Genomic DNA, 144,179 nt, shown 5'->3' with positions numbered 1-144,179 from the left:
ATTGCCTCGAAAGTCGATAAGAAGGCGTCATCCGACTGCCGTCGGTGAACACTCAACCTGACACCATTTTAGGGGTTCTGCTCTTCGATGGTGTATCCATGAACGTCTCTGTGGGACCATTCAACTCTGTGAGCTCCGAGTGCTCCCGAATTCCGCATGCATGTGATGGACCAATGAGTATGAATTATGGCTATCACCGTCAAGCATTGCCAACTACCAACCTCCCGGCTGCTTGCGCTCTCCCAGATGGGCGTGGCAGCCTCTGAGAATCCTCTCAACTACTCCCGAGCCGCGCGTTCTGCCCGAGGACCCGGCGCCGCCCGCATGGCGCTTTCCAAGACCTCTCGGAGACCTCTCGGAGACCTCTTGGAGACCTCTCGGAGACCTCTCGGAGAGTCCCCGACCTCCGCCACCCGGCATTCCTTTCTAATGACGTCCGTCTGCTGTCGTGAAAGGCGCGCCACCCTGCAGCCGGCCGTCACAGGCTGCTCCTCCCGCGGCGCCTCCGGCGATGCCCCTCGGCGGCCGCGGTGACCCGGCTCGCGCCGTTGCGTCACGGGCCCGTGCCGTGACGGAGGCGGTCGTGGCCCGGTGACACGGCCGCGGGCGGGGGTCACGGATCAGGGCCGGGCCGCTCCGACGCGGATGACGCTCCACGAGGCGGGCAGGCGGGGCAGAACAGGGCACTGACTGGCGACATCGCATTAGGGTTGATTGTGACGCTTTGACCTGTGAGTTGTATTGCGCTGCCTAAGCTGAGTGTGTGTTTGACGTCACATGGACACCAGATGTTCTGTGATGTCTCGTAGGCCGTTTGCCCACACGTGTATGGTCTGATGAATGTGCTTGATTATAGCCTGCCAACACTTTCACAGAACACAATAGACAAAGCTGCGCTCCGAAGCTCAACTTTCAAAGCGGGCATTAGCGAAGACAATGAATAAATGAGAAAAAATTGATGAAAGCATGTTTCCGGCGTTACGCGCGTGTACGAGTGTAGCAATTTTGTGTTATGCTGTGTTTGATCATACATGTGTTGCCTCAGCCAATCACGTTGCAGTATAGTTGGCAGCGTACACACGTATTGGAACGAAAATGTCAACAGCAACTCGCTATGCAGCGTGGGACGAGCGGGTTCAAGAAAGCTGTGAGGATTATCACTTGTTATCGCCCAGATGATAGCAAAAGCTGGGCTAATAAAGCCGGACACTTTCAGTCGCCGACATCAATGGGTTTGATCGATACGTTGGAAAGTCTACCTTGAATAGAATCTAACAGGCCCTGGCCCGCTAATGAGCACCTGTACGCCAACCTGCTGATAAGAAAACATGAAACAAGGTCGGCCAGACATCTGGACGGGCTTGACAATTTAATCGATGAAATCGATTAAGTCGCCGTGATTTACGGCTCTGGCAGTTGTGATAAAACTCTTGAGAAAAACGCAAATATTTGGAAAAATATTGCCTCCTAATGAACAAAGCCACACGCCCGTGTAATTCTCGACTGCCGATCTCTCTCGGCAAAGCTCGAGTGTACGTCGGATCCATTTCGGAAAGCGTGACATTAGCCGCATTCCGGTCGATTACCGGAGCAACTATCGCAAATTTTAGATCCGTTAGCAGGTTTGTTGACGGCAAACTCGTCTGCACGGCGCAGTTCACGTCCTACCTCCATTTTCTATGGCAGCTGAGATCTTACAGCAATCATTAAAACGACCTAAAAACGGTGTGATCCATGGTTTGCGGTCCAGAGCACGTGACTGTTTGCACATAGCAACCTACAACTGTGAAAATACGATTGTTTGTTTTGAGGGCAGCTCAATCTAGGTAGGCTTCCAAATGACGCAACTGCACCACACCACTGATTCCAAGCAACAAATGTCTCCTCTTGGTCAACAGCGAACATATGCCGAGCTGTGACCTATGTGCCAGGTCTGCAACGACTATTTTCTCGAAAAGCATCATTATAAGCCATCGTCCAGGACGCCATCAAAACGGCATATGCTCAGAATATTGTTCGCATGAAGGCACTTGAAAATGCACTAAGCTTTGCCCAGTGACTTGAACATCTCATCGTACATCAAGCGATGCGACGTCGGGGCGTGTTTATTTCGGGATAAACGATCCCGTCGCGCCTGTCTTGAATCGCTGTGTGACTTGTGCTTCTCTGGTAATCATGGCTGATGAAACATGAACAGACCATTTCCGTGACTTCGCATCTAAACGTGGACAGCAACGGAAATGGTTTCCGCACCGGCCCCCTCGCGTGTTTGGCTCTAGTTCTGCACAACTGCGACCGTCTTCTCAAATGTCCGCAAAGAAAGGCATGATGACTGACGTAGACAGCTCCCACAAGCCATGAGGGTCGTGCACATTTAACGTTCTACAAAGTCAGTCGCTTTCTTGGAACATATTTTGGTCTATTTTGTCGTCTATACACATCCCTGCGGCGTACAAAGCGGAGCTGAATCCTAGTGCCATCGACCCTGCTCTTTCTGAACGGTCGGCACTGCCTGCGTTCTCGAGGTCGAGGCGGGGCCGCGCCGCTCCGCAGCCGTAGCCGACGGCAAGGGCTGCCGCTGCAGCATTTCAGCGCCCAGCAACATCACTTTTCGGTCCACATTTTTTGCCCTATTTTGCGTGGCAAATCGATCGTTTTTCCATTGATCACAATATGTTTTGAACGAGCCTAACATGAGGCACAAACGTAACACAACGCTTAAGCAGTGATAACCGTGAGGATGATAAGCTTTCCAGTGGCTTCACCCTCTCTCTCTCTCTCTCTCTCTCTCTCTCTCTCTCTCTCTCTCTCTCTCTCTCTCTCTCTCTCTCTCTCTCTCTCTCTCTCTCTCTCTCTCTCTCTCTCTCTCTCTCTCTCTCCTTCTTTTCTCCCGTGTCTCTTTCTCTTTTTCCCTCACTCTCGTCGCCTGTATCAACACGTTTCGCGGCAGCACACATTTCTAGTCCGTTACGAAGCGATTGTCTTAGGCGGCCTGCCTGGGAATCGCCGGGGTTATGTGGCACCGACATGGAAAACCACCGCCTTCAACCGCTTCCGGGAACCACGTGCCTCGTCAGCCCGCGCCCTCCAGTCGCACCCGTGTGAGCCCGCGTTCTTTCGGCGCAGCGCGGCGGAGGCGGCCAGTGCCGACCAAGCACGTCTCGTGTGACGTCCGCCGGTTTCCCTCGTCGGCCGTTTTTGCGCCTCCGAAAGTAGCGGGTTGGTCGGAGCCCTAGTCCACTTGCGGCTGCTTCCGGCCCGTCCGCTCGTCTACGGTAAATAACAATTACGCTCCATTCGGCCGGCGGTCGCGGCCGTGGAGCGCGCGGCCGGGTCGCATCAACAAGGCAACCGGATCTGTCCAGGTCACGTCAACACACTGCGAGCGGCGCTCTCCGGGGGGTCGGAGCGTGGGCACGAGAGCCACAGCCGCGGGCGGATGGGACGGCTTCGGCCGCGGTGTGACGTTCGGCGGCGGCGACAGCGGTCTCTCAAAGGAGACGGCTGGTTTACCGGCATGTCCGGCAATGGACAGAGCGTCTGATTTTCATGCAGGCTAGAATACCACCCATGAGAAAAGAAATGCTCCCGACGTGCAAGGGCCAGTCATCAGACGACTTTCCCACTGTGTGTAGTTTAACGTGGTGGGCCTGAGCTCGACCGGTCAGGTCACTTAATGAGTCATTCAGTTGCTGAGACATTGTCACAAGTGGGCATGGCATGAAATATTACCCAGTCAGTCTCAATGCGTTTACTGTGACGTTTAAATTCAATGCGTCACGAAAACGTACTTCAGTGGGCAATTAGTACAGCACCTTCCAACATACATGGTGCCTATATATACCGACTCACTCTAAGGGATTGGCTTGATTTTATTCCCAGACAGTGTATTTGATCTCGATTTCATGTTTATCCATAGGCTGCACAGCGCCATCTTTCCCTTCAAAAGCAGAGTGGGTTGGCCACTGGTCACTGGTCATAGCAGTAACCAAACATTCCACAGATAGCAAGAATATGCATGCCATCATTAAGGGGTCGTGAAGGGCAAATGGAGCATACAATCTGGGACCCAGAATGTCCTACAACCAAAGCGTGAGTTGCATTATGGGTAATTCCGGATGTAGGATTCATGTCACAGAAAGGGCACCCTTTTCGCACCCTTCACGCACGCACCCTTCTTCCGAACATAACCGTCCGATCGGGCCAATGTTCTGCCATCTCAAAAAGACGTGGTGATGGACGTAGTTGGCCACGACACACCTGAGTCTCAGATCCTGCATCCGGATCCAAAATCTGGGACGCGGGGCCCGAAACGCACGACGTGTTTTTCGACCGCGGCACGATTCTGATGGTCACCTCCAGTGAGCTGTGCTACTGATACTAAGTGCGATCTAAGATGACGGCTTAGAAAGGGCCAAACAAGACAGGCTCTTACAGCACAAAAAAACGCTCATCTCACCTTTCTCAGACGCGACAGGACGACATAGCGTGAGGGCGACAACTAGGACAGCGCACGCCCATGGTAACCTGAAAGCAGAACATCCGGGTCAGCACGGGCGCAGGGCACAGAGGTCACACAATGGCCACCCGATGTGCTTGCTGGATGGCACCAGATCCCTTGGAACATATTCATCAGACACATCACTAGACGACCCCCAGGAGTTTAAAGTAGAATGATTATACACACACACACACACACACACACACACACACACACACACACACACATGTATATATATATATATATATATATATCTATATCTATATATCTATATATGTGTGTATGTGTGTGTGTGTGTGTACATCTCTCTCTCTCTCTCTCTCTCTCTCTCTCTCTCTCTCTCTGTCTCTGTCTCTGTCTCTGATTCTCTCCCTCTCTCCCTCTCTCTCTCTCTCTCTCTCTCTCTCTCTCTCTCTCTCTCTCTCTCTCTCTCTCTCTCTCTCTCTCTCTCTCTCTCTCTCTCTCTCTCTCTCTTACCCGCTAGACAAAAAATGCTGGTAGGTCTCGCTTTCTCCTGGACAGCTCATTCTGAATCGTCATATACAAAAAATGAGAAAAGGCAGATAAGGACCAATTATATCTTGACGCATAGCCACCTAAGCCTGAATGAAAACATTTTTCCTAAGTACATGGACAACATGTGCATGGGGAATTTTCATATCAATTTATGCAAACGCCCAATACGTCAAAGCGCTGAAAAGAATCCTTTCCTGGCCACCAAGTAATGACGGCCTTCCAAAGGTCCACTATCGGCCATACTTCCCCATCTCTCCAGACGTATGGTGATATTTGACCACTCTTTCTTCTCGCTTTAATGCGCGTACCGGACTCGGATTTATGGTAGTGCGGCGAATTTCATGTCGCTGGCGATATTCCGTGGTAAAAATGCTGACAGGTCGCACTTTCTCCTGGACAACTCAAACAGAATCCGCCCCATTTTACGGCGCTCTGGGTAACACCGGATGTGAGTAAGCCGGAAGTGCGCACATGCTATTTCCAGAACGCACGCATTGTCCTCCGCGAAACGCCAGCCGTTCTAGATTCCAGGGAAATTCTTCACGTGCCTCCGCAGGGATGCTTTGAAGGCGGCTGTATTTATGACTTGGGGTAACTCGCTGTAGCTGTCTGGCACGTAGGTTCGCTTCCTGACTTAAGGTAGGGCTTTTCAGTGCCTTTATGACATTTTTATGCCGTACCCACTGGCCCTCCACAAAGGCGCGAGACAATGTGCGCGCCGTAGCCCTTTCGTAAAACAAAATCGCAGGATTCACTTCGCCGCCATCGAGCATTCGGTGCATGGCTCTTGGACAGGGTCGGTCGGAGGGAGGAGCTGAAGCCACTCCCCACGCAGCCCCGACCCCATTGTCTGCGCGCCACCCTCCGCGTCCCTCTCCGTCCCCGAGTTCCGCACCGGCCATTGGGAGCCGCCGCACGCGCTCGCCAGCTGCCGCAAGAGGAAGCAAATCATGGCTACAGCCGCCGCGGCCCATCCGGCGCGGACGCGCGCCGTTAGTCGCGGCGAAATGTCACCGCGCCGTGATAGGCCACGCGACGGCGGCGCGCGGTGAGAACGCCGCCGCGCGCCGTCGTTCGCCGACGCGGTCGCACAGCAGTTAGCAGCCGGGTGGCGGCCGCCGCCGCCGCCACCGGGCCCCGTTTTCGCCGACCGTTACGCGGCGTTTTGCGCGCGCGCGCGCTGGTCTCGGCAACCGCCGCTAAGCCAATAACGCGGCAGACGGCTCGCTCGGCCAGACAAACGGCCCGGCGCCGTTTAGCGGCGGCTGACGGGCGCGTTTGCAGCAGCGGAGCTGGAACGAGAGCTGACGCCGGATGCTGCTCAACAACAGGAGCGCGCGGCAGAGCTAGCGGGGCACACAGACAACGACAGCCTTCTGCATCAACGCCCAGAAGGTTGACGCAGAAGGGCCCCTGTGCACAGAAGAAAATAGCGACCTACGACGACTTTTCCCCGAAGACAGTTTAATCAACTGCACCCCAGAACCAAAAGGCAACGGTCTCCAGCGGCGGCAGCGCGGTGGCCCGGTTTCCTGGCACGCGCCGACCGCAGGCCCAGGTCATTGGTCCGACGGCGGCGAGGCAGACAGCGCCGACGGAACGGACTTTCCCACGCCCGGGGCGGCGGGCAGGGCGCCAGACGGCGGTGGCCACCCTCCGACCAGTGGTGGAAGCGTTCCGCCGCGCCCACGCAACGCCAGCCACGTCGCTCCCGGCCGGCAGCAAGAGGACCGTCCGTGCCGGGACCGGATGAGGGCGCGAGTCGCCCGGGTAGGAGGCCAGCGGCGGTCCCCCGTCGGCCCCGCCGGCGGGCGGCGGGTCACGCGGAGGAACCCGCCCGCGCGACGGACACCGGCGCAGAGTCCGACTGCGTCCGCGCGAAAGAGCGGCGCCTCCGTGTCGGCCGATGACCAATAACTTTCACTGCCGCCGTGACGTCACCAGCTTCTGGCGCCAGAAGAGCCGGACGTCCTGTCCTGGGCGCCTCTCTCCCGGCGCGGCGGCCGCTGGTGGCGCCGCGGGCGCCGCGGGCGCCGCGGGGAGCGCCGCTGCGGCGGAGGGGTGCCGCGTTTTGGGGACAGCGACTCGGGACCGGCGGCCAGGTGGGAAGGCGGATGCGCGCGCGCAGCCATATAGGCCAGTGGGTCAGCAGGCGCGCGGCGGCGGCGCTGGCGTCCGGACGTGGCCCACAGGAGGTGGCGGCGAGCGTTCGAGAAGCCGCTGCCGAGGGCGCCGATATCAGCTGACCGGCAGTACCATTCGATTAAGGGGCAGGAGGACGGGGTGGGGATGGGGGGGGGGGGGGGCAGGTAACGGGCGACTGTGGGCTGCTGCCGGCGCAGCAGCGCGGTGCGTGCTGTTGCGGGCCGGAAGCGGCGGTGGGGAGCGGTGAAACGGGCCGACTCACGGCGTCACTCCCGACAGGTCCGGGTAACGGTCAGAGCCGCGCTCCGCGATCGAAGCCCACGGACCAAGAATCAGCTGGGTAGAGCTCAGGCATGATTGTGGACAGGAGGAGGCTCCAAAGGCTAAGAGGGCTGGATATTTAAATGCTTCTGAGGTTGGGTCTTGCGGAGTTACAGCAACAGCAAGTGCGAGTTATAGAGAATGTTCAATCGCGGTTAATTTGGACGCTTTTGTGGTTCCCACCATCTATCGAAATAACTGAATAGGAAAGTTTCATCTCCACATCACCTTAAAATGGTCGACTTCTTTATGTCCGGTTCTGGAACAAGTGTCAATTAATATGTCTCAGTCTCGTTCAAAACAGCAGACACCTGTTTATTATTCCAGTCTTGACAGCTAAAATGAAATAACCTCGAAAAGGGGATATCATAGGTGAAACGGATCTGCCATCACAATGGGAACGTTTCCGCACTAACAAAGCAACGAGTCGTAAAATACAGGCTCATTTATAACCGACAAGTAAACACCAGCTGACTGTCGGCGTTCCATGAAAAGTGGCCACTGCGCGACAGCCAGCGGAGGCCGTCAGCTGTCCTTGGCTGCGGTGCCGTTGAGTGGGGACGTATCCCTGAAGTCACGGTCGGCAGCATGGTCGGACTGCCAGCCGCGCCAGCCGCACTGCAGGGAGCCGGCGGCCGGCTGAGCAGGACGCGGCCTCGTCACACACAGGGCCACGGACGTGGAGGGCTGGGAAGGATCGAGGTGGGGGCATGACCATCCACCGGGCCACTGAAGCGGGGGGGGGGGGGGGGGAGGATCGGGGTGGGAGCATGACCATCCATAGAGTCCCATGTGAAGGGAGCTGAGAAGGATCGAGGTGCGAGCATGGCCATCCATAGGGCCCCATGTGAAGGGGGCCGAGAAGGATCGAGGTGCGAGCATGGCCACCCACAGGCTATCTTGCGAGGAGCTGGTGAAGATCGATATAGGACCAGGACCGCTTTTACGCTAACAGTGAGAATGATGGCAGCGAGGGTGAGGTGAGGTGAGAAACACGTGAGGCTGGGACTAACGTTCCAGAGGCCTGGAATAATGGTGAGGCTGACACAGGTGACGATTGAAAGGTTAATGGTGAGGTGAGCATTTACACGAATGAGGCATGTGTTTCGAACGAGAGAGATGATAAGCTGCAATGAATCTGGCCGCATCCCCGTGTGCTGGGTCCCATCCGGAGCCCCATCGGGCCCCAATCAGGACAACGCAGCGCAGCACACATTGAGATTTACATGTGGTTAATAAGCACCAACTGGCGGGGTGTGCCAGATCCCACAAACGGTAGCTCTCTGGTAGAGCCGCTGGGCTCGATACGACAACAAAACCAGCACGATTGACGAGCCCTAGAACGAACCCGCGGAATGTCAGACCGTTACAGAGTCGAATAAACAGCGCTAAGGCGGTGAGCCCGGACGCACCAAAGAGGGCAGAGTGGCGTCAAAACCGGGTCAGGAACGGAGACCAGGATTCGACAGGGATAAAGAGCGAGAGATGACAAGGCGCTGGCACAAGCACACGGTGGGTGGTGGAGCTGGGTCACACGCGAGTTAGGCACGTGGACAACCGGACAACGGGATGCGCGCGTATCGAGCGCACACATTCCAGTCACGGGTAGAGGTCAGACTGGATGTGCACGACGGTTCGGCTCAGAAGCGCATAGGCGCAGCTGATCAGCGTACCCGAGCAACAATAAAAGCGGCCGGTTCCGCACAAGGGCCTGCGCCAGCTAATCGCCGTGGAAAATGGGTTAAGACCTCGAGCATAATAGATCACTTAACGACAAATGGGCTATTCAACAGGTGAGGGAACGCTCTGAGCATACGGAGCCTCAATCCCATAGTCCAGACATACTCAGCTCACCGTACTCAGGCATGCTAGAAAACAATCTGGCCAGAATCAGTCATTAATTTTTATACTGTCTTTAAGGTACATCAGTATGTCGGCATAAATATCGTCACCCAAACCAACTAAACGTTTACAGTTCTCGTTCCTTGCGACAAGGACAGAGGAACAAACGCTGCATTACCGAAGAAGCTCAGAAATGCAGACTCTTTTGACCTGGCCGGATGCTCTCTCCTTTTACGAAGTGAAGCATGCTTTACCTACTGCTCCGCACCACCGAGCCAACCCGGAACCGTACGGCGGAGCAGGTGCTGTGCGCGCCATTCGCCTCGTGTTGGTGCACCGCCCAAAGATACCCGCGCGTTGCTGGACCGGTCAGGGGGCACGCAAGCAAAACCGGGCACATGGGTCCTCCGTCCCACGATGCCCAACGGCCAAACATGCTACGTGCGTGCCTACACCCGCGACACTAAATCACCGCAAGTGGGTCAGTTTTGACGCCAGTTGGGACGAACAATAAGCGTCGGAACTGGGTGTTCACTGGTTTGGGGTCGAACGCAAGCAGAATATCATCCAACGTAACGCACGGCGGGCTTAATTAATGTCCGCCACTCCGCCAGCGCATTTTACGGCGTCGTTTTCACCTGACAAGGAGAAACGGCATGTGTTCTGCTTGGCGTCAGCCATGGATGCGTTTGACAGCCTTGGTGATCAAAAGCGCATTGTAGGCACTAACGTTTGTGATCGATATGATATTTACACTAGAAAAAACTTTCGTTCACGCCAGCATCAGGCTAGAGGCATGCTTCGAGAGGCCACAGAGTCTTTACAGAAAAGGCGCTCAAGTCCTGCTTTGTCGCGATGGGTCTTTTTGTGTCCTTCATACTGCTGTCCAAGCCAAGTGGTGGTCCTCAACTCTCCGCTTACCAACACCGGCCAGAGCCCCCCGTGACGAGCACCAGCTCTGCACCGCCGCGGCGCGGAACGGTCGGCACGTCACCAGCGGCAGTGACAGCAGCCCCGTCTGGAGCTTCCCAGCCGCGGTCAGCCCCGGCGTTGCACCACCGTACACCCTCGTCAGGGCATCCCGGCGGCTTCTTGTCGGCTCCGTCGCCCGCTCGGCCCATTGTCTGGCTGTGTGTGTGTGTGTGTGTGGCGGGCTGGGCCCCTTCATTCTGACCGCCTGCCGTTGCCCAACATCGGGCACATTGTGTGCCGGAATCGAAAAATCGCCATTGTGTGGTGTGGCAATGCGGTCAAGAAGGCCTTCTAATTGCAGCATCTCGTGGGATGTCACAGATAACACAGCTTCCTCGTGGCCATGCTTGGAAAAGCAAGAGCGGGACTGAAGGGGATCGACACGGCAGCAACAATGCAGCAATGGCCTTTCACAACGATCATCACAACCTCGCCATCTGGTCGTCGTCTGGCCATCTCCTCGTGCGCTCCCTTACGCCAGGGGTGTAATTTTTATTTGTTGGGGGGGGGGAGGCTTCAACAACCGCAACTTTGAGATGAAAACGAGCAAATCTTTCGTGCCCTGCCCCCAGCTTATTTTCTTGGATGGTGTCTCTGCCTTAAGCCCACCATTGCACGCTCCATCCCACCTTCCGCATCCAGCCTTTCTCCATGGTGCCCCCACCGCTCCGGAGGGGCGATCCAGCTGGCTGGCCGAGACCGGCGCTGGCCGGCGCCGCGGCCGCCGCCCCGTCCGCTCCCCGGCCCGGGCGGCCGTCCGCCGCAGGACGCCCATCAGTCTGGCGGCCGTTTCTCTTACGCCCCAGGCAGGGAATTGCGGCCGCGCAGTCAGCTGGGCAAGGACGGGCCCGTCGTGAGGAGAGACGGGGGGGGGGGGGGGGGGGGGGCGGGCGGGTTCCCACCGGCGTCGGAGCCGGCGCGGCTCTCTGTTTTCCAGTGACGCACCGGTGCCGCGAACGGTACCACCGCCGCTACAAATCATGTGATTGCGGGATTGCGCTTCGGGTGATTTGGAAGACAGATTGACGGCGACGGCCACGTCCCTAACGTGGCTACGGGCGGGACAAAAGTCGCGCCAACGAACATGCACGCGAGGGTCATTCCTGACGGGAAGCACAGTCCTATCGGGCACAACGAACAACATGCCAGCATAAAAACACGGAGGATTTGTTGATTCAAACACGCGAATCAGCGTTCTGTACCAGCTTAGCTCCATAAAAGGCCGAGGAAAATGCGTTTTTAGTTTACTGGGCGAGGCAAGACACGCCTGGTTCACACGTCAGTCAGAATTCGTTGTCTGGCGACTGACAGTCATCTAGGCACCGCGAGGAGCTGTTCGTTCTGTAACATTCTGCAGGCAGCTTCAGGGGTCACAACCATAAACTCGGGACGTGCATTAAAGGTGAACGCTCTCCGCAACGTTCGCTGAGTCCTTGGCTGCCGCCCGCAATACAGCCCGGAGACCTCGGTGTCAGCCACAGTGGGACATTCGAGCGGTTAAACAAGGTGAGCCGTTAGGCTGGCCCGGCTCCAACTCCTGATACACCCCGACGGTGAGACGGCACGCTTTGGTGGAACAGTCCCCAACGACCGACCCCATCGCAAATAGTCGCCATCGCCGCTGACTGCGCCGCCGCGCCGTTTGTTTTCGGTCCGGCCACGGTTCACCAGCCAGCGCGTCGGGCCAGGGTCGGCTGGCGTCCGACAATGCCCCGCTGGTGACGCCCCTGCGCCGGCCGAGCGCACAGGGTTTCACCGGCGGAGCGTCACCGACCGGCCAGAGGCGGCGGCGCCTCTTTCCCGGATCTCTCCGGCGGTCGAGTCCTCACCTGGCGTCAATGTGTCGGGGGGACATAGTCCCGAGCCCTGCTCCGGCTCCCTCTAACGGAACGGTGCCGACACGAACGTCGAAGAGGCGGGCACTCGGCGGCGGCGGCGGGCACTCTGTCTCGCGCGGCTTCGCTGCTCGGCGCGCGGTCCAACCCACTTCCTCGGCGGCGCGCGGCGAACTGAGCTGCGGCGGCGGCGGCCGCCGCCACCGGCGCCGCGTCACCGCCGGCGCGCGTCATCGCCGCGACGCTGGAGAGCGAAGCTGGGTCAGCCCGCGGCCGGATACCCGCCGGCCGCGCCGCGACCCGGGGCGGCAGACGGATGTAACGGACAGCTGGTGCCCGAGACTGCGCGACGGGCGAGTATGCGGCGGATGGGTGGGAAGGGTTGACGATTGCAAGTTTGTGACAGCCTTTGATGTGTACCCACGGGCTAATTTTATCCAGGATCCAGATCGTCATTCGTGACTGAACCCGTCACGGCCTGATCTGACCCCGCGACGTCCTGACCTCGGGACCAGAAGCCATGTCCGCGGAGGTCAGAAAAATGTAACTTTGTCGCGGACACATGCACTGTTCATCAATATTTCAACCGCGCAGATGCATGCCAAGCACAGTGCTGGCTCCTGCACTAATTGAGAGTAAAAACATGCCAGCTCAGAGGTACATACGTTAATTCTGGTCTGATCAGCTTCATGGAAACTGATATTTAACATATCCATCAATGACCAGACGCAAGATATTGCTTGTTATAAATACTCAAATGCACTTAAATTTCAGAAGTTTGTGACAATGAATAAAACGATCAAGACAAATTCCAAACTGTTAACATGCGGGTAGAAATGCGGACTCAATAAGTGTGAATTATGTCACGTTCAATATCTACTATATATTCCCAGCAGGCAGAATGCCGCGACGAAATGTGGAACAATGGACATGCGCCGGCAGATGGAAACGGTGGCCAGTACAGACGGGAGCGGAAGCTGGTCCAGTAATAATCCATGCATTGAACTGAAAAGACGGCAGGGCTGTAGTAATACCTTAAATAGCAATAACATGCCGTCTACGAACCAAATATGCATATATATACATACATATATATATATATATATATATATATATATATATACATATATATTCTGTCTGGTAGTTAGCAAGCACCCATCGGAAGCAGCACATCACCGTCACTTCAAGGAAAGCCTTGCTGAGATATCCCACGTTCTTCTATGACAACACCGCAGGCCCCACGCCCCGTTAGGCATCTGAAGTGGCAGGACCTAGCGCCTTAAGGCCTAAAAATAGCACGGGGTCCGAAGCCCACAGCCGTAAGTAATGAGTGAGGAGCTGATTAGTTATGGCGCTAGCTTTGGGCACGTCTGAACAATCCGTATAGAGTTGTTCATGCTCCGTGTCCAGACAGTTGAGTGTAATGAACTACAGGAAGCAAACACATGAAAATATATGCAACGCGGTATATGCGTTGATACGCAAAGGCTGAAACCGAAGCAAAGGTGGAACCGACTAGTCTTTCGTTAACAACCAGTTTGTTTGCTAGAGTGGGATCTGCTTGCGACCAGCCAACTAAGAAAACGATCGCACATCGCGCGTTATGTTAATGTCCATTGCCATTCCGCTACTTGTCCTTAAACGCTCCCTGACATTTTGCTGTGAACAATGCTGGCAGATGTCACTTGCTCTTTGACTTGTGGGCAGGGTTTTTTGACAGGTAAAGACGAATTCCAAATTTTGGTGATAATCAACTTTTACCTTGCCGTGCTTTCTTGAGCGTCAAATATTTTGGCCCCCTCGAGCCGATATCCCATGAGAGAGAAAACGTACTCTTGCCCGTTTCCCCACACCCATAAACCTGCGAACCATTCATTTCACGCCACAAAAAGTTAATTAGAAACGCCTGTATCATGTACAAAGTTAATGCCGGCAATGCCTCATCCGCTAGCAGCTGGAGCGCCGTCTGGCGCGCTCCAAACCTTCGGCGCACCGTTTGGAAAGTCCGCCCTGATCTGACCGCCTCTGCGGTCCAGCCAAACGGGGCGACGTCGTGCATGACACGTTCATCCATCGATTAGTGTCGCTGCAGCGTGTCTCGGAGCCAGACGATGTGATCTCCCGAGCCGCGACGCCCGCTGTACGCCTGACCTCCAAACCGCCCCCGAGACATCGCGGTGAGATGTCGGTCGTCGGGGGCCGGGCGACTCGGCGTAAGGACGCATTGTGCTGTTCACCTACCCCCGAAATTGGCCCAGACCCTCGAGACCCAGACTGATCATTAGGAGCTGGTCGTGTCTGCGCTGTCCGCGCGGTCGGGCGGAGAGTTCGAGTGACCCGATTTCATCAGGCGGAGATTGAGTGCTGACCCTGCCTACTTTATTGGATGTTGGGAAAGCCTTCGGAACCCAATAGCCCACCCGGTGCCCACCTCCACGCGTGTTTGCTTCTCGCCTCGAAGCAATGTGAACAGAACCTAGGGGTAAAAGTCATGACCAAAGTCTGCGTGAAACTAATGGGCTCGTATTTATGCATGTATGTGCACATATACATTGCATGCACAACTCACCGCGGGATGTTGGCAGTTGCCGGCGCAACTGGAATCCACTAAGTACATATAGATCCACTAAGGACAGGTTCACAACAACGTCATATTTCATCCCTTTCAAGTCATGACGTCACTCGAATATGTCTTTACATGAATATACACCCTGTTACGTTGGATCAAGTTGTCACCAATCGCCGAACATTTTATTCAACGTGCAGGCCCTCCTGGCTACTCGACCCCGATATGAGTAAGGCGGTGACGCGACAGCGCTCCTTTTGACCGGCACAGCGCATCTGCACCCGGATATCATACCTAGATGGTCCACACTGTGGGCTGACGACCCTGGCATCATGCCAGAGATTCTTTCGAGGGGTGGGAAGTTCAATAACCGCTATTCGCAACAGAATTTAGGAGTTTGGGTAACGCCGCAGATTTACTCCCTCGCGTAACGACAATCCTGAAGACCAGCGATCGATGTAAAGAACGCTCTAGCTTTCCTAATATGATCTCGGCATGAAATGTCACAAATGCTCACGGATTACCACAAAACGAGCAAGCCCCCTGAGGTGGCCCGGTATCAGATCAAATGGAGGGACGGAGCCCGTTGCGTAACAAGACACAGCGCCTGGCGTCGCCGGCCGAAACGCGAGCGTAATTGGGTAATGATGGACCGCATGTCGAATCGGGGTCAGGTCTCGGTGCGGTATCGCTCCCGCGCGGGCTCAGACAGGTCTCTGTAAGCCCGATGCGCTCGCTCCGACGCACCGTCAGACGGACACGACTCGTACGCTGTCGTCGCGGCGTGTTCCGTCTTTGTCGCCGTCGACAGGTTTCGTGCGGTAGCTCGGTGTTGGTGAGGCCAAGCGTTTTGGTTGGGGTCGACGGACCTTATAGTGAATTTATTATATAGAAGTGCAAATACTGTTGAACTTTCGTGGAGCATTATGAGAATGATACCAAACGGAGAACGGTACTAGTTGAATTAAAGGCTTTCTAAACCCGCTGGTACAATTACAAACTTATACAAATAAACTTATAATATAATATTATGTATATATATATGTATATATATATATATATATATATATATATATATAATATCAACAAACAAACTTATGATGTAAAATGCTTGGCTGGGACTGCTTAGTGTGTAGCACCGTTCAACATGGTCTCCAAATGATCTAAAACGATAACAAACTGACTGGTGCTGGCTAGTAAACTTTCGCATGGCAGATGCCATTTTGGGAACCATTAATGGGTTGCGCTCCTCAAAAATAGCACTGGAATGAAATATGTGACAAATTTTGAAAAGTTTCTTCAAGTAATCTGTTGTATCTATATGTCCTCGGAATTGCATCTTTACGTTGTAAACAGTAAGACGCCTTTTGAGGCGCGGGAGGACCGAGACCACAACAGATGTGATAATTTCTCATTATGTTCATTTAGATCGCGTATTAAGCTAAGCTGGGCTATGACCTTCAAACTGGTATGAGGTTTGGCTACAGCATTGGAAAGCTCCTGTCCACGCAAATCTAACGGGTGGATTTCCATTGATGTAATATTTACGGGCTGATGGAAAATAAAAACAGCCGTCACTGAGTCTGGTAAGGGACGACAATTTTTCAGTCAACAAAGTAACTGAATTTGCAATGATTTAAGTTTTTGGTAATTGTCACTAAGCTTTTGAAAAACGCAAAAGATTTGGATGGAAAAAGCAGAAAACAGGATGCAACGCTGCTATCATTTTCGCTGCCGATATACATGGATTTACACCAGATCCTTTTTTGATCGCTCGCGGAGGGCATACCCCTGTGCTCGGCTAAATCTCCAACCGCTGACCGCATATTTCAACACCTCGTTCCGCCAGCTTACAGCTGCTCCAACTCTTTCCTAGCTCTGCTCCAGCCGCATTATGTATCAATTCACTGCATTTTTCGTCATGGCCCGAACACAAGGCCAATGTGACCTAAAACCGAGAAAAAAGCGGAATTGAGAGATAGGTTAGGTGAATCCCATATTTGGGATCGTTCAAGTTGGTATAGCAATGTATGCAGTACAGCTTTTTATTCAATTGTTCTGCATGACTTCGAAAAATATATGAGCCTACAAAATCAATGATAACAAACCCATCAGTATCTGGAATGTAGACGACTAGATCGCTTAAGTTAGACTTTCTGAGAGCTCGTAGCAATTCTATTAAGTTTTATTCTTATCATGGGCCCGATGGGGATCAGTGCAACATCGTGGAAAAAGCAATTAAGTGACGGTTTTGGTCATTAGTACCGGAGACGATGCGAAGAAGCAGTCATATATCGCGCGTTCAGGATGTGTAGAAAGGGATAACCTTTTTTGACATCGGAACTCTGTTCGTTGCGAAGAACATCAAGTAAGACTCTGTTTTGAGTAAGTACAATCCAATTGAAGCCAGACAACTGTCATCAACCCTTCAGAAATTCATTGCCTGCCTGGTGTGCCGCGAAATAGAAACGGCATAAGTATGACATTCACCAACTCCGTAGCATGTTTTCCCTGCTGCTCTAGAATACTGCGGGTCACCTTTGTCTTTTATGACGGTCTGCACAAATGACATTTTCAAAGACATTTTACCATGAAAATGGTCAGGAAAGAACGCCAAACCTGTAGTGGAGTCTACTATCACTTTTTTAATACACGATCGGCATGATTAGGCAAGCGCTGAGTGCTCAGCGCAATCGCTGTGCTATCAGTGAGTCCACTTGTACGATATGTTTAAGTTCGTGCGTGAGGAGGCTACCGCAGGTGTGCACTGTTCCAGCTCAGTTTTCGGTGTGAAAGTGTAGCATTGCGCATCATTTCGATTCAGGTACCTGTAAAACAACATGAGCGGTATACAGGGTCTATATTTCCGTTTTTTGACGGGCATTCTGCACAGCACCCACACCTGTTACGTACAATGTTCTACCATATTTTCCCTAATTACGAGCTGTGCGTATGTTCGGCGCTTGCCAGATTTTTTGGCTTTCTGCACAATAGATGGTAAATAAAAAAGCTGCTGAGCCGATTTTCCGCACCAAGTCAGACTCGTGTGCATGAGAGTTTTAGGACAGGCTTTGGGTGTGTGGTGCCGCTGTGTCGTTGCCAGTACGAGCATACGCGCGTCTTTCACTCAATATGCGAAACACACAACCCGCGAGTTATGAAACGTGTCACAATAAAGGTCGAGAACGGGTCTGCATCGGGACAACGCAGGGTTAGGGCAGCACAAAACCAACAACATCCGGCTGAGAGAAGAACGACCCGTCGAGTCGTTATCATTTCGCGTCTCTCGAAGGGATGGGTCGCGTGCACTCGAGAGACAACGAAACATCCGTCAGCTATGGTGAGGAAGGAAGAGGGCAGGAGGGACTTGACGTTATCTCAAGCCGGAGGAAATACACGCCGTTGATAAAAATACCAGTGCAGAGGAGTGTATCGCCCACAGATCGCTAAATGACTCGATGCAGTTAGATGTACAAGAATGCTGGTAATCGACCGGATAGCGTGTGATGCCACGCCTTTAACATGTGGTCTCAAATGTAACATTCCCGGGTCAAAACCGAGTGCGCTGGCCCATAATCCAAGCGTCCTTGTGAAATAAACCCACTGCTGACCAATAACCACCCTTAAGTTTAAGGTTTAAGTAAATATTTCATACTGCACGTGTTTGCAACAGGCTCAAACAAAGCATATTTTTAACCCAAAAATTTCATGGACGTGAATTGACAATCAGCATCCGATGCATGTGCTCTTCGAATGAATGTATATGCGCAATCCCTCCGTAATCTCCGACCAAAAGACGCGATGGCTTAGAACGGAGGCCCTCAACCAACGCACCGGGAAAGCCCTGATAAATTGTTGAGGCCGGTTATCATGGTTACCATCTTTTGAGTAATTTTGGAGATAACTGTCCCCCAGCAGTAAAGAAATTAGGACCTGCCCCGGGTAAAACTCTCTTACATGTTACACCTCTACTGAAAACATGTTTCGGACTGTTCTGCACTCCGCGGCATGAAGCCCGTGTATGCTCTGTTATGGAGAAAGCGTGTCTCAGAGATATTTAGGCCGGAACAAGGACATCATTGACACTGAAGCTGTTTAAAATGCATCACAGTCGGTGATCACATTCAAGTGGTGCGATCTTAAATGAGACGTGGCTATTAGCGATGTAAACACGTGCACTTAATGACAACCCATAATTATAGAAAACGACTTTGTCTCATTGAGCATACGAGCAAACCCCAGCTCGGATCAAGTTTGAAAATCTTACACCTGGCCGAGAAAGCCTCAACAACGGAGAGACGAGCCCGTGGCGGGAGTGTTGGCCAGGGCGGAACGTGTCGTTAGAAAGAGAGCCCGACACCGCGTGAACGTTTGCATGTGGGGGAGCGCCAATATAATCCGATAAACACATATAAAAGAAGTGAAAGATAACGCCGCAGGTCTTTGCTCCCCTGCTGCCTTTTTGCAACGCAGGTTAATGCTCCATCGGGGTCATTTTTGCTCTGTGAAAAGCGTAGACAACTAAGCGATAAAGCCTCAAACGCACAGCGTGCAGGAGAAACAACTTGCTTGCAGTAACAAGCAAATAAATGAAACAAAAAACTCCAGCACTGACACGAAATATCATTGGTGTCATCAAGCTAATGTGCGCATGGCGATAACATCCCCTAATATGCTATCAAATCCGGGAACAAACCATTACATTGATCTGCTGGTGGTCAGCCGTACATCATCGAGAGCGATCAGATTGTTAGTGAGCCAATTCAAGTTCCGGGCCTATTTCCAGCCGAGTTGTTCGAGAGCTAGACATAGATATCGAGATGAGAACATTGATACGTCCGTCTGAACTGAGTTCGCGCAGGTCTGAGCCGTCTTATTATAGCTGCGAGTATTGCAACCATAGCGCATTTTCGAACTACGTCCTGCAACAAGTCCTTCGTTGCATATTGCTGTTGTTGATGCCACATTCCAGGCAATCAGGCGAGTTGCGGTGATCTGTCTCCGCAAAGGACCTCAATTGGACGGCACTGAAACGCGACGAAGGTCCGCCTTGGTCGGCACTGGGGATCTGCGGCTCGGTGAGCAGCATGCCGCTGTCGTCGCAGTGAAAAATACACCACTTCAAGGGTGCAATCGGCAAACCCATCAGCCTTTGTCACGAGTTGTAACGAGCAAAAAGGCCACCAACAAAAATACTTCAACGAATATGGTTACCTTGTCTATAAGGAAAGGAGTCCACCACTGGGCATCTGGAGCACAAAAGAACGAGGGGGCATGTCGTGTCGGCAGTTTAAGAACGAGCTCCAAAATACAAGCCGCCGTGCCCCGACGATAAAGGAGGTTGTTCTGAAAATGGTATCGCTATGATACTATACCGGTATGAACCGGTCTGATATCGGTATCAGTCTGACTTCGTAGTTGGGCATTCCCAATCAGATACAACAAGACTCCTTGCGTGGCGTGGCACGGCCGAGGTGATGATGTTGTTCTTGTTGTTGCATAACAAAAATGTTGTCGTCATACAAACAGCCCCAAAACCTGACCGAATGGAGCCGTTCTCGCCTTTCGTCGCCAATACAAAGAAGGCTTGCTGATTCATTAGAACTTGCGAACGTTTCTGCCTCATTAGACTGATAAATTAGCCTGAGCCGACTGATTCATCAAAACTTTACTTATGCAAAGCGTCAGCGCGCAAATCCACAGATAATCCTGGAAGGAAATTAACTGGCCTCGCGTGTGTCCGGGCTCGGCAACCTGTCTCAACACAGTGGTGGAACTTGAAGCAATGTGGTACGCTTTTGCTAACTGCGGCCAAGGTATGGCGACCATGCAGAGCTCTGATGTGGATGCCGGTCACAGTGAGCCGGCACACACTCATGTGCAGCTTTTGTGCAGCTTTCATTCATCAGGCTCTCACAAGGCCCCAGTGTGTGCGATATTCGAGCCCGGGTAAAAGGGTGATATTCATTGCTTACCGGCCAACTGGTATCACCACAGGGTGGTATCGCCACAGTGGAATATCACCACAGGGTGGTATCACTACAAGTTGGTCGGAAAGTGTTGGGCTGGCTTAGTGATTTGTAGACGGTACTCTCACCTATACCGTACAGTTGGTTTTGTATGGTGTTCCCTGGTCGCCAAGATTCGACACCTTCGCTGAAACACGATCCAAAGCGGTGGATCAATGTTTTCTGCTCGAGTGCCTGTGGCCGACTGGAAGGCCAGGCCGGTTGTTTACATCATACCATGGCCAACACGATTATCCGAGTTCTGCTGCGTCGAACGATACTGGTCTCGTGTCATTGCGGCTCTGGACTACCGTGAGCAGAACTAGGTTTTGACTTGCGCCGCTCAGCTTTTTGAGGCTTGCAGATCGCAGTATCCCATGCAGAATGCAGAAGATTAGCTTACGTGATATTGTAACTCTGTAGAGAAACCATACCCTGTGAAACAAACCGCAGCAAATGCTTTTAAAATCTTACAGCGCAGCCATCAAAAAGTCGTGCTACTTGTTGCTGTCAACACTGAACATACTCCCACGATAGAGCGGCGCCATCAGTGGCTGCAGAGATATCAGCCCACCAAAGGCTGTCCGGCTGGGGATGGGACAGGCCGCTAAAGCTGCAAGATTTCTGTTCGGCTGGTACTCTGACAGGTCTGGCATGCGGCCTCGTCCGTGTTCATCGCGTGCTCCACCTTCTGGCTCCATCCATGCACCAAGCCACTCGATTTGCCGAGATAGGACTTGTCATGCTGAAAAAAGACATTTTGCAAGGATGTACTGACTAAACAAAAATACCACGCGATTATCATGATTAGAGTTGGACATATTTGGAGAGCACGACATAGCAGTACTTGGGGGACACGGCGACATAAATGATTTTCCAGGGGACGATGTGCCAACAATCGCCGGCGTCAGTAATATGATGGTCAAAAGCCAGATTTGCCAAAATTGGACGAGAGCATGTGCCAAAGCCATGAGTAGCTAATGGCAGCTGGGGCAAGAAAATAACACTTGGTGATTCCGACAGCTTGAAATAAGCAAGCAGCCTCCGTCGACCATCTAGGAGTCTTAAACTGTTCGAGTCCGAACAGTCACGCAAGCCTTGGCTTCTTTCAAACGAACCCCAGCGACTGTACCGGTTTGGACAGTCCCTGATTGTTATCCGTGTCTTCTTCGCACCAGCACCTGCCCATAATTGTTATGACCTTTGCACATCATGCATACGGCTTAAGCAACGACTGGACAAAACGTTCAAACCGTGCTTAAAAACGTTGACGCGCGGTGACAGTTGTTAACGCTACAAAAACATTAGTAACGTACAGCCATTACGACCTACACATAAAGATTCCTCCGTGATTTCCACGTACACATGTGAAAGTGCCCAAACTGGCCATTGCGGAGCAGCCACGGCCCCAGCCGGCCGTTGGCGGCGGGCTCGCCGGCGGCCCCAGCCGGCCGTTGACAGCGGGCTCGCCGGCGGCCCCAGCCGGCCGTTGGCAGCGGGCTCGCCGGCGGCCCCAGCCGGCCATTGGCGGCGGGCTCGCCGGCGGCCCCAGCCGGCTGTTGGCAGCGAGCTCGCCGGCGGCTCCAGCCGGCCATTGGCGGCGGGCTCGCCGGCGGCCCCAGCCGACCGTTGGCGGCGGGCTCGCCGGCGGCCCCAGCCGGCTGTTGGCAGCGGGCTCGCCGGCGGCCCCAGCCGGCCGTTGGCGGCGGGCTCGCCGGCGGCCCCAGCCGGCCGTTGGCGGCGGGCTCGCCGGCGGCCCCAGCCGGCCGTTGGCGGCGGGCTCGCCGGCCAGTTCACCGTCCAGCCGTCAGCCTGGCATCGAGCCGACGCGGCCCGCGGCGCCGGCCGCTGACCCAGAGCCGACCCGGCCGGCCGCGCTGGCCTATTTCGCCGGCCGGCGCAGCCCGTCGCCGCCCCGAACCACGTGAGAACCAGTCCAGGCGTCGGCCACCGTTAGGCCTGACTCAGCGACCGCCGTCGGTGGCACTGCGCGGCCCGCTGCCGGGCAGGCGGGCAGGCCCTGGCCGACCCGGGAGAGATTTCAGGGCGGCTGGACACCTGCAGATCCGGGACGGAATTGTGCTTGTTCGCGGGCAGGCCGGTTGGCGTTCGGGAGCGGTACCCGATATGGTTCGGCGAGATAAAATGGAGGCTAGGTGGGGAGGTGACGGAAGCGGTCAAAGGTGACCGCGTTGTCTTGTGTTTGGAGCGCCAAACAAAACGGCGGAGCGGATAACATTGCAGCTCTCTGTCACTGCTTTGCGGCCATTCGCGTCGCCCATTTTTCGTGCCTTCGGTCCTCTGTGTCGGTGTCTTAAAGCCCTCTGGGCCAGTGTCTTGTCGTCCTCAGTGCTAACCGCTTCGCGTGGCTTGCAGCCCTCCGTAAACCATTTGAATGTCCTGCGGAGCCCTCCGGCAGTGTTCTCCGACTTCCTGTGTCAGCGTCTTGCGTCCTTGTGTGTCGATTCTCACGATTGTCTCGCGGTTCTCCATGTAAGCGGTATGGTCTTCTGACCACTCCTTTGTTGGCGTCCATAGAACGCGGCCACTGCACGCCCCAGATGTTTTGTGACGCCCGTGCAGTGCCCCGCCCCGGCCAATCAGAGGCGATTCTGCCTGCGTCGTCATTTAGGCGTGTCGCGCATCGGAGCGAAGCTGACCCGACAGGGTGGGATGGTGGGATGGTGAGCCAGTTGTTGGGAAGCATGTCTGCGTCCGGTTTGGAGCTCTTCCCTCCGTAAGAAACACGACGAGCTAGAAACTCCAATGAGGTTTTGGTATTTAGAGCCTAGAGATCGGAAGAAAAACCAGAATAAATACTAGGCCGCCTCAGTGCGTGCAGCCATCCAGATCTATAACACATTCATCGATATCTCATGAAAGAGGTTATAGCTCTCACCGACAATTCCTAACCCTTCAGACGAGCTAGATGAACACCATGATGGTCTGATGGCCAGTCCACACCAGAGCCGGGTCAGTAGAGCTGCCGGGCAGCTGAGCAGGTCTGCAGCTGCTGGTATGATGTTCAGCCCACACCCGGGCCGTGCCAGCAGAGCGACCGGGCAGCTGAGCCGGTCTGCAGCTGCTGGTCTGATGGCTAGTAGAGCTGCCAGCAGCTGAGCAGAGCTGCAGCTGCTCTGTCGGGAAGCCGAGCCGGTTTGTAGCTGATGGTCTGATGGTCAGTAGAGCTGCCAGGAAGCTGAGCCGGCCTACAGCCGCTGGTCTGATGGTCAGTAGAGCTGCCGGGCAGCTGAGCCGGTCTGCAGCCGCTGGTCTGATGGTCAGTAGAGCTGTCGGGCAGCTGAGCCGGTCTGCAGCCGCTGGTCTGATGGTCAGTAGAGCTGTCGGGCAGCCGAGCCGGTCTGCATCCGGTGGTCTGATGGTCAGCAGAGTTGCCGGACAGCTGAGCCGGTCTGCAGCCGCTGGCCTGATGGTCAGCAGAGCTGCCGGACAGCTGAGCCGGTCTGCAGCCGCTGGTCTGATCGTCGGCCCACACCCGGGCCGGGTCAGCAGAGCTGCCGGACAGCTAAGCCGGTCTGTGGTCTGTCATCAGCGTGGCGCTTACTCACCGGGGCCCGGCGGCTGAGGAGATGGTAGTTTAGTGACTGACTGATACACGACGCGTATGCGAACGGCAAACTGAGCGAAAGAGTGCAGGGTTTTCAGCTATAACACTATTCATGGGTTATCTGAGCATGATGAGAATGACACGATAAAGACCACCACGCGCTTCCGTGCCGTGTGGCTCATGTGCTTCGGAAAAAGGCCTCCTCGCTCACTCGACGTAAATGTTCGTGTGGCGACATCATGTAGCGCTAAAAACGGCCACAAAAACAACGTGATCAGTATTAGGGGCGATGCAGTGCGTGATAAATGCTCGTCAATACTTACGGGGTGGCCACCAGCCGGTTGAGTACAAATTGCCAAGACGTTCGTATGGTTCTTTTGGTCTGTCTTACAGATTGCCGGCTAATCAACAGTGGAGGTTTCTGAGCACATTACGCCTTGAATTTATAATGACTGAGGTTTGCTGTCGTGTGGGTACTCATTTGCACGCTGGTAATTCTCTGAAGTTATTCTTTTGGGGACTGAAATTATATTTTTCTCAGGCATACTTCCAGCGCTGGTTCAGACGTTGAAAAGCAGCATAATCGAGACGGAGTGCACCGTTATGACGGAAACTGGATGTGGCTTTTAGTGGTAGTTGTCACGACCGAGCAGTTTTATGGTGGGAGCAACTGCAATGAGGGGTAACAGTTCAACACACGTCTCTCTGTTTCTGAAAGCATGAAGCCATCAACGGTCCGTAGTTGATGGCTCAGTTATTTAAGAGCTACTGTGAGACGGACATTGTCCCTCTTCTCATCCCAAGAAGACAGGATTGCATGTTGTTAAGACTGGCCAGCAAACGTTAAACACGGGTCATTATTTCATATCATTGATGGGCCGTTGGCCGACGGGCCGTTAGGCCAATGAAAACACGAGCCGGCCGTACACCAGACCATTCTGCGAATCGGGTTCAAAGATGTCGACATGGAGACACCATGTTGAGGCCAATCACACTTCATATGGTCAAGGAGGAAGTAATTCTGTTTCGTCAGTGCGGAGAATGGATGCTGAACAGCCTCCATGTAAGATGAAGCTATTGAGACACATAGAGCACAAGCGTGATCGTTTCTGTAGCCTGACTGTGTTATGTCAAATTTTGCGGTCTGAGCATCTCCATCTCCAAATGAACTCACCTATCCGTTCAGCCGACGCACACGCTTGTAGCAACCGAATCTCCTCCGATCCCCAGCGTAGAACGGAGCCGTGCTGGGGGAACCTTTCGCGAACTGTCCAGCAGGATTTCTGCGCAGTACTCCACCACCGTGTCGGAGTTACTACAGCACACACAGTGCGTTGCCACGGTCACACGGTGTCATAGGTCACGGTATCACGGGTCACGGTGCCACGGGTCACGGTGCCACGGGTCGCAGTTGCAGTCACCGCTGTGTCCTACAGCAGATCGCAGCTTCTGCAGTCGGATGCCCCACAGCAGATCGCAGCTTCTGCAGTCGGATGCCCCACAGCAGATCGCAGCTTCTGCAGTCGGATGCCCCACAGCAGATCGCAGCTTCTGCAGTCGGATGCCCCACAGCAGATCGCAGCCTCTGCAGTCGGATGTCCCGCAGCAGATCGCAGCCCCTGCAGTCGGATGCCCCACTGCAGAGGTCCTGCAGTCGGATGTCCCGCAGCAGATCGCAGCCCCTGGAGTCGGATGCCCCACTGCAGAGGTCCTGCAGTCGGATGGCCCACAGCAGATCGCAGCTCCTGCAGTCGGATATCCCACGGCAGCGCAGGGCAGCGCCGCCGGGTCAGACCTCATCAGGGTGCCGTTCAGTGTCACCTGACCTCATCAGGGTGCCGTACAGTGTCACCTGACGTCATCAGCCGTGTTAGAGCAGGTAGCCTGGTCCTGGTAGCCAAACTCCTAGCCAGGTGACACGTGCCTAGGAGTTTGGTGCCACCTGTTCCCGTCCATCACAGGTGTCGATTTGTGTTCTTTTGGGTGGTCCACTGCCCCCCCCCCCTCAATATCTGATGTGCCCCCCCCCCCCCCCCGACGGATGAGTTTAGGGCCCGCCCTTCTGAAGCCCAAGTACATGCAGAGCATGAAAAATGGGGGCCCAAAATTATGTCAATTTAAAAAAGGTTTCTAATGGTTGTTCCACCGGCTTAACCTACGGTAGACCGAGCGTCTGAGATAACCGCACCCGGCCGGGGGGAGGGAGGGGGAGATGACTTCCCTTGGGATCCTCAGCTTCAGCTTCCAACCACCACCAAACAGAGATACCGTCGTGAAGGTCTCATCAAATCATGAAGAATACACATCAACTCATTGACCTCAGATCAAATGTGAGGTCACCAGAGGCCACAAAAGATAAAACTATCGTTTGGATAGATGCACCTAAAACCTTTGTCAGCACGTCAAGACGGATATTGAGGGCACGGAAATGAGCGATAAGACTGTGGAGAGTCTATTCCGACCATTTCTGCTCCCTCGCAAACGGTCAGGTCAGAGCGCGTCACCGTCTAAAATTAGTCCATCAGTAGCCTTTAAGAACGGTAGCTTTTCGCAATGCGCTTCCGAATAAATCGATTTTATTAAATGCAGCTGTTAGACAAAAGCATGCTAGACACAAAAATGTCATCTTAGGTTGACCTGGGGTTGATCTGGGGTAAACTTGGATCAAATGAATAAGCCACCCAGATGAAAAAATTTAAGTGCCAACGGATTCATGTGACCATTGCAACACTTTTCTGTGATCAAAAATAGTGTATTGTGCGTCTACATGTGGTCAAGGTCGCATAGGTGTTGTCTGATAATACATAGTCCCTTCCACGCTTCGCAACGTATTTATAACAAATCGAGAATAGGTGCGTTTGTACATGCAATTATAAGTCGTCAGCTTCACAAACACAACAAGGAGGTGGTTACACGCGTCGCACTCGTTTATCTAGCCTCTCCGCAGCTGCAAAATAGGCCATTTACCTTGGACGACGTCATCAGTATGCGTTATAATAAATTCGCAGCATTTTATCAGCAAAGTTTTCGAATTATGCGTCCACAATTGCATAAAAACTACCCATTTTGACCCCAGCGTACGATTTGCAGACTGTACCCATGTCGGTAGGTCATGACCTGGGTCAAAGTCATGCGCTCTGTGGTCATATGTCAGCTATGCATGGGAGTTATTACTCTTCACTTCATATACAAACATCGAAAGCTCACAGAATGCTGCAGATTTGCATCCTTTGCAAAAAAGCAGCAAAAATTACCTGAGTTCAGGTCACTGACCTTGCCTTTTCTAAAAAATTGAAATATATAAACCGTAGGTACTAAAACGTACAATTACTGTAGCAAGTTTGAATAACGGCAAATAAAGCCACGCAAACTATGTGTGGTCAAAGTTTTTTGGGGGGCTGGACGTCTTTGACCTAACCTAGGTTACTAATCTTGGAAGATCAGAACTCAAATTTGCTGAAAGGATGCAAAACTAGTAGATGTACAATGTTGAAAATTCCGTGCTGTCGCGAGCGCTCGTTTTGGACCAGTGCTCGGAAAAAACCTTGGAGGGAAGCCAACTTCACCCCCAGGTCGGGCGCGCGTTAAGGAAACAGACACGGTGAAAGCTACAAAGTTATGTACAGTTGATGACATCTATATGGGCTAGTAACATTTTGAGAGCTCTGCGTGCGTGCCGTGTTTCCGTCGGCACGTTCCGTTTTTGTTCCATCCAACGTGTTTTCAATAACACGACGCACATGTATTGCTGATGGTAGTCTAGTTCTGTGTTATTGCCTGAGTGTATTACCATTAGCCAGCGTTGTTTTAAGTTCTGCAGACTGCAACAAGCTATTCTGTCACAACGCCTTATCTCGTCCGACATTATCTCGTCCGACAATGACGACCAAAACAACATTAGCAGCGACGAGCATGTCCAAAGCGAGTGCTGCGTTGCAGCCTACAGCCCGCCTAGTGGCCATCGACCGGATGTTATCGTGACAGGCATTAATGGCAGGGCACATCAACTCGCGCTCAGTATTCCTGCGGTCGTACACGTCCACAAATGTCTAAAGCACATAACATCAACCATACGTCGATTACCGAAGCCTGGTTTTGGCTATCGACGTCCGACAAAATGATAATGATGCCGGACGACAGCATTTCCCCCGCCGATGCCGAGCGAGAAAACGTATACGAGCGACGATGTAGATCCCTTATCAGTTGAGAACTGTTGGTACCCAGCTTCGATAGGAAAGTGGGGTCAGATGCGGAAATATACTTTTTTGAAGGTGTTTGTCAGAAGTTCCTTTTCATTTTCAACGCTCACCTTCCCAAACCTATTAAGCGAAGCGACACCCCTGTGGGTTAGGCTTAATGTCGGCGACGCGCGGTCGCATTCGCCACCACAAAGTATCCAGCCCACAGCGCAGCCAAAGTGAAAAACATCTGGTTCAAGAGGCAAGTGGACCAAAACTGGTGTAAGGTGGTTGGCAACATGCGCCAACGAGGTGGCGGCACCACAGTTGTCAAGGATTTCGACTTGATTGAGAACGAATTGCAAGCTGCAATGGACCGTCACACTGCGCATTGGATACAAATGTGATGGCGAAGTACATAAATAGAGGCCTACGAAACTACAATTTGATCTAACACAGCGCTATGTTTCTAGCAAGGAAATCTTAAAAGCATTCTAAAGAGAAAGACAAACTTAGACTACTCAAACATTTGCCAATATTCCAAAACACCACAACACATATGATAAGACAGTGAATATGCACACCAAGCAACCACATTTACAGCGTATATCCTAGGACTTATGATTGACTTAATGACCTACCGCGCCACCATGGTAGCACAGCCGGTTAATGCACACGCCAATCTTGGCGAGAGGTCTTAGGTACACACCTCATTTGGTAGGGTTCTGCTCTACTGGCTCCCACCCGGGCAATGAGGGCAATAGGGAAGTGGTCGCCTCGTTTCAGGACAAACACTCCGCCAGCCAGAGCCTGGTCTCTGAGTCGTCGGAGAAGCTGTCTGACGTTTAAATCCAAAACATCGGTATAAATCTTTGCATGCTTACGTATTACGGGGTACATATTGCCAACAAGTGCGTGGTCAACACCGTCCCGCAGGGCTACCGAAAATGGAACTTCTGCCTTGTACATACATTGTACAATGCACAATGTACAGTGCGTGCGGTCGACGCTGATCATGGGTGATCTAACCTGAACGCTGTTCCACGGAGATAGCCAAGCATCGCACGTGTCGACTCCATCATGTGTTGGAACATTTTTCGCACCCGCAGCCTTTTTTCAGCGCTACCCAGTAGCTGCGAGCCATCGCTGGACGTGATAATCACCAACTCTCCGAATCAGATCCAACACACGGACATCGTGTCCAGCCACTGCAGTGACCATCATCCAGCCACTTCTACATTGCACGTAAAACGCAGCAGAACAGCAGCAAGAGAAATAAAAAAGAAATAACGTATATTGGCGAGAGAACACAGATAAGTCTCCGCAAGATCTGGCAGCCGCCGACTGGAGCTCTGCCCTGACGCCTTTTCGCCAGATGAACAGTGGAACGTGTTCCTGACAATCGCCGAAACCACTGCTTGATAAGCTCGCCCCCAAAGCGGGAAGTGCCGATACACAGCCCAACAACCCCCCCCCCCCCCTCTCTCTCTCTCTCTCTGTCGACGCGATTGAGGAGCTCATGACACAGCAGTGTGCCCTTCGTCACACCAACGCGATGTAACGGTAACGGGGTCGTCGAGAGAGTGCAGCCAGCCGACGCGACCGCCGCGAAGACATCGAATGACGCGTGGCGACGGCAGGACCCGGAAGCGAGCACCGTGTTATCCGTACCGTCCTCTGTGGCAAGGAATCATCGCCGACAATGCTTCTAGCCTCATTTACTCATTTCAGTTGTATTTGGCTCGAAAACCATCCACGAAGTGGCTTTTCAGGTTCCGGTTTCAAAAGCTCAAAGCTGTGAGGCCAACCGACGAATTCGTTGACAGTAAATATGTGGCCTGCAGGGGCTCAGGGGCTCTGAGGAGTCATTCAACTGAGACGATAATCTTAAGTATTTCAGGTAGCATATTCGAGCCATGGATGTTGACCAGATATTGCTGATGTGGCTAATTCAATGTTAAAAGGCATTTGGCCGCAGCCTTCACTACTTGCTGATGGATGCATCGAGATTCCACGACGTGCGTAGGCCCATGACTATTCGGTGACCTTCGGCGGCGTTCGCTATATACCAAAGCTTACAACTCGAGCAGCGGCGCCTGCCCACCCCTGCCTTCAACGTGTATCGGAGTTGGTCTATGGATTCCGTTTTGACCAGTACATAAAAAATAAACGATGTTGTCCCGCTGGTGCCGCACAGCTTATACAGTGCGCGGATGGCTGTCAAATAATTGTAACAGGAGACCAAGTACTTGTAGTAGAAGACAAAGTACTTGTAACAGAAGACAAAGTGCTTGTAACAGGAGACCACGTGCTTGTAACAGGAGACCAAGCACTTGTAACAGAAGACGAAGTACTTATAACAGAAGACAAAAGACTTGTAACAGGAGACCAAGTGCTTGTAACAGAAGACAAAGTACCTGTAACGGGAGATCAAGTACTTATAACAGACGACAAAGTACTTGTAACAGAAGACAAAATGCTTGTAACAGGAGACCAAGTGCTTGTAACGGGAGACCACGTAGTTGTAACGAGATGTGATCTCATTGAGGACCGAATGTGCGTACAGTTAAATCTCATGGCCACTGACGAGCCAGCTCAACTAGCAATGCTGTTACAACCAACCTGTGTTGCGCATGACATTGGCCTGCCTGGCGTTTCGTTCGTCACACCGAATTGAAGCGGGTGAGAATCGCTTTCCGTTCAGAGCCACAACAGCTTGGATCAGTACCACCAGGGGTACAGCAGGCTTACAATACGTGATCATTGAAAGCAGTGAAAAGCCATCCTGAAAAGAGGGCATCTGCTTCAGCATATTTGGCGAAAGCTTGTTTTCTTAAATGGTTGTGGAGGAGAATTCATTTTTGGTTTGCAGTGACTGAAATGTATTTTTTGTCCATTAGATTTTGGTGTGCCCACAACGTGCATGTAAACGGGTTCCGATAAGCATATGTATTGTTGTCGCTTCATGCTTGTAAATGCATGCATAAATACCCAACATGTTATCGAAGCATACCATGATAAATTATACGCATATTTCACATTTCAGTATGGAAGAGGGAGGTGCAACAGCACACCTGCTTCACAAAACGGGTGCGTGTAGGGTGAGCTGATGCAAACTGCTCGGCATCCATATCTGGTTTTGTGGACGCACACGTAAGCCTCAAACATGCATTATATATATATATATATATATATATATATATATGCTTCGGAGCTGCGGTGTGAAAGCGGGCGTAATTTTCAACTTGTTCCACTCGTAAGACGTCCAAGTAACACACATTAAGAACAAATGCTCCGGGCTTCCGATTGGACTCAGCCATATTCGGCATCAGTTTACTCAAATTGTGATTACCACTATAGTGCAAGACTGGTCCTCTTGCACGTTCAAGCCTCGCACGTTCATTTCTGAATTTAATAACTGGTCTACCAACACCACAAACAGCTTCAAAGAGTGTTTATTTTCCCGCACGCATCCCGCCTGGCAGGCGAAAATGTTAACACATTGATTATTTTAGAGGACCAGGCTGCCTTGCATGAAACGTTAATGACCAACTTGTACCTGCTCAGTGTCTGTGAGTGAAACGAAACGTCGTTTCTGGCCTCCCGTTGTAATCAAAATTCATATTTTTGCTGTAGGTGTACACAGCAATACAATCTCCTATACAGGCCCATAAGACCATATATAAGACCTATAAGGAGGCCCGAAAACGTGGAGTATATGTGAAGGCGTTTATTCATATATATATATATATATATATATATATATATATATATATATATATATATAACTTTTTTGTCTCTTTGGATATTTTAGCTAATGCGCAATTTTGTAGCTTGTGGAATAGTGTCACTTGATTCGGTGCGCATACCTGCAGTGGCTGAATGAAGCCCTACTCACCCCCTGCACGTATAGTTTCACACCTTATCACCGTGGGATAAGCCTCAGCATAGCAGCATCGTGTGTGGAATAAGACCGAAGCGTTAAAATAATCAAATGGGCACGATTACAACGACTTACGTCCGTTACTGTCTCAAACGTCAGCCAACCAAGAGTTCAAGTACGTGCACGGCACCCAGCGCCGCCCGAAGCCAGGCACAAGTTCACTTTAAGGTCCTCCTCCCAGGTCCCACGTGCCTCCCCGCGCCAACTTGCAGTTCAGGATCTTGCGCGCCTCATATGAGCGGTGCGTCTGACCCAACGCCAAACTCTGCGTTTTGATCACGCGTTGGCTGGCGCTTTAATGCAGAGTCCGGTGACAGCGTAGAACATCCGTCTTCCTCATGGAGACTGTGCGTGCCTTACATGTTGCTCGTTGTGACTTTTGGTATCGGGGCATGCTGTTTTGCTCACTTGTACCCCTGAGGCGTCCCCTGAGGAACCTGATCCTTCAGCTAGTCGGTGTCACAAAACTAGTCAGCTGATACCAGAGAAGGAAAAACATCGTACCGTTGGATTCGAGCTCAAGACCCATGACTCCCGGAGCCCGAACACGAGGATAGCAGCAAGGATGCTGATAATCGCGCCGTCTTCCCTGAAACTCGGCATCAGCGCGAAAGACACTGTACCACAGGTGAATAATATAACAGGCATTAGCAAGTGATCTAAAAGCATGACAATACATACGCACTCACACAGTGTGTTCGGCATGATGATGCCATTGCGTCTGATTTGAGCAAACGAAAACAAAATTGGCAAATGCCGACACAACTCTGGAAGACCACGATACCCTGAACATATGAACCTAAACTCTTGAATACGATCAAAATGATGTTCAGCGACGTCTAATGTCACCGATCAATATACTCAAAGATCCCACCGTTCTGCTCCGTGGAGCTCAGCAGATAGTCGAAGAACGAAAGCCGAATCAACGGTCTCAGGCAGTCTCGCAAGAACTGTCAATGACACACCATAGTTACAAAGCGCAGTCTTATCCAACGCATTGAAATGCAGCCTTCCATAAATAAAGGTACCGAAACCATCTCCGAGAACAGCACATGCTCGCAAGAGACTACACCACAGGACACGCAAGCGCACGGTTGGTAAGCTACATTATTGCTCGTGCGAAACGAGCGCCCGTGCCTTGCGGCACGGCCTGCTGTGCTGACACCGTGATCTGACAGCACACTCCAGGCGCAGAAAGTCGCAGTGGGACACCAGTGACGTCCTCCACTGTAAGAGGTGGGGGGGGGGGGGGGGGGGGGATCGACGTGCGCTGATACGCCCGGATATCTGCCCGGATGACCCCATGGGATCGGCGGCCGGTGCGGACATCCGGCATCCTGTCAACGGGGCTGTGCGGGCGTGACGGACGTACGGCCGCTGGCTCCGACCTCCCGCTGTCCGGCGTGCGGGAAACACGGATGTCAAACGTCCACGCGGTCGACGGGCACGGCTGTGGACGTGGGGACGTACTCTGGCCGAGCCGGCGGGCGCACTCGCAGTCAGCCGGGCCCATCGGACGTGTAGACGAGATTCATCGCAGCCACAGGACGCGCAGAACGCGTGACCGGACCGTCACACCGTTTCAGCCGCGTGGCCGGACCGTCACACCTCCTCAGCCGCGTGACTGGACCGTCACTCCTCAGACGCGTGGCCGGACCGTCACACCTCCTCAGCCACGTGACCGGACCGTCACACTTCAAACGCGTGGCCGGACCGCCACACCTCCTCAGCCGCGTAACCGGACCGTCACACTTCAAACGCATGGCCGGACCGTCACACCGCTTCAGACGCGTGGTCGGACCGTCACATCTCCTCAGCCGCGTGGCCGTACCGTCACACCTCAGGCGCGTGGCCGGACCGGCACACCCCGGACGCCTGACCGGACCGTCACATCTCCTCCGTCACGTGACCGGGCCGTCACACCTCGTCGTTGGCGACGTATAGGTCGACTCTGGTCTGCTCGCCGGCCAGCACGGCCACGCTGGGCACCTGCGGGCGACGTCGGCGCGTCAGGACAGACATCCCCCTCGCCGCGAGGTCACGACGCGTGAGAACGGCGGGCGGGCGACGCGCGCTGGACAGCGAGACAGCACGCAGACCATGCTGTCGCCTGAATGGACAATGAAGTCGCCTGACGCACACGACCCCGGTGACGGACGCGCCTCAACAGCGCCTGTTACGAGCCCGGGAGCGAGTTGGTGGTGGAGATGCGCACGCGGCGGGACCACCTCCGAATGTCACACAAATCAGCCTTGATCACTCGAACCAGCGGCTGGAGTACGCAACAGAACACCACCAAAACTGGGAGGCGTTCTCAAGAACAAGAGCCGGATAAACCGGAGGCGGCTCACCTGCAGCTGTGAGGCAGCGTGCCATCGAGGCCGGGGACCCGTCACAACCGCCACAATTCAGGCCATGCGGGTGTGGGCACACGGTGACAGGCAGCGGGCGCCGCAGGCGACTGACGCCGCTACCAGCTGGGCAAGCCGAAGCACACCGACCAGCCGCAGCCAACGGCCAGAAACAATAACGCTGCAGTGTTAAAGCGCTGCTCGCAGCCATTCGTGCTGACCTCGGCAAACAACCATGCACAGAAGGGAGGCGTGTATTTGGACTCCATTACGAATGCCGTCGAGACCTCACGTCGCATGAAGCCTCAGCTTGTCTTTGTGGCGCGGAGAAACGAACGCGCAGCATCAATCGGCGTCAGCTTCGGTGGTTGCTAGCCCCACCCTACCACCTAAGCCGCATCCCCAAACGCAGAAACACGCGCCGACCTGCCACTGTATTATGCCGCACAGCAGTACGCGCCCAGGTCGGAGGCTGGCTTGCACATGTAACGATCCCGAACACCTGGAAGTCCCTCGAATTAACTCAACAAGCACCGCGATAAGTCATCCCGCCAGAAGGGAAATCGAGCACGTCGCATATACGCGCGATCCACATCATATCGATACACGGATTTCATTACGTCATAAGTATGTATATCATGTCGATCACACGCTCATAGTATGTATTTCGGCACCAGGCATGGCACGGCTCGAAGCACGACGCAGGACAGCCAAAATAGGAGCCAGCATTCCAACAAACGGTGGAAAAGGCGCAAAACTTTTGGTGAACGCAACTGCCTCTATATCACAGGTTGTACTACGGAGAGACCCGCACTCAAAACCAATAGATAACCACCGAAATCCGCGCACTGCCAGCTCTAAGCACCGTTAAGTAGCCGCCCACTTCAAAATAAAGGTCGGTGTCACACGGATTCCTGCATGCTCAACGCGAAAGACGGCAGCAGCAAGGTCATGAGCCACACACAGGCGATGACGGCGGTCATGCATCGCTAGTTCAACGTGTACACAGCGGGACAGAAACAGGGACGAATGTCCTCCCTAGCGGCACACAGTTGCCAAGACGAAGCTCCGCTGCGCAAACGCCTGATCTACCGACACGCTGCCGGCTGTGTCGTGGCCGTCACGAGCGCTGACGTGACGGTGTGTAAGGAGCGGTGGCTACCGCCGCCAGGACCGCGCTCGATGTCGAGGTCTACGTCTGGGAAACAGCGTCGCGTGGTGTGAAGCGCGAGAGGGGGGGGGGGGGGCGTCTTTTTAGTAGCTCAGGCAAAACCCAGAGACTATGGCGAATTTAGCGACAAAGGAAAGACGTTCCATGTCTGTCAATGTCAATTAAGATGTCAATGTCATCCGAAGACTACCTTCATTAGCTGGCAAAGGGGGGGGGGGGGGGACCAAGGGTTAGGGTCGAAACGGGATAGACGCGCAGTTAGTCAGGTTTGGAACGCGAGTGTCGGCAAGGAGCGAACCAACGGCCCGTGATCTGTCAACAAGTACCTTATGATCTCAGTGAGTGCACTACTTCATGCGAAGGAGTGACGGAGGGTCGCGCCCTGAGTCGCGCGCTCATTTGCCCCCGAGCGCGGCGGGGTTATGATTCGATCAGCCGACCGCTTCTCCCGACAAACGACCTAGAGTCACCACCCTGCGTCTATCCGCCACTTTTCCCGTTGACTACGTTAAATTACTACGGTGGGAGGTGTGCCCGATGTCCCCTTCTCCCCCGGAGGCGGGCCACACTGGCGGGCCGGCCCGTATCCCCAGGGTTACACAGCAGCGCACAGTCGGGTAAGACCGGAGGGTGGTGCGTGGCCAGGGCGCCGAGCGACATTGTCGGGATGTTCCGAAACATCGGCGGAGGCGGCACCCCACGGATCGGCGACCCCGCAATAGAAGTTGCGGCCAACTGTTACAATATGACTCTGGTGAGGAACTCGGTGAACAGGACGGCCCAATCGGCCCTGTGAACCTGCTTTAGACCGTTCACGCGCGCAGACAGACATTCAGATACGCTTTTCTGCACCAGCTCCACAAGCGATACACTCCAGGCTCGCCAGTAACGAATACTGCTCGCTCGCCGCCGGTCAAATGCCTCCGACGCAGGTGAGCGGGTGAGCCCCGACAGACAGAGCCTCCGCGCATCGCTGGCTGTGCGCCCGGCCACTGGCGACCGGCGGCCGGCGGCCGGCGACGTTCGGCCGCCGCTCATACCTCCTGGTCGCCGGCCGGCCGCGCCTCCAAGGGCACCTCCTCCGGCGGCGGCTTCTCCTGAAACCCGCGCGCGGTCAGAGCGGGTGGAGCGGCGCCGGTGGGACCGGACGGACGTCGGGGCGGCACCGCTCACTGCGGCCCGGCCTTGCCGACGCCGCTGAGGCTGCGCCGCTTTCGACGATGTGAGATACTTTTGCACTTACTGGCCCACTAAGAGTGGGCTTATATAAACGTGCATACGAAATGAAATGTACGACAACATGCGAGGAGCCATAGCAAAAAAAAAACTTACTTAACCGTCGCCGGACAAGTGTACTTTTCACCTCTGACGGAAGACGGGCCCCACTGAACCGAAAACTAACATGTTAGCACTAAACGGCCAGTGGCAATGAATGCATGGCAAAAACGGCATCAAATTAGTGCCCTTAGCATCAGCGTAAGCCACCTTTGATGATCAAACCAGACAACCGGCAACACAGCCAATTTTGTATTTTTCGTCCCAAAAAGATGTGTACTACGACAGCTATGGGAAGGGTGGCATTGTTTAGTCCATAACGCGGTGAATTATGAACTTAAGGAAGCTCATCAATTGGCATATTCGTAGCATGCCATATCATCCCAAGCGGATACAGCACTATGTGCAAATATTTCACCCCATTATCTTAAGAGCTTATATGATAAGACTACGAAACAAGCTAATCCGAATCTTTATTGGGAGTTTGAACCCGTTGACATGACATCAAGAGTATGACATCATGACGTCAAGAAATAACTCCTGACCTCCGAAGGCAGACCTTATTTTTTGGAACCAGTGGTAAAACGTTAAAAACTCAGCAATTTAACACTGGGCATCATGCATTTAGTGATACTAACGTTATTCCAGGGAAACCTCCAAGAGCCTCTGAAGTCCCCCCCCCCTCGTCCGGCGAGGGTTAATGCTGGCGTCAAGACGCTTCCATTCACAAAAAATTCCACGGCAACAACAATCTAACATAAAACACTGAGCGCCAACACAAGATTCAAACAAGCCCTCCAGCCGACTCGGTCCGCATCGCAAGCAAGGCAGCGCGCTTTCCCTCAGGCATGACGGAGCCGGCTGTGCGCGGATGCAGTGCCATCTGTCGGCCGTCTGACCTGGTTGTAGTTCTGGTACAGCTCGTGCTCGCCGGCGGGCGGCGTGTCGCTGGCCGACGACGGGTCCTGGTTGGAGCCGTACGAGCGGCGCCGAAGCTCGGGCGGACTCCGCGCCGGGCCCGCCGTCGGGTAGGAGTACACGTCGCCTGGGGGCACCGGTCAGGTCAGCGCGCCGAGGGTAGGAGACCAATACCATGGGCCATTTGTGGGGTGGTGGCCTCATAGCCCTTGAAACCCTGATGCAAATAGGACCCAGACATACTAAGATTCGCAGCATTACATCTCGCGACGCTACCTCAGAGCTCCCACGCACTAAAACGCCACGCAGTTCAGGGCCAAAAACATATCCAGAATGGAGTAATTTTACATGATCAGGGCCAGGGCACCATGGCATTCCAATGGCGAATGCCTCTCTCCCATGGCGATTTGCAGCACTGGCACACCGCCACAACGCAATGACTTCGGCTAGAACGGCGCCCACCGGCTTATACATCTGTCTTCCATTCTATCGCTTACCAAACGTCTCCCCTACCCTCCTCGGCACGATGCTTCACGCGTCTGCGCGGACCCCCAAACGCGCCGCGCGCGCACTACGGACCTGTGTCCCTGACCCGGACTTGGGGCGCGCGCTGCAGCACAACGGGCACGAACGGACGCTGCGGCGGCGACTCTTCGCCGCTGCTGACACCGCTCTCTTCTGACGGAGTCGGCTCCATGCTCTGGTGAAAGACGGGAGACGGGGGCAGCGTTAGCGGCTCTGGTGGGAGATGAGAGACGGGAGGCAACGTTAACGGCTCCGGTGGGGGACGGGAGACGGGAAAAAGAGTTAGCGGCTCTGGTGGGAGACGAGAGACGGGAGGCAACGTTAGCGACTCTGGTGAAAGACGGAAGACGGGAGACAGCGCTAGCGGCTCTGGTGGGAGACGAGAGACGGGAGGCAACGTTAGTGGCAGGGTAGCGTCGGCGGCCGACACGGACGTAACGTCACGATGCCGTGGTCCGGTAGGACGCAGCCAACAACTTACCAATAGGATGCTAACAGTCTATTCGGTCGGGTGGTGAGGGATGCAACAAAAACGAGCGTCCTGGGTATTACACCTGCGGCCCGCCTATACAAGGGTGCATAACTAATCAGTGCAAATTTGTATATAAAGTGAAAGATTTTACCCCTAAATCACTGCAAAGCCCGGCACAACTGACTGGGCGTAACACAACGTGCCCCCGCTCTGAGCGCAAAACGCTGTCCTTAACTCGGCGCCGCCAGACCGGGCGCTCTCCCACGCACCGTGTATCGGATGGGGCTGCACTGCTCGAACCAGTGGAAGAGCACGTGCGAGAGGAAGATGGCCAGCGTGGCGCTGAGGCCGATCAGCGAGTAGATGGCGATGTCGCGCATGCCGCGCCGGATGTACGAGAAGAGGAAGAGGCACAGCTGCGTCAGCACGATCGACAAGATGACGAAGTTGATGGCGGTCACGTGAATGCGCTTCTTGATGCGCGACGCGCCGTAGGCGAAGTACAGGTTGTGCTTGTCGACCAGGTGCTTCAGGATCATGTAGACCAGGCCTGGCGGGGAACGGGCGGGCGGTGAGCGCGATCCGGCCACTCAGCACGGGTTGAACGAAGGGGACACAGGCAGAGGCACAGCACACGTGTTCCTTCCGACAACGATGTGTGATGAAGTTCATCGCGCCTGGCCGACACCGGACCAACGTTGTCCGTCCATCACTACCCGTGGGAATCTCGCCGCGCTCAGACGCGGCAGCGGGGTCCACAGCCCTGCTCTGACCTCCCCAGCGAGGCGGGCGCCGCCGGCGTCTGGACGCCACTCACCGAACGGCGTGATGAGCGGACAGAGCAGCGAGTACACCACCGTCATGGCGAAGATGAGCAGCACCCAGCCGTACTGGATGCCGAACGGGAACTCCCACAGCACGGCCGCGCGTACGCTGGCGATCTCCGCCTGAGACCTGCCGGGCCGCCAGCACGGCCAGTCAACGGCGGGGCGGCGGCTCCGGCGTACACGGGGGCGAGCTGTTGCGTATGCCGAGTAGGATGGCACCAGGAGGAAGGACAGCCCGTCATTGTCAGCCTTTGTACCGATAGCGGGACTGTCGTTTCCAATAGCATGGGAGGGTCCAGGATACAATAAAAACAATTATTGACGGAGTTCAGTCCTGGTCCGGACGAGCTCCCCGCCGACGGCGCAGGCATTTCAAGGTCGCAAGGACCATGTGATAGGGAGGACAGCGCGCATGTCAGGGCTCGCAAGTCAAACTCGCATCCTGCAACAGCACGCGAAAACTCGGCCTGAGCGTCCGGCAGCGGACAACGGCGTCATTAGGGTACCCCCACTCCCACGGGCGTACAGCATCCCTGGAAGCGGAAGACGTCGCCGACATACCTGGCCATGCACATGCGCAGGGCGTACACGAACAGCTCGGGGAAGCGGATGATCTCGAGCGCGGTGCCGATGAAGGCCGACGTGATGACGTAGTTGACGAAGAAGGCGCCGTTGTCGGGCAGGAAGACGCACTCCCAGCGGTACGTCTGGTTCTGCGTCTGCACCGCCCACTCGACGAAGGCGCGCGCACTGCCGCACCGGGCGTGGCAACACGTCAGTGGTGGTCAAGGTCGCGGTGGCGAGGTGGAGGGATGGGAGAGACGAAGCAAAAGGACAGATGACGTGGAACATAGAGCAAGTCGTCCAGCGAGAGCGGACGTCCAGCTGGACGGTGTACCGCGGGTTTTACATTGTACACTAGGCTTGGATGGATGCTGGCACCGGTCTCTGCCAGTGCACCACGCAGGACATGTCAGTGACCCAGCCCTCGGCTGACACACGACACCTGACCTCTGTCGACGGTTCAACGCGGACGTTTTGCTCAGAACTCCTACGACAAACAAGCGCAAAGCACAACGCAGCTCATTTCCTCATGACTAGCTTTCTTCTCATCACTAGCTAGCTTCATAACTTTCGTCAAGCGATTCGTCACAATGCTAAAGCACATTTTGTCTCTCCGCACTGCCCACATCAGCACATCACCTCCGAGGGCTGCACATCACACCACCGCGCACACACTGGCGCGTACCTGGTGAGACCGAGCGACGGCAGAATGAGCACCATGAAGAGCAGGAAGATGAAAGTCTTGACCATGACCGAGTAGTTCTCAGAGGAGCGCGTCCAGTGGAAGAGGAAGCGGTCGGAGAAGGCCACCAGAACGGGCATCAGGGCGGCGATCGTCCAGAGCAGCAGCGTCGGCAAGAACTCCGACACCAGCGAGCTCTGTCGCAGAGGGCACGCAGGCCGTCAGGTAGACTGCAACCGTCGCTGGCGAGCTCGGACTCTACCAACGCCTGGCTAGCAGACGTGCCTTAACGAAACACGGCTACAGAAAAACAGAACAAACATGAACTGGATTAAACGTGGCCACGCACCCAAGACAAGGGCGTTGAACAACCACTAACAGCGTCAATGCAGCCAGAAGAGTTCCCCGTAAATAGCCAGCCGCCAGCCAAGGCGATCAACAGCGCGCAGCCGCCAGCCGGCCCCGGCGTCCGTCTCACCATGGCCTTGACCCGGTCCGTCAGCGACACGACGTCGACCGAGTTGACCACGATCACAGGCGTGGTCATGAAGAACAGCACCAGGAACAGGATGATGTTGATGAAGAACGAGCGGAAGTACCACCAGAAGGACGAGTGGTTCAGGTTTTGCCTGCAACAGACGGAGAGGGAAAGTGATCTTTAGTGACATGAACCGCAACAAAAATAAAACAACACCATTGGCACACACATACATAGAAAAATAGTATAAGATCCGCCAGACAAAGACATACATCTTCTACAGGACATTACGCCCAACAAACACGAACGGCAGCCCACGCAACTCGGGCCCGTCCCTGCCCATCTCAGCAGCCCCGCGCCATGGGCCCCTCACCGCCGCAACAGCCGGCGGGCAGCCCCCCCCCCCCCCCACATGAGCCGCCACCGCCCTGCGGCCAGCCGGGCCGCGCTCGGCGGGCGGCCACTGACCAGTAGATGTCCTCGGGCGGCGGCGCCACCTGCACCTGCCAGCGGTACGGCTTGAGCAGGGCGCTCATGCTGGAGGCGGGCGGGTTCTGGCGGCACCGGCAGCCCAGCAGCAGAGCGTGCTCGTTCAGCACGCGGGAGGCCATCTGAGCAGAGGGCGGCGCAGGTGAGAGCAGGGGAGCCGCGCCGGGGTCAGGGGTTACGTCTAACAGAGAAACCACTCTCTATTTACGCGACGTAACCATGAGGCCCAGGAACACACGGGCAGGGAGATGTAGAAGGTGACAGGGGGACTGACAAGATCGACCGGGGAATGAAAGACCGAGTTACGTGCGATGAAAATAGGACTGGACCTAGTTACGTTTGGTAAAAATATGATAACAGCACAACAGCACAACACATGCTAGTCAGAACCCTGCCATCTTACTGTGCCTTAAAACTAAAACCGTCGAGGCTGAGAAACAGGTAAGACAGCACATCGCCAGTATCCACTGATTGTCTGATGACCACGAACGTCACAAAAGTACGTTGCAAATTCTATCAACAACACAACTCCACTTCCACCTTACACTGCACCATATCCTGCCAACGTGTCACCCCCCCCCCCCCTGTCTGAACCAAAGTCGGCTCCCCGCCGTGAACGCTCGTCGGGCGTGGGCAGCTCACCTCCTTGCTCCTGAAGGTGATGAAGGCGATGCCGAGCGGCTGGTTGAGGGCGGTGGCCTTCTCGATCTCCACCTGGCGGCTCAGCCTGCTCTCCTCGCGCGAGTAGTGCTGGATGGCGTCCACCTGCGCCCCGCGTCACAGGTCACAGGTCACGGCTTAACGAGGTCAGGCCACGGCTCAGTGAGGTCGGGTCACGGGCCAGAAGGGTCAGGTCACCATCACTGAGGTCAGGTCACCATCAGTGAGGTCGGGTAACGGGATAACGAGGTCAGATCACAGGCCAGAGGTCAGGTCACGGCCAGTGAGGCCGGGTCACGGGCCAGAGGTCCGGTCACGACTCAGCGAGGTCAGGTAACGGTCAATGAGGTCGGGTCACGGTTCTGCGAGGTTAGGTCACGGGCCAGTGAGGTCAGGCCATGGGCCAAAGAGGCCAGGCAACAGCCCAGTGAGGTCAAGTCACGAGTTGGAGAGGTCAGATCAAGGGTCAGCGAGGTCAGGTCACGGGTAATCAAGATCAGGTCGCGGATCAGTAAGGTCAGGCCAGAGGTCAGTGAGGTCAGGCCACAGGTCAGTAAGGTCAGGTCACGGGCCAGTGAGGTCACGGTCACAGACCAGCCGGGTAACGGCTCAGCCAGGTCACGGTCTAGCGAGGTCACGGTCACAGTCGGATTTCCACAGTAGCCGCCGCGACCCAATGAGGAGCGCCACCAATGATACGCAGGCTGACATACGATGCAAATAAAATGACACGGTGAGCGGGATCGATTAAGTGGATGCACGCAAGTGGCAACTACTGCAGCTGTGGTTGTAACACCAGCCCGGATTGCGTCAGCAGACAGCTGGCATCACAGCCTACAGCGAACGACTGAATGTTCTACGGCCTGCGGTGGGTTTAAGAAGCCCTCCGAGCATAAAACAGTGTATAATTCAGCGCGAGTGCTAATATGCGGCAAATAAGTTATTAGAGCTTGGCGATCTCCGCGTGAGCATTATTAATGAATCAGCGCTAGGATTTCGTCGCGGTTGCTTACAAACCCGCCATTCGGTACCACGCCAGCCATACAGGCTCAGCACGGTCGCCACGTGAGCGGGCTGGCTGGGGTCGCTGTCGGGCCTGTCCAGCCGCCCTCACCTCCTGCGGGGAGGACGGGGGCTGGCCGAGGCGGCCGGGGGCGGAGCAGACGGACCGGGACCGGAGCGGTGCCAGCACCGGCGTGGGGTCGGAGTCGGGAGAGGGTGGGAGCAGTGCCGCTGCCGAGCTGCTCTCGTCAGGAGGCGCGACCAGCTCCTGCGCCGGCCGAGGCGGGTCAGAGGACAGGAGACACAGATGAGGAAACGGTCAACGCGACTTGGCAGGCACGGGTGAAGGACAAGGGCAAGAGGCTGCTGATGAACATCAGGCCTAGACTACGTTCTTGTTTGCAGACTGTAATACACGCTGAAAGCACTTTTGTGATGAGAACGAAGATGACCAAGTGCATGTCAATAAATATATTTAAGGCATTTGATGATGATTTGGGCTTTGGGGCGCACCGACTTCGTTGGTCATATGGCGCCCATGTTTTTGAAACAGGCCAAGATGATCAACGATTTTTCGGCCTGAATGAGGCCCGTTGATCATTTCCGCTGGTATGAAAAATCCGAAATACGACCACTGGCATGCAGCTAATCGCCAGCGTTCCGATCACAATGTCTACAATCGTGCCAGAGACCCGATATACACTCAGAATGAACTTTTGTCTAAGACGCGACATACGTGACGACTTATGTGATCAAACTATGTGCACAAAATCAAACAAGATGGCAGGATGTTGCTTGGCAACCAACCACAGCGAAGAAACGCGCGACACCTTTGACTAATCTGTCAACTTCGTGCAGAAATCTCAACAGCTGATCGAACTGGAACAATCGAACGCGACAAAAGCAACTCTGTATCCGCCGCAACGCGAGACTGGCGCCATGCCCACGTAGTGCAGGTTCCTTCCAAACGGGTCTCCCACCACAGGCCTCAGCCTCGCCAGAGGACACCAGGCCCCAGCGCGGCCCCGCCAGCCGACGCGGCACGGCCAGATCGGCACTGAGCGCCGGTACACGGCGGCGGCTGCAGCGCCGCGCCGAAGTACCTCGACGCAGCCGCAGAGGGAGCAGCAGCAGCAGAAGTGGCCGCAGACGTACGGCCGGATAGCCAGCCGGTCGCCGGTGCTGGCCAGGTACTCGTCGGCGTACAGCCGCGCCTGGAACATGGCGTCCCGCTGCTGGTCCAGCTCCATCAGCCGGCTGATGTTGTAGGAAAACTGGATGTCCTGCAGGCCCACCATCGGGTACGCCTCCCTGCGGCGCACGCGGCAGTGGCGCGGGGTAACGGGACGCGTCAACAGCCGACACACAAACACAGAACACGACAGCAACGGTAGTCATTGTTTGGATACGCTTGCTCGCACGCTTGCCAACGCTTCCACGGATCGGACACTCGAGCAAAGGTCGCCCAGGGAGCTTAATACCTCCTGCGCAAATGACCAGGCAATAGGGTTCCATCGTACAGGGCAACTCCAACGGTTCACAAACTACCTACAAGCACGGCGCCTTCCTCGAGAGACGCTTTCAACACCCTGAACTTCTCCGTGACAGTCCGTTACGGCCGCCGCGCCCCGGGGCTGCGGGCCGGGGCGCCGCGCCACTGCCATCGCGCCTCACTGGAAGTGCTTGAGCAGGCTGTTGCGGTTGCACGCCTGGCGCGGGATGCTGGTGATCATGAGCGTGCGCGACACGGCAGACGTGTCGTCGCCGCTGATGTTCAGCTGCGACGAGAAGCGGCGCATGATGTACACGCCCAGCGGCAGGAACAGCACCGACAGGCTGACGTGCAGCCACAGCCAGGCCGAGCTGGCGGCGACAGGTGGCGGCATGAGACGCACGCGCCGAGTGCCGATTGCCGCGGTCTGGTCAACAAGTGCAGGCGCGGCGGACCGTCCTTCAAAAGCGCAACACTCGCATCGGGGTTTTCATGATCAGGGTTGCAGCAGTACTGCCGACGATCGAGGAGCCTATTATTTATATAAATTGGGTTGAGCCCATCATAGCCCTGCATCAGAGCGGCGTGTCCGCCAGCGCCAATTGCAAAACTTCCCCACAGCCTCAGCACAATGCAAATTCCCGCAGGGCATGTGACATTCAAAATCAAATAGCATCTTTCATAAACTGTAGGCCACACAAATGAACCTACATACGCGTCATGGGCGGAACAAAGCTATCACGACATGCTCCGTGCGCTTCAACACCGTCCATCAGTTAACGATAGGCCGAAGCCGGCTGCGCGGCGGCCACGTACGATGGGTCGAGGTTGGTAATGGTCGTATGGCCGAAGTCCTTCTCCTTGCCCTCCAGCTTGCCCTGGAAGTTGACGGGCAGCACGATGCCGATGGAGATGAGGGTGACGATGGAGAGGTAGACCATGATGTGCCGCTGGAACGACAGGTACTGCACCGCATCCGAGCCGCACTTGCGCAGGATATCGTCATCCCTGCCGGGCGCAGGCGGGACACGTAAGGTTTCGCGCAGCGCACCTCGTCACTTGGTCCGTGACAGGCCACTGCAACGGCCAGGTAAGCACCGCGCCTTAGCGGTGTCGGCTGGGAATCGAACCCAAGCCTGCCAAGTACAAATATGGCATTCTCCCCATTAAGCCACCCAGAGAGTCACTTGCGCAGTTATTATCAACAACGTTCGCCAACCATTCTGATGCCACTGACATAAAATACGGTGTCACAATTCAAAGCGCGGTTGTTGCGTCAGTCACGGAAAGACTTGTGTGAAGAGCAGGCCAAGCGACCACAGGAAGGCACAACCTCAGCAGCTACCACACCGCCCATTCCAAACAAAAGGGAGGAAGTAATGAACATAACCACCGTAGCGCAACATACCAACAGGTGGTAACGGACAGCAAAGACACCGCGCCCGAATGACACCACGCTGAGTGCGGAGCAGCCGCGGGGGGATCAACAGGCGACAGGAGTGACAGCACCCGCACACGCACGCCCACAGCGTACTTGATTTTGAATATGGCGACAATCCAGGAGAAGAAGCCCCGGTCGACCAGGATGCTGGAGTCCATGTTGTGGAAGGACTCGTCGTTCATCCGCAACCGGCCCATGGCCTCCTCGTTGCCGTAGAAGAGTTGCGTCCATCTGCAGGGTGAAGTCTGATCAGCATGGCCCACAATGTGAAAAATCAGGCCTTCACATTTACCCACGAGAAAGGATTAGACGTTTTGTAAGTACACATTTATACTTACGGAGATTTGCAATGAAACGAATTTGTGCACCCTCTCAAGAAAGCACCACTTGACATAGCTTTCAAAAACGAGCTCGTATCGTCAGCAACGAAAAGCCGTCCGCGTTGAAGTACATACATTCGCCATTGTGAGACACTTCCCGTCAAAAAAACATGCCAAAAATGGGCCGTCACCAATGTTTACTTACACAGCACTCGGGAGCCCACCAAAATAACTCCCATTACGACGGCGGCTAGCATGGGGCGTTGACTTGTTTAACACGCGGCGCAGCCACACAGCACCACCACCACACGGCCCGAAAAGGGACGGAAAATGTCCACCACAGCGTAAAGGGACAGGCGGACGTCACTTGCCCCATTTGACCAGACCACCCAGAACCGGCGTGTCTGCCCACACACGACCACGAGCAGGAGGGCAAGCGCGAGACCAGCCGCGCGCCACGAGGTCGCACAGACACGCATTGCCCAGAATCTCCGGCCATTTGCCGCCGGTCAAGAGGGCAGAACTCCGGTCAGATCATGCGTGTCAGTCAGTTCAAAACGGACAGGGTGCGGGAGAAAACACAAGTAGAGAGTATGGGACGAATGAGCAGAGAAAGAGCGGGGGGGGGGGGGAGGCAATTGCAGGCAACATAAAACGAGAAAGCGACAAATAGCGAGAACGCGCGAGCACGCAAGAGAGCACCCAGCTTCAGGCTCACGTGGTGTCAGACCACCGCCCTGCGCCCCGCTCCTCCACGACACACCTGGCAGGCACCCCCCCCCCCTCCCCACACACACCGACCGCGCGCGCCCGGAGACCCACAAGTCACCAGGCGGGTCACGTGACAGCAGGCGGCAAGGCGGCCCCGCCCACAAGCTACGTACATGTTGTAGGTGCCCTTGGAGAAGGGGTTAAGTAGCATTCTGTAAACAGCGGCGGGCGCGACGTCAGCGGGTGCGGGGGAGGGGAGGGTAAGGGAGGGGGCGGGGCAAGCCGGTCACATGCGGTGCAGTCGAGTTCGTGCATCATCGGCTACGTGAGTCCCACTAAAGCGTGGATGACTGACAGCCACACGCACACGCACGCACACGCAGGTGCGTGACGTCCCGAAGCTCACACGCATACGCGCACGCGCACGCACACGCACACGCACACGCACACGCACACGCACGCGCAGGCACACTCACAGGCGGAACGGGCGGGAGGTAATTGGGGGCGGCGGGGCCCGGTTCGGTTGGGCGCAGCTGGGCTGGGCGGCGGACCTGTGCACAGGTGTGATGGGGTGAGCTCACAGAGGTGGACGACAGCTGAGCGGGGACCGAGACAGACCGACACGCGCCGACCGCCGTCAAAACAGACCTGTGTGGACCGGCGGGGGGGGGGGCACATCTACTGCGAGTGGTCACGGCACAAAGGGGAAGGGGGTGGGCTGGGGTGAGGGGTGATGGTGGGGGTACGGGTGTGGTGAGGTTGGGTGGAAACATGCAATGCATTTGCAACTAGGGTTGGCATTTTACGTTGCTAAAACTAGTTTCTATCACTTTCTGGCATCCATTGAAATTGGTATTAACTGGCATGACCTTGAAAACCTGGAACGGTCCAGCTGTCATGAACTTTATGCCCACATCTTTTTTGTCATAACTTTATTCCAATATTCTCATATGCGTTATTTCCAATCTATGCTTTTATTCCCACCGGCATATTTTCTATCGATTCGAAAGCTAGTTAAGTTTCAAGATTTACATCGGTTTATTTTCGTAGAATAGGTTCAGGGAAAAAGCAAGGGAAATGGCTAAAGCTATCACCAAAATATAAAACAATCAAAACAGAAACGCAGGCATCGCTTCCATATTTGCCACACTATCCTGTAAAAAATTTGGGGGGGAAGGGGGCTAGATCCTTTTTAACTGAATAGATAGCTACGCTCCTGTTCTAAAAAGCAGCAACAGCTCACTTACGCAGCAGCAAGGTCAAAATACATGACGTATGCCTCAATTGGTACAAATATTGGCATTTAAACCCTATACTCTGCAGCCAGTAACCATGGTCTGAGGGGTCCGTGACTGGCACTTCGGCAACCAACCGCAATGTGCTCTCCCTGCGACCTGAATTTATCACCCAGTATAGCACACGTGAAACATCATGCAAACAAACTGTTTGGACAATGAGCACGACAATGCCAGCCATATCCCCAAAGGTATGAGATGATGCATAACCTTCGATCACAAATGTCACTACCCATTGGCGTTGCGTTTTTGCCAGTGTGATGGAATAGGTAGTCTGAAATAAACCCAAGTCAAATAGACCAAGGGAAGTTCAAAAAATACACCTTACATGCTGGGAGCCTTACATTTCAGTTTACACCATATGTTTGATAGACTTTGCCATCATGCATTTACATCAGGCATGAGTACAATGCCGGCTTCGGCTTCGGCTTGGCGAAGACACCGTTTTCCCCCAATGACTAAGGGGCTTTGTCGTGATTTCTGTTCACAGCAATCGTGAGCTTACTTCGTAAAAATGCTCTGCTTGCTCTGTCGCCCGAATGTACCATATAGCATAAACGGATGCAATACATACATGGCTGAAAGACAAAACCATCCGGCCGTTCTGATGACCACGCAACACCTAGCTGTAAGGAACTAACCGTCCGCAATGTTGTGTAAGCAAAAACTAGCACACCACACGAAGACGACGTCCGAAAAATCATCCACCCATAATGCTAACACCTTGTCTCGATCACTCCGCAATACCCTCACAACATTTCCCCATCCCATATCATTTCAGCAGACGCGAAAATGGTTTTGATTCCACAAAAGAACGCTGTTCACTAGACTTAGGTTTGGCCCCAGCTTCGTCAACCTCAACTGATGATGGGTTTGGCCTCGGTTTCGCGTTTCCTACGTTCAAGGCGACGGAATTTGGCCCCGGTTTCGCGTTTTCAAAGTTCGAGGTCATTGGCTTCGTATTCGGGTTTGCGTTTTAAAAATACGAAACCTCTGGCTTCGGCTTCAGTTGCACAATTTTTCACTTCGCAGCCAACGGCTTCAACGTCTGCTTAATGTCACGGCCTTGAGCTCGAATCCATTCCGAATCCAGAATCCCAAAAATCATTGACATATATATATATATATATATATATATATACATAATATAGTTACAGTCATATAGATATGTAGATATACATATATCGCATTGCTGCCATTACTTACAGTACAATGCAAACACAACGTAAATGTTTGTATCATAAGGCCAAGCAAGTTTAAATTGTACAATAACACGTAAGTTGTCGTATATACTCATGAATCGTGTCTGTTACAGTGCGTGAGAGTAATGAATCCTGGAGGTACACCTGTGGCCCACTGTTACACTCATGCGTTATGTCTGACATTAGGTCGAAAAGCGGGAGCTGAGGCCGACTGGGGACTGCACTGGTTTTCTTGTAGCCAGGACTTAACAGGTATAGTACCACGAGGTTGAAAAAATACATATCGCGTGCCCGTTGCAACGTTCGTCAAGATTTTATGCTCTTCTCACTACATCAGCGTAAACATCAGTCCATTCGTTAATTTTTTCATAGTATTCTGACAAAGTGCAATTCTTGTTCACGAATTTCTGTTTTTTTTTAATTTCATGTTGTTTCAGTCAACCCAAATAACTTCCGATACCTTGTAACGTCAACGCGCTTTTACCAGTTCTTGCCAGTGTTTGCCACTAATAGTTTCCGCCAGGCGATTTGACGCGGTAAACGGCGGCTTGACGAAACTGCGGTTACCACCAGCCAGCCCAGTCAGCACCGAAGGGCCGGTGTCGGGTCTCCCGCGGACACTGCTTCGGTGCACCGCCCGGACAGCCCGTGCATCCCGATGCACCGGCCCGCCGTGTGCACAGCGACACAGCTGGTGACGACCACTCCGGTCCAGACACGTGGGCCGGGTGACCCTGCAGCCCCCCCCCCGTCCGACACACACAGGGCGCCGTCCGGCAGCCGTGACCCACCTGCGCTCGTTCTTGTGCACCAGAGCCAGTCGGCCGTAGTTCCAGGCGCTCTTACGCAGCAGGGAGAATAGCAGGATCAGGCCCTGGAGACAACGAAGGGCGCGATTACAGGTGGCGGTGGGGGGCGCGCACCGCTGGCTCAGGTGCGGAACAACACCACAAATGGGCGTCGTCGTCAAACGGCACCGTTTTAGGAGCGGGACAACACCACACATCGACGCGGTTGTCGAACGACACCGTTTTAGGCGTGAAACAACACCACACATCGACGCGGTTGCCAAACGACACCGTTTTAGGCGCGGAACAACACCACACATCGACGCGGTTGTCGAACGACACCGTTTTAGGCGCGAAACAACACCACACATCGACGCGGTTGTCGAACGACGCCGTTTCAGATAAGGACGGTACAGATCAAGACTGTTTGCTCGCTTTGCTGCGGGAGCGAGGGATGGCGATTGCCACTAATGTGCAGACAAAGGCTAGGCGCACATTTTTAAGGCGCTGTCTTGCCGCATCACAAAATTCGAAAACCATTCCCCATGCTCCAGTGACCCCGGATGGCCAATAGCACGGCCTATTTCAATGTGATTTATGAGCTTGAGGGCCACAAAATCAGCCTACGAATTAGCACCTGCCATCCTGGTCACATCGACCGACCCGGTCGATATGATCCCCATTGACCCACCCGACCATGCAGCCCGACCAAACGAGGCGCCGATGCGCCCAACTGACGTGGCCCGGTACCGCGCATTACACGGCGAAAATGCCATTCGATGCGCAAGGCGCGTGGAAAATCAAAGTGTGTTCCCGGGGGGGACTGATCGCCGGGGCGCACAAAATGTTCCTACCAACTTAGCCTGGAAAGCTTCCAGTGGCCATTTTTCGTCCAATCACAGAGCGCGGAACAAATGGGGTCGCCTCTGGAACCTCAAACGGCGGCTAAAGAGCACAGCTTGCCATAAGCACGACAGAAAACTAAGAACAAAAATACATAAGAACGAACAGAAACAGCACAAGGGTAACTACGCGCTTCAGTAACTACTACAGCGCCTTTAATACGCCCTCGGGTAGGGTGGGCATCAATCTGGCCTTATCCCGCTGAGGTTTTGCCAGTACAACTCGCGAATGACGCGGAAAACCGCGCCAGACTTTGTCTAGGTACAAACAATTTAACAGACGATGTTTTTGTATAAAACGGTGCATGTACCTTATAAAGTCGCTGGCCTGTGGCAGGTAAAAGTCATGCCATGGTTGTCAGCGAATGGAATTCCTCGGTAGTCTTGCAACCTGATGTGGAAACTGAGTGGAAGCCGAAGTCATACAATTTGATATGGCTTTTAAGTCAGTCAAACGATTTTAATTAGGATTAAGACTAATTTCGTTGCACTTAGGCAAAGTATAAAGGTTAGGCCAAGGCCAGGGCCAAACCACTCTTTCAATGGAAAACTGGTCTTAAGAGGTAGCTTTCAACGATCATTTGGATATCCTTGGTCACAAGAACGTCGTCCGATTCCTATTTGAAATTCGTGGAGGTCAAAGGAAGTTACTGACCTAAACTGACATTGGACAACTTTTTGCTTTCAGAAACATGTCGCCTGAGATAGCTCTTGACCTTGGTTGTAGCTTCAAATATCAAAATAACCTCGAAGAGCTTTGGCCATTTTCAGCTTTTTAAGGCCAAGTGTAGCCACTGATCTGATCTGAGCACAAATCACATTTTTACTGCAACATGCATCGAGGTCAAAGCTGGCTGAGTGAGGAGGTTTTAGGGCACTTCGAAACGTATCTCGAGTATCTCGCGTATGTAACCCGAAAGTCACGACCCAGGAACTACACAATTTGATAAAAATGAGTTCATATACAACTCTGCGTGCTTGTGAGTTTGGTGCGTCCATCTCTCTTGATTCTGAGATCTCAGGATGAGCAAACTGCTCCCTCCTCTCCCACCCGGGCGCTTCACAAGATTTAACCGGCCATCCCTCTCGTGTGTTAATGATGTTTTGTGGAAGAAGACAAGCAGCGATGTGCATTGCGAGCAACAGCAGTGAAACATCAATTGTCGCACCCTTCTCGCGTATTAAGGTTTTGTGGAGGGAGACAAGCAATAATGTGCATTGCGATCAACAGCAAGTCAACATAAAATGTCGCGACAAAAAGCCGCCCCATTCCAAAGTCACATTTTGATATATCCTCCACAACATCAATTTAACGATCAACGATCTTAGTTTACGAACAGAGAATGACTCATTTATGACAGGCCGAATGCGACATGATGGGGATAGCCTACAATGTTTATGGAACTTATAAACATCAGGATCTAATGCAATCAGACGTTAACCAACGGCCGATCAACGCTCGTTCATGTCGATTTCTACGGCGCTAATCGCTGTTTTCTTACTTGTTTCTCACATGGCCACGACCAGACTTGGCACCTAGACAGGCCAAAGACCAACCTAAGATGAGGCTTAGTACGCACGTCATATGTTTATCGGTAAACCGCGTCTTTCATTTCTAACGCTATATGTATGTTTGAAAACTGTATTTTGTTCGCGGTACAGTACGTGAACAGCGACATTTTCACATTGTGGGTACTATGTTTTTGTTTTGCGCTCCAAAACGCGGCGCAATTTCAGAATGTTTATCGTTCAACAAAGAGTAAAAAGCAGATTCTGTCAGTCTGGTGAAACTCGGCATGATGTCCCGTTTATATTTTGTCGTCGGGTCCATTCGATCGGACCGCACGTCAAACACGCACGTGACGTCATGCTGAGCCCACACCATCAGGGCCATTACGAAAACACCCACAGTGCTCCACCCCTGCACAGCAACGGTGGGTGGTGACCCCCTGTAAGCTCTCAGACAGCATTGCGGAACTCGACAGAAAGCCGACTCCACCGGAAGCGCGCACCCTCTGCAGAGACAGGCGCGATCGGGTTCATTTGGAGACGCGCACGGGCTATCTACAAACCCGCCCGATGAAATGCGAGCCCATCCCCGAAGACTCACACGAGGCCAGCCGGCGCCGGACACGCGGCCGGTACTGGCTCAGCGCTCACAGCTGCAGCGAGATACGGTGCGGCGCAGCGGTGTTCGGCTGACCTCTCGTTGGGCGGCGCCCGACCGCGCAGTCGAAACCAATCGAAGACCTTTCATACACAACAGCTCTTTCGGAGCAGAATTACCCAGTTGGCAACCCTCTTAACCCGGCAAGGACCGGCGGAGGGGGGGGGGGGGGGGGTAAAATATGCCCCACTGTCCAACATTCGCGATAATTCAAAATTGCCTCGATATCGTTGCAAATTTGTTAGAAGCTGTCACTCACTACGCCTTGTGCCAAAATAATAACCATGCTACCATAACAGATCAAGCGTGACGCACGTCACAATGCTGCCGTGTTTGACTGATTTTTCAAAAGCGCATAGTCGAAGACAAACTGTCACGGGAGTCGCACGAAAGAACGCATTTTATATCTGTCAACAGGAAATGTGAACCAATTTGTCCATCATTCATAGATCTTGTCCATGAATTGTCATTGACAAAAAGCACAATCAATATTTTTTGGCCCCAAGACCCAAAATTATGAAAACAAGAAAAGGTGTCCTACATACAACTATGAAGGATGCCTGTACCAGACTTCAAACAATTTTCCGGAACAATGACTAGGTTACTGCTTGAAATGCATCACAGAGCACGTTGCCCGAGCCCAGGTCGGCCCGCGCACACGGCGGCGGGCGGCGGGGCTCAAGTCTGCCGCGGCGGCACGATGACGGGGTGGCTGAGGCCGCTTATCAGTTTCACAAGCAAACCGACGACCACGTGACTGGCGGTGGGGTTGGAGGGTACCAGACTGCGCTGTCGGCAGGACTGCACCGTCGAAAACAACGCGAAAAGTCGATCCAACCGCTTACTCACCGCCGGGGTCATCCAGTTGATCATGACCTGGGACGGCTTATGAACAAGCGCTCACGTGCCTGATGCCCTAAATTGCGGCTAAGCTCTCCCATTTCGCGTTTACATGGCTCGAATATGACGGAAATATATAGACCGGAATAGACACATAGACCACGGCTTCAGGTCTCATGTGCAAGGCACGTAGCCTTGGCTCTAGGTCTTGGCTCTAGGTGCGGCGCGCAACAGTCGACACCTTCCTTTGTAGCACGTTTGATCACGGCACGATGATTTCATACCATGAGATACGCTTCTAAATAAACTGCGTTGTGGGAGCGGTAAAATGTCGCAAAGTAACATTTTAATAATTCGACCGTGGCCTGTGAGCCCGTGATATCACACACTTCAACTTAAGTTTTTGTGTGGTCTTAGACCACACACTACGGCGCCATTGATTGCAATTCGAATTTTTGAATTCGGCCCCGCCCTTCTTGAGATCAGTAGGGGAGGGGGGGGGGGGGGTCAAATTTGCGCCCATTCACAGTGGTGAGCGGGAGCTCAATGACATTTCTCCCGCAGGGTCGGATACTTCTAATCGAAATCCGGGCTTTTCCGGAGCATTTCGAGCAAACTGGTATGCTAATAAAATCGTACGCGTCTGATGTAACAAGAAGTGAGAAGTAAGAAACAGATGGGAAATTCCCTTCAATAGGTTAATCGGGGGGCAAAATACTCCCGCCAAGACGACACTTTTCGATCGCATGAATCCCGAGGGCCTTTCGCGAGCTGGGCTCGCGGACGATTTCGCCCCGAAATGGTACAGCGCGGGTCGGTGCACGGCGATCCACGCCAACCTCACCTCCCGCCCTCGTCTCGTCTGGCATCTTAAACCCACCATACGCTCCGGCCCTGCACGCGCTCGGTTCACCCACCAGCCAGCCGAGGACGTTGGCGCCCAGGTTGAGCGGCACGCCCTCGTAGCCGCCGTAGATCATGAAGGTGGTGTTGTGCCGGATGTACTGGTTGCAGGTGATGTTGTTGCTGAGCCAGTCGGCGGGCGCCGCCGTCACGTTGTCCGTGACGAGGTCGAGCTCCGGGGAGGCGGTGGCGGCGGCCATGGCCGGCGGGCGCGGGCCGAGCGACGACCCCTGGCGGCGGCGGACCGCGGCGTGAGAATCGGGCGGGGGGGGGGGGGGGGGGGCTGGGGCGGTGCACACCGGCACATCGACACTCGTGACCAATGTACAGTGAAAACATAACGCCGCGCTCTAGCCGGGGCATCACGTACGTGTAGCCGACCGGAATAAATAAAAGCGGCCTAGGAAAAAAAACGCCAGCCCTTAAAATTTTGACTCTGGCTTGCATCAAAATGCGCTAGCTTTGCACTCCCAAAACCGTTGCGGCGAGAACGTGGCCCCTTCACTCTCAGGGTTCAGTGTCGACAGTTCTGTTCCAGCGCGGAGCAAACAGCGCCAGCAAAGGAGCAGCGCGACTAGGTGCCTTCCGACGGCCAATGGGAACAGATGCGAGATAAGCGAACGCGCTCAGGAATGTGGATATACAGTGCGTGACGAAGGTTCACAGGAGGCCCGCAGAATACGCAGCGTTCGGGAAAGGACGTAATGCAGACCATCGCAGCCACGGCTGCACAACTGCCGCACGTCATAAGCACCATCATCACAGGACAGCACGTACGCTGTCAAGTCAGCCGCCGCTCTGTGCACGGCTCGGCGCGGACAAGGGTAACCAAATGCAGTGGAGCGAGCAGCGGCCCCGCCACAGTCGCAGCGCGTCGCCACCATTGCACTCGGACCGCGCACGACGCGCCGCGACCCGTCCCCGGCGTGCGGACCACGACGGCCAGCGCCGCCCCGTCAGGGGCCATAAACATCTGCCGCCAGCCGTCACCGGTCGGACGCTAGAGTCCGGCGTCACGGCGTCACGGCGTCACTGGGACGCGGCCCGCCGCCCGCCCGTCACCGCAGGTCACGGCCGGGCCCTGCGGCCGGCACGTCACGCTCGAGGGAGGGGGCGACCCAGACCTTCAGCCAGCGAGCCCGCCTGTCACGCTGCCGGGCTGCGTCGCTGACACTGCGCCGCTGACGTGGCAGCGCCGGCCGTATCTAAAATGCGGTGCGTTTTATGGCGTGGCGGACGGCTGCGTGCGGAATAATGGGATATCGTGCGGGCGTCCAGATAACGACGGACCCGTCGGAAACTGCAGCTAGGTCTTAAACAGCAACCCCCAATCTGACGTCACCTGGTAGTTGTTAGCACGAGAATGTCGGCTCAGTGGCGAATAAAAATTACAACGCGCTGACGTTTGCCGAAACATCACATCACTCTTTCTCATTGCCAGATTTCCCAAATCTCACATCGCCAACTTACGATGCTCTGAGCGTGATTGTCATGAATAGGTCATTGGGAACACTGACCACGTGGCCAGTTTACCATATGTTTTGCTCGTTCTTTTGTGATGCCATGGCCTTTTGTATCACCTCCGCATTGATACCTACCATTGGTATGTACATACATACATACATATATAAGTTGCATTGATATATCCATTGCTCCTGAACAACAGCTAGTGGGGCATACAAAGTAAATGACGGGGACGAACTGTTAAAAACATGATACAGACCAAGAGCTCCCTTTTCACCGGCTGCCAAAAACATAGACAGTTGAATGGAGGGAAATGCATTACACCAAGGGAACAGGACAAAAAATACATCATCGACCGCGCCCACCTCTGCCGTGGCCTCTCCCAAATCGAGTGGTTGTGAGTGAAATCTACAACACGCGGTCTGACCAGCAGCGGCCCGGCTTACCACACCCAGGTGGTAACAGCTCGAGGTCTGCCGCCTGACCAACACGAAAAACAATGTGACACGATGGGGATTAGCCACCGGCCAACGACAATAGTTTCACCACATGCGGTGGCGCATATTGCTGGTGCCACCTGGTATGTTGGTGTCACCCGTTCCTAATTTCATATTCGATGTAGTAAAAAAAAAAAAATATCAGGGAGCTACACAAATGTCAGTTACAGCCTCTAGCTGCACCAGTTTTTACAGCTAAAGGTTAGGGTCAGGACAGGACCTGCAATTGGACTCTACCTGGTGTGGTCAAACTGCGTTTTTGTCACCTTATGTAGCACATCTGGAGTAGATGATGCAGCCAGGTGATCTGGTTTGATTCAGATTATGACACGACTTATTTCTAAAGTGGCAATGAAAGTTCACCTGAGTTCACACCTTGACCTACCATGACCTTAAACAACTTAACTTCAGCCTTCAGATATGATGATGCACATGCAGAAGTTCAATTGAGATCGCTGGGTGAATATAACTGCCAGGACTGATGGGCTGGAGTACTTCAAATTCTGAGAGTACAATCTAATTATGATACACTGCATGGAGACAACACAAGGGGAACAAGAAACTGAACCAGTTTCACCAAATTGCACACAAATTACAAAGTGGTGGGCAGACCTCCTTCCAAACCTGGTCACATCTACTGTATTTTTACTGTCTTTTGTATTTAGACAAGAATAAAGCTTCATTTCATGCTCTTATTATGCTAGCTATGACTTATGAAGAGCCTTTATGAACCAATTTGGTGATTTGGAAGAACATGACATGATGTGAGTTCTAGAGATAGCAATAGATAGCTCCTTGCTCTATTCTTGTAATAAGGTCTATTATGCACATGGACATGCTTGATAACAGACAACAGTCTGCTGTTGTCAAACAAACACATTTTCCTAGCAAAGGCTATGGCAACATGTCAACCAGCTAAAGTAAGCCTCAGTCATTTAAGATAGTACCTGGATTTTCAAGAGTTAAAATGTAAGGAAATGTATGTAAAAATGTAGCATGAGGATATAGAATCCACACCAATGCATAAGTGAATGGACACTGAAAGCAACACCACAACTTGGGAGCTAAGCTGCAGGTGGTTCAGGACTATTTCAATGGTGTGTGACAAACCATTTTGTCCTGATAAAGTGGTCAGTTATGAACAAGATCATATGTAGGTTCAGCTATGACTAATGCATTGTGATAAAATGGATTGATTTTTCTTTAAATCATTGAAAGCACACCATTCATTGGTGTCCTTAGCTTCCAGCAAAGAAATAATACATCACAGAACATGTCATGCCTGAACTGGGCTTTGTTTCTTTCATTTGTTTGTCTACCTGGTCTGTATTGGGCTGGCTAACTGTATCCCTCACTAAGACAGTGTTTCAATAATCAGGTACTTGGTGACAGGAAATCAACATCCTTCATTCTACCTTACACCTGCTGGTGCAATGACATTGCTATCTGTTGCAATGTTGTCTGTATCTTTGCTGCTATCTGTCCGTATTTGCTATTGCAAATGCTATCTTGCACTCTGGACCTGCTTTGTGGGACTGTTAAATGTTCTGACGTCTCCAGACATATTGGCAGTGACACTACAGAGATGGGCTCATCGTAGGTAACCTGTTATTACCATATTTATTTACCTATATCACCATTTTCATTTACCTGTGAGGAGTTCATTTATTCTGCAGCTAATATTTCAGACAACACATAAATACAAATGGATACAAATGATTTCAAAATATAATATTTACATTCATGAATAAACATGTTAAGAACATTTCAAAACAATATCATATGAACTGGTTCATACCAGCTATTTCAACCAAAGCCATCACATATCATAACCATTTATTGGCTTCAACCCACAAACCCTGGCTGTCAGTTAAGTTGGTAAGATACATTTGCCCATAAAGCAGACATATACAGATGGGTGGATGAGCTTATTACCGAGTTGAAGAAATATTAACTTGTGATCTGTTTTGCCTATGCAATGCCACAGGGATAATGTTGTAGCATTCCAGAGGCAGAGAGCTGCTGCTCTCTCCAAATTTCATAAACTATAAACCTGTCTCAGAGCTTGCTCTCAAGTCTAAGGATTCCTGTCATGCAAGTGCGAAGTTGGAAAAATCAATCTATCAGCAAGTCATACCAACATTGACATTTAACATTTGGGACAAAGCAATATGGCCCAGCAGACCAATGTATGCATGACATATTTAAGTTTTACTGATGCCTGTACTGGTTGGGGTTGAAAGCTGGGTCGGTACACACATGGGTGTCTGGTACCCATTGATGCATCATGCATATTATCTTGAATTGCCTGCCTACTTTTTTGAGGATTCACTTCCTTTCAACATCTCACTGCTACCTGATCACCAATTCCATGGTTCAGGAGAAGGATGCTGCTCTCTTAAATAATCCAGCAGCACCAGGTGTGGGTGCTAGAGCAGGGCCATTGTTTGACTCAACTAAAAAAGTGAAGGTAGTGAGCGCCAGGCCAAAACGGGACCAACCCATTCCAGAACAGCCATGCTATGGCAGTGCAGGTACTGCATGTAGGTGTATTCGTGCAGTGTGCACATGCCTCCACAGTCCTGTCTTGTAAAAAGCCTGATGACACAGCAATCTGATCACTGAATAGGCCATCTTGGGTTTGAGACTGGGTTGGGGCTACTTGCAACAAGCTTTGCTTAGTAAATAAAACGGCCTGCTTCAGTAGGAACTGAGTATCTGCAAAGAACCAACCCACTGTGTGTTTTGCTTGCATGATGTCAACACACTGTGCCTGGAGCATGAGCGTGGCAAACAAACCAGGCCAAACTCAACTGAATTTTGAACAATTGTTGTTTAACATACTGAAATGTTTTTTGCCTGTGGTCACCATGGTATCACCAAAACATCTTAAGATATTGGCTATCTATGGGCTAAAACTGGTGGCGTCCATATGCCGAACTAAGGCTCTCAGACTGACTGTGGAATTGTTGCGGGAACGCCCCTGCTATGCCGGCCATGTTCGGCGCAATGTAAATAATTTGTAGTCTCGAGTACATGCAAATCAAGGTTCACACACTGGCGGATGCCATAGGCTGTTGCACACTTCATTAGCTTGTGACGGCTGGGTTTACAGACACATCAACAACCGTTTTCAGCGCCGTCTGTTCCACGCGGCTCGGGAAAGATTAGGTAACCCTGCTACCTACAATACACTGCCACGTTAAATACTTACTTAAGTAGAAGGTTGGTGTAACAGTCGTGGGACTGGGCACCTTGATAGTTTCCCAGCAGGCAACAAGCCGTTCAGGAAGGGGTAATTTAATCCGACCCCCGAAGTCCACAACCTCGCCACACGTCACCCCACCACCCACTCGCCAAGCGCAATACTGTTGACATTTGCAGAGAATATCTTGAAACATATTTTGCTAGCAAATCTAACAAATGCTCAACGTAAGTATGAGCTGCTAGAAAAACAGTTTTTCAACAAATCCTAAATTTGATCTTTAACTTACCCAATCAAACTTCGACTTTTAGACGAATTTTTGCGGTGTGCGTCTGTTAAGAACACGCTTATTTTACTCCCCTAAATTTCTACTAATGTGGCGCTAGTGTTACATTGCCGTTTGTGGACGATGCGAAGGACATGCAGGAGTTGTCGAGGGTTGAAATCTTGTGAATGTGGTGAGGTCGTGGCATCTAAGGCATTTTACAACGCCAAGTTTCGTTCCAAACGAACTGCCAGCCGGCGATTCACAAATATTTGCCATGTCGTGCGAGTGCTTGCCGTAATAATTGTCTCGTGTGGGCACCCAGTCAATGGTCACAAACAGCGGCGGCAAAAAGCGGGAAAATCAAACGTCACCCTCGCGGCATTCGGTAGGTGCATGACAGCTTAACCGTTCCAGGTCTTAAAATTTGATAAAGATGACACGTCTTTTACATTGGCACTGATATTACTGTGTCTTTTGGTCTCCTGCACAGGTCAAGCTGGATATAGCATAACAATGATGACAAACAATGGTCATGTGCAACTCATTCAAAGTTTCATGTCAGGCACTTGACACTGTAAGTGCCTGATTGGTGAGGAAGATACAGTACCAGGATACCCCAATGCAATAAATAAAAATGGGCTATTATGTGATTTGCTGTAAATTGTGGGATTAATGAAATATATGATGTGGCCATCATGAATATTGTCATCTCACCATGGGTGTGTGCTTCAGTGTTATGTGAATAAATGTCACGGTCCTTACCATGGTATATGCGTGCATAATGCAGTCATCCCTCATGCTGTGTTAGTGAAGCAGGTTGGGGTAAGTCACAAATTTGAGCTTTGCTTTGTGCAGAATAAGGTGAACATTATAGTTCAGTAATTTCTTTTTGGGTAAACCATACAAATGAAGCACATTGTGAGTATGCATGTAACGCCACTCTTGCATTTGTTTTCTGCTGACTGCACCATAAGGCTTTGGCATTAAGTATATGAAAATGATGTTTTGAGTATCTGATGCTAATCTGCCAAGTAACTTACAAATACAAGACTCCAGGAATGTGGCAGATTTCAGAGCACATGACTGGCAAAAATCAAGATGCCATAAGAATTATAGGCTATGGGGTTGCCATGACTTTCATGCAGTGTGCCTGTTTCTCTGTCCAGGGATGTGAAAATGTTTCTTAGGCATGAAAACAACATGCCTTACCAAGGCCCAGCATTAGATGAAAATGTGGTTTCTGGTTTGTCTTATCTATAGGAATTGCAACATCTCATCAAGGTGGTTATCAAAATGAACTAATTCAGAATTAGATCATTGGTGTGTGTTTGACCTGTACCTGAACATAATTTTGGAGTTTAGTCTCTGGTAGGTAGGATGCATCACTTCTTGCTCTTGGAAAAAGGTGGTGCATGGTTCCACAAAGTCCCCTGTTCCTATGCCTATGCTGTGGGGCACAATGTATAATGGAAGACTGCAATATCAGAGCAAATAATTGATGTCATTAATTGACAGGAAGAAGACCACAATTTCACTGTTTAAGTGGATACAGCACATCTTTCAGTCCTCCAGCTTCACCGACGTCCTTGTGGCGGCAGGGCCTGGCCGGGACCTGACATTGTTCCGCACGGGTGTGACGTCAGCTGGCGGCCATGGAGCGCCAGCAGTACAACGCGGTGGTGCGCTGCATCTCGCGGCTCAGCTTCCCGCTGGACACCCGCGAGCTGACGTTCCCCGGCGTGCAGCGCGACACGCTGGGCAGCATCGCCTGCCACGAGTACGTGCGCCACACCAAGCGCACCATCTATCAGCACAACAAGCCGCACATCATCGCGAAGTATTACAAACAGTACGTGCTGGGGGAGGGGGCAAAGCGCGTAGCTGGATGTGGCGTGCGGTGCGCGCAATGGGGATGTTCTTGGTTAGCCCTTGCCATAAATGTTGTTTGTGTTGTGTTTTCTGTATAACCTTTGTGCTTGTACTGTGATGTTTGTGCGTTGGGTTTGAGATATTTACATCAAAGTGGAGGTGTGTCACTCCGTAAGGCTGAACCTTTGAGCTTAATTTGCATATGTTGATCTGATATTCGCGAACACTTTATCACATGAATCAGCATTAACCCAAATGTCAGGCTTTTGTGACCTGTATGCCACAGAGCTAATACCCCTCTTTAATCGCGGCGCGGCTGAGCCCGCCAGTCAACACCACTACAATACTGGTTATAGCAATACCCGGTCGCTAACACGCCGACTGGACGAATTCAACCAGGTCCTGCAGAAACACCACACGGACATCCTGTGTGTATCTGAGGCATGGCTCAAGCATGAAGCACTATGGAGGAGCGCGACTGCACCCGCAAGGCCTGGAAGCGCTGCTATACCGCAGAGGCGCGCCACGTATACTAGCGGCGCCGTAACAGAGTGGACGAAGTGATCACTTTTGCGCGACACCCTTACCTGTGCAGCGATTTGCTGACGGGGCGGCGAGACTTCTGGAACTGCCTCGGGCAGTTTGGACTGCAGCCAGCGGGAGGGCGCGACACGCCCGATTACACACCAAACCCTCCGTCACAAAAACTGGCAACTTCCACATTGCCATCTCTGGCACAGAATTCATCTATCATGTTCAGTGAAGATGCTGGGTGTACTCCTCTACCACCACCTCACCTAAGAAACCCACATCTCCTCTCTCGTTCGACGCTGTAATGCAATCCTCGTATCCCTGTTCAAAATTCGACACCAGTTCACGCCGGAGGTTCTGAAGCTCCTTGTCCAAATTCACGTATTCCCCACATCCTCCACTGCCTATCCATCTGGGATGGAGCGACCGAGCATCACCTAAACAGGATGAAAAGAGCATGTACTTCGCAGCCAGACCAGTGAATGGTGTCCACTGCAGCGATCACATTTCACCCGTTCTGGAAGCGCTCGGCTGGCGTAGCGTCGCGGATTTTGTGCACCACCGGGACTGCTTGAATGTGCACAGGGCACTGCACGCCCCCGAATACCTCAGTGCACTGCGTGTTGTCTTCGTGACGCGCGCCGAGTCTTCCCAACGTCAAACCCGCGCTTTTTTGGGCGGCGTCGGCTTGCTGCATCTCCTGCGCGTCCGACTGACCGCCACCCAGCGTCATTGTCCGTGCCGCGCCGCCGCCACGGACGGCGGCCGTCCGTGTGCCCTCACGGCGGGCACTCTTGACTGTTTTGAATCGCTGACTCACTGGCGGAAGCTGGTTTCACCTGTGCGCGTATATGCATCTCTGTGCACCGTGTGCGTGTTTTGTTGTTGTTGTCTTGTATGACTAGGCACAGCACAACCACCACGTGGACATGCCTTCAATGAAATAACTAACGGTAACAACTGGGAAACTATGGAAGTCGTGCATAACGGAAGTTTTTCCGCAGCATTCATCTGGCCACATTGGGGTGCTAATGACATTCCAGTTATTCGCCATAGTCCACTCTTTCACTACTACTCTCTCTCTCTCTCTCTCAAACTAATCATGAGATACCACACTCATCAGACCAGGCCCATCCAAATGTCATAAGAGGTTAATGCTTCAAGTTTATATGATCTCCACTCAGATACGCTCGAAGCAGCTGCAATGATAGTACACCTGCAGTGTCCGGGTCAGCTGTGGCAGCAAAACAAATCTACGTCTCTCTATGTGCAATTCTTATCTATGTGATATGTTGTTTGGTGAAAAGGTACGATATCTTTCACACAGATGGCACTCACTGTGTCCCTAAAACATCTGTAACGCTGTGTTGTTGTCACTTCGAAATCTCCTTTTGGAGGCGTTTGTAGTCGGAGGCATCCGAACAGCCAGCGTGCACCCGCTCCAGATGCCAAAGGTTCACCTGTAACGCTGCCCCTCCGCTGCTGCAGGTTCCTGGACGCGCTGGACGCCGGCGAGTCGGCGGGCGTGCTGCTGCGCATGGCCACGCGCCTGCAGGTGGCGCCCGCCCTGCTCGCCAAGTTCATCCTCAACTGCTACGCCAACGACACGGACGCAGCGTACCGGCGCATGTCGGACCGCGGCAAGCGGCAGCGGCTGGCGCAGCTGGTGCGCGAGCCGGGCCTGCTGGCCGAGCCGCGCGTGGCCGCCGAGCTGCGGCTGTGTGTGCTGCGCGACAACGGCTACGGCCCGCTGGCCGAGCTCGTCAAGCAGTGAGTGCCGCCGGCTGGGCGGTGATGGTCCCGCGCCGCCTGGAGCGGTGCCGCGATGTAGCCGTGGCTGCTGTGGGGAGAGGGGGTCCCCTAACCGGCGACATCGGCTACGGCCCGCTGGCTGAGCTCGTCAAGCAGTGAGTGCCGCCGGCTGGGCGCCGCGGCGGGCGGTGACGGCCCCACCGGCCTGGAGCGGTGCTGCGATGTGGCTGTGGCCGCTGCGGGGAGAGGGGGTCCTCTCGGATGTCGGCGCGCGTGGACCCGTGACGTGGCGAATAGTATGCAGGGTGTCAGAAGATTAGAGGGGGCCTGCGGAGCCGGATTTTGTCCAGCGGGTGGTTTGCTGGGATGAAATCTTCAGAGCGCGGTCCGGGAAGACGCGTGCCTTAAGACGCGGATGTTCCGGAGGCCGTCCTAACTGCGCTTTGTGGGGAAGAAATTGAGCGTATTTCGCGGGATGCATTGTCGAGAACAGTGTCCTTGATTCACTTAGCACGTGTAAAGGCAAGCAGGATGTGTCGAGGCTAGTCTTCCGATGTGGAGGTCTTGAAATAGGAAATGTATTAGTAGTGCCCTTTTTCTCATGGACTAGTCAATTTCGTCCCATTCGTTACCACTCGGTTGACGTATGGCTATGTCCCGTCACTTTGTGTCTTCTACTTTTATGTTACTGGAGTGATAGCAAAACAGCTTCTCACCTGTAATCCGGTTATCTTATTTCCAAGTTATGTGTAGCTGGTCATTAGGGGACACAAATCCTTGCACTACGCGCGCCAGCGCAGATCGCCCGGCCGCCAACGCCTCACGACGCTTCGCGCTTCCAGCACGGTCGGTCTGGAGTACGAGATGCGACTGAAGAAGAAGCTCATCTCTCTGAAGATCCCGTTTCTTGACGAAGACGACCTTCGGCGCCGGGGCCACGACAAGACCCCCGACGTGCTGCTGGACGTGCCGATCGGTAGGTCTGGCCCGGAGACTGGGCCCGGGCTCTTCTCACTGAGGGCAGAGTGGCCCCCGGAGCTGTTCAGACCAAGTGTAAGCACACGAGCCGCAGCGCAGGCGAACAACTGGTGAAATACAAAGCAAACAGAACAAAACAAAACAAACCAAAACAAAAACGGGACGGGACGGGACGGACGGGGATGTGTCTGGATAAGGACGGACCACATGCTGATATTGTCGTGTTTTGCTTTGCCATATCCTGTTTTGTACTGTTGTCTTGTATTGCCCTATCATGTTTGGTCTGCGTTGTTCTGTTCCACCCCTGCCCTGCCCTGCTTTGCCCTGTCCTGCCTTGCCCTACCCTGCTGCTCGCCGGTACACGCCACGCCGCGCCGCGCCGCGCCGCGCCGCGCCACGCCGCGCCACGCCGCGCCACGCCGCGCCACGCCACGCCGCGCCACGCCGCGCCGCGCCGCGCCGCGCCGCGCCGCGCCGCGCCGCGCCGCGCCACGCCACGCCACGCCACGCCACGCCACGCCACGCCACGCCACGCCACGCCACGCCACGCGTGGCACGCCACGCCACGCCACGCCACGCCACGCCACGCCACGCTATGTCTGGTCTTGTCTGGTCAGGTTTGGTCTGTTCTGCTCAGGTCAGACCAGGTTGGCCGGTCCAGTCCTCAGATTGGAGAGGACAGGACAGTCCGTATTGTTTGGACTGATCTCTGTCTCTTTCGTTTTGCGATGCTCTGCCATGTCATTACTATGCTGGCGGTGTTTGTCTCCGTCCAGTCCTAGATGTCCCTATTCTGCTCGTGCGCCCACTTTATCTGTCAATGCTGGCTGTGACCCACTTAGTCCTGGTCCGGTTTGTTCTGACGTGACCTGTTCTGTCCCGTTTTCCCTGCCCTGCCCTGACTGCTCTCTGCGTACGGTGCGGTGCTCGCCTGTCCTGTTCCGCTTCTGCTTTATACAATGGGAAACTCGCTAACCGTAGCGCCAAAAGTCGGAGAAGTTTCCAACTTAGACATGTAACGCCGTGGCATTATGTGCTTCCACACTTAAGGTGACTTTTGTGCTGCGATTGCCTCTCATTGAGGCTAAAAACGAAATGTTGGAGACCTCTGCTAGAGTAAAGAACAAATGCGTGTCAAAAGGAGAGATGTGATATGATTCCTGATAAAATGCAACAACGCAACATGCGCTGTAGCATTTTACATTCGTAGTGTACTAAAACACTTCTTTCCGGTGGCGTCGATCTCATTAGACGTGCCACCCCGTTCAGTGCAGTAAATTACTCCTGCGACTTATCAGCTCTCCCTGAGGCATGAACAGGATTTTTCAGAAACTTCGGTTCTTCCAGAATGAGTCTGGGTTAAGGCTACGTAGGTTATTAGACGTTCCATTGAGAAGGTCATTTCTTCCTCTGCCAGCAGACCTCTTCTGCGCGCATGATGACACGTGACGCCGTAAACTGAAGTGGTACGATCTTTGATTAAGACCCACCTATTAGACGCCCACATGGCTGTACCCGACGAACAAAGTGCTGTTCTTATCTTTATGTCTCCAGGAAATAATGAGCGATGTCAAAGTCGTAAAATCCTCAAAACGATAAAGGACTAATATAAACGAGAAAAATAGTAAAACATGCCAAAGATACAGACTCCGAGGAGCACGTCTTTCAAATTGCACGGTAAGCCACGAGGAAAGAGAACAGCACTTGACCATCGTTATAACGACCATCTATCCGTTACAGCGGTGTCGGGATGCATAGTGAACTGGATCGAAAGCAAGGCCTCGTTCGGTGACGACGAGACCCACGAGGCCTACATGCGGGACCAGTACGAGAAGTACTGGAGCAGGTAACTAGTGTTATGCAATGTCCATGATCCTGTATTGTGGTCATGACCGCTTGCATGATCTTGTGCTCATGACCTTGCCGGAGGTACATTCGAACGCTGCGCAGACTACATTGCTGTTATGATGTAGCTTTGATTCAGGTGCGTGTGAACCTGCCTGGTATGTGATCGGCTTTTAGTTAGAACATATACTCGTTCGAACTGCCAGCGATCAGTCCTCTTTCCAGACCCATCTGGCATCCCGTCGTCACGTGCGACAGCGTGATCAGCGCGTCACGTGCGACGGCCTACATGCCCAGCCTATATCAAAGTCGTGCCGCCACTCGTCCCTCAGTTTACCACGGGCTGGACCGTAACATTCGCTGGCGCCACAGTCTTCTATGCCGATGATATCGGAGCGAGAGCGAAACGCCGGCAGCATGAAGGCCGCAGCCCACAGCCTCGTGATTGTGAGCAGAGCAGGCCACTCCTCAGGTGAGGCGTCCTCTGTCCGGCAGGTTCGGACCGGGCATGGTGATCTACTGGTTCGGGTTCATCGGCGACCTGCTGCCGGCCGCGTCGGCGCGCCACGTGCTGCTGCAGCACCGCTTCCCCGAGGAGCAGGTGCAGTTCATGGCGCCGGAGCTGTCCGTGGCGCCGCTGGACGCCGCCGACGGCGATCTGCCGCTTGGACCGCTCTTCGACGAGGAGAGCGACAGTGAAGAGGAGCGGCCGCTGCCCGAGGAGAACAGCGAGGAGGAGGTCTCGGTGTGACGCGTGTGTTGGTGCGGGGAGAGGAGGCCTAGTGACCCAGCGCGGCCAGGAGAGCCGCTACAACAGTGCTGTCTGGTGATGCGGAGCGGCTGGCGGTGTCTACCGCGTGGACGGCGGCGCGTGCGTTGACGGTACGACTGTGCGGCGAGATCTGAGTTGCGGGCGGCAACGTGAGGTGTCAAAGGGAGATGCGCGACCATCCTTTGCCACGGGGTGTGAGGGATGCTGGCCTATGTTCGGTCTGCAGAGTGAGAGCCACAACGGAGGTGGCAACTGTGGATGTTCCCGGAGCATTCTGTGAAGGTAACAGGAAGCTGTGAGCGTAACCAAGTGCCGTGTAATTGCGAACACATCTGTATGTTCGTGTCCTTGAAGCTTGTCTCGGGAAATTAGATAGAGTTCACGACTTATTTGTAGCTCTTTTTGTCACGGATTTTCGTAGTGGATGCTCATCGCCGAACCGGTCGGTCAAAAGGGCGCGGATGGGGTGGGTCAAGTCATTTATGGCGCTCCCATATTCGTGGGACGTCAGCCGTGGTTGTGAAGCAAGCGACAACTGAGTGTTGGCTGTGCTTCATGCCAGCTGAACCGACATGGCCTGATACACAGTCATGTAGGACCCGGGCTAAACACAGCCTCAACGGATCAACTTATAACTCTGGTGCATCAGCTGACAATGCTCGTGGAAAAATAATGAGTATGACATGTCAGCGAGCATCGTGCTTGCAGTCGTTGACGTCTCCGTGAATGGCTGTGGGGAACGGTGACGGGGTCGGCCCATTGTCAACGCTACTTGACCCGCCGTGTGAGGATAGCTGTACTTTCGTCGAGTTGAAAATATATAGCCCACGATATTTAAGTTAGCTAAAGCAGTCAAAAGACTGACCAGAGCCTGAGGGCTTCGACACATTTGTGAGTATTTGTACTTTTTGTAAAACTTGAGTGTGAAAGACACGATGACCCACTAGGAGGCAGAATAGATGGTCATGCACTGAGACATTGATTGCTGTTTGTGCGGTGACTGTATATACGTGTACAGAGGACTGAACAATGACATGAATAAAGATCATCTAACACAGTGGTACCGCATCCTTCACTAAGATGCATGAGTATGCCGCACGAACGGGTACCATCTGTGGGACGTAGTGTCACTAGTGACTCACAGTCAGGTGCGTTTGTTCCGCCCGTGCCACTGATGGTAACTCATGCCACCATCACGATGCATCGGGGATATGGCGGAAAAGCGCGCTACAATTTTCGTATTGCTGACCGTGAGGACTTCGTCACGGCACTGCATGCGGCGAACGAACATCAAGCTGGAAGCGTCTGCAGTGCAACAGCGTGACGACACCAACAACATGCTCGACATCCGCTCGGCTCGGTCCCGCTGTTGTAGTGGTGCTACATTCGAACTGTCAGGGAGTTCCGCCGCGGACGGTCTACTGAACACATTCGTTTTGTGTAAAGTTCAGTCGTCTGGGGACTTAACGGAAGCGCACCGCACCTTCCACCTAGAAAAAGTCACCAAATCAATCTGCGCCAGCCAGCTTTTTGTGGACGCCCTTTGTTTGCTTTGCAATGCTGCAGTCACCCAACCAAAAATGATATTTGTGCTCGAAGGGTTATAATAAAATGCTCCACGTTTTGTTTCATAACCTGTTTTATTTCAGCCTGTTCGCGTTTCATTTTCGTCGGTTTCTTAAGTCACGTAACAAACGGTCCCGTACGAACCGAGAAAACATGGCGTACCAAAATTCTCCGGGATGTGACGTGAGAATCATACCGATCGCGGATTGTGAACGTTTCTAAGCCATACGTGATGCGGGATGGAGCCAACAGCTCGCCATTGTTCGTCCCTCATAGCTCGTTCAGCTTGCACTGCGTGAGGACGGTGCATGCTACGGAAGGCAAAACTCACAATTTTATCTAACCATGTCCAAGTATTGTTTGTTCAATTCCTGCTATTATTAACAATATTTACCGCCGTCAAATACTGACTCCGTGTCATTGTCTCAGACCAATGAAGCGTGCATAAAGCATGCAGATTCGCGGTGAGCTTAGTTACACATTCCTACGCTAGCCTGCAGCCGTTGTTTTAATAAATGCCATGAGCCTGAAACGTCTGCCCAGCGACGGGCTTTACCCCTGAAACCAGTTACAGCACTTGGGATAACGTCTTTGCGCTTCATATGTGCGCAATGCATATGTTAAAAACTAGTGCTGCTTTTGCCACAGAGTGCTGAACATGGCGTTTTCCTCGGCACATTTGCGTCCTGCTTGTTTTTTTGTTTCACAGATGTTCTCATTGCCGTTAAAAATCGATCTGTCTGACTAGACCGGGATTCTCCGCCTGTCGTTCTCCTTATGTCCCCATTTTCTCCGTCTCACTCCCTCCGCATCCCGCTCAGTCTTCCAGCCCTCGCCACTCGCCCCACTGGCAAGCGTTCCAGTTCTGCGTTCGTCATTGCATGCAGTGTGCGTTTAGATGTTTCTACTAATGCGGAAAGACGTCGTTCTCCAGCCAGCTTCTACCTTGAAGAAATCATCTGCGAAAACCCCCGGTCTCTCCGCCTGTATATATCTCCTTTCGTTCGCCTTGCCATCCCCATGCCATTCTTTCGCTCTTCTCCTGTTTCTCCTCTGGTTCTTTTTATTTTTCTGCTTCCCTCAGAACCACGCCTCGCTATCCTCTCCTCTCGGGGGCTGTCTGTGTAATGTTGTTTGCACTGTTATTGACTTGCACCGATGCCTTGAACAATATTTCCAGCTGTGCATTGGATAAGGTACATGTTTACGCGGCTATCCACAAGTATTGTTATTAAATTGTGGCTTATTGGTTGTACATGTCGCTGCCCGTGGTAGTGTACATGGTCAAAACCAAAAAAGTTTTCCTGATCGCCAGGATCCGGAATATCGCTCCGAGATGTCGTGATAAAAACTGAGCTTGAGCCTAACGGGAGGGTTAAAGTCCCTCGAGCATCTCCCCCCCCGGCGACGTCACTGCCATGCTCGGTCCGTGACCATCAACGCACTGCCGTGCTTGTTCCGTGCCCGCCTGCTCAGCCGTCGTGCTCGGTCCGTTCCCGTTCACATTCCACCGAATGTGCCCACGATGAAGGTCTGTTACATCAGGGAGCGAGACGTCATTAAAGGGAGCGTTCCACTTTCATAAGGGGTTTTGAACTGAAATAGCCGCCTTGAAGACCTTTCGGTGCTGTTCACAATCCTGCGCTTTATTATTCCGAAGCCCCCCTAGCTTTTGAGTTACACGCCCGCGAAAATGGGGAAAGGTATATCGGGGAGAGTATTTTGAAGTCATCTTGACATTCATGACCCCATATATATATATATATATATATATATATATATATATATGTATATATGTATATATATATGTATGTATGTCTATATATGCATATGTGTGGATATTTATTTATTTATATACATTAACGAGCCCGAACTGAATCGCATCTTTTGATTTGCAAGCTGTGTGAGACATGAGCCAAATGACTGAACGCAAGCAATGGGTCTGAACTGAGTCGATTCAAAATATTTGAAAGGGCTATGACTCGTGTGCTGAATGAGATCGTAAAATCTGTGGGACAGTCCTCAGACGAATACCAAAACTGAGTCGAACACAAGTCTGGTCATAGAACATCATTATAATCCTGCCATTCCATAAGCCAAGCGGCGATCAAGGCCAAAAAAATGTAATTGTCGAGACGCTTATATCTGGTGTTCGTAAGCTCGATTTTCAGATATAACGCCAGCCAGTTGGCTCTCAATCAATATTGTGCAAGGTACGGTGACATAATCAAGCCATGACGCCTTGAGTAACATCTTTACTAAACAAATAATTATGCCGTTTAGAGCAGTCTGTCCACTTAAAAAGTGAACCAATAATTAGAAGTGACCTTATTTCGTCATATCTGATGCTTACTTCAATATCTTCAAGTGTAAAACATTTCCAGCCACAAATGACAAAACATGACGGCAAGGCAACAACAGGTAATCGCACAGGTGTCTTTAAATCATTCGTAAGGCCGATCAGGCCAAGCCGCTACAAATGACATCATTTTACGAGAAGACGCCGACGCGTCGACAACTGCATCGTCGCGACAGTGCCGCTGCTTTTGAAGGCAGTACTGGCGATAACAGCGTGACGGTGATCACACAAATTAACAGTGGCAGGGAAATACACCAGTCGTTCTAAAAGTCATCACGCAGAAGAGGGTAGAGTGTCTTTTGTTTCTGCGATATGTTTGGAGTTTGGGGAGCTCCACGGACGGGCGTCGCTGAAATGCGGTTGTCGTGCATCCGGGGTTGAAATCGTATGTTAGGGCTTAGACAATGGCCTTTCCGGGGTAAAAATGTGATTTTCGTTGCTCTTAGAACGATGGCAGTACAGCAAGCTCTGATTCTTTTGCATGGTTTGTTCCAAAATGAGGATGCAAAGCAATTCCACCCATAAAGGAAGCATTTAAGACTGTAATTTAGGTGTGTGTGTGTGTGTGTGTGTGTGTGTGTGTGTGTGTGTGTGTGTGTGTGTGTGTGTGTGTGTGTGTGTGTGTGTGTGTGTGTGTGTGTGTGTGTGTGTGTGTGTGTGTGTGTGTGTGTGTGTGTGTGTGTGTGTGTGTGTGTGTGTGTGTGTGTGTGTGTGTGTGTGTGTGTGTGTGTGTGTGTGTGTATGTGTGTTTGTGGGGGGTTATGTGTGTGTGTGTGTGTGTGTGTGTGTGTGTGTGTGTGTGTGTGTGTGCGTGTACGTGTACGTGTGCGCGTGTGCGTGCATGCGTATGTGCGTGCGTGCGTGTGAGAGTGCGTGTGTGTGCATGCGTGTGTGTGTGTGAACATCATCCTTCTCGCCATTATATTCTACGCAGTCGACCTGCTGGTTCTGCACACCTCCGCCAACAATTTGTTCACACGCTTATTATCGACAAGAAGGAAGCCGATGCTGCGGTCACCCGTTATTGATCGGCCCTCGGTACAGACTGTACTCGAGAGTATCAGCTGACCGGCCACGGACCGCACGTCCTACACCGACCAATGGCAGGGCGCCACGCCACGAGGGGCGGTCCTTATACCGCACCACCCTAATAAGATAAATCGTGTAGGAATACGTTTTCTCTTGTCATGCCATCGCATTTCCATGGTTTGCCGTTGAGCCTTCCGAAGTACAACATCACAGTCACCACTGAGTTCTCCGCCATCGGCTCACTGTCGATAAGCACCTTCCTAAGCTGCCGATGCCGACAGTCTGCGGCATGATCGACACTGGGCGGACGAGGCACTGTGGTGTCACGGATGACACTACATTCGTTCTCGGGATTAGGCTCTGGGAACGGAATGGTACAATGGCTTGGACCCAGTTACTCTGGTTATTATCTCACTGTTTTTCGGAACTGATAAGCTTAGCTTAGGCCGCTAAACCTGCCACGATTCCCGGCCACGCCATTGCCTCTGGACGCTAATATGGCCAACGCCGTCACCAGCGCTTCTTAAAAGAGGTATTTCGATGCCCGTCATGATCCCTAAACAATACACAAATGGCATGGCAGCAGATAATGTAATTCCAGGAAGGTGACCATCTTGGCATGATAATCAAATGTCGATGGATGTTCACACCTATGCTGGGCCCCGAAACCGTAAGTGCGCAAGCCATGTGCCCTAAATTCTTAAATTTTGAAGCCAGAAATTTCAACGACCTGCTGTCTAATTTTTGGAAAACCTGCAAAAAGCGAGGAGTCTCCTGTCTCCTGTCTCCCTCATTCTGGATTCGGGCTCAGTCACGTTTTGTACACGCCTTTTAGAAACAAAAACATGGTGCTGTCGACTGGCCAGTGGCAATATGTGCATAAATACCCTAATCTTGCGTTGTTTCATCTCGCACATGCTGCCCGGGTGACTAGGCTAGAGCTGCCATGCTGACTAGGCGCCTCACGACGTTCGGAAATCCTTTCAGTGCAGAACACACGCATCCCGCTCCCTGTTGGTGACTCGGCGCAATTCCTTGGGGTTGTCGGTCGTCACACCTGACGGCAGCACACACACCTCGACTCAACATCTTTCAGAGCTTTCAGGGGTTTTTCCTGAAACGGGTGCCTGATAACAGGCCGCGCCACCACCGTCTTTCGATCGCTACAGAAACAATGGTCCGGACAGGTGGCCTGTCGGCTGACATTGCACCCCAAGACCCAGCAGCTGCCCCTATTCACGCGCGCACCGTGTCACGGCGCCACCATCTGCCGGCGCCGGTGCCAGGCACCTAGGTGGCAGCCTATATAATCCCATGTCGGCCGCCTCCACCCCACAACGGCCTCGAGAGGCGGAGGTTCGGGCTCAGCATGCGTCCCGTTCTGCTGTCGCTGGTGGCTCTGGCGGCGCTGCTGGCGCCCGGCCAGGCCAGCTGTCCGCACGAGGACGCCGCGCTGCGCCGCGCCAGCGACGCGTCCGGCTGGCCGGGCGGCGTGCTGCCGGCCGACGGTGCCTCGGTGGTCGTTAGTGACGCCGTGCTGCTGGACGCGGCGACGGCCGAGCTGGCCGACCTGACGGTGGCCGCCGGCGGCCGGCTGGTGTTCGACCCGAGCGTGACGCTCTCCAAGCTCGCCGCCGGCACCGTGATGGTGCACGGCGAGCTCTGGGTCGGCTCCGAGGACTGTCCGTTCGCGGGGCAGGCGGAGCTGGAGCTGCTCGGCAGGAAGGGTGACTCGGACGGCGTGGAGGCCGGCGGCTCGCGCCACGTCAAGGCACTGGTGGTGGCGGATGGTGGCCGGCTGGAGGTGCACGGCGCGCCGCGACGCGCCTGGAGCCGCCTCACCGCCACCCTGCCCAAGACCACGCGAGAGGCTGTGGTCGGCAGCCCGATATTCGACCAACAACAGTCAGAGTGGCACAACAGCCGCCACCGCGGCTTCCTGGCGTACGAGTTCGACGAGGGCGGCCAGGTGATTGGCTTCCTCGGCCTGCTGCACCGAGTGGCTGATTTCCAGGCGCTGGCCGCCAAGACGGACAGCGTGATCCTGCTAGTCCTGCAGCGGCAGGTGTCGTTCTCGGACGGCGAGGATGTGACGGCGATGGCGGACGCGCTCAGCGCCGCCTGCTTCAACGGCGAGGCGGACAGCGCCATCAGTGGCTTCACCGACGGCCAGGCGGTGGCATGGGCGGCTATCTGCCACGTGGGTCACCCGGAGAACAGCGTCGAGGAGGTGGGCCACGAGCAGGACGGCTTCTCAGTTACATCTCGTCTCACGCGCACCATCGGCACCGCCGAGTTCGTCGTCTACTCGGAGACAGAGCTGGAGGACGGCTGGCCATCCACGGCTGACGTGCTCTCGTACGCCCCTGGCACGATCCCGCCGAGGACGATGACGCTCAGTCTGGAGGACGACGTCAGTGACTGGAGCGCGGGCGACACGATCGTCGTCACGTCCACGGACTACGACTGGCGGCAGGCGGAGGAGTTCGTGCTGCAGCCGTGCGCCGACTGCGCCGCCGACCAGATCAGCATCGAGAGTCCGGCGGAGTTCACGCACTGGGGCGAGACCACCGACGGTGTGCGCATGGCCGCCGAAGTCGCGCTTCTCAACCGCAACGTTAGGATCCACGGCCGCATGGAGGACGCCTGCTACGGCGACAACAACTGTGACGACTTCAGCTTCGACACGTTCGGCGGCCACGTCAAGGTGCTGGCCGGCTTCCAGGCGGCCCACATCGCCAACGCGGAGGTGTTCCACATGGGACAGAACTCGGTGCTTGGCGCCTACCCCATCCACTTCCACATGTGTGGCGACGTCAGCGCGCAGGCCTTGCCACCGTACGTGCGTTCCAACGCCATCCATCATACGTTCGCACGCTGTGTGACCGTTCACGGCACCAGCGGCCTGCTGGTGGAGGACAACGTCGCCTTCGACCACTACGGCCACTGCTTCTTCCTGGAAGACGGTGCCGAACAGAACACGGTACTCCGCGGCAACCTGGGCCTGAGTACGCGGCGCACGAGCATCACCCCGACCGACCAGCGCATGGCGGCGACGTTCTGGATCACCAACCCGCTGACCACCATGGAAGGCAACGTGGCAGCCGGGTCCGATGCGTACGGCATCTGGTACACGTTCCCGCTGCGACCGATCGGGCCGTCGGCCGACGTCAGCGACATGGTGGCCGGCCAGGCGCTGCGCACGCCGCTCGCGCCCTTCGTCGACAACGTAGCGCACTCCAACAACGACTACGGCCTGCGACTCGACGACCTGCTGAAGACGAACGGCGGCGTCGGCGGCAGGTTCGCGTACGACCCGCGCGAGGACCCGCTCGACCCGACCTCGTCACCGGTGACCGTCACACTGCGCGGCTACAACGGCTACAAGAACTACAAGTCGGCGTGGCTGCGCGGCGCCAGCCTGGTAGCCGAGGATTTCAGCATCGCTGAGACCGTGGAGGGCGTGGTGTTCGCAAGCTCGGCGCCCGGTTCCAAGCGGCTGGTGCGCTCGCGCCTCGTGGGCGAGACGGCCAACAAGGGTAAGCCGGAGGGCTGGATTCCGCTAGCGAACGGCACGACCGTCTGGTGGGATCGCCAGATTCGCATGGGTGGCGCCAACCGCGCGCTGCCCATCATCGGCGCCATTTTCCTCGACGGCCCCGTCTCGCTGGAGGACGTCAGCTTCCATCGGTTCGCGACCAACGCGGTGCGGCCGTCGGGCGCGATCGGTCTCCGCCGCGCTTTGCGCTGGTACACCTCGCCGGCCAACCGCGTCGCCGGCGTGACGTTCGACTTCGCCGATCCCGCCGACGGCAACCGCGTCTACGACGCCAGCGAGGGCCAGGGCTTTGCCGACCTGGCGGGGAACATCCACTCCGTCTTTCGGGACATCGACGGCTCACTCACGACCTACGCCGGCGCGACCGTGGTGAAGCCGTACGCCGTGCATCTGAACGCCCGCTGCGCGCCCGTGCCCAACTGGAACCTGTACGTGTGCCCGGCTGCCTTCACCAAGTTCAAGCTCGAGTGGTACGACATGGCGTCCAGCCCAGTCACCTTCGTGACGCGCGACGACGGCAGCGCCACGCACAGTCTGCCGCGGCCGCGCCAGATCAGCTACGCCCTCAACTCGGAGGAGGGCTACATCCTACACTTCAACACCAGCGTGCCACGCTCCTTCAGCTTCACAGTCACCGGCCTGGAGGCGGGCGTCGAGCAGCGGCTCGGCGTCTGCATCGGCCGCGACGCCACCGACGTGCGCATCAGCCTCACCGGCATCCCGACGCCGACGTTCGAGGACCTGCTCACCGGCTCGCCGGGCACGCAGGTCTTCCACGACCGCGAGCGGGGGCTGCTGCTGTTCCGATTCCGCGTGCCGTACGCGCTCAGCGCCGACACGGAGACGGAGTGTCCGGGCGGCGGTCCGTATGGCGCTTGCCCGGTCGTGAAGGTGTCCATGGCGGCGGCGGGCGAGGACGGCGACTGCTCGGAGAGGGCGTACCCGACCTACGCCACCGCCCCACTCGACGCCGCCGGCGGTCTTGTCACACCGAGCTTCTAGGTGAGAACGGACACGGCGGACCGGACAGTCCTCTGTCGGGGCAAGGTGATAGCCGAGGTGGACAGCGCAGGCCATAAACTGAGTCAGAACGGTAGAGGCAGGGAGCAGGCGGCTTATTTTAGTATTTCTTTGGGTGTGCCTCGGAGCGTTTAACAAGCCGAATTCTGTGTGAAGTGGGGTTTGATATGATTTGGCCGTTCTGGCACCTCCTGCAGTCCGACGCGTACCGGTAACTGAACTGGACGCTGATGGCAGCTGTTGGATGATTGGTCAAATCGCTTATTGTCGATGTCAATCTGGGAGGCGTCAAAAATGTTTCACTGCCACCGCATGCAAAATGACACGATGCTGTTGCAATGAAATGCCACGTTTCTGTCGTTGGAGCGTTGGAGGATGCGGCAGTGGAGCAAAGTAATGTTCTTCAAGCTAATCATCACATCATGTCATCTGCGGGCCAGGGCGCGGTGGTTCAGCTGTGCGTCTGGGACACCAGAGGCACAGCGTTCGGTTCCCCACGGTGCCCGTCGTTCCTACCAGAGTGAAGGGCAGACGTCATCATAAAGCCTCAGGTGCTGGGTGTGACTTAAATCTCTATTTACTGCACCGTGCCATCGGACAAAGCTCCAATAACTACACCATGACATCGAGTAACATATAAAAATAAGTTAACTATAGTATCAAAGTTTAAAGTTTGACGTAGGTTGACACTGAACAGTCTGAGCTTGAAAAAGCTGCCAGAATGATAGCAATGCATGTCAGAGTGGTATCTTTTACCCAAGAAGCATAGAAATTCGCTTTGGGATGAACTTTCCGTGATAAGTAAGTATTATTTGTGACCTTTGAGAAAGATGTCGAGTCATAAATCATGAGAGATGAAGGCCAGGATATTAATTTTCGCGCACCTAAAAATGGTTTTAAATCAGCTATCTACAACTCCAGCACCAGAGTCACTTTGTGCCGTCTACTTCAGTGTACTGACCACTCATTATGGATTTGCGATGATGCATTACTGTCGTCAGACTTCACAGACTGATGTCATTACATACCTGACTGAGCTGGCTCTCATATCCATGGGTCCGCCCTTCTATTTCGGTGCTGCAGCCTTATGAAACTCTCCACTGTCCCTCTACCTTTGATGGACAATAGTCCATGTGGACTTCCATTATTGCACGGCTAGGTGAGGGTTTGCCCGACCACGCCTTTCATTGTTCTCTACGTTCTCAAATGAAACGCTGGCGTTGTAAGAAGTGTATTGCTGATGCCAAAATCCTCATCGCAAGCACACAAATATCGCGCTGACCCTCTGCACATCTTGAAGCATAACAGGTAATGCGTACAGTTCAAGTGTTTCCAGTGGTGCCTCCATTTACATCGGAAAACGAAAAAATGGCCATTATTAAGTAAAATAGTTGTTCAATGCCAGCCAAAATACAAAAGACACACCTGCAGTCAAGTGATGGGAATTACTGTGAAATTCTGAGAATTGCGAGGGAATTACACCATTCATCAATACACGCCAGGGTGACCGGATGGATACGACGTGCTCAGGGTGTGTGTTTTGTGTTTAAGGAGGTTGGGTGAGGTGGGCTGGGGGAGGGGGGGCGGGGGTGAGGGCTGTTAGACCCTCTAATATCTCAAAGGCCAGACAAACTAGAAATACGGATGGGGCTGTTGTTCACAGGGCTGGTGGGCCTTTGGGTGAAATAAGTTGTGCTAAATTCTTAGGTATTTAGGTCGTGCTTGACGTGTCAGCTAAGAACAAACAAGGGCAAGCTTGGAATCGGTGTCTGAAATAGCCCCAGATCTGCAAGAGCGACCAGTTTAATCTAGATACTTAACATAAGCGAGAGATCACCGGAAGTCATGTCATGTCAATTACCCTTTTTAATCTCCAGAAGGTAAAATTACTGATGACGATAGAATTCACTGACACGTTCTTCCTTTATGCTAATCTGAAATCAATGCCATGAGATACACTAGATGACATGTTTCTCAAAACATATAGTCGGCCGGGATCATTTCTAGCCATTGACCCGGGTTGACCTTAAAGTAAACACGAGAAATCTGGTAACGTCGTTGTGATCAGATGACTTGAATTAAGCATCAAACTCTTCTCCATAAAACATATTTTTCATTAAAAAGTGATTTGGGTTGCATCTTGATCTGACCTGGCTTCTTGCCCAAGACACAATCTCAAATATGCTTACAACATGATCTAACACTCAGCTGTCTCATCAGCTTAAATATTTGCCAAGAAGTGTCTGAGCTGATAATCATGGTGACTTTGACTCGCTACAGGTCCTCAGCCAATGAGGTGTATAATTTAAAAATATCAACAATTCCACTGTCTACAGCTATAGCAAATTTGGCGCCCGAACAAATAAGCCTCACGGAGTCAAAAAATCCCCATCTGAGCGCGTGTGCAAGCTCGACAGGATAACAACACTGCCACAACTATTACCATCCTCCTCTACAGAAGGCACACCACGGATCTGTGCTAGGTGACGTCGTGAGACCAGCCGGGTGATGAGATCCAACCTCACGACAAAACACTGGGCCCAGGGGGGGGGGGGGAGTCTATGTCAATGTGGTAAGCCACCCCATCAGGGAAATTTTCTTACGCTGAGTAACCAATGAAAGTGAAGGGAACCTGACAAACACGTGCTTTGGTTTTAAGATTTCTTCCCATGAATGAGTTCCTGAGTTCTGGATCTGGAACCGACAAGACCTCCAAGCACAAGTTTTTATACAAGCCGTAAATCTGACAAAAACGGCAGCAAAAGAAAACATGATCTAACACTAAATTGTGCGGATAGAACGAGCACGAACCAGGATCCTTCTTGGCACCACGTCAAGAACCTGGCATGGACCAAGGTCTGACTTGGTACGTGCGCGGGTACCCAACAAGAACCAGACCGAGCCTAGAGTTATTGCGATTTATTCGTTCGTGAAAGAACAAAAGGAAACCAGGGACCAGGCCTTGCTGGTCATGTAAAAATCAACTAGAACCAAGAAATCGTATCTTGAGTTTTTCAAAGAACTTCTGGGAAGCAGGAAGCAGGGCTGGTGTTTCTCAAAGACCATGCCTGAGACCGATCCGGAATCTCGTTCTCATGACATTGAAGTGGGAACCAGGTTCGGCTTTTGGGAACCAGTTTCGACTATTGGGAATCAGGCGTCTATGCTCGAGAAAAGCTTTTCCAAATTGCTGTCACCATTCCACGTCGGGTTATGGCGCCATTTTCGACCTAATGTCGCACACACTGCATTCTTCTTTAAAATGAACACGACCTCAGGTTCAAAATTGTTCTACAATCTACATTTCTAGGGAGCCGTCAACAAGCTTCGCTACGCTTTTTGTCTATGCTTAATCCTCCCTTGTTTCGCGCTGGTTACGCTGGGTGACCACCCCTGTTTTCCGCTGCATTAAACGCAACATCCCTAAAGATTTTAAAAAAAGATTTCGGCAGGACGCATCAGCCTGACCCCAGTGCAACGTCGGCCTGTCCAAAACCTCCACCTGCTTTCCTTTTTACACTGACGTTAAGCTCCATCCCATCATGATCCCTCCTTTTCTCACCATGTGTAAAGTAATTTTAATAGCGCCACGTATTAGTCGAGATGCCAGATCAGTGCGCAACCCGCCGTCCAGCGCCTGGCGTACAGCTGACCGGCCGTCCAGCGCCTGGCAGACAGCTGACCCGCCGTCCAGCGCCTGGCAGCAGCTGACCGGCCGCCTAACGCCGGGCAGACAGCTGACCGGCCGTCCAGCGCCTGGCGGACAGCTGACCGGCCGTCCAGCATCTGCCGCTGACCGGCCGTCCAGCGCCTGGCAGACAGCTGACCCGCCGTTCAGCGCCTGGCGGACAGCTGAGACTGCTTAGTCCTCGCGCAGCCAGTAGAGAACAGTGTCTGACCACATCGCGACCGTGGGTTCCATCCAAGGTGTGTTATTCCAGCCATAATTCCTGCTACTGACAAGCGTGCCCCACCAAACGGGACCAGGTGGGAGACAGGTGCTCAGCAATGGATTACTATCTTTAATGCCATCGCGGTTGATCCAGGGCACGACGTTTTGGATTGTCCTATCGCTGGTAGTCCAGTCGTCGAACGCCAGCTCTCGCACAGTGTTCTGATTGGGCTGGCTGCCGTTAAGCGTGGAGGACCGGGGGGCGAGCCAGACCCCGCCCCAGCGCTCACGGCCGGCAGCCGGTACCTGCGCCTCCAGCCTGCCGTCAGAAAGGTCAGAGCGTCAGGCAGGTTCATCATCTCATGTCACCTTTCCCATTAAAGTCATGCAGACAGGTTAAGGTAAATTGAACGTTGTCATTCCAGCATTCATCATTTTAAGGACACTTCATTTTCTTCCGGTGGTGACATGCTACCGTCACCATTAATATTAGCACTGCGATGACTACTGTAAATGAAGACACCATTGAAAATATGTAGTGCAAGCCAGCGCGGTTGAGACACAGTAAGCACGTGGCAACTGCACTGACCTGTATCTGAAGTGCGTTGACGTGCCGAGGCTCTTGATCTGGTCACCGTAGCGCAGGATCGAATAGTTGTCGGTCAGTGTCGGTGTGTCGGTGCTTCGCTCCAGCACCGAGTGGAAGTCCCAGCCGTCGACCGAGACGGAGGTCACCAGCAGCGTCCAGCCGCCGCCCAGGGTCAGGGTCATGTCGCAGTACAGCGGCACCGGCAGACCGATCACCCTGTACACGCCATCGGTCGTGTAGCCGAGCGCCTGCAGTTGGCGACAGCTGCCGGCCGGCCGCTGCAGCGCCACATCGCCGACAGCTGCTGGCAGCAGCGGTAGTAGGCCGCCATCAGGTCGGCCCACTAGCTGGCAGCTGCCCCCAGCCCGGAAGTTGGCCGCCACACAAGGCGGCGAGCGGAGGCAGAGCAGGGCGCATGTGACGACCGACTGAGTCGCCTCCGTCTCGACCACTGCCGACGGCGAGGCCAGGCCCGCGTGGGTCGTTATCAGAACTGCCTGGGAGGCACCGCTGAGCGACGTCCGGAGCAAGACGGCCCAGCAGAGCACGGCTGCTGACCGCCGCCAGCGACGCACCGCCGCCGGACGCCGCATCGCTGTTGATACAGGGGTCGGTCGGTGCTCCGCTGCTGCTGGCGTACCCGCCGGAACCGACGAGGCGAATGACACCGCGTCTCGTCACCTACAGTGTGCAGCAATTGGCCACCTTCTCGCTGCGTCACTGGACCAAAGCCACACCTACCAACCAGGCAAGCCGTTTACTTTGACGACGATGGTGACGTCAATAAGCAGCATGCAAACAAAAGTTGAAAGAACCTCAGCCATAAAGCAGCCCTGGGCAGATTTTTTAGGGGCAGGGAAGGAATACACTAGGTAGGCACCCGTCGCCGTTAAAGACGAAAGATGTTCGTTATTCCTTGACATTGCCGTTGTCCCTGATAAGCGTTATCAATTTTTGTTTCACGTGGCAATATGACAAATGGCCGCTGAGGTGGTGGAAACTATTAGACAGATGTAATCATATTAAATACTATGAGCTAAAAAAACACATTTTCTGTCCTACAAATCACTATGTCTCCGGTAAAGTTCTGCTTTCTACCCGTGTTTTGGCTATTCGACGGTAAATTACCGAGCTAGGCTGAATGTTGTCTGCCATGATTGCTCCAATTCAGACAAAATTCAGCATATATACTAATCTAGTCGACATGTTTAATTCGCAGGTCGCATATGCTACGAGATGGAAGCCACAATATCTTCATGGCCATCTGGAAAATTAAGATATAAGGTATTTGTCATCCACGCAATTCATTCTTAGATCCAATTAAAACTTCGTATTTTTAGAAGCAGATTATTTGCTGCCTTCATCTTAGGTGGTACATTAGGAACTGTGTCATTTGACCTTAGATAGCTCGAGAACTGCGGGTAGAACGCCCACCACGCCTGACAATTCCGATTCGGCGTGCAAGAGAAAGGCACACATTTTGGTCCAGATCGGACTATCGTGCTTGATGCGGAGCGAGCAAGCCTGCCCGATAGCGTCAGAACTGGCGGCGGTCAGCTCCACACCACTTGAAGCTATCAGAGCAGCGAGCAATGCTGTCTGCTCCGTGCTAATCTTCCAGTTGCCAGGAGACGGAACGAGAAAAAGTCAGCATATTACAAGCAGGAGAACCGACACACTCAAACTGAATGACGGTTCCCAAAAGAGGTTCCTGCGCGACTGATTATCTGTGGCATGACACAGCTTACGGCGTCATGAACAGTAAATGGCAAACAGAGCTTCAGTAAGCATCTCACCACCAACGTGTGCGTGCTTAAAAGCAGCAGAGCAGTTCACCAATTAATTATTATAAGATGGCAACGGTTAGATCCAGAGCTAAGACGCCAGATAAAATTTCCCTCTGGCGCAAACGTAGACATCGTCGGCGACCTGATGGTCAACGTATATGGGACCTGAGAGAACGACATCAAGACCAAACTTGGCCCAGCGAGCAGGTCACTCAGGCGTGGAAAAAATTCGTTCCTCATGCTGAGAAATGCAAACGCCTGGAGAAGCAGCTTGGAGAGACAAATTCCCATAAGTTGGTGAAGACTGACCCAGACCAAGAGTAGCCGAGGTGTAACGATTATAACCTCTGACCAGCTTGGAGTCATCAAGGCACCCATCATACAACCTGTATCCAAGGAAGGCGCGTCCTTCATGTTCCTGCGAAACCTGGATCACAATCTCTGTGATGGCGACCGGTGCAATCAAAGGGGCCAAGCGAGCAAAAATCTGCCTCCCGTCATCCCATACCATCTTTAAACTGCGACTGTGGACAAATGTCAATGACGGCCCCCGAATGCATAGACCTTATCCTACTTGAGCAGCATTTTCCAGCCTTTTAAGATATTGCGGTACCGCTTTTGTAAGTTAAGGTCTCATAAATCTACGCGGTCGTTCACAGATTGGCCACGTTTTTGACCGTCTCGCCGCCCTCGCCACATCGATGTGACTAACTTTCTCCATGCTTTTGCACGTACTGATCGGGAACGATATATTTTTTCCGCGATATTTTTACCCATCTTCGACTGTCATCACCCACTGCGGACTACGCTAATTGCGAATGCAGGCAAGCGCGGACAGTCTAGGGACTCAGGACTTCAGGTCTCGCCGCCGCGAGGCGCTGGTGGTGCGTGATCCAGACACGGAGCAAACACCTGGACAGGGGACCGCGCTCGCTATCAACGTGGGATCTGCCGCGACACGCAGCGATGGATCCTAGAGGACAGGCTAGCATTGATGTAGATGATGATCAGGTCGGCCTCTGGCTGAGGGAGGGACGACCGTAAGGGGCCCGAGGCCTCGCTGAACCAACTGAATGCCTTCTTTGTTAGTGCCAGGCCGTGCGTGGCGAGAGAGCTGAGAGACATGGGGTACACCAGGCCTGCCCTGGTAGGCGGCTCTGCGTTTCACCTGGCTCACCTGTCGCTGTGTCGGCTTGGGCCAGCTGCACTTGACATTTAAGACCCACCCACGAATCAACCCGTTCGCGAACGGACTAGATGCTTGCATCGTGGCAAAAGTCAGCCTTTGCACAGTTCTTTTTGTACTTTCGGACGATCAGCTCGATAGTCCTGCATTGGGTCAATTACGACATTATTCTCTCTAATGTCCGGATTCCTGGAGGCCTTTCCTCGTCCGTGTTGTCAATAATGGCGATGGATCAGCAACCGCTCAGCAGCTGTCTCTTACAGAACCACCTCCTTTTCCCATCTGAGCATGGGCTCCATCTCTTACACTTGACGGAGACCGCGCCTCTATATCCAACAGTTTTTTATTCTCACGCATAAGGCCTGTAAGAGATCATCCTGCTTCATGGGCGTAGGAACAGGGGGGGGGGGGGGGCAGGGGGCCATGGCCCCCCTTTTCAGGGGGCCGGGGGCCAGCAATATTAAGTGGCCCCTACTTTTCAGATTTAGGTTATTTGGCTTATTTTTGCACTGCATCAAACATGCATGCCGATTTACCTAGTTCACCAGCCATCTCCCTTAAGATGCATCATCTTTTTCGTTTGCTCATTGGCCGTCACTTAGTGTTACAACCGCAAGGCCGACGCCGCATGGCCTGGAGACTGCCGCGCCGGGCGTCGAGGCTGTTATCGCTATGACTTGCGAGCACGCATGTTCAACACCATATTACCTAGTTTTCTTATCAGTTATCAGCTCTGACAGGATCTTGAGCAATTTAAGACGAACATAGGTTAGCAATGTTAGTACAAATTAGGAGCCCTATTTCATCTACAATCTACAGTCAGGGAGAACTCAATATCTCTGAAGAACACAGACAAACACGGAACTGGAGTCTATGTGACAACTATCGGACCACCTGCGGTAATCATGGATGTTGTGTCAATAAGGGTCACTGTGCTGATCCGGGGCCAACTGTGCGGGTCAGCAGACTTCCCGTGTCAGGGAGGGGAGCAACATGAATGTGGTATATCCTTATCATGGCCTCCGGGTCGACCAGGAGATCCCGCTCCGTGCCACCAGAATGATAGCCAGAAGACACCTCGTGATGTGACGGAATGGCCCTCCAGCCCTTGACCGGAAACGGTAATGTACCCCTGGTGTTCTTCTCAAGAGGCCTCTTGTCCGGAAGGAAATAAGGGGTCTCATTATTATTGGGTAAAGGGGTGTCTCATTATTGTTGAATAAGATGGTTCGAAATGAGCTTATAAAACGAGCAAGGTCATGTCATGTTTGCCCGAGAACGTTCATTTTATCAGACATTTTATTTGAACATTAATTTTATTGAAACAAATAATATCAAAAGGCTTGAACATGCCCGCCCGCAACCTCGACAGCAAGGACAAGGATGGTCTGGGTTGCAACTTCCGTAAAACCGAAAAGTTTCAGCCACTCCAAGTGCCACCAGACGGCGAGCGCCATATTAATCCGTCTTTTGGATAGATCAATAGCTCAAAAACACGAAAAATAGAGATTTTGCCTTTACTGTTTTTGTTCAACCACCAGATTCCAGCTCCACTTCGGGGTGCTTTAAGGGCCAATGCGTTCTTTTCATCAGTCTAAAAATTGCGCACGTGAAATATGCGCTCAGACTGCCTTCTAAATATAAAATGTGATGTCATGAAGCGTTCAAGGATACTTTTTCAGAAGCGTCGTCATTTTCGTCCACCCGTTGGCCACAACTTAATACTAGCTGTTAGGCCCACGCTACGCGGGTGCGGAAACTGCAACGCCTGGGGTCGAGGCTTGTGTTTCTAAGATTTTCGAGTGCTCATGCTAAAAATTAGGTCACAACTTCTTTACTAGTCGATTTAAGTGTTTAAAGATAATCATTTCAGAAGCGTCATCATTTTCATCCACCGGTAGGCCACGGCTACATATTAGCTACTGGGCTGACGCTCCGCGGACTTTGGAGACCGCAACGCCTGGTGTCGAGGTTTTTGTTGCAAGATTTGCAAGAGAAAACCGTGCTGTTAATTAACAAGCAAGCTATATCCGGGGATCTTGGGGAAAGGGGGGTCACCATAAGATGGGCTTTTGTCAACCTTGTGTTCCCCTTGGCAAGGCTCCGGCTGCGCCCCTGCCTACACACAAAATCAAATCAAGTCGTATACGTGCATGATGGGCAACGAAGCGTCCGTTGGACCAATTCATATCTTAGGCAGACAGCTTTCTGAAGGCTATTTTCCTGCGATGGTATGGCGTGAGGGAAGGTTATTCTGAAAAAAAGATACTGTTGTAGGTGTCCAACACATGTTTCATGCACCATGTAGTAGTAACGCTGATCCAAAAGTACGCAACAAAGCAGCCATGCGATCAGTTCGCAGTCAGCCATGCGGGAGACACGCGGGCCCAGGTAGTGGCCACAGACGGCGGACGGGAGCAGGGCCCAGCTAAGGAGCATATGACAGATGGGCCTTATTATGCGGCTTGATTCTTGAAACGAAATCTCTAGTTTTATGGCTTTTGTCACACCGTTTCTAGCAGTTTCAAGCTACCAAATTTGCTTCCGCCTAAAATGCTGGGACAAGTCTTATCTCTTGAAAAGCAGCCAGCGAAATGAAGCCACATGAAAATTTTTCACACTGTGAGCCGTCGATTCAATTGCAAAATTCTCACCAGCCTATATCCAGGCTGTATTTTGGCATCTACACTGTGGAGGCAGATAATTTCTCAATGAACCAAAATGCCTACCAGCTGAATTTCTCCTCTCCAGGAAAGACAACGTTAAAAGGGACAAATAATCTAAGGAAGCTGGACAGCCTTATTTGCCAAATGACAGATGAGTCGAATAGGCAAAATTGTGCGCCAGTGATAAGCAGCTCTAGATGCATAGCTAGCATAGCAGCCATGACATTTGAAGAAAGAGCGATAGCAATCTCCATCTCTACCCCCCCCTCCCCCCCCGGTCATCGGGCTTGGTTTCCAGAAAAAGTTACTGAAGTGCATATTGAGCTTGGCCCCCCCCACCTTTTGAAACGTTTCTTCACCTATGCCCTGCTTTACCATCTCAATACGACAAAAAAGTTCAAATTCCACAGTTTGACCTGTTCTACGCACCAAGTCAACTACATCCTGAATGTCAAATTTACTGACGCTCTGGAAACCTATAAGACAGTATCTTAAGACATCGACATCAACCAGCAAAATAACATTCTCTTCTTGCAAGCAAAATTTATGTATCGGAAGAAAGAAAGCCATTGATTAAAAAAATCCTTCGGTATACACCAACATCGAAATAAAACATTTTGCAATACAAATCCATACCAACACACAATCACTGGCCAAGGAGGAACATTTGCACACATTCGGAGGCTTGGTATTCCACGTCATCAATTTCAGCAAAAACTGCGGTTTACTGCAGGCATAGCATATGACAAGTCAACGCAGAAAAAATATTGGGCGCGCAAGTACCTCACCTCGTAATTCGTGCCCATGGCCCGTGACAAAGCCAGTGCCATGTTGCGTAACATTAACGCGCGCTGGCCTACCGCGTGCCGACAACGCGCCGCCCTTCAAAGCGACACGCAGCTCGGAAGACAGATTGCACGCCGCTGATAGGTGGAGCCACGCAGCAGATCTAAATCAGGTCAAGCTATTGCGCCGAACGAAATAGGTTACTCGCATATGGGTGACAACATGTAATTCAGTCGACTTATCGTCAAATGCGAGCGGCATACACGCGCCGGCAACGGTGCAGCTACCGCCCAGTCACGCGCCCCGCACCGTCCCACGCGAGCGGCGGCCAGCCGCGCGCGCACGCTTGCTTACCACCACCCCACCGCCTCCTCTGCTTCTCTGCGCACCGTCTTACCTCGCCGCTCGTGGGTTGAGTTGCAGGCGCCCATGGGCGGAAATAATCTGTACCGACAAAAAAGGCGAGAGGAGCTGAGGTCTCAATGCATCAAAAGCCGGTAAAAGTACTAAAAGTGATATATATATATATATATATATATATATATATATAGAGACAGATATACATACATATATAGACAGATATACATGCATATATATATATATATATATATATATATATAATAATAAATTTCATTCTTAGATCAAGTCATTTTGTTTGGAAACAAGAACAAAAGAGTGGCAACGACCCGCCATCTAGGATACGGTCTCAAGGTGCTTCCTTTTCACACCAGGCCCATGACTGCTCTGTGGAGAGCGTCACGTACTAATCTGCGACATGTCTCCTCCCCACGCCCCTTCCCGTGATCTCGCAAACGGCCCTATTTTCTTGCCTTTCAGCTCCCCAGCCCCTTCGGTCCCAGTCTGGAGATGTGTGCCTTGAGAAACTCCATGATAAGAAATAGAGAGCGGGGTCCGCGGGTTCCACCGGTCAGCTGATAATTGCTCTTCTTGGAAACAAAGCGGCTGTCAGTGTTGTCTTTGAGTCACTACAGTGATTTACAAGCCGTGTAAGGAGTAGCTGCGTCTCGCTGTACCCTCTGCCAGGGCACAGCGCAGAAGCACATCCGCTCCAGGGCCGTCCACAACAAGGTCAGCACGTAAGTGGGGTGTCCTTGCCGAGTGGTCTCTCGCTGTGCGAGTTCTCGAGGAAAACACGACCAGCGTTGTCATGTGCACTGAGTGCGCAACAGGCAGCTCCTGCCGACGAGCTGACATGTGTGTCGGAGCGCCGAGGTCGACGGATGGGAGAGGACGGCGACAGGTGCTCAGGCTCCGCCCGGGGCCGAGTCCCAGGCGCTTCTGTGAACGAGCGCTACGGCAGCGCGACCCGCCGGACCTGCCGCCGCCCCCTATCACGCTGGCTGGTCTCTACTTGAGGCGATATCTCTGAAGTGTGCAGGGACCTGGGCTAACAGTGCTGTTCAACTTGCTCTCCGCCCCGGTGCTCTTCGGTTTTGCTTTAAGCTCATGAAGGGCTTTGAATGTGTTGCGTTTATATTTGCCAATGTGCCATCTGATAGCAGCCAACCAATTTTCCTCTGAACGCGAGGCCGTAATGAACATGAGCATGCTCTGGACGGTCTCAATATCTGAGTCTTAGCCTGAGAGGGGCAGCGTTCTCGTACTGTACGTAATACAACACTCCGGAGGCTGCGCGTGGTGCGCTTCACCGCGCAATAATTGTCACTAGTCGACAGTGCTTTGCTTTTGACAGCCAACGTCTCACACGCTGACGCTCGAACCTTGAACTAATCCCACCTGAAGAATCTGCACACCAACGCGCATAACATGACACGAGATGATATCATTCCACCACCACAATCAGCCGATGGTGACATCGCATCTGACGGATACGAAAAATCAACATTGCTTAACAACCACTTCGCCGCGCAATCCACGCTAAATATTGAAAACACCCACCTGCTACAACCAAGCAACGCCATACACGCCCTACTGGTACTTAAGACGCAACTTTTCTGCATGCCAGCCCGCCAATTTCTGACCAGCAAGAACTCGCGGCTTTTGACTGGATTATGGGTCAGACTTGGCGGGCTGCTGTGGGTAAAAAAATATTTGCAGGCAAAATTGTGCATCTCTCGTTATTAACAAGTTTTAAAATCATCTCAAAACCAGGGTGTGCTGCCAAACACAAATCAATCATGAAACAAACATACCTTTACAGCAAAAACACTTGTGACATAAAACCTATGGTAGATATAATACACCAGTAAACCGGGTTGCATACATTCCAGCTTCAGCAGCTTTAAGTAAACGAATCACTGAAAAATTCAAGATTGCCAGCCCAAATCTTTAAACTATATCCCGATTTCATCGAGCAGCAGTTAGGCAGGTTCATGTTATCAATACAGCTGCACACTGCGCCCAGCTGTTATTGACAGGGTGTCGTGCATTGAACTATTCTTTTCACACCCCTCTGTATGCGATATTACTAACGCATATATAGACCCATTCTCGGCAAATCTTTAAAGTGTACATCATACCTCGCTTCGACTACTGCCACGCCATCTACGACGAACATATCGCAATACAGGATATATACCATACAATAACACACCATAACTACCCATCGCACATCATCGTACCATAAGTCATTTTTTCCCAAGAGCTAGTAAGCAATGAAATGAAGTGCGCGACACTAAACGACACCTCGCTCACTCCACCTTAAAAACAGCTTTGCGAGCGGCTGGGATTGCCCGATCCACCCCATTACTACACCGTACGGTCAAAGGAAAGCAGTATTTTACATGTCAAACTAAAAGTGGATATATCCCGCTTGAATTCCCATTTATTTCTTGCTAAAAGAACAAGCTCGCAGGCATGCAAATGTGGACGCCAAACTGAGAGCATTCCTCATTTCGCTCTTTCGTGTCAAAAGCATGAAAAGCAACAAAACGATCTGGTTGGCAGCATGTTTCAAACGCTACGCATCGATTTTAGACAAGTTATCTTCATATCAGCTACAATCTCTGTTGCATGGCGCCTATTTCAGCGGCGCCTATTTCAACTGCAACAGTTTGATGGTAGCTTACCACTTCCAAAATTTTCTGCTCAAGTTTAGACGATTCACAGACTTTTAATGCTATTAGCTATCCCCCTCACCTTACCACATGGGCGCGTCGTCCCCGGTGAGGCGTGTGATGGCTGACCACCCAGCCACCAGCGAGTGGCTGGGTGTAGTGAGCTGTACCGTGGCAACTGTTACAGTTTAGCATTTCTTTTGTGTTTCAGGTAAGGTGCTTCGATTTCAGCTCTTGCCTTTCTGATTTACGTTTGCATTCTGTTGCATGTCTTGTTGAATAAAAATGATGATAATTATGATTTCCGGCCGTGAACACAGACAAAGGGCGGGCGCGAAGCTTAATAGATGACATGGGCTCAGGAAACTGTGCTGTTCTAAGCAAATTAATGCTTCCGTGCATGACACCCCTAGCACCCGAAATTGGTCGTCACGGCTGACGCTCACGCTGAATACATCGGGCCCCTCTGCAAATGTCTCACCAGGGAGCGGCGCTAAAGGGAAAAATTAAAACATGGATTATAAGGCCCACGAGAAGCAAAATTCGTGTACCTTGTTTATCACGAAATGGGTTTTGTCGTTTTGCTGGCTCTCAAAGTAGGAGAGGTGAAACAACAAAACGTCAAACGGACACCAAAATTGAAGACAGGAGTATTGAGGTACAGTGGCACAGGTAGAGAATAATGGGCACAAGCCCCCCCCCCCCCCACTATGGTTTCCTCGGGAACGACGATTAAGGTCCCGATTTGATGGCCCGAATGGCCGGGCGGAGAAAGTACTCAAGTGCCATTCCGGCCTCCTGCATTGATAAGGGATGTATAGGGCATGAGGGCCCATTTTCCACCGCGGCAAAGCCTGGGCCCAACAATTTACACCGGTCGGGGTCGCTGCATCCTTCTGGGGCCACAGTTCCTATCATGCAGTCCTATGTTGGCACGGGGTCCAAATCGGCGAAGGACAGTGTTCGATGAGGCCCGAAGAGGGTCCCGGGTACCACCGAAACCGACGACCAATAGCGCGATTGGAGGTCATGGATCGACAGGCCGGAAAAAGATCTCACGGAAGATCCAAGCCCGTGGGGCCGTGACATGAACTATCAATCAAAGGGCACCGATGCAGGACCTCCTGAGACAATGCGAACCTATATTTCGACCAAACACCACCAACACCGAACAGCTTGTTCCGTGTCAGTTTGAGCTCTGAGGACCATTTCCCAAACAGGCAACAGGCCAAACACACGATTTGTATTGGTTGGCACCCCTGCACCAATGCGGGGCTCCTGTGACGGTCAAGGCACACTGTGCCCGAACAGAATGCTCTGTGCCATCAACAAGGGGCCTCGAGTCGGCCAGGCACAGTTGCTGAACGGGGACGGGGAGGAACGACGAATGATAAAGGGCGTATTGCGTTGGTCGGGGCCCTATGACAGTAAGAGGAAACCTGACAGCTTATGATGAAAATTCCCATTAGGACAACTGAAGGGCCCTGTATCAGTCGGAGCCCCAGTACCGAACGTTGAGCCCTCCAACCCAAATCCAGTCATGTGCCCGTTAAGCCGAACTGTACACTGTGTGTCAATTACTGGACCTCCTGCCGCGATCGAGGATCTTGTTGCGACAGTGAGGGTTCCTGCCTCGCTCCGAGGCAACTGGACGGGTCAGAAGGCGTTCGGAGTCAGGGAGGGAACCGTTATGATATGATGTATCCCTCCAAGGGCCTTCGGATCGACCAGGGGACCCCGCCGTGTCGCCAAAACGACAGCCGGAATCCACCCTGCACTGAAATGAAACAGCCCTACATTCCTTGATCGGGAACGAGGATGTGCCACCTAGTGTTCGGCTTAATCTAGGTGTTCCGCTGTTTGTCGGTCCGCTTGAATTCGGTCATGCAAGCAGAGCCAGCAGTCAGCTTGGACGCAAGCCCGCCTCAATGTGCTCTACGTTACAACCCGTGCCAGCAGATTGTTAGCCTCTGTAAATGCTGTTTCTGTTTGTTTTTGTTCTTTTTGCTGTCTCCAACAGGTCTTTGCCCGGAGTCTCGTGATATTCTGGAATTCACGGGGAGTAGGCATGTGTGAAGATGAAATGTGGAACATTCTCTCTAAAGCCATAATGGAGGATTGTGTTGGGAAATAATCTTCTACATGGAGGACCCCAACAAAGCAGCACGCACCCCCTTCATTCTTAACATGCGACAAATCACGCAAAAAATGCTAACTTGCTGAAATGCCATCGTTTTCCGGGCAACGTTCAACACATGTGTATGCAGGTAAAGTCATGATCTAAACACCAAAACTAGATTTCGGAATGGATGCACGACAACTGCACTACAACAATGCCCGTCCCATGGAACTCCCACGGACTCCAAACACCTTGCAAAAGCAAATGGCATCTTACCTTCGTTTGTATGATATATAGAACGCTTGATGAATGTATGTCCCTGCCACTGTTAATTTGCATGATCGCTGTCACACTGACATCGGCAGCACTGCCCTCAAAAGCAACCGTACTGTCCCGACAGTGCAGTTATCGACTCGTTGCATCTTCTTGTAGACTGGTCTGCCTTGACTTAGATTTGAAGACACTTGCGCGATTTCCTATTGTTGCCTTCCCGCCACTTAACGCTGACTCGCGCTCTGGTGCAACAGACCGTCATTTTGGGCACATTCGTACTCCGCGCCACATCCGGAAACTTCCGCGAGCCAAGGGTGGCAGGTCTGGGCAGTGACTGCCATGCTACAGGAGACGAAACACACCCAACATGACAAATGCCTTGTAGCCTAAAAAAGCCAGACGCGGCCAAGGGCCCTGAAACTGCTACCACCCAGCGCAATCAGGGACTGAAAAAGCCATCGGCCCAACATGATCAGGAGCCTCGACACCGCCATAGGGTTCGGCCCAGCACAGTCAAAGATCCTGTCACAGCCATAGACCTCCAGACTTATCAGGGCTCCGACATGGCGAAGGGTCCGACTCAACCGCGACAACGTGTTCAGCGGCCCAACACGATCTGGGCTCCGACACCGACACTGGTCATCACTTTCACTGCGCCGCCTGACGCAGTCAGAGATTCGACATGGCCATTGACCCAACATGGACCCTCACGGCCACAGAATCAGCAGGGTCAGGGATTTTAGTGTGGAAGCGGCCCAGAAACGGTCATAGGCCCCAACATCGACATCGCCAAGGCCAGGCACTTGCTGCGGTCGGGGACTCAAAACGACAAGGCTCCAAACGACAATCACGGTCAGGGGCCTTCGACACGGTCGGGGACATAACAAATACGGGACAGGCGTTATCAGGGGCTACGACACAATCAGGGCTAAAGCAAAACTATCGGTGTCATATCATCATATATCTAGATCTCGCTAAGTGTTAAACACGATCACTGACGTCCGCAAGAATATCAACATAGCTTAGAACACTTCAATCAGTTTGCGGGGACACGGCATGCCCCCACAAACCAAGATGTCCCCACATCCCAGGTGTATTACATTTTTGTGCCCGTTAACCAGGTATTTACAAACACACAACACACACACACACACACACACACACACACACACACACACACACACACACACACACACACACACACACACACACACACACACACACACACACACACACACACACACACACACACGCACACACACACACACACACACACACACACACACACACACACACACACACACACACATGCAAATACACACACATACACACACGCAAATACACACACACATACACGCACCCAGGCTCGCATGCACGTACCCGAGCGCGCACGCTGGATGACGCCTCGCATATACAAAATGTCACCGGCGTTTTGTTGTGCGACGTGCTTTCATAACTTCTCCGAGGAGGTTGAGTTCCACGTCACACGCACCAAAGATAGGCTCATACTTAAGGCGTATGTCAGGACCTCACTGTAGACCTCAGTGACACGTCACAAATTCGGGAGTTACAAAGCAAAACTGTATGCGAGCACTCAGGCAATGGGTTTCGCATCCCTAGCACGCACTCGGGTGGGCGTCAATTTGATCCCCCAGAGGGTATTTTTCGGAAAAGTTTCCAAATGGCGCGGCGCAGCCACGCCATATTTTGCATTACTGTAGACAATTGAAAAGTGGATTGTTTTGTATAAAAATATAGATTCACCCTGTAAAGCTACTGACCTACGACAGGTCAAAGTCAGGCTATGGATTCAGCGAAGTCAATTTTGAGGAGAATAATCCAATCTGCTGCAACAACGTAGTGTTAGACGAAACCATGCATGTCTTAGATACTTTCATAGGCAGCACAATAATTGAATGAGCAATTCCCATTGACCTGGGGTCAGGTATGAAGGTCATACCAGGGTCAAACCAATTTGCTCTATTACTCTAGGGCTTGCTGTATAAAAAAGTTTATGGTGAACATTTCGAATCTATTGATAACACGAAACGCACAATACATCTTCCATGGACTTCTTCAAGTTCAGAACTGTTCACTAACCTAAAATGACCCAGGTCGACATTTTGGTTTGGGAACAAACTGCCTAGCGTAATTTTGTCGCTAATTCAAATACCAAACTAAAAGCCGTCTTGTATAATTTGAGCACCATGACCTTCGAAAGGTCAAACAAGGTCACTGACCCTAAATGAGCATGTGACTTTTTGCTTAGATGAGGTATCTCGGTTCCTGGGGCACTTTGGAGACCAACTTATAGTTTGAACTTCTTGACCTTATTCACTCGAAGGTCGTATTCACTTCACGTACTTAACAGTTGTATAATACCAAATGACTAGGCTTGTTACTGACTAAGAATCGTGGCTGGCTACCGCATCTGGCGGCGAACGTGATCTGTTTACTACGCGGTGATTTAAACTGTGTGCTGCCATTGGTTGGGTTCATGTCATGAGAAGCTGACTGGCTTGGAAAACGTGTCCAATCATCAGTTTTTTTAAGGCGCTGTGCGGCTTTTCTAAGGATCTACCATAGAGGGTAACCCTGGAAAATGCGTTAAAAAGCCCTGCCGATCTAACATGGTTGCTTGTGGATACCCGAACTGTAGCTTCAAAGGTCAACGGAGCAAGTTGAAGCGACGCGTATCAAAAATTCATCTGGGGCTTTCTGCTGTTAAGAGGAACAACGGCTTTGAGGTAAGATATCGAGCATTGCTCGCGCAGGCTGCACATTGCCCGTCGCACTTTAGATTTGGCGTTCTGACCGGCAGACAGGCGTGAGATAAAACATTTTTAATTTGTATTGCATATAAAGCTAAATGAAGGTGCTAGAGGTGCTCCAAAATGCCGTTTGCATCTGTGGATACCAACAGTACGTGGGTTTCGCACTAATTAATTGGAATCATGTTAGGAAGTGCGAGTTCTGCGCCGGAAATGATTACGCAAAGATCGTTGACGCTTCCAGCTAACTGTACGATGATGTCACAAAACCAAAAGTGATATTGTTTTTCAAGTGCTTGTAGAACCACGTTATCGGTAAATATAAGGCTACAGGGATGCAGTTCTGCAAAATGCGTAAGGATAAGGGAGGGCGTGGGGAGGCAGAAAGCAATATGGCTGAGCCCGCCTCCGAAATTGACTTAAACAGTTTTTTCCCAGATCTAATGCGCTTGCTTTTCGGAGTTGGGAACAGTGGTGTAGTTTCCAAAAATTGGCTTTGATGGCTGAACCCTGAAAGTTATGATAAATGAAAAAAATGGATGAACACTGATTGCACGCCTCTAAGCTGGCTATGTGAAGTATGCCAGCATTTGATGCTTCTACATTTTAGCCTCAACCATTATTTAGTGTTTGATGGCTAGCACATGATCTCTTAATGCAAAACAAATTCGCGGAAAGAAAATGTTGCATGGTTATTCCACATTGCATTTTACTTGCCATCGTTTTTGTAGTGTATCGCATTCAGAGTTGTACTGCAACGAGTTGTAAGAGACTGGCACCAGGTGACAAGACGGTTCCAAATTTGGTTGGTGACAGAAAATGCCCTTTTTCACCTCTTACAGCGCAGTGTCAACTGAATTGATCGGGAGGGATGGTCTTTGTGGTTACACCTTGATGCCATTCGTCTCCTGAATATTTGAAAATTATCCGTAGAGTTGGGTGTTACTTAGGCTGCAGCGTACACTTGGCTTACTAATGAGGTTGTTAGCTAATGTCATGTGTGTTGCCTTCTTGATCTTTCTGCCTTCTATGATCCTTCTTTATTGCTGCTACCTGTTGATGATGGCTACCTCATCCCATGCTGGTCGATGATCGTCGTCTGACCACGCATGTTCTGCTACACCAGACTTCAAGGGCTTCAACCCGGATGGTTGCCTTCCCAACGTCTTCCAGCATGACTGACCGAGGGCAACTTGCCTCTCCTCTCTAGGACCTGCCACAGTTGCATACGTCGTACATGCAGCTTTTTGGGGCATTCTTTAGGTGTTGGCGGGCTAAATTTTTAGAGTACTTCCTCGGAATGTTGGGGTTCTTCCGCCGTCTCGCACATAAAGCGCAAATCACCTGACATTATTATGCAGATGCATAGACAACATCATTCCAGCAGAACTGGAAGTGTAAGTCCCGATGCGGACGAGTGCACTGCCTTCCACCATCGGATCAAGATGAATCTGGCAACATCAGCATCAAGTATCGAGTCAAATATGAAATCACAAGTAACAGCGGAAGAAGATCCCAACTGCGCATCAAATTTCGACAGAAAAGCAGTTAATAGCCGAAGATCAAAGGTGAAGAGATTCACATCCAGAAGCTGGGGTAGCTCGAGATCAGCAGGAGAATTTTACACACCAAGTAAGGCGGTGGTTAACGTGATCTCTCAACAACCATCACTACATGAGGAAGTTGGTAAAGAATACTCAACTAAATACTGAGTACATCAACCTTGTAACCTCAAACGCACCAATAAACCATATGGGGATCGTAGCTCTCATAGAAGAGACTGCAGTTCCATTCGGATGAGGGCAGGGAGATGAACTATGCTGGAAAGTCATACAAGCATTGAAAAGGCAAACCACCATAGCTGAATGTGACCAAGGATGAACGAGCTGCTATCGTAAGCTCAAGGATAACGACAGCTTCATCATACTGTCAGCTGACAAAGGCATCGCTTCATTAGTCATGTAAACAAAGGATTAAACTGGCAAGTTGAGCAGCCTTGGGAGTATAAAAAGCTGCAGAAGTATCCGACATCAGCAACTAAATGCAAAGTGCTAAGATAAAAGACAACGTTGATAAACTGACTCGCAAGTTGAAGAGCCTGGTGAGTCATGCAAGGCGAAGAAGTATGCTACGTCAACAACTGAACAAAATCTGACCAAGCTCTTGAAAAAGAACATGGACGGGAAACCCGAGAGATCAACAATAGCGGAATAGAGATCAGCGTCACATACCCCTAGACCCACGGTCAGCTGCCGGCGTTTAGAACTCGGCCCACTTTCCGTTTTCGGTGCATAGGCGTGCGTGGCTGCCCAGCTGCCGCTGCTGTTCTACGTCACCGGCCGTTGCTGTCGCGCCTACCCCAAGAGCCAAATCTACATAAGGAGCTCACTGGTTGGCCTACGAGCCGGATGACGTCAGGCGTACGACTCGGCGCGTTGGGACTCCGGTACACCCGCCCTCGACAAACACACGTGAGTCACAGAGCTGGGATGAAGCTGGTGGCCGGTGAATGGGCGGGATGGCAGGACTGGTCAGCCACCATGTACGGCTGCTTCTCCGTGCACGGTTGAGCGCCCTTGACCAACGTGTTCCACCTTCGCCATTTAGCTGGTGATGATATTTAAACGGGGTAAAAATGGAACCCGATGCGTTAGGTGAGTCTGGCACGTACGCCCAATTGGGCGGGGATCTCGTGCAACCGGCGAATTACACAGGCAAGGGGCCCCTGCTGAATATCAACCACGGGACCCCGCCTTGTCCTTAAGTAATCCACACAAACCTCATGCATTCGGCGCCTCGCTGCATTAGCTCCAACCATGCCCAGTGGCTGGTGCACACCTCACAACACTCAGGCCTGGCACGCGTAAGAGCTGTCTCATTCTTTTATCTGCCCTCTCTCCTTCCATACACAACTTCCAGCGCACTAGCATTATAATCAGCATGTCTGCACGAGTCCTCGCTTAGATAATATGACTATATTCCATCCATTTCCATCACGTATTGAAGCCCGGTTAATGTCCCATTTCAAGTGTATCGGATCAACTTGCTATCAAACTGGCATGGACACAGTGGGCCGGCCTGAGGTGTACCAAAGTGGGACGGCGACTCGCTGCCTCGCCTGACCTCCAGCGTGGCGACTCAGCGATATTTGGACGTCACCCCCCCCCCCCCCCCCCTGCGCCTCGTCCTCGATGCGACGGCCCGCTGCTTTTTCGGCCGCGTCCACCGCTCGCAGCTGCCTCACAACGCCATGGGTGGCATCCCGTCCAGTACCGAGACGTCGCCTCCAACATTTCTGGGCCCTGAGCTCCCGCCTGCCGGAATGAGTTTTGCTGACAGCGTATCCACAGAGGCCTGGAGGTAGGCAGCACACCTGATGAGACGGTGGAGCCCATTGACGACAGCGAGCGCCCGGCATGACCTGTGCTTAAGCTTTACTTCATATAAGCGTCGATAAGGTCTAAACGCCAGGCGCATAAGGCGCTGCGTTGTGCGATAACTGGACAACATGTTTTGCACCGTCACCTTCCTTAACAACTTGACAAATTATGCCGCCTCCCCGTTTGATGTTTACCACGGACCTGTCAAGAGAGAGAAGGCATTAATCTCTGCGGAGGGGCGAGCGGAGCGATTTCTCAGTTTGTCTGACTCCTTGAGAAGCATTCCAGCCATCCATGATTTCAGATCTCGGGAGTTACGTTATCCCTTGGATAGATCGGGAAGATGTGTTGCCTTCGGTTGAGTGCCTAGACACCGGCATTCCTGGGAATGAGAGGACAGACACGACGGCAGAGCAGCCGGAACTCACTCTCGCTATTCTCTAGCGATGTTTCCTGACTTCCTGACTTAGGGCGGACTTATTTCTGACTCCTGACGTTAGGCAGGCGTTGTCAGCTCGCTTAGAGACAAATTAGCGAAAGGCGCGGGATGAGACGAGAGCTAGGGTAATGACAGTCCTCTCATCGCGACAGAAGAAATGAGGAGGTTAGCCTCTGCCTCATCCGTTTGGCCCACACATACGGGACACATGGTGTTCTCCTCTCAGGAGGGCAAGCAACGCCATGGCCTGGCTGTGATCACGCATCGTTCATTGCTCATGCTCTCTTTCAGTGCCCGCACTTCGCCACCGAACGATATCGTTGCTTTGGTTGCCATATGCGGTGTAGACTGCTTCTGCGTCCACTCAAAGCCCCAATCATTTACCCGACTATTTACGCGAGAACCGCACCTGCTTTTTTAAGCTGCATTGCCTTCAGGATCATTTAGTCTCTACATCCTCTGACCCCACACGACTTTGGTCGAATCACTCTTGGGTTTTGGACTGAAATAACAATGTAGAAGATCACTCGGTGCAGTTCACAGCCCCGCCCTAAAACCTAGCATCTGCAACCCTCTAGTTTATGAGCTGCGCATCCACGAAGGTATGCAGACTTTTCCGTGCAAACTATTTCAAGGTTACACTCGGGCATCCATGACACCATAATAACGTCATTCAAATTCTGCCATTCCACTGGTTATACGGTGTTCAAGTTCAGTCCACATATCATTGTAAAGCCGCTCCTATCTGGCATTCCTGAGCACGATTTCCATATATAACGGACGTCAATTGGCTCTCAACCGATGCTATAAAAGCTATGCAAGGTTCTGACACGAATTAAGTTTCGCTCTGCGCAATGCAAGAAGTTATATGTTCTTCCTATTTAGTACGGAAATAAGACTTGTAAATCAATTAACCAACGGAGAGTGTTCAACTGCATTCTTTTTTTTTTGCTTTAATATCTTCAAATGTGAAACATTCCCTTAAGCATCTTTTTGGGCTGCTTGAAATTTGATGCGTGCGACATTTTATTCTCAAGCAATAGTCCGAAAAGCTGCTCCTCGGACTTGACCGTGTTTTTTTTGCCTGTCCACATATATTCGCGGGCCCATGCAGATTGCCCACCCTATAATTTCGAAGCAATTAGGCTGAGTTAACGACCTTCCATATGCCAGAAGGCAATGGTTTAACAGCGCTATTGGCGACGTTGAATATTTCGAGCTGCGCTCATCTTCAAGAATCGATGAGCGCAGCTCAAAATGTTGAGTGCTACCGATATTATCGCTGTCTAGTACCAAAATGTCGTTTTACCAGTAACTTCTGGTATCCTGAACGCCGTCAATCCAGCGTACAAATTTAGTGCTAATAATGTCTAGAAACCAGGAGAGAAGAGAGACAAAAACCGAACGCATTTCCTTCTGATATCACACAAAGATGCGCTGCCATTGTTTTGAATTAGAGAAACCAAAGCCAGTGTGACAACTCCATATCTCCAAGGTGTTTGTATATATTTACAACTGCGCGGTGCTCGTCGTCCGCGCGCTGCACTACACTGCTATCTCGTCGACGAAAAGCGAGGCTCCAATATGTAGCGTGAGGCATGAACAGACGACATTTATCATTAAAGGAAACCTATACGCTGCCCTGCGGTACGCCATTCACTTGATAGCAAACGTCAGACAGCGTTGACCTTGCTTTAGCTCTGACCGATTGGTCATCTGAAAACCTTCCAAGCAGCTGCGCCATATATCCACACATCAAGGTGATAGATATCAGATAGAACGAAGCTCAGTGCAAAAATTACTGTATAAGACTAGAAATCCACTAGGCGTGCAATGAAAACTCGCTAGAACATAAATCTACATTACGCATTTGGCAGCGTGTATCTGAAGATAGCGAGGGGCAGATAACAAAATAGGATGTATTCAAAGTTTAAAAGTATGTTATGTCCAGAATTGTGGCAACACAATCTCAAGGAGTTGTACACTGCAGTTAAGTGATGGCCTGTACTGGCTGTTATCGAAGAGTTCAGGATGTTGCGTAGGAAACTGGTTGAAAGTTATGGATCTACACGCTTTCGAACACACGGCCGTTCAAGTAGGAATCCGGAGCGTTGCAGACGAACTGCCGAGACCATTGGGTCCATATTTGGTCACAAAATTCACGGCGCACCGTAAGTGAGAACTTTGACCCGATACGCCGCGGAAGTTTGGATTCTTTAGATTAAAATTAGTCAATGGATCGGAACAAGGTAATTTCATACTTTGATATATATATATATATATATATATATATATATATATGTGTATATATATATGTATATATATATGTATACATATATATATATATATATATATATGTATATATAAATAATAATTCAATTACATTTCTATTGCGCCAGGTTTATTGAAATTGGCGTGCCGGAATTCAGTTCACCGCTCCACAAAAAGTAAGTATTTTAGACCAAACCGTATCGGCTGGTAGAAAAAGTAAGGTGTGGGGCGGGTTTGCTACCAACGCCCTTTGGTGGGTGCTGTCCAGAGCAATAGATGCTGCGTAGAACGATGTTAAGTATCAAAAGCTGTGGTATTAGATTAGAAATATGCTAGATGTGTAATGAAGGCTAGATTTTTAGTTTGTACGGACAATTTGGCAGCCGGTAGCTGAAAATCGCTTGGCGCATGCACCGCAAAAGTCAATATATTCAAACCTTTAATGCAGCGACTAATCCAGAGGGGGGGGGGGGAGGTAGCACAGGGTCATGACCCGCCATTGGGCCTCGAAGGGGCCCATGTTCGGCCGAACAGGCGCAGTTTTTTAAACACAAAACGCAACGAAATTGAACACCTCTGGATTTCCAGCGGACCAAGAGCAGCTGCAAGCAGAAGTGAAGGGCCCAGAAGAAGACACAACAATCGTTCAGTAATTGAAGCAATTGTTAATTGGGAATTTTAAGCGTCATTACGCTGTCCAACGGCCCTATGCTGTTTTCAGTGGTCCTATACGCCCACTTGCAGGGCCATTCCGATCGTTAAAGAGCCTTCCACGTCGCCATTGATTTCTTTGCATTTTCTCGGAGGGTCTTGCGCTGTTGCTGCACCCCTCCTGCTGTCGTGCTGGGACGCTTTTGTCAATCAGGTACCTTCCACGGATTCCTTCAATTTGTCGGAAGGTTCTGGGGGCTATAGTCGGAGCCCATACGTTAACCTGCCCGGGTATTCTCGGTTGCTCAAGGCCATTTACGTTGGTCTCGGTTCACCTACCCATACACTTGCGATATGCTCATGGGGCCTGTACATTGGTCTAGGGCGCTTCCAATTCCCCGCCATATGCATAGTGCCTTACGCTCTTGTCGGGATCCATCAATTAACCTGCTTGGTTACACCCAACCGTTCGGACCATCCAAATTTAGTCTTGGGTATTTTTTGGGTACATGAATGGAGGGCCCCACTCACATGTGGGGCCCAATCTGGTAGCCTGTTCGGCACACTGGATTGTTTGGGGGCCCTGCACATTGGGTATTTTAATGTCGGGGCACGCCCTTGTTGAGGGGCATCTGATAGCTTACATGGGTACGCTCGATATTTCGGGACCCTCCTCGCTGGTCCCTGGGTACTTCTTATTTGAATGGGAGCACTAGCTCTTGACGGAGGCCTCTGTTAACCTGCGCTGGCGCACTTGATCATTCGGTGGCCCTCTGCATCGCGTCGTGGGTATTTCATATTTGAACGGAAGGCTCTACGCTCTTGTCATCGGGGGCCCCATCTGTTAACCTGCTCTGGCACACTTGATTGCTCGGGGACCGTCCATATTGTGTCTTGGGTAGTCCCTATTTGAATGGAGGGCCCTTGTGCTCCTTCTGATAAGCTGCTCGGACACATTCCATCGTTCAGGGGCCATTTACACTGCGTTTTGAGAGCTTCCTTACACACGCGCTCATTCGGGGACTCTCTCTGTTGGGTTTTGGGTACTTCCTACTTGAATGGACGACCTTACGTTCCTGACAGGGATACATGTTATGTTACATGTTGTTTGCTATATTTTAACCCGCTCGGGCACACTCGATTGTTCTGAGGCCCTCCGCACTGTGTCGTGAGAATTTCTTATTTGAATAGAGGGCCCTGGGCTCTTGTCGGGGCTCCCACCTGTTAACCTGCTCAAGCACACTTGACCATTCCGGGCCCTCCGTGCTCTACCTGGGGTATTTCTCATTTGAATGGATGGTCCTATATTCTTAACGGACCCCACCTATTAAGCTACTCGGGTCGGTGGCGGACACAGTGGGGGGGGGGGGGGAGGGGAAGGCACAGGACCACGCCCCGATGGATGATGACCATGCGGAGTCGATCTATAGGTTCTGAAGAGGCTCACAGCCGGCCGAACGGGCGCGTTTTTCTAACAAAACAAAAACACAACAAATTGGACGTCTTAGGACCTACAAACGACCAAGAACGGTTGCTAGCAAAAGTGAAGTGCCTTTTCGACTTGAGTTTTTATTGCCCCACGTTTAAAATACACACACTCGCTCCGTGACGTATGTGAATGCATATCGCACGCGAACCTTCATCCTCATGATCACACATTGTCCAAACAAATCAACAGCGAGCAATCATCAACCGCACGATAAAATCGCATGCATAATACGTAATCCAGAACTTCATCATCCATACACCCATCATTTTCATGTGCTCCCAACCTCTGTCCCACCGCTAAACCTACTGTTCACTTCCCATTTCGTGCATGTGTCACAAGCCGGGAGATATCCTGTCACATGGTTGGGGCTTCCACAGTTTTAAGATTCCATCTGTTTTCATCATAACCTCCCACTTTTTTCTAACTTCTTCCCTTTGCCGGCTTTCTTTGTAACAGCAGCTTCTGTTGGATAGTATGCATTCATGACTCTTTGGCAGCCTCCATATTTGACTCACAATTCTCATACCGAAGTTTGCTGGACTCGATATGCTGCTTTATTAACAAAATTATGGAGTCAAACAGAGGTGGAGCATTGCCTTATTCAAGTAAAACTATTTGAGGCTCGTTGAAGTTATCTGGCATTTTAAAGATATCCTTCATTTTCGTCGTACGTGGGTTCCATATCCGCCTCACGGTTGTGCACACGAGAAATAAGTGTTTCGGATCGTTTGTAACATTGCACTTCAGACACATCGGGCTCTCGACTATGCCCCTAGTAAGCAAGCTTTTTTGTTGTTGGAATGCACCTGTAGATAAGCCTGTAATGGAGCGATTGCAGCCTCGTGGACGTACAACATTATTTAATTATATTTACGCCCAACAAGCTCAATTTCGGCGAAAGCTTTAAGTCCTGGATTAAACTGTTATATAGAGGTGCAGAACTAGCTGTGATCAACAATGGACACACATCAAATTGGCTCCCTTTTTCCAGGGGCATTTTTCAGGCATCTTGTCTAGGGCGGGATGCTGTTGATCCTAGCAAAAGAACTAGTAGTAACAAAAATAAGGAATAATCCAGACATTGGCGGAATCAAGATAAACGATATGGGAATGAAGATCATCCAGTGTGCAGATGCTACGACATTTCTTCTTTGCGACCAATAATCGACGAAAAAGGTGCTAGATATATTGTCACGTGACGTGATATATTGTCAAGATTTAAAACCGTATCGGGACTCGGGCTGAACTTGAGCAAAACTAAACTGATGTGGCTACGCCGGCTAAGACACATATAAGGAACAGTCGACGGAGTTAAAGCGGCACAGACACTCAAGATATGAGGTATTTGATTTAGTGCGACAGAGTCATGGGACCGCAAAAATGTTCCCAGCGTCTTGACCTTTAAGTCAAATCAGTTCAAATAAGGCAAAATCTCACATTGGGGATCGAAGCGATCTCAGATCTCATACAGCCAGCTTTTATGATGATGCCTCTTACGAGCAAAATGTCACTGATGTTCATACGTGATCGGAGTTTATCCGACCTTAATAAAGTTAAGTGACCAAAAAACCCTGAGATTGTTTTGACGCTTGAATATATATCCGTCACAAAGCACTACTCTAATTGGCATCCTCAAAGCAAAATATATTTAAGTCAATGAGTTCCTTGACGTTTGTAAAACTAAAATAACAATTTCCCACGTCATTTTGGACCAGGAATCTGAAATGAGCGTGATAAATACCATCTAAAAAAGTTAAACAGCAATAAAGCGGTTTAGTTTGGACCATGGTCTTGACCTTCTGACCGGACTGCCGCGGTCACTGAAACAATGACGATGCTCAAGGAAAACGCGAGGCTTTTGCTGCATGCGTCATTATTTTAACAGCATCATGAATTTATTAGGGCTCGCTCATTGGCTGTACGGCTCAACCTCTAACGGCATGGTCAGTTGGATGTGACCATTTTTTTGAAAGCGGTGTCGCGCAAGCTTTCGGCCCTTGAAGTATCTCTACGCCGGCGCGGAGCCATCCACGACATCTTTATTTGGCGTTGGGGACCTCAAGACTCGCAGCACACCTGCTTCAAAAAATAAGCCCGCTCATGCCGTAATTTCTGGTCAAGCACCCTCGAGTGTAATGTGCCTTCGTAATTTTGCAATGCATCAACATTTCGGCTAAACTAGGTCGTGCATAGGTTGATGAATGTCTGGTCGGCAATCTAGCAGTACCCGACCTTTAATTCTTAAATGCCCGCAATAAAAGCCCGGCAGGGTATTCCAATGCTCGGTGCTTCAAAGCTCGTCGTTTTAAGCGTTCCATGTTCTGCCAATGGTGGTTGCATCAAACCCATCGAGAACGCTACGGTTTAAGTCACGATATCTAAGCACGAGTCCACATTTTGGTTGTGGCTCTACATGCATGCATATGTGCATGCCAATGATTGAACTCTCATAGCTACCTAGTGTTGGAAACAATAGTGACGCTCGCGGCGACTGCAGGCAGATAGATGCACATGCAGGGCAGGTACACGGTTCATCTGGATAGGGCTGGTGCTGGTCATAAGGCCTCTAGCCTGTGGGACAGGGCCTGTGGATCAAGTAAGACTCGTTTATGTTCCTCTGTGGACAAGTTGACGATTTATGTAGTATTCTCGAGATGAGTTTCCCCGCATGTTCTCGGCCAGAGCCAGGCATGAGACTTTAGCACACTCCTCCGCGTCAGAATGTTGCGCAGCTTTTTTCCCATCACGACGCTTTTCATTACAATCCGGATAATTGTTCTCGCCTGCTGCATTAGTCTCTATTCACACAATGCTTCCGCCAATTAACTATCCTAGCGCTATCATGTGTTAGGAAGTCCTGAGAAGGAATCGGTGATGTTTGACATAGATATGCCTGCGTCACAGCAATAATTATTCACTTGCTATTGCTGGGATTCAAACCAGGGTCTTCTAATACACTCCAACACTCTACCAACTGGGCAAACCGGAAATGGGTCGGGCCGTCAGTTGGTTCTCAGACAAAGCCAAACACGATGAATTGAGGAGCACATTTATTAAATGAAGGAAGTACGTTGTCCAGAGCAGTCTTTTCCACACAAAAGTATACCGAAAGTTTTAAGTTAACTTAGTTCGTTATACTTCATGCTTGCTCCAATATCTTTAAATGTACAGCATTCCCTTTAAACCGCAGCGTTTGAGGTGGGTCAGGTGCCCCATCAGTATGAACATAACAACAACAGCTCACCTGAAACGGCCAGCATTAGCGCACGGGTGGTTGGAGTTTCCGCCCGGATTTTCGTTGCGGACATTTCAACTTTGAAGTCCGGATATTGTCAGGTCACTAACCAGATAAATTCTGCGTGACCTTTTGTTACCGGTAATGTTAATAAATCGCAAACTTATGAAGGCATATGACACTCAAAGTTATTGGATTAGTTGTCTTGACATGAGCGAGCTTGCTATTGTTTGAAGCCGGGCAAGCTGAAAGTTTTAGGTGCCGGCGCCAGATGAAAATGCGTTTAAAAAATACCGTTAAAGGGCCGAAAGTCGGTAAGACTATGTCTCCAAAATTCCCCCTCCCCCGTCCGCCATGTGCGCAGTGGACTCGTCCAAGCGATCATGCCGTCAGTGGTTGATCCGTACAGCCAATGAGCGAGCTCTCATAGCTTCTTAGTACCGGAAAAATGTTTCCACGCGCGGCATCCTTATTTGGAACCATTAAGGTTCCACGCGCATAGGACCAACCCCATATCAAACAGCAATAAAACTGCTTTGGTCAACAGCAGAGGTTAAACAGCTTCCAACGCAAGACCGCTTTTCACCTCACGCAAACCTTTCATTCCCAATGTATAACGACAGCGCCTGTTCAATCGGGCATTGCCGGGCGCCTGCAAAGTGCACCATACACGACATGATATGATGACGGAATAATCCAGGTGGATGCCCGGATGCGTGTGAGGCGCGCACCAGTCTTACACCGCAGGGTGAAATGTGCTGCTGCTGCTGCCGCTCACATAACACGGTCAGGGTTTTCAAGGCAGCGCGGAGAGAGGATCGGGTTTTATAACAGTGACGTAGCACTGACAGGCGGGGCAGTGATGCCAAGGTCAGAGCTGTCAGATCATGGTGACGTGAGTGACTGAGTAGTTGACGGCCGGTGATAAATTTAGAGCGACATCGAATCATTTGGGAGAAGCAAGAGTTGACAGAAAGGCTTGACAGAGTGGAGTAGGAGAAACAACGATGACGTCATTTGAAGTGGTGGCGAGATTTCTGTCGCACATTTTCAGGGACTCTGTGTAAAGATAACACTTGTTCATCGTTAGTATGTCTGGGAACATTTCACTCTTCGTTAGTATAGTGGTGAGCTTCCCCGTCTGTCACGCCGGAGACCGGGGTTCGGGGGAGGCTTTTGTACAGGTAGAAAAGGTTTATTCTCAGGAGTTCATATGTCTATGGCTGGGTCACGTCTGCTAAAAGGTGACGTTAACCGGCAAGACGAGGCCAGCTCCATTCGAGAACAGTCCAGATCTGCTGTCTGACGAGTTCAACCTTTCATTCCGTTACTGCTGGAACGGCGGTTCATCACGCCATGGTGTTTTGAAATATCTCGTCGCTTGCGTTACATGAGAACCGACATCGGAAATTTTCACCCCGCGATGTCTGGATACTCTGGGCTTCACACTGTACACATCTTGGCGTACACCTGAATTACCTGGCCATGCAGTGTATTTTGCAAGCGTCCGGCAATGACTAGTTGAAAAGGCGGCGGCGTTTTCCATCGTGAATGTACTGTCCGTGTGGTGCGAAAGACAAACTTGCCTTAGGAGTTGTTTAACCTCTGCTGTTGAACGGAAGAGGTTTGCTGCCGTTTGATTTTGGCTGCGGCCAATTGAGCATGTTAAGATTGATGGTCTCAAATAGGGATGGTACCTAAGCGTATTTAGTTTGTCACATTTTCCTAGGGCATCGCAGGCTGAGTGACTGGGGCAGTCCGGCCGGGCTTTGGGAAGGCTGGACCCCAAGCGCTCCTCGTTAGTATAGTGGTGAGTATCCCCGCCTGTCACGCGGGAGACCGGGGTTCGATTCCCCGACGGGGAGGGTTTTGTGCTGTCGCTTTCCGAGGTGCGTTCACCGGTCGCGACCAAACGCGGACCGTAAACCTCCCTCGGTCTGGCCCGGTATCACATCGGTGCCACGGCAAAAACTCCTACCAACAGACGTACGCTTCACGTGGCATTACTTCTAACAAAAAACTGTAATATTTACTTATGCGTGATGTTGTTTCTTCCGAAAATATGCTTATAAGCCACTCGAGTATCACACCAAAAAAAGGAATGCTTCAAAGCTCGCACCCGTCATTATTTTTACTCTAAAAATTATGCTGCCTTGACTTATACGCTACTCTATTTTATTTTACTCATGCGACATTACTTGTACTGCAAAACGTACTCCATGTAATGAATGCACAACCTTTTTGTACCGGCACCAAAAACTTGTAATGTAGTATTGCCCAGACGGGGCTCCCTCCTATTCTGCAACTTGTTCCTACTCCCATGCTAGGCGTCCACGCATTTTGAACGCCATGGCTGAGCACTGGCACTGGAAGTAATTCCGCGTATACGTTAAGATTGTATACATTTTGAAACAGAACTGATGACGGATGTGGTCCATGAAGCAACAAAAAATGGTCGCATTGCACTAATGTCACGTGAAAGTATTTGCAGAGGAAATGCTGTCGTACACTAGTAATGAATACATAAGCTTTTGCAGTAGAAGTCATAACCGGCATAATTTAGTGGGGCATAAGTTTAATCGAGTAGCACTTATATCGTGCATGAGCAGGTTTGGCAGTTAAAGTCGTGCCGACGCACTCTTGTCGGTAGAAATTTGACTGTAGCACGAATGTCATGGAACCGTGCGTTCCTTCCAACAAATATGTGCTCAACACGTCGTCAACGAACGCTCTTTGTGTTAGTTATATGATGACTCACGATGACACATTTTGTACTCTGGGAAAAATTAATATTCATGGTGCAATATTTCTGCTAAGTTTGTGCCTTTAGACAGGCCGAATGTGCGGTGGGCACCATAACACGGTACTTTCAGTAGGAAAGCATTTTAGCTGACATTGTTAGAACCGAAGGCAAAGCATAAATTTAAATATTGGATGTGCTCTGGATCAGTTAAGTTTCAAAACAGTTTTTTGATTATTGTTTTCTGCTAACGCAAGAAAAACGAAGTCGAGAACGCTTCAGATGCACCCAAACTCTTTTACAATCTTATAAACGTTACCCCATCTCAAAACTGCACGAATTCGTTAACAGCGAACTCGTACGGTCTTGACTGCATGGAACTCAATGAAACCAAGACTGCGAATGAATTTGCGGCCCATCAAGAATGTTCTATTCTACGCGGTGTCACGTAGAATCTTTCTCGATGTGTTTGCAGCACGACACCTTTCCTTTTGGAATCTTCGCGACTGACCACTGGCGTGACAACAATTCCGCACGCAAAGAAACTAGGATATTCGTTACAGATACTATGTGTGTTCTTAGCAATGAAAACTGCAAATGATTGGGTTTAAGTGCAAAAACACATTTGGACCAGGTGCGGTTGCCCTTGAGCACGTAGAGTGGCCTGTTTATGACTGAATGTGTTGCGCCATCTCTGCCTCACTCTGATCTTGTCATGTTTATTCCCATGAAAGTAGCGTAACTATGCCTAACCTAAGGAGGCCTTACTTCCTCTCATCCTGTCTAACCTGTTCGCATCACAGCAGAAGTTGTATCTGATTCTTGCACGATCCCTGTTGCCACTTGCCATGCACTTAACCAACTCAACCCAACTTACAGTAGGCCATATGTTGAACATCCTTCCAACTCATCTATTTGTTGACAGCAGCTCTTGTGACAAAAACATGGCAAAGCTAATTTTGAAATCAGATTATTGATTGAAATCAGGTAATTAAAAAATTTTGACATCAGACAAAGTGGACAACACACAAATCAAAACACTTTAAATCACTTTCAACAACTTATTTTGATAGCCATGATTAACCTATGTCAAGGGCGACAATGGGTATGCTCCACAAAACAAACTCTCTTCTCTAGGAATGAGTCTAGGAATTTGTGAATGAGTCTAGGAAACTCTAGGAATGCTACTTTTTGTAGCATTCCTTTTACATGACCATGCCAGTATTGCTGCTTTCCTCGTCAGCTGCAGCAAAGACATGCATTTAGGCTTGTTTATTCATATTTAATGACAAAGTCTGAGATGTTGGCTTTACATTTGAAATGGGATGGTCTAACTATTTGTTACATACCAATATTTAACTCCCATTATACTCGCTATGCAGCTTAGAGTATCCCTGTGTTAAAAAATATGGTGCATATATACAGTACAGTCATTTGCCAGTCAGCAAACCATGACAACTATGGAAAACATCTGATTAAAGCAACCATTAGGTACCACTTGAAGAAATTTGGGGCAAATAATCAAGAATATGGAACAAAATAAGCCCATTGCGTGCCTTGTGACATCATAATTTATCTTATGACAAAACTCGATGGATTAAAGCAGAAAGTGATTTAGTGTTGCGGAGCATTTCAAAAGAGAATACGGCCACAAACCGGTTTCTCATACAGATTTTCGTGGGTATTTTTACGTTTAAATTAAAAAGCCTGAGGTGAAATCTCATTGAAATGTAATTCTGTACGGAGCCAACGCCAAAAAATATAATCTAAAAAGAATCTTTTGAGTTAACGAGAGCAGCAGAGTGCAAAGATATCGACGTCGGAGGGGCTTCAAGGCAGATTTCTGAGTCTGCATTTTCTGGTTTTTCAAGAAAAACGAACTCTTACACTTTTGAGATACGCCCAAACAATTTCACAACCTCACCGATGGCTCGGTCATCCCAAAACAGCACGTATTCGCAACGCTGAAGATTTCTGAGCGCACACAAACGACTGCAGGAGCTCAATACAGAGTAAATAATAACAAGCCATAATTTATGCTCTCCTCAAGCCGCTCATGCCATAATTTATGTTCGAGTACCCTTGAGTGGCATATGCCCTAAAAAGTTTGCGATTTTTCAACATTTCGGGTCAAACAAGTCATGCGAAGGTTGATAAGATGTCGAGGTGGTGGCATAACACCACCAGATCTTTAAGTTTCAAATGTCCGCAGTGAACTCCCGGCAGGGTATTTCAATGGTATGTGTGCCAACGCGTGCCGTTTTAAGGTGTTCCATGTTCCATCTAGATGCCCATGTTCTGTCAGTGGACGTTTTTCAATAAAGCGTTTGGCGGGGGGAGGGGGAATTTTGGAGACGTAGTCTTACTTGCTGTCGGCCCTTTAACGGTGTTTTTCTTTAACGGCGTTGTCATTTGACGCCGGTATCTAAGACTCTCAGCGTGCCCGGCCCCAAACAATAACAAGCTCGCTGGGAGGGAGGGAGGTTTACGTTCCGCATTTGATCGTGACCGGTGACCGCATCTCGGGAAGCGACTGCTCAAAACCCTCCCCGTCGGGGAATCGAACCCCGGTCTCCCGCGTGACAGGCGGGGATACTCACCACTATACTAACGAGGAGTGATACAACTTTCAACCTTCCCAACAACTGGGCGGGTTGCCGTAGTCACTCAACCAACGACGATGCACCAGAAAAGTGTAACAAACTGGACATGCTTGTGTGCCATCCTTTTTTCAACATGCTCAACGGGCCTCAGCTGATACCAGACAGCATCAAAACTGCTTCGTTAAATAACAGAGATTAAACAGCTCCTAAGGCGAGTCCGCTTTTCGCATCATGTGGACAGTACATTCACGCTGTAAGCGTCACCACCTTTTGGTCTGGGCATTGCCAGACACTTGCAAAAGACACCACATGGTAAGGTAATTCAGGAGTACGTCAAGACGCGTACAGGCTGAAGGTCAGAGCAGCTAGACATTACGGGCGAAGATGTCTGGCGTTGGTGCTCATATAACGCGAGCGACCAGTGTTTTCAGAGCACCATGGCGTGATGAACAACTCTTCCACCAGTCACGGACTGAGAGGTGGAGCTCGCCAGGCAGTTGAACACGACAGCAAAGCTGAACTAACCCCGAATGATCATTCGAGCTCGTCTCCCCCTTGTCGATTAACGTCACCTCCCAGCAGACGTGACATAACCAAAGGCACAGGCAGTCCAGAGAAATAACCTTTTCTACCTGTACAAAATCGTCCCCGCCAGGGAATGGAACCTCGGTCTCCCGCGTGACAGGCGGGGATGCTCATCACTATACTAACGAGGAGCGGTTTTACCGTCAACCTTAGCAACAATCAAGAGGTGTTCTACACCTGTTCACTGTTGGTAAGGTTGGTGATACACCGAGTCACCAAGATTCTGAACATGAACGACAGAAATCTCAGCTCCACTTCAAATGATGTTATCGTTGCTCCTCCCACCCTAATCTTCTTTACCCTAATCTTTCTTCTAATCACCTAATTCTCCTCCTAATCTTCCCACCCCATCGTTGCATCTCTGTCAAACCTCTCTGTCAGCTCTTGCCACACTCCCAAATGATTCGATGTCGCTCCAAATTTCTCCCTGCCCATCTGCTTATCAGTTAGTCACGTCGCCATCGTCTGATAACTCTGACCTTGACATCACTGTCTCGCCTTTCACTGCTGAGTAACTGTTTTAAAACCTTGAATCTCTCACCGCGGTGCCCTGAAACCCCTGACCGCGTTATATGAGCGGCAGCAGTGGCAGCGCATTTCACACAGCGGTGTGAGACTGGTCTGCGCCTTACACGCAATCTAAGCGTCCACCTGGATTATTCTGTCATCATATCATGCCGTGTATGGTGTATTTTGCAGGCGCTCGGTAATGCCAGTTGAACAGGTGCTGTCGTTTTACAATGGGAATGAAATATTTGCGTGATGTGAAAAGCGGTCTTGCCTTGGGAGTCTCTGATGCACTGGCAAAGTGCTGCAAGACAAGTTTGGAGGCAATCAGGGAAAGCGACCAAACCTGTCCCAAAATGATACTTACCGTGAACGTGACACTGTTAACCTACCATCATACACGAGGCGTACAGTGAGCATCTGAGTATGAATCTACGCCCTTGGTCTGTATTCACTAAAACGTGACATTTCTTCTGCTGCAGCAACTAACATGACGCTTTAGTGTCTTCACGACGAAACTAATGATTTCCCTTAAAACCCTCAAGTTCGTCATTAAGATTCTGCAGTCGTCATTGTTTCTACAGCCTTTATTCGAACGCCAAGCACGACAAATTAACGAAGGAACTCGACGTCATGAATACGCCATTATTGTGAATCGGAACTGCAAGCTTATAAATGCAGAATTGCCCAGGTGTAGCCACCTCCTATCCTGCAACTTATTCCTACACCTGTGCTAGGTGTCCACGCCTTTTGCACTGCACTGCTAAGTTTTGCGCAAGAACTAATGTCGCGTGTACGTAGAAATTTATACGCTCTCTAGCAGGAGTAAAGATAGATATGAATTTTCTAACTCGCAAAATTTAGTCGTGGTACATTACTGTCGCGTAGAAATATTTCCAGTGGAAACAACGTGGTATAAAGTAAAAACTACATAAAGATTTGCAGCAGAAGCGATGACCGGGAAAAGTTTATGGATCATAAGTCTTGTCGTGCAGTGCTAATGTATCTGGACATTAGCAGTTGGAGTAATACAGTAGCACTCTTGTCGGTGTGTGTGTGTGTGTGTGTGTGTGTGTGTGTGTGGTGTTGTGTGTGTGTGTTTGTGTGGTGTGTGTGTGTGTGTGTGTGTGTGTGTTGTGTGTGTTGTGTGTGTGTGTGTGTGTGTGTGTGTGTGTGTGTGTGTTTGTGTGTGTGTGGTGTGTGTGTGTTGTGTGTGTGTGTGTGGTGTGTGTGTTGTGTGTTGTGTGTGTGTGTGTGTGTTGTGTTTGTGGTGTGTGTGTGTGTGTGTGTGTGTGTGTGTGTGTGGTGTGTGTGTGTGTGTGTGGTGTGTGTGTGTGTGTGTGTGTGTTGTGTGTGTGTGTGTGTGTGTGTGTGTGTGTGTGTGTGGTGTGTGTGTGTGTGTTGTGTGTGTGTGTGGTGTGTGTGTGTGTGTGTTGTGTGTGTGTGGTGTGTGTGTGTTGTGTGTGTGTGTGGGTGTGTGTGTGTGTGTGGTGTGTGTGTGTGTGTGTGTGTGTGTGTGTGTGTGTGTGTGTGGTGTGTGTGTGTGTGTGTGTGTGTGTGGTGTGTGTGTGTGTGTGTGGTGTGTGTGTGTGTGGTGTGTGTGTGTGTGTGTGTGTGTGTGTTTTGCTGTTCCACAAATGTCACGGAACCGTCTGCTCCTTCCAACAAAGACGTGCTCAATACGTGGCCAACCATGGCTCTGCGTGTCATTTCATGATGAGTCACGATCACAATAACCTTCACTGTGCAGAAAAATAACACTTCTTATGCTTCAATACCTTTGCTAGTCCTGTGCCTAACTTACAGGCAGAATGGGTTGTTGGCAGCATATCGCGGTACTTTTATATGAAAGCACTTCAGCCCATGTGGATAGGATCAAAGACCAAGCATAAGCTTAAATATCTGAAGTGCTCCGAATCGGTCAGCATCCAAAGCAGTTTTTAAAACCTTATTTTCGGTCTCTGAGGGAAGAACTTCTTCGAAAATGTGTCAGACACACCTGAATTCTTTCACAATGCCATCAACATATTCTGATACCCAAATTGGACGAATTTGCAAACAGCGAATACTTTTGAACATCCAACATCAACCTATCGGGCATGAACAGGCCCTTCGTGGCCGATCTACCTATTCAAAATCATCCCTGCACAGCCAACCGGCGAACCGGCATCACATTTTCTTCGAGCGTCTTCTTTGACTAGGTGACTACGGTAGTCCGGCTCGTTGTAAGAAGATTGTCAAAGGTATCTCTCCTCGTTTATGAAGTGATGAGTATCCCCTGCTATCGCGTGGGGGACCGCGGTTCGATTCCCCGACAGGGAGGGTTTTGTACAGATAGGACTGGTCTCCTCTGTCCAGCGAATATGTTTGGCGGAACGGCTTCGTCCTGAACTCGAGATCGATGGCTTGCATACACAATCTAACGTGAATTCTCAGAGACCCGGACGAAAAACAATGTAGGCAAGTATACCGTCGACGTCATAGATACCATGCTTTTGCACCTTTTGATGTTCCTAACGAGAGAGATTCTACGCGACGTACCAGAGAGTATTTGCCGGAGAGCAGAATCTTTTTTTCCGCGACTATGACAAGATTAGAGTGAGGCAGAAATGGCGCAACACATTCAGTCATAAACAGGCCACTCTACGTGCTCCAGAGCAACCGCATGTGGTCCAAATGTGTTTTTGCACTCAAACCCAATCGTTTGCAGTTTTCATTGCTAGGATCACACATAGCACCTGTACCGAATATATTAGTTTCTTTGCATGCGCAATTGTTGTCACGCCAGTTGCCGGTCGCAACGAGACCGGCAACTGGCGGTCGCACCGATTTCAAAAGGAAAGGTGCCGTGCTTCAAGCACATCGAGAAAGAGTCTACGTGACACCACGCAGAGTAGAACATTCTTGATGTGCCGCAAATTCATTCGCAGTCTTGGTTGTATGGAGTTCCATGCAATCAAGACCGTGCGAATTCGCTGTTAGCGAACTAGTGCAGTTTTGAGTGGGGTAACGTCTTTGAGGTTGTGAAAGAGTTTGGGCGTGTCTGAAGCGTTCTCGACTTTGCTTTTCTTGCGTTAGCAGAGAACAATAATCAAAAAACTGTTTTGAAGCTTAACTGATCCAGAACGCATGCAATATTTAAATTTATGCTTTGCCTTCGGTTCTAACAATGTCAGCTAAAATGCTTTCATAACGAAAGTACCGCGATATGGTGCCCACCGCACATTCGGCCTGTAATGAAAGCACATACTTGGCAGAGATATTGCAGAATAAATATAAGTTTTTCGCAGGAGTGGAAGTTATGTCATCGTGAGGCATCATACAATTAACACAAAGAGCTTTCGTTGACGACGCGTTGAGTGCATATTTGTTGGAACGAACGCATGGTTCCATGACATTCGTGCTGCAGCAAAAAAAAAAAAACAACCACCGACAAGAGTGCGACGGCATGGCTTTAACTGCCAATTCTGCTCATGCACGATAGAAGTGCTACTCGATTAAACTTATGCCCCACTAAATTATGCCTGTTATGACTTCTGCTGCAAAACCTTATGAAGTCATTACTAATGTACGACGGCATTTTCTCGGCAAATACTTCCACGTGACATTAGTGCAAAACGACCATTTTTTTTTTTTGCTTCATGGACCATATCAGTTCTGTTTCGAAATGTATACAATCTTGACGTATACGTGGCATTACTTCCAGTGCCAATGCTTAGCCATGACGTTCAAAATGCGTGGACGCCTAGCATGGGAGTAGGAACAAGTTGCGGAATAAGAGAGAGCCCGGTTTGGGCAATACTGCATTACAAGTTCGTGGTGCCGATACAAAAGGTTGTAAATTCTTTACATGGAGTACGTTTTGCACTAGAGGTAATGTCGCATGAGTAAAATAAAGTAGAGTAGTGTATAAGTCAAGGCTGCATAGTTCTTAGAGTAGAAATAATGACGAGTTCATGCTTAGAAGCATGCATTTTTTTGGTGTGATACTCCAGTGGCTTATAAGTATATTTTCGTAAGAAACAACGTCGCGCAAAGTAAATATTTCAGTTTTTTGTTACAAGTAATGCCACGTGCAGTGAACATCTGTTGGTAGGAGTTTTTGCCGTGGCACTAATGTGACACCGGGGCAGACCGACGGAGGTTTACGGTCCGCGTTTGGTCGCGGACCGGTGACCGCATCTCGGGAAGTGACAGCGCAAAACCCTCCCCGTCGGGGAATCGAACCCCGGTCTCCCGCGTGACAGGCGGGGATACTCACCACTATACTAACGAGGAGCGTTTGGGGTCCAGCCTTCCCAAAGCCTGACCGGACTGCCCCAGTCACTCAACGGCGATGCACCAGGAATATGTGACAACTTGAATATGCTCAGGTGCCATCCTTATTTGAGACCATCAATCTCAACATGCCCATTGGGCCTCAGCCAAAATCAAACGGCAGCAAAGCTTTTCCTTTCAACAGCAGAGGTTAAACAACTCTTCAGGCATGTTTGCTTTTCGCACCACATAGCCAGTACATTCACCATCGAAAACGCCGCCGCCTTTTCAACTAGTCATTGCCGGACGTTTGCAAAATATATTACATGGTCAGGCAATTTAGGTATACGTCAAGATGCGCACAATGGGAAGCCCAGAGTAGCTAGACATCGCGGGGGGAAAATGTATGGTGTTGGTGCTCATATAACGCGAGCGACGAGAGATTTCAAAACACCATGGCGTGATGAACACCCGTTCCCCCAGGAACGGACTGCTGAACTCGCCAGACAGCAGACCTGGACTGTTCTCGAATGGCATTCGAGCTGGCCTCGTCTTACCGGTTAACGTCACCTTTTAGCAGACGTGACCCAGCCATAGACATATGCACTCCTGAGAATAAACCTTTTCTACCTGTACAAAAGCCTCCCCCGAACCCCGGTCTCCCGCGTGACAGACGGGGAAACTCACCACTGTACTAACGATCTCCCTGTCCATCAACTACTCAGTCACTCACGCCACCATGATCTGACAGCTCTGACCTTGGTATCACTGCCCCACCTGCCAGTGCTACGTCACTGTTATAGAAGCCCGGTGCTCTCCCCGCGGTACCCTGAAAGCCCTGGCCGCGTTATATGAGCAGCAGCAGCAGCAGCACATTTCACCCTGCGGTGTAAGACTGGTGTGCGCCTTACACGCATCCGGGCATCCCCCTGGATCATTCCGTCATGATATCATGTCGTGTTTTTTTGTATTTTTTCTTTGTTCGTATCATTTCCGGTTTGCTCAGTTGTTAGATTATTGGAGTGCATTAGAAGATCCTGGTTTGAATCCAAGCAAGAGCAAGTAAATAATTCTGGCTGTGACGTATACATATCTATGTCGAACATCATCGAGTCCTTCTCAGTACTTCCTAACACATGATAGCGCTAGGATAGCTAATTGGCTGGAGCCTTGTGTGAATAGGGACTAATGCAGCAGGCGAGGACAATTACCCGGATTATATTGAAGAGCGTCGTGATGGGAAAACAGCTGCGCAACATTCTGACACGGAGGTGTGTGCTAAAGTCTTATGCCTGGCTCTGGCCGAGAACACGCGAGGAAACTCATCTCGAGAATACTACATAAATCGTCAACTTGCCCACAGAGGAACTTCTCATCTGATCTTAATCTCACTTATATCATCTTATCTCACTTAATCTCACTTATCTCTCTTAATCCCTCTTGGATCTCACTTGATCCACAGGTCCTGTCCAACAGCCCACAAACCCTATGACCAGCACCAACCCTATCCAGATGAACCGTGCACCTGCCATGCATGTGCATCTATCTGCCTGCAGTCGCCGCGAGCGTCATTCTTGTTTCCAATTACTAGGCAGCTATGAGAGCTCACTCATTGGCATGCATATATGCATGATGTCGAGGCCCTACCAAAATGTGAACTCGTACTTAGATATCGCGACTTAAACCGCACCGTTTTCGATGGGTTTGATGCAACCACCATTGGCAGAACATGGAACACTTCAAAACGACGCGCTTTGGAGCACCGAGCATTGACATACCCAGCCGGGCTTTTATTGCGGACATTTAAGAATTAAAGGTCGGGTACTGCTAGATTGCCGGCCAGACATTCATCAATCTATGCACGACCTATTTAGCCGAAATATTGATGCACCGCAAAATTACGAAGGCACATAACACTCAAGGGTACTTGACCAGAAATTACGGCACAAGTGGGCTTGTTTTTTTTTAAAGCAGGTTTGCTGAGAGTCTTGAGGTCCCCAACGCCAAATAAAAATATCGTGGATGGCTCCGCGCCGGCGAAGAGAAACTTCAAGGGCCGAAAGCTTGTACGACACCGCCTTAAAAAAATGGTCATATCCAACTGACCATGCCGTTAGAGGTTGAGCCGTACATCCATTGAGCGAACCCTAATAAATTCATGATGCTGTCAAAATAATGACGCATGCAGCAGAACCTTCGCGTTTTCCCTGATCATCTTTATTGCTTCAGTTACCACGGCAGTCCGGTCAGAAGGTCAAGACTAAGGTCCAAACTAAACCATTTTATTGCTGCCTATACTTTTTTAGGTGGTACTTATTCACGCTCGAATTCCTGGGTCCAAAATGACGTGAGAAATTGTTAATTTAACTTTACGAACGTCAAAGAAGTCACTGACCTAAATATCTTTGCTTTGGGGAGGATGCCACTTAGAGAAGAGCTTAATGACGGATGCATAGTCAAGCATCAAAACAATCTCAGAGGTTTTTGGCCATTTAATTTTATAAAGGTCAGATAAACTCCGATCACGTATGAACATCAGTGACATTTTGCTCATAAGAGGCATCGTCATAAAAAATGGTTGCGTGAGATCTGAGATCGCTTCGATCACCTATGTGAGATTTTACCTTATTTGACCTGATTTGACTTTAAGGTCAAGACCTGGGGAACCAGAAATTGACAAAATTTAGCTTAAGTACAACCCTATCTACTCTGTAAATGTGGTGTCTCCATCTCCCACTGCCTTTAAGATCACACGGGGCAAATTGTCCTCTCCTCCCACCAGGGCGTGTCACATTCGTTGGGCCAACCGGGTGCGCGCTAGATGAAATCAGGTTATCTGTGGTTGGATAATGTCAAATTTCCTCAAAGCGCATGTCCTTGTCTTTATCGCCTCCTTGAACTTCTCGACCTGGCTTGACGGATATTCTGCCGTTAGTTCCTACCCTAACGGATTTTGTACCGTTCTTCTGTTATAACAACACTGTTGTCCGCGGCAGACAGCAGAGCGGAGGAAAAGTCAGTGTTTTTGGACGTAATTCTGATGCTGCAATCCTCTGCACACCTGTTTCACTTGGCCGCGTGCCCGTCCGACTTCGTGAGTCTCGAGCCCAACCCGGCGTTGGCTGTCACGCTCAGCCAGGTCGGGAAGTGGCCGCTGTCCTTCGGGTCTTTGTTCACAGTCTAGGACAGATGTGATGTATGATCCCGTACGATCTGTGATGTGCTCCCAGACAAGCATATCGATGCATCGAGGGCGGAGAGAGATCGATGGCGCGTACTGCCATACGTCACCTCGCCGGTAGCAGGAGACAACAGCCAGCCCTGCTCAAGACACTGCACCTCTGCGTCCCTCGTGGTTGGTGTGTGTTGACCCCAGACTGTAAGTTGACTCCAGACTGAGTCTTAAAAGTCTGCCTGGGATGTATCTGAAGTGTGTGGCATATATATAGAAAATATCGTTCCGGGCAACGCCTCATGCGCACTGCCACTGCTACCGCTTGCAACGTGGTACGCGGGCACAGTGGCCACGAAGGCACACTGCGATGGACTGACGCAACTACATCCCCGTGATCCAGCTTAGATCCGTAGTTAGCACGTCTCTCCAAATAAGCGTCTAGAGTGTATGCGAGCATCTTACGTTAACAACGGTGTTTGATGTCAGCTTTGTCTCTTGGAGGCAAGCCAAAGCCGAAGACTTCTGGTGATTCACGAGCTGTTGGTTTGTTCCCTCTGTGTCCCCTCTGCCTCTAGGCTGATATGTGAGCTGCTTGGATACTATCACGCGTTGGTTTCAACGACGTTCGTAAGATGCATCTATCGTACCGCCGCCCGTGCGTTTACGTACGCCTTCTTGAGATGCATAGTTTTAAGAGGGCCTAATCGTGCTGGAATGGATTAAGTTTTAATGCGTTCCGCTTCCCATGGACAACCAAGTTTGCGCATTTCAATACCGGATGGTGTGACAGTGGCGCATCGGCGAATGCTTCGCGAAATGATTCACCTGAGGGCCCGGTGCATGCAGATGGATCAGACTCTGCAGCTTTGGGTCTCCGGCTTTGGCTGATGTGCCTGTGCTGGAAAGCCAATGCTGGTGGGTTTCAGTGGTGAGGTGTCCATGCAACTAGTCGGAGGTGGTCATCGCCAGGGCTGCCCGATGCTACCCGGAGCGAGCGAAGCCTTCCACACGGCCAGGCGTAGCCGAAGAAACATGACCCCAGTCCCCGTCCTGACCGCGGTTCAGCGCCTCCGTCCCTAGACTCCTTAAGCCACCGCCAGCAGTCCGACGTCCCGAGAAGAGGCGTGCAAAGGTCATTCGGCATGCAGCGCAGGCGACAAGCCGCCTGACCTGTACGGGGTTATACGGCCCCTCGCCCCAGGAAATCCTCGCCAAAGTGGAGTGTTGGGGTGCACCACGAGTAGCCCGCACGATGCGCCTCTCAGCCACCAGCATTTGATCACCCCTGGGACATGGGCGTGGGACACGGCGACGCCCATAAAACGGGGATGGGGAGTGGTGAGATGACGCGATGCAGGGATGCGGGTAATTGGGAGGGAACAGACGGGACAAAGAGCGGGAGCTCACATATCGGCACGGTCGTAAGGCCCTGAACTGAACAGCTTCCACTGACCACCCATTCTCGGAGCTGGGACCCGAAGCAACGCCACTCCACTACACCAGCCGAAGCAGCCGCGCTTGCAAACCCCCTTTAGCGTAGCCGCACCTCGCCGATGCTCTTTAACTTCAGAACTGATGATTTTCATGATCTTCCTCCGGGCATGTCCTCGTCATTCCTCACCGGTGACAGTGCGGTCCGGTGCTCAGATATGGACCACAATCACTCACTACGACACCTTGAGGGTGCAGCAGTGGTCAAGCGCTATGGTCTCCAGCTTTCCGCCAAAAAATCGTTCGCTATGATTTTTGGTAGAACTCGGCGTTGCATACCCCCATATTCTTTCTGTCTCGACGGCTACCACATTCCTTTTGTTTCATCGCTCAAAATTCTAGGCATCGTCCTTGACCCGAAATAAGGAAATAATGCGCAGACCTGTCGAGAATGTTCTCTCGCAACGTAATGAGTTTGAGTTTGTCAGGTGCAGTTTTCAGGGCTACGATACGGCATTCACCCCCCTGTGCTATTGTTTTTATGCAAATCTATTATTCTTCAAACTATTTACAATGGCTCGGTGATGTACGGAGGAGGGTTGCTTTCAAGTCCCTGTGATTTATAATATTTTTTTTGCGGCTTGGACACTGCGAACACTTCCAATGTCAGCTCTTGAGGTGAATACATACGTTATGACCCCAGCCTTCTGACGCATCGAGCACAACTTGAGGTAGATCACGAAAGTAAGGCAAAATTCCAGCCACCTATATTGCCAAAAAATCACCGCACAGCGTAGGACCAGCAGAGCGCGGCGGCAGCGCGTCGTGTCTCAAAATCGCGTCTCGTGCCACCGTACTGCACGCATGAAATAATGCCTTCTTGACAGCTTCTTGGCAACAAATTTCACTTCTTTCTTCCCTACCTCATACGTTACGTCGCAACAGGCATGTACCACAAAAGTTCAGGCGTCGAATGCAGCGAGTTTCAACAATCCGAATGCTTTAGAGATTTATCAACGTCAAAACAACATGGTAACGTTGCAAAGGCACGCTTTCAGAAACCTTACCACTGCGTATATTGCTGAAAGTTATAGCTGTATGCAGATATACACAATTTTGATCCTATCAACAGTGGTGATAATATGGGGGACTCAGCGTGAAAACTGATGCAATTACCCATATGTCACCTAATGCACTTGATTGTGACACATGGAAAAAAATTGTAAAGTTCTTTTGGGGATATATCTGTAAGAAGTAAGCACTATTGGCCACCTTCCATTAAAATAGCGCCGACATGACCTCGAAAAGGTAGTTATATACCATTAACCACCAATGCAAGAACGTGCAATTTTTGCAAGTGTAAAAACAAATTAAATCCAGCCATCAAAAAGTTTAGAGTTGTTTTGTTTCTTAAGCGTTATGATCTTCCATTAATGACCAACGTTGATGCACAACTAACCTTAAACTTTCCGCGGACTGCTTTACTTTAACACATGACTCAGTTGGTTTCTCCGATCTTTCGTCCAGTCTGTTATTTGTGAGCTTTAAAGTCAACACACTCAGCATCGTGCAACACACCTCTAACCTTTATTGTGAACTGCCCATGCGAACTTCCATTTTTGCATGACTGAGTGAAGTACTGTCCGATTATTTCCCTCTCTGCTACATTTTCGTCATGAAACGCCAACATTTTGAGAAGTGTATTGCTATTGTGAAAATAGTCATACGCATACATATGTCCCACTAACTGCCGCTTGAAAATAAAATGTCATAAACACAGGATACAGTGGTTTTTTTTCTAGTGGTGCGAACAGTCGCATCGGAAAGCTCGAAGAAGCGCATCTGTTCGTCGGAACGAGATGACGAATATCACCATCAAGCGACAAGCATCGCTGCTGTCCTTAAATCCTTAAAATTGCAATATTGCAAAACCCTTGAAATGCCCTCGCCGCAAAATCCATGAAATTGCCAAACTAGAAATCCTCGAAGTTGCATTGCCCACATCACCATTCAGTAGAACTCCAAAAGAAAACAACAAGCATCCTCGTCTTTACCCACGAAGGATACGCCGACGCTGCCATCATTGGGTAACACCGTTACACCAGTCGGGTGGTCAGGACCATGCTCCAGTGGATAGGATAAGGTTTCAAGTGGCTTGGCTAAGACCCCAATGGTCAGGGTCAGGCTCCGATGGTCAGACTCAGACTCTGGTGATCGTAGTCAGGCTCCGTCGGCCAGACTCAGACTCCGGCGATCGTAGTCAGGCTCCGTCGGTTAGACTCAGGCTCCGGTGATCATAGTCAGGCTCCGTCGGTCAGACTCAGACTCCGGTGATCGTAATCAGGCTCCGTCGGTCAGACTCAGACTCCGGTGAGCGTAGTCAGGCTCCGTCGGTCAGACTCAGACTCCGGTGATCGTAGCCAGGCTCCGTCGGTCAGACTCAGACTCCGGTGGTCAAGTTCAGACTCCGGTGGTCAGGCTCGACCTCGCGATCACGCGCACGGTCGAGCGCGAGCAGCTTATGTCACTGCGGTAGGCCATCGCAATCAGGACAGCTACCTTGCACCGTGCTTTCATCGATATCGAGAAACCACGGTAAGTTGAGGGAACTTGAGCAAGGAATATGATTGATTCCAAAGACATCTGGCCAGGAACGAGTTGCTAGTTCTTGGAAAAAGAACGGGAAAGAGTCCATGCACTCGTTTTCAAAACAGTCCGCAGATTCAGGAAGCAGACAGAGGAAAAAAGATACATGGCTGGATTGTGCGGGGGAAACCTCCAGGAACCAGAACAACATCGATGCCAGGCCCAGACATCCAGCACGACCCGGGATTAGACTTGCCTTATTCATGTGTATCAAGCAAGAACCAAAATATAGCCTGGAGTCTTGGCCAGAGACCTCGTAGAAACTAAGGACCATCCGGTATGGACAGAAAACCGTTAAGAGCACAAAATGCAGTTTGGGATTATGCCAGGAACATAGCAAAAATAAAGACCCAGCATAAAGTCGGAGGACCCAACGAACACCAGAATATGATCTGAAATACTGCCCAGAGACCAAAGCAACTCTGCGCAGTGCATTTACTCATGCACGTTGCTCGCGTAAATGCTACACAACTTATGCGGAATATATATTTTTTGTTCGGACGTCAGATGGTGGACGAAAGGTGACCCAGGCTGGTGTTTGTGAATAAGCCCACGAGAGGCAGAAACCGGGGCATGATGTTTCTTGAGTGGAGCCATTCGAGTTTAAAAATGAAGAGTTGGAGTGGAGACAATCAGGAGGGAAACCAAACACCGGGCTTTGTGAGAAAACCAGTGCGAGGCCGGGACAAGGAAGTTAGTGTTTGTGAGAGAGCAAAAGGTAACCAGAAGCCATGGTTTTCTGGTTGTTGAAACCCTTTGAAACGAGGAAACCATACCTTGATTTTTAAGGACCAGCAAGACCCAGAAACCGGTGCTAGTGTCGGCAAATGAGCCAACGAAAAGGCCTGTCGAAACCAGGATTCATGGCTTCGTTTTCGTAATGGGGAAATGTCAAGCAGGAGCGACCTTTGGGAACCAGGCACATATCAGGATCTGGGGTATCAAGAGTCACCGTAAATCTGCAAGGGTCACCAAATCTGCTGTCACCGTCCCTCAGTCGGTACGCCGCCGCTCCCAATCTTCCATTTCAGACAGCTTGAATAGGATCCCGACCTCAGGCTCAAAATTGTCCTACATCTCATGTTTCTAAAGGACCGTCCGTAAATCACCGCACGATTTTTTGACCATTTTCAAACCTCCCTCTTGCTCAATACGGGAAGCCAGCAGCTTATGGCTTGGACACTTTAATTCTTTGAATATTTTGGCGTGATACAGAAACCAAGGCTGGGTGTTGCATCACGCTGCCCAAAATCTCTATATCCCTCTGAACCACTGCAATTTGGGGCTCTGAGCAGCAATGTGCCTGAATCCCTCTCGGGAAAGAGTTCCTTGTAAGATGCATTGTCATTCCTCGGCTACGCTCTATCAAAACCTCACTTGCCTCCTCCATTCGTAACGTAATTTATGGAAGGTCCCCAAAATATCTGGCAGTCGGTTCATGTTTTATAGAAAATTGTTGTCGAGATGCAAGCTGAATATGTGGCTTACCATGCCCTACTGGCAAACAGCCGAAGTTGACGTACTCGTCTTAAGCGAGTTGTGAGCAGAACAGCCATCCTCCCTCAGCCAGTAGAGAACAGTGCCTGCTCTTCTAGCGACCGTGCGGTCGATCCAAGGGGAGTTGTCCCAACCATAATCCTTGTTTGAGACAAGCGTGCCCCACCAGAAGTGCTCTGGTGTGAGACAGGTGCTAAGCAACGGATTTCCATCCTTAATGCCGGCGCGGTTGATCCAGGGCACGACGTTTTGAATCGTGTTTTGCTTGGAGTCCAGTCGTCGAACGCCAGCTCTCGGACAGTGGTCTGGTTGGGCTGGCTGCCGGTTAGCGTGGAGGACCAGGGGGCGAGCCAGACCCCGCCCCAGCGCTCGCGGCCGTCCGCCGCTACCCGCGCCTCCAGCCTGTCAACAGACAAATCAGCCTGTGAGCGGACAGCCTGCCGCGAATGGCACACTACCATCTTTTCTCAACTTAACATCATTATAAGGTCGGTCCAGTCCGTTTCCTGTCGTGGAGTGCCACAATCACCACCGGGTGCCGATAGTGTAGTGGTTAAGCTGTGCGCTTGGGGAATACCTTCAGCCTCAGCAGCTGAGCGCGTCGTAAACCCCAATACACCCACACCAGTGATCACAAGTGTTGCCATGGTGCTAATCAATATTACGCCGGAGGCACAATGGGGCTTCTGTTAGGGTTAACTGCGACTTTTCAGTATAAATCCAGAACCTCTTATGCTGCGTTACCGCCTTTAGAATGTCAGGACGTACTGGTTAAATGAGGTTATAGTGCAAACATTGGCTTTGCTGGAAGTGCCCGACATTTCAACCCGTGCTTATGATCTGGGGTGATCACAAGTGATATTGAGCATGGCTTGAAACGTCAAATGCTGTCAACATAACCAGTGTTTGCTCTATTTCACCGTTCAACGGTACCTTCCGGTATACTGCAGGTTGATGACTCAGCATAAAAGTTTAATTGATGATTACGAAAAGCCAGGAGCTGAAGGCCCTCCTTTCCTACCTGTAGCTGTTTTTTCGCGCGAATTTGATGACACTGCAAATACTGCAGGGTGTCTCATGTGAACTATTGGTTTTAACAAAACTATGTTTCGCATACAAACTCTTGATAGGTTTCATTATCTTACAAACAATTCAGCATGATGACATTTTCGTTTAGAAAGTCAGTGTCTTTCAAAAAATTCCAAATTTCCCACACCTGCTGGTGTATTGCAAATGTCGCGTTCAGCGGCTGAGCGCGGGGACAGGGACCTGCATCTCATTTCCGATCACAATGATTGCGTAAAACCACCAATATAAATTTCCGAGAATTTTCAGCACTTCTTGGCACACAGCAAGTGTTTGGCCTATTTGAAGCATCCTCGTTGCACTTTCAAATTTTACATCTCAAATGAGACGCTTTGAAGCGATACAGACGAACGCAGGTGACACAGTTCGTGGTGACTGCACTGACCTGTATCTGAAGTGCGTTGACGTGCCGAGGCTCTTGATCTGGTCACCGTAGCGCAGGATCGAGTAGTTCTCGGTCAGTGTCGGTGTGTCAGTGCTTCGCTCCAGCACCGAATCGAAATTCCAGCCGACGACCGAGATGGAGGTCAACAGCAGCGTCCAGCCGCCGCCCAGGGTCAGGGTCATGTCGCAGTACAGCGGCACCGGCAGACCGATCACCCTGTACACGCCATCGGTCGTGTAGCCGAGCGCCTGCAGTTGGCGACAGCTGCCGGCCGGTCGCTGCAGCGCCACATCGCCGACAGCTGCCGGCAGCAGCGGTGGGAAGCCGCCATCGGGTCGGCCCAGTAGCTGGCAGCTGCCCCCGGCTCGGAAGTTGGCCGCCAAACAAGGCGGCGAGCGGAGGCAGAGCAGGGCGCATGTGACGACCGACGGAGTTGCCGCCGTCTCGACCACTGCCGACGGCGAGGCCAGACCCGCGTGGGTCGTCATCGGGACTGCCTGGGAGGCACCGCTGAGCGACGTCCGGAGCAAGACGGCCCAGCAGAGCACGGCTGCCGGCTGCCGCCAGCGACGCACCGCCGCCGGACACCGCATCGCTGTTGTTACAGCGGCCGGTCGGTGCTCCGCTGCTGCTGACGCACCCGCTGGAACCGACGAGGCGAATGACGCCGTGTCGTAAGGCCCGTGAACCGTTGGCATACGGATAGATCGGTCGCCTTTACGACGTGCATGTAGTGTTTGTAAACACCGACACAACTGGAAATGCTCTTGTCTTCAGCGCCCGCCGGATGCTCGAAAGGGATTACATTAACCATAACCACGTGAGCTCGTTTGCCAGCAAGGCTTGCGTCGGATTCATCTCGGTCAATATCCACAGCGCTGCGTGTGGCGTCCTGGTGGTACGATCCACTGGCATTTGATTTTCGTCCCATTCCGTTCACGCGTGCGTCTGCGGTGCACAGCAAATGGTTGCTTGCTTGCTGCGTCAACCGGTCAAAGCCACATCTACCGATCAGGCCAACCTTTCGCCTTGACGACGATGGTGACGTCAATGAGCAGCATGCAGACAAGTGCTGAGGGAACCTCAGCCATAAAACAACACTCAGCAGCATCATTCAGAGACTATGAAGGAGTCCACAAGGCAGTCAACAAGTACCAGTGACAAACACGGAAAGTTCTTGACAGCATCAGTGAATCTTACAAATCTCCGGGGCTTTGAACTCGCTCGGATCTGATTTGGGAGAGAGGGCCATTTTGACCCCTATAATGCTGCCCGGGAATAATTTCCAAAGGTGTGGCGCGATCACGCCAAACCTAGCGTGGCCATATGCAATTGAAAAGGCAATCTTGCGGTGTGATAATGGGTATGCTTCAGGCGGTAATTGACCTTAAGCAGACCAACTTTTGGTTTTGGTCGTCAACGAGGACACTTTGTAAGGAATCTTTCAGACTAATGCGACGACTGCGTGTTAGACAGTCAAAAACGACTTTCAGTTGGTTTCTTACACAGTTAGACGTTTGAAATCAGGATTGAAACTAAATTCATAAACCTTGGCTGGTTTATGGAATTCAGATGTTCGATGTGGTAGTGTCTGACACTTACTTTGAATTATCTAATCATAAGGATGGTGAAGGATGACCTGGATGGCTATCTCACTTTACCATATATGGATAAAGCTTTGTGTGCAAAGATAAAACCGGTTGTCAAAAAATGCTATCTTAATGTTCGTGTAGCATGACAAAAGCAAATATTTCGGAACACAATCTACTTCAGTCAGCTTCCTCACCACTTGTTTATTACCCGGTAACCGAATATGTAATGCGTGTAGGTGTGGCAAATGTCAAAAGGCAAATGTCTGGCGTCTGGCGTTGGGTACTGTACAACGTGTTTGGTGTGTGAGGGTTGGGGTGAAAGCGTACCGTACGCTGGCGAATCAAAAATACCCATTCAGCTACAGTGTAAGAGGCAAATTTTAGGCGTAAAACAAAAACGAAACTCTTGAGACTCCCACTGGGGATCATTTTCTTTCTGCACATCAAAGCTATGAGATTCGGTGTAATAAGAACTTCTCGACTGTTGCAATTTTGCAAAAAAACCAAGGACCATCCCCATTGCAAAAGTTATGAATCAGTCTACATATGCAAGCTGAAACCCCTACTCAACAGAAGTATTTAATCCTGGAGAGTGATGTGGTCTTTGTTTGTACAAAGCTGGTGTGTTTTATCGCCAGTGATTTACTGCAAGTTTGTTCGGCCAGTGTGGGAAATGCATGCCATCTGATGACGTTTATGCTGAATAAAAAATCGCTCTCACCTCTGGTTAGCATCTGGTGTCCACCTCATATTTGAATTTTTGACTCTGCAAACAAGGTCCGTGACCAAACATTTATCAAAAATATAACGTACTGAACGAATCTCACGTACAAATGTATTGTAGGGTGATCTTAATTCTCTTTTAATGCCTGCCGTGCCTTACACTACAGGAGCGCTGCACCATCTTAGAATAACCCGTATTAATTTTTTGACAGGCTTGCTATCTATGTTTTCCAGTTTCATTGTTTCAGTTTTATAGCAGGCCGTATAATAATAGTGTAATCTGTCATGTGACTTATACGTGGTTTGGTTTGCCGACTTATGAAGGCTTCTCTTTTATGTTTTCTGCGCTGTTGTGTATAACCTTTTTGCTGGCCTGCTGCTGCTTACACGTGGCCAATTCCGATTTCAAAAAGATTGAGAGTGGTCCAACTCATTTAAATAGCTAAAAAAAAACAGTTATTCGTCCCTCGTGAATTATTCCTCTTATGTGCTTAGGTTTTTCCCCACCTTATCTCCAACTCGCTCCTGAAATCCTTGCTTAAAATCATCAGGACGCCTTTCTCCTCAAACCTTTTTTCACGCTACCCTGCAGTTGTGCTGATGGGCAATGTTATAAACCCAACGTTGGAGGTCTGTCACCGCTTGTTAGATGTTGTTATTTGTTGCTTTCAATAGGAACACACAGGGAATACAAAAACTTCTGTGCAAAGAAGACAGCAGCCTTAATGTAATTTTGGTTTGTGAGCTGCGAGGATATTTCTCTTGACTGGTATTGTGTTCTGTCTGAATTACTGCTCTCAGTTTGACTGCATGTTTCTGCCTGTTTGGAGAAGCACTGCACTCAGATAAGACAGTAGTATTAGCTTTATTCCTCGGAAAAACCAGGAGAATGAAGATGTAGTTAGGTTGATATTTCGGCAACATGCCTTTATCGAAACAATAGCAGAAGTAGAAGACTTATGCTATTGTTTGGATAAAGGCATGTTGCCGAGATAGCAACCTAACTATATCTCCATTCTCCTGTTTTTCCGAGGAATAAGGCTAATACTACTGTCTTGCCTATGTGAATAATGTTCCTCGCTAGTGCACTGAACAAGTTGCGCAAGCATTGCACTCCATAGCTTTATATTCCAGAACTGATATTTAGTATTCACAAATGGGGAACCCATATTTCAACAAAGGTACAGGTGTCCCATTTCATAAACCAGTGCCATGAAAATTTTATATATATATATATATATATACATATATATACAAGTACATAAGTTACTAAGAATAAATAAATTGCGAAATAAAAGTTTTGGTGTCCCCTCGCCGAATGGGCCGATACATTTCTCCTTCAATGGAGCGCCACGGGCATTGCAACTTCCCGGAAATCTGCTGTCTATTGAAGGCAAAGGTTTTGAGATCCTTTGAGGTGCTTCCAGGCATTGGGCGTGTCTGACAAATAAAGGCTATCACTTCCCAAAATGATGAATTCTGACACCACTCTGTAAAACGTCGAAGAATGGACCGATTAGGAATTTGGTCATAGTGAAGCACACATAAACTCCTCTTGGAAATAAAGATTATGGTGCCCCGAAATGAAAATTTTTGTGTAGCTCGTTTAACGAACTGTTTCAAGGTTTCGTTTGGGGTGGAGGAACATGGTTTTAGTGTTTCTTTGCCGAATGGGCCGATCCAGGGTTTTTCAAACAAACAATACGAACATCGTAGTGCCCCTCGAATCCGGTGGCTCCCGAAAATAGAAATTATTGACATGCAGTATCGCACATATGGTACATATGACGGCCAGGCAATAACCTGCTTGGCATGTCCGACTTCGTTAAAATACGTGGCTTTACCTTTTTTAAGCTTGCTGTTCTCAGCCCTCTCTGCATGCACTTCAAATTCATCAAACCAGCCAACCAAATTTACTAGCATTCTGTTCCGATGCAACGTGTTTGTTTCCTGTGCGCTGAATGGACGTGCCCCTCCGGCGGGCAGAGCCGCCGCGCGGCCGATCCAGCCTCCGCACAACCGCATCTAGTGGAGCTCTGCGTGCCACCAGCCACATCTCACCTTGGCGCCGTCCAGGTTTGGGGTCGGACGGAGCATTCTGTCGAGGGGCGCGTCCGCACGAGGTCGCGTCCAGGAGCCGTGCCCCACCTATCTCTCAGCGGCCACCAGCAGGGCCGCGTGGACCACGACCCACGTCTCCGGACCAACCGCCGGAGGGGCGCTCTCCGAGCCCATTGGCGGCATGCAGGTCAGTGTTTGCGCTGAGTTTTCTTGACTGGAACTCAGGGTTGGGAACGTGACTTGACCGTAGGCGTGCGCTGAGATACAAACTGCGTTTCCCACCGAACTGACCGACAGGCTCAGCGCTGGTGGTTGGTGGTGGATCGAGTCAGGTCCGGTGGATTACTCGTGTTATGGGATCGTAATTTGCAGTCGCACCTTCGAGCCCGTATTGTAGTGAACAGTTACGTAATCGAGGCCTTGTGCGATTCTTGGCCTCTAATCTTACCGTATTATACTGGGCGTTCTCATACCCGTGTGCGGCTCAAAACACAACCCGGGTTATTTGGTTGAGCAAGGAAGCAGGCTACGTACACGTCGCTTCGTATCGCAGGAATGCGCTGACTCCTAAACAGAGCGCGCGGACCTGGATTCACGTGTGGATTACCAAATATCGTTAACAAATGACTGTACAATGGGTGAGATTTTAGGCTATTACTTTCCTGCCACATATTACGTTTATGAGCGACTCGGGTGAGTTATATACCATATCTGTGAAAACTTATATCACACCGGTATCAGAGGTCAATTCGCCCCCGCCTCTTCTCGATTGCTAACTCCGCCACTGCTACTCACAAAAACTTGCCGGCGGGTACGAGCAGAATGAGCTGTTTTTAGCCAGCAGTCAAACAGGACTACGCAAGTTTTTTTAGGCGCTATCTTGAAGAGACTGCATAGCATTCGTGTTGTGCGCAAATAATGATTTGGCTCAAGTCGCATGCCGCGTAAGCCTCACCGCAATCGACGCAGGCTGTTCAAGTTAGTACGAGCGGGCAAATGCTGTGCACGACTCATGGGCTATCTGTACAAGCTTGAAGCGCCCGCACGACTCGCATTGAGACCTGCACAAAAGGTAACTTTGGCAAGCTAACACACGTTCTGGGCATCAGCTTGGTGCCAGCTACCCTGCGCCAGGTCATTGTGTCCTGTGGCAGCTGCTCTGGGTAAGGTCACTGCTTCCGGTGGCAGCTGCCCCACTAAAAGTCAGGTGATGTCAGAGGACATGCCCTCCAAGGACATGTTCTGCAGGACGGGCCGCGCCGAGCATCGCGCCACGCTAGGCTTTCGCGGCAAAATTCTTCCGTTGACCTAGCATTTTGCCATCGGATGGTAGCGTCCGGCCCAGTGAGACACGGACGACCTAGCATCGGCTCTGATCCCTGAATTCGACGCAATGAAATCGCTGGGACGTAACCGAATCTTATTTTCACTGATTCAGAACTAGAATAAAAAAAGCGATCGGAACCTCTGCCCCTTCTGGGTCTTCATTGGTCTCTACGAAACGGTTTACAAATCAGTAGAATTTCCTGACTTTCCCAAGGTATTTTTCACACAATGTCTCAACCTTTGTGGCACATTACATGCCCAGGGCGATTTGAGGGCCCATTTTTTGGAGGGGTAGCCAGACAATGTGGCTATCATACTAATACGGCGATTTCCTTAGGATCAAACGCACAGCCCGTGTTAACAGGACTGACTGATTCTTGCAGTGAATAAGAAAGTTGCAACAAGGGTATGGTTATTGTAAAATTTATTAATTGCAGGGAGGGGAGACCTCTTAACAGGGTCACGCATAAGATAAAACCGCTTTTGAAAGCAACTAAGGTGCTCCGTGGTAACCAGTTGGCCTGTAGAGGGAAAATAGGCCCCGTGCAGCTAAAAGAACCGCGAGTGAAGAGTGGGTTGCGCCGATATAGAAGGGCTATGGGCTCCTAATGGGGTCCTGGGCGGACCGTGGACCCTGAGAACTCAAAGGTTGTGGGCTCCTAATGGGGTCCTGAGCGGACCGTGGACCCTGAGAACTCAAAGGCTATGGGCTCCTAATGGGGTCCTGAGCGGACCGTGGACCCTGAGAACTCAAAGGTTATGGGCTCCTAATGGGGTCCTGGGCGGACCGTGGACCCTGAGAACTCAAAGATCATCTCATTGGTCAGAGGGCCCTTGAGGGGTCCGAGGGCGCCCCCACAGTAGACCGACGGGCCCCAAAACACTTGTCGCTCCCCTAAAACAGGTGTCCAAATAGATCGCTTATATATATATATATATATATATATATATATATATATATATATATATATATATATATATTATCTGGATCGTTGGGTCACTATACCAAATGGGCCACTGAGCAGCCAGTGGGCCATCGACAACCAAACAAACCCTTTGATGACTGGAAGGGCCCACAAGCGATGAAAAGTTCCCATTCGGACCAGGGGGCCTGGACAACCAATTAACATGCGCTTGGGTGGCCGGTTTGATACCATTCGCTCGGGTGGGGGTTAATTTGACCCTCCTGAGATCTCAGGGACTAAGAGAGCTAAAAACACCAAATTCGCAAGGTGTATTGACCTATATGTGGACTCACTTAGATCAAAGTTTGACATCATTAGGTCATAATCTTCGGGTCCAACAAGGTCAACCTCTAGGTTGGCCTCCCAAGTACTCCCAGAATATAAATACTTGTTCTAAGGAAAAGGTTGCATTTTCATTTGATCTCAATGACCTATGGTCAGTGCCTATTCTTACCTCTCAGAAATCCATGGAAGATATAAATACATTTCCTGACATCAGTAATTTCGGAATGAGCACCAGAAAGTACCTCAGACAGCAAGTCCTAGAGTAATAAAGCAAGTTAGTTTTGACCTTGGTCTGACCTTCATTACTGACCCTAGGTCCATATAATTTGTTCATTCGATTGTTTTGTTGCCTAAGAAAAAATTGCAGAGGTGCATTGCTTCATCTAGAACTCCGTTGTTGCATCAGATTAAACGATTCCGTAAAAATTGACTTTGCGGAATCCATGGGCTGACTTTGACCTGCCGTGGGTCAGTGACCTTACACGGTGCATCCAAATTTTTGGTACCAAACTATCCATTATTCAAATGTCTACAGTATGCAAAAGGTGGCGCGGCTACGCTGCGCCGTTCGGAAACCATTTTGGAAAAACCTTCCGGTGGTCAATTTTACCACCAGCAGAGCGCGTGCTATGACCCTAAGCTGTCTGTCTCCGGGGATCCCGCTTACAAGAGGCTCGTCAGAAGCCAGAGGGGCCCTGAATGCACAGCAGGTCCAGCGGTCAGTGCCGCCCGTAAACGGATGTTGCCATCAGGGGCCTTGCATCTCACGGTGCTTCTAAGACTATGCTAACTGGCGCACCTGTTTCCCACCCAGGCGGAAAAGGTGGGCACAGGGGAGAATTGAGCCCTGTACCTCTGGCTTCCCCGACGCACATCTTAACCACCACACTGAAACGCCCCAAATGGGCCTGGGTAGCACCGAGGTTATTTCGTGTGCTGAAGAGACTTAAACGGTAGACGGGCCTGAAACATCTTTTAAGTTCTTAAAGCCGCTTGAGTGCGCACGTTGGCCAGCTGAGGCACACGTATCCATATCAGGGGCCTCTGGGCTGCCAAATGGGTCGTAGTGAGCAGTCAGAGGATGGCCACTACTCATTCAGCATGAACATTTTTATTCACGTTGCACACAGCAAAACAGCTCTGCGTACACCTTCACAAAACCTCAGGTCTAGTAAACATTCACATTCAAAATGACCCTGAAAAAAATTGGGAGACGCTTGAGTGTGCCCACAAACTGCCAACAACCTGCCTACCCACGCGGAAGTGCTGAAAACGGTCTAGACCACTAAAATATATGCAATGCAATGGATTTCAAACCTCTGCAGCGAACGGTTAACACGTGCTCGAGTGAGTGGGGATGGGGGTCAAATTGACCCCCCGAAGGTTTTTCAGAATGGTTTCCGAACGGCGTGGCGTAGCCCCGCCAAATTTTGCATAGCTGTGGACAATTTAATAGCAAATCGTTTGACATAAACAATTGAGGTGTACCTTGTAACGTCGGTGACCTATGACAGGTCAAAGTTAGGTCATGGCTTCAGCGATGGCAATTTCTAGGGAATCGTCCAATCTGGAACAATAATTGAGCGTTTGGCGAGGCCATACACCTCTGAGCTGCTTTCTTAGGCACAACAATATTGAATGAGCAAATTACGTTGACCTGAGGTCAGGTATGAAGGTAGGACCAAGGTCAACACCAACCTGATTTATTACTCTGGGGCTTGCTGTATGGGATAGCTTGTGGTGCTCATTTCGAATTTGTTGACAGCAGGAACCACATTATAGATTTCCATTGACTTGTTAGAGGTCAGAACAGGTCGTTGACCTAAGGTGACCCGGGTTGACATTCTGTTTTAGGAACACACTGCCTAACGCAACCTTTGTCGCCTATTCAAATGCAAAACTCGGAGCAGTCTTGTATTATTTTGGTCACCATGACCTTCAAAAGGTCAAACAAGGCCACTGATCTCAAATGGGCTTGTGACCTTTTGCTGAGAAACAGTTGCCTAGGTTCTGGGGCACTTTGGACACCAACCTGGAATGTGACCTTGTTTGACCTTATTTGACCTGAAGGTCACGATCTAGGAAACTCAAACTGTGACCTAAGTAAACTCACGTACAGGTCAAGACGCCCTGTACATTCGGTATCTCCAGTCTTCTTAGTTCCTGAGATGTCAGGGGGGGGGGGGCAAATTGACCCCCGCCCGAGCGAAGGGTATCTAGCCGGCCACCCGGGCGCGTGTTAAGATTAATACTGCTCTGCACGTTTTGAGAACGAAGATGGAGAAGCGGCAATTCATCTCCTGTCAGATACGACACATTGAGGAAAAAAGAAATCTCACTGGCTGATCACAGACAGTGAATAGTTTTCTCACAATCCGAGGTTGCGACATTTCCTTTCGACCGTCGTCGTCCCATCAAAACCACTCTCCAGTAACGTGGACGAGCTTGAAGCAGTTATGAACGACAAAGCTGCGTTCGGGTCTATGCATCGCATCTGGGCTGCACCTATGACACGGTTGGACTGCAGCTCAAGACTACACGACTGGGCTCCATGTGTCCAATACGCGACTGAGTTGCAGCCCCTACTATACAGCATTATTTTAATATGACAAGGCTTTCAGCTGTTTACGACACAACTAGCTGTTTCAGCTGTTCTCGGCTTTGTACAAAACGGCTGAGTTTACGCGTCCGACGTCTGAATTGCAGTTTTCTACGGCATGGCCTAGTCGAATCACGAGACACGTCATGAAAAGGGACTTCTCTGCTCTGTACGCCGCCGGGTTTCGGACGTCTACGACGCCGACTGCCGCCCCTCAGCTCTGTACAACACTATCAGTTTTGTGTATTGGCGACATGGTTGAATCTCCTCGATAAGGCTGTTAGATTTCAATCTCGCACCACACGCCTAAGTTCATGCTTGCACGACGCGGCTGATCTTCGGCCCCACTCGCCAGGGATGGGTCTCAGGTTTATACGATGGGTTTCAGGTTTATACGATGCGACGCTGCCTGGCGCTGACGCTGCTGCTGGCTGCGGCCAGCGGACTCCAGCACTCGGCTGTGCTGGACCCAGACGGCGACCTCGTCATCCACTGGACGCCCGAGGAGGACAGCAACTCGATCGTCATCCGCGTGGAAGCCAGAACTAGGTGAGATTCACACTTGAACCCAGTGTCTGATGGTGGCGGTGGGCTATTGTTTGGTGGTGGCCAGAATATTTTATCTTAGCTAACGTAAGCTATAGCGTTCTTGGTTTTCATGCAATGCTCAGAACGATGCCTGGTGGATTCTGTTAGAGCCTTGTGGGTAATGGTTAAGATGTAACCGGTCTGTTTATTCGCAAAATGCAATGTATATGTAGCGCTTGTTATCTTCATAATACACGACAACTTGTCATTGCATGTTTTCATGTAAAAAATGACATTATTCTGAATTGCTTGTTGACATGACGTTTTGGCCGCAGGGACGGGATAACCACTACCTCTCTACATGTTACTTGAAAGTGTACCTGTTACTACGGAATACGTACGTGTAGTTATTCATTTTTATTTATTTTTAGGCATGAAAAAACTGGTGAAAACTCTATACAACACTCCTCCACTTCAAGCTCAGCTGTTACAAAACAAACTGGCTGTCCCAATGAATGCAAATTTTATGTCGACAGAGGCTGGGCCGCTGTAGGGTTCTCACCGAACGGCGCCATGACAGGGGCCGACATCGTCATGGGATGGGTCGACGGAACAGCGCACGCGCAGGTGGGTGAGAGAAGCGTTGCCTCGCTCCGGTGTGAGCGCACCTTCTGCCGGGTGTGGGTGCCAACTCCCCGCCGGGTGAATGCCGGGTGGTGGGGTATTGCAGATGACAAGGCCTGTGGAACAGCGTGAGGAAGTGCCGCTCTTGAAGTTCATTGTAGACATAAAGGAATACGCGAAGTAAGGTATAGGAATAAGAGCTTAGGGTACGCGATGGCGATGACAATTTTAGCACTTACATTGCGACAGCAATGTAATCAAAGAAAATGCAGCAAATTCTTGTGCGCAAATATAGGTAAGATGTAGTGAAGCACTTGCCCGCTCAAATATTGTTCAGCGCAGCAGGCGCATAGTTTCTTTAATTTTTAAGCACGCAAATCACTCGTACTTGATCATATCGAGGCTATTTTCTTAATGAATGTTGTGCGCTCTAGACGTGGTAATGTCTACGGCATGCGATTGGTGATGTGGAAAGCTGCACACCACCTTGAACATTGGTTAGGAAAATCCACGACAACCTTTTGGTACACCTGACCAGTGTCAACAATCCGGCAGTGGTTTCAACTTTTTCCTGTCCCGGTTGATCCACCCGGTTTTTCGGGGCGGAAAAATTAGTGGGACTGACTTTCGCTCTGCGTCGTCGGCCCGGGAGGCTCCGAAGAGCCTCGCGACGCGGCAGGCGCACGACAAAATGGACCCGGTCTCGGGCCTCACGCGTGACTCCGGCGGGGAAGCGGACAGAGGCGGCGCCAGTCCACGCGGCGCAGGCGAGATCACTTTAAGCTAAATCACAACAAAATGCTGTAATTTGTAGGAAAATGTATGCATGCTAGCCACGCGGCCAGAAGCAAAGCCGTAGCGTGCTGAAAAGCATGAAAAGCAAAAAGCATGTGATGGCCTATGACACCCTTCTCACCGCACCTTCGTTGTATTTGGCTGGGCGCGCTCCTGATGGTTTTGTTGCCTTCAAGCGCCAACTGAAGGTTAGCGCGCTATGGGCCTCTCAGCCGTCTTTATCCGGCGCCCCCACCGGCGCGTCTGACGTTTTTCTGTGAAGGCCGCGTCCGGGTGATTGACCCATTCCACGGGTCTCTGAGTCCTACATCTATAGAAAGCTGGCTGATGCGACGATCTCTGAGGGGCTGAATTATAATAGTGGACGGACCAAAGATGCCTTGCAGTGGATGGAAACGAATGACATGCACAATTACCTCCGGCGCCTTTGTGAGCTTATGGTGTCCCCCATTGTTGTTGTTGTCTGTTGTTGTTCTGTGCTGGGATGTGATGGCCCATGGCGAATGGCCGATGATCTCCGGCTAGGTGAAGGTTAAGGATATTTGTTCCAAGTGCTGCTTTCATCTCTTGTACCTGCAGTGGACGCATACCAAGCCTTTTGTATAACCAACGGTTGCCTAGTCACCTGTAAGTCTGCACTCTTCAACGCATCTCTGCCTCATAAATGGCTGGTTAGCTATTCTTGTCACCCGTCTCCTTGATCTCACTTCCCAGCGAAACGCGCACTTCAAAATTAACGTCCGACCGGTGGGGGACGCTGGCCGGCCGGGCGGCGGCGGCCAATTTCCCCAGGTTCGCACCGCCAGAGGCATTTCGGTTGGGTGTCTTCCGGGCCGGAAAAAATGGCGAGAACCGGGCTTGACACTTCAAGGATGCAGAAATGGCTGATACAATCTGATGGATCGAGCTAGTATGGGAGAACATCCTGTCTCGAGTCAGGGAGGCATAACAGGGGTAACGCAGAACACGAGCGTGTCATCGCCAACAGCGGGCTGTCAGCTGATCGTTGCGGCATTTTGCCCGCTCCAATCACATGTCCCTAGTCCCTCTCCTTTGGAAAACCGAATACGCGTGAAACAAATGCACATACATCCTATATGGGAACCATATCTCATTTACAGTACCAAGGAGCATTGTGGTCGGCAATGATACCTACTGCTCACTTAGTCTACCCGCCACACCAACAACTACCTGGCTCCCCGTTTGCCGGGGGAGCCAGGTAGTTATTGCCATTTTACCAGGCTACCTTTGCCAGGTAGTCATTTTGTTCACACCCGCTCCTCTTGCAACAAAGCAAAGCATCATCCAGGTTGGTTCGTACATGCTCAAGTCGATACGTGTTGATTACGTCAATAGCGTTTAAACTACGTAACGTGGCAGTTGTACTGGTAATAAAAAATACCTTAAAATTTGGAGTTAAGTCGTCCTGTTGCTTTTTACTTCAACACCGTCGGATTTGGATGTTTAAGAATGTAGCCACCGTCAAAAGAAATCGAACACTTCTATATGAGCCCAGTGGTTTCAGATATCCCAGGGAAGTGGCCATAATTCACCCCTCGGCCAAGAATATGGTTTACAGGGACCACGAACCAGAACGACAATTTCCAACCGCGTGCGGTATACAGACAGCCCCGGCTATTTTAGGCCCATGTGATAAGTATTACCAGCTATGGAGTTAACCACCGCACTCAACCGAACTATGTCCACATGATCATTTTATTTACAATCGCAAATTGTGGTGCAAACATTGAGTGGCTCTCAACGTTACCAAAACAGTGTTTCTCGGCAAACAAAAAACGAAAAAACGGCGGCTTTCAAAAATGAGACCCCGATTAGACAAGGCGGATAAGTGGCCTTAGCATGGCTTGTTTCACACCGTCTAGCGCTACAAGAACTTGCCATTTAGTGCCAACCTTGCCTTGTTTATTAAGCAAAACCAAGTCTTCGTCGTTCAACAAACCGAAACAGCCGATCTCGGCGCCTCCCTTCGACGCCGCTGCGTGCCTGACCTACATCCTTGGCCTGCTGACGTCACACAGAGGCGACCCTGGGCGGACCGCCGCAGCCGACCCTTGACAACAAGGGCCCGGATCGCTGAGGCTCGAACAACTCCATAGGCAGGAATGCGCCCGTGGTCGATCCCAACATGCCTGGTGCGTTAGCCTCATTTTCTGAACCAATAACCAATGATTCGGCGGCTATCACGATCTGAGCTCGCGGTTGGACGCGAGCGATCAGGCTGGTATGACCAACGTGAACCATACTCCCCAACATCTGAACACCGGGTGAGCCCCAATATGAACTTTGTTAGCAGCTCTTCTACAAAGCAGAACACCATCCAATTTGGTCCGTACATGCTGCCGCCGACCTGCTTTGGTTGCGTCAACAGCGACGATGTATCTTATCCCTTAATTACGTTCTATGTCAACTGATAACGTCCTCCAATCGCCCCCACATATCAATCCCGTGTGAAGGCCAAATTTCCACAAAATGTGTACACATTTCAGAGAAACTTTTGTCAAAACGCGGTGTGGTATCAATAAATGAGTATGCCGCGCAGCCTTTTACTTATTTGATTCAAGAAATTGTTTTTGGTTATTCCAATCCCCTCAT

At 51.2% G+C, this 144,179-nt stretch overlaps 5 protein-coding genes and 3 non-coding genes across 9 annotated transcripts in view; 4 read left to right on the top strand and 4 right to left on the bottom strand.

Annotated features, from left to right (window-relative positions):
* LOC119094392 (nidogen-2) overlaps positions 1–12,289 on the bottom strand; it is a 17,781-nt gene extending 5,492 nt beyond the window's left edge. The window contains exons 1-2 of the mRNA XM_037217454.1: positions 12,127–12,289; positions 4,460–4,527 (exon numbers count right to left, since the gene is read on the bottom strand). Of these exons, the coding sequence (XP_037073349.1) occupies positions 4,460–4,527; positions 12,127–12,152 (94 nt within the window). The 5' untranslated portion in view covers positions 12,153–12,289. The remainder of the gene's footprint in view (positions 1–4,459; positions 4,528–12,126) is intronic.
* A 22,007-nt stretch (positions 12,290–34,296) lies between these two features.
* Positions 34,297–61,178, bottom strand: LOC119093271 (calcium permeable stress-gated cation channel 1). 2 transcript variants are annotated; one of them, XM_037216199.1, is made up of 18 exons: positions 61,046–61,178; positions 55,885–56,100; positions 51,062–51,144; positions 47,947–47,985; positions 46,836–46,973; positions 46,118–46,309; positions 45,484–45,672; positions 44,913–45,120; positions 42,790–42,912; positions 42,127–42,269; positions 41,659–41,809; positions 41,184–41,377; positions 40,496–40,684; positions 39,925–40,061; positions 39,377–39,657; positions 38,690–38,810; positions 38,092–38,237; positions 34,297–34,384 (listed from the first exon to the last, which is right to left on the bottom strand). In XM_037216199.1, the coding sequence occupies exons 2-18, from the start codon at positions 56,068–56,070 to the stop codon at positions 34,313–34,315; spliced, it is 2,592 nt and encodes an 863-aa protein (XP_037072094.1). In that variant the 5' UTR covers positions 56,071–56,100; positions 61,046–61,178; the 3' UTR covers positions 34,297–34,312. The 2 variants fall into 2 exon arrangements, with proteins under 2 accessions (XP_037072094.1, XP_037072095.1); XM_037216200.1 differs by lacking the exon at positions 47,947–47,985.
* Positions 61,179–61,481: 303 nt separating this feature from the next.
* Positions 61,482–69,043, top strand: LOC119093808 (CDAN1-interacting nuclease 1). The gene is made up of 6 exons (XM_037216817.1): positions 61,482–61,689; positions 62,903–63,153; positions 65,193–65,474; positions 66,299–66,432; positions 68,175–68,280; positions 68,775–69,043. The coding sequence occupies exons 2-6, from the start codon at positions 62,957–62,959 to the stop codon at positions 69,028–69,030; spliced, it is 975 nt and encodes a 324-aa protein (XP_037072712.1). The 5' UTR covers positions 61,482–61,689; positions 62,903–62,956; the 3' UTR covers positions 69,031–69,043.
* A 6,607-nt stretch (positions 69,044–75,650) lies between these two features.
* On the top strand, positions 75,651–78,566 carry LOC119094391 (cell surface hyaluronidase). Its single transcript, XM_037217453.1, has 3 exons — positions 75,651–76,493; positions 76,530–77,168; positions 77,199–78,566. Exons 1-3 carry the CDS (start codon positions 75,651–75,653, stop codon positions 78,564–78,566), a joined length of 2,850 nt encoding a protein of 949 aa, XP_037073348.1.
* A 32,383-nt stretch (positions 78,567–110,949) lies between these two features.
* On the top strand, positions 110,950–111,021 carry TRNAD-GUC (transfer RNA aspartic acid (anticodon GUC)). The gene has a single exon. It is a non-coding gene; the product is annotated as a tRNA-Asp (tRNA).
* A 3,420-nt stretch (positions 111,022–114,441) lies between these two features.
* On the bottom strand, positions 114,442–114,513 carry TRNAD-GUC (transfer RNA aspartic acid (anticodon GUC)). The gene has a single exon. It is a non-coding gene; the product is annotated as a tRNA-Asp (tRNA).
* A 5,284-nt stretch (positions 114,514–119,797) lies between these two features.
* On the bottom strand, positions 119,798–119,869 carry TRNAD-GUC (transfer RNA aspartic acid (anticodon GUC)). Its single transcript has one exon. It is a non-coding gene; the product is annotated as a tRNA-Asp (tRNA).
* A 14,583-nt stretch (positions 119,870–134,452) lies between these two features.
* The window catches only part of LOC119093985 (DBH-like monooxygenase protein 1), a 31,478-nt gene continuing 21,751 nt past the window's right edge, over positions 134,453–144,179 (top strand). The window contains exons 1-3 of the mRNA XM_037217029.1: positions 134,453–134,631; positions 140,008–140,168; positions 140,684–140,774. Coding sequence (XP_037072924.1) covers positions 134,626–134,631; positions 140,008–140,168; positions 140,684–140,774 — 258 coding nt within the window. The 5' untranslated portion in view covers positions 134,453–134,625. The remainder of the gene's footprint in view (positions 134,632–140,007; positions 140,169–140,683; positions 140,775–144,179) is intronic.

Source organism: Pollicipes pollicipes, unplaced genomic scaffold, assembly GCF_011947565.3.
Source record: "Pollicipes pollicipes isolate AB1234 unplaced genomic scaffold, Ppol_2.1 Scaffold_4002;HRSCAF=4701_pilon_pilon_pilon, whole genome shotgun sequence".
NCBI classification, from domain to species: Eukaryota; Metazoa; Arthropoda; class Thecostraca; order Pollicipedomorpha; family Pollicipedidae; genus Pollicipes; species Pollicipes pollicipes.
The sequence above is the reverse complement of the archived record's forward strand: the minus strand, read 5'-3'. Positions and strand labels throughout refer to the sequence as shown.

What these genes read in the sequence shown, in the direction of transcription:
- LOC119093271 (XM_037216199.1), bottom strand. Translation starts at nt 56,070, where the DNA reads ATGGCCGCCGCCACCGCCTCCCCGGAGCTCGACCTCGTCACGGACAAC. An exon ending in CCCTCTGCGGCTGCGTCGAG is followed by an intron (nt 42,913 to 44,912) that starts GTACTTCGGCGC and finishes CGCGGGGCGCAG; the next exon opens with GTGGACGCCATCCAGCACTA. An exon ending in CTGCGCATGTGCATGGCCAG is followed by an intron (nt 40,062 to 40,495) that starts GTATGTCGGCGA and finishes GCGGCCCGGCAG; the next exon opens with GTCTCAGGCGGAGATCGCCA.
- LOC119093808 (XM_037216817.1), top strand. Translation starts at nt 62,957, where the DNA reads ATGGAGCGCCAGCAGTACAACGCGGTGGTGCGCTGCATCTCGCGGCTC. An exon ending in CTGGCCGAGCTCGTCAAGCA is followed by an intron (nt 65,475 to 66,298) that starts GTGAGTGCCGCC and finishes TCGCGCTTCCAG; the next exon opens with CACGGTCGGTCTGGAGTACG. An exon ending in GCTGCTGGACGTGCCGATCG is followed by an intron (nt 66,433 to 68,174) that starts GTAGGTCTGGCC and finishes TATCCGTTACAG; the next exon opens with CGGTGTCGGGATGCATAGTG.
- LOC119094391 (XM_037217453.1), top strand. Translation starts at nt 75,651, where the DNA reads ATGGTGCACGGCGAGCTCTGGGTCGGCTCCGAGGACTGTCCGTTCGCG. An exon ending in GGCGGCAGGCGGAGGAGTTC is followed by an intron (nt 76,494 to 76,529) that starts GTGCTGCAGCCG and finishes GCCGCCGACCAG; the next exon opens with ATCAGCATCGAGAGTCCGGC. An exon ending in TGCGACCGATCGGGCCGTCG is followed by an intron (nt 77,169 to 77,198) that starts GCCGACGTCAGC and finishes GTGGCCGGCCAG; the next exon opens with GCGCTGCGCACGCCGCTCGC.